A 144,179-nucleotide genomic window follows, 5' to 3' on the forward strand; every position below is an offset into this window, starting at 1 on the left:
TTATTGTAACATAGTGATTTTTATGTATGGCTGCCACGAAACAACAAATTTCATGATATATGTCAGTGATAATAAACCTGATTCTGATTCTGAAATACTCAAGGAATATTTCTACATCTTAAAGGAAAATAAACTCTGTACTTGGATTCTGTTGCCATAGGGAAAGTTCAATTTACAACTGATAGTATTCTGCTTGAAAAAGTTCTGAGGTTCAGTGAAATAAAATATTTAGTGCCCAAAGTTACAAATTACTTTTCTGTTATGGAAATAGAAGACATATGTTATTGATAATAAACCTGATTCAGAGTAAGGACAATTTATGGTGGCCAATTAACCTAGCAACCCATATGCTTTTGAGACATCGGACAAAATAGGGACACGAGGAAAAAATCCACACAGTCGTAGGGAGAGCATCCAAAACTCCACCCAAGGTCTGGATTGAACCTAGGTAGGCAGTGGCTCTATTAGCCATGCCACTATGGTGCCCTTCTCTGCCATCCAGCTTAGAACAATTTGATAGTACAATGTGGCATGGTAGGTAGCAAATAGCGTAACCACTTAAAGCATCAGTGATCGGGTTTCAATTCCAACCACTGTCTGTAAGGAGTTTGTATATTCTCCCCCAACCATGTGGGTTTCTTCGAGATGCTCCCATTTTCTCCCACATTCCAAAGAAGTATAATTTAGTAAGTTGTGAGCATACTATGTTGGCGCTGGAAGCAAGCGACACTTGTGGGCTGCCCCCATCACATCCACCTAACATGTTGGTCGTTGACACAAACAGTGCACTTTACTGTATATTTCAAGATTTCAATGCATAAGTGATAAATAAAGCTAATCTTCCACTTACCGTTCATTTTTCAGGATGAGGTAATTGAAAATTGAATTTATCCAGAGTGAAATGCAGAGAAAACTAAGTCTACGTCAATCTGCACCACCTCCAAAGTTCAACGAGATACTTCCGAACTTGACTTGAGTCTCCATACCACATGAGGTGATCGTTCCATGGGTGTCACCCTTGTAGAACACTACGGAGGAAAATAAACAAAGTTACTTGGAAGTGACCTTCTTTGAATCATACTGGATAGGCAGCCCTCTGTGGTTTCTATTTACAAAGGTTCAGCTCGTTGACCCTCTCTATCCAGAGAAGGTCGTAAAGTGGTTAAATCACTGGATTCATAGCCACACTTCTGGACCATTAATCCTGTGACATATTGAAATCCCGTGTGAGGCTGCTGGGGAATTTAAATTCAAGCAATTAAGTCAATCTGGAATTTAAAACATACACTCAGTAGGCACTATATTAGGTACATCTTCTCGTTAATGCAAATATTTAATCAGCTAATCATGTGGCAGCAACTCAATGCATAAAAGCATGCAGACATGGTCAAGAGATTCAGTTGTTGTTCAGACCAAACATCAGAATGGGGAAGAAATGTGATCAAAGTGACTTTGACCGTGGAATGATTGTTGGTGCCAGATGGGGTGGTTTGATTATCTCAGAAACCTCTGATCTCCTGGGATTTTCACACACAACAGTCTCTAGGGTTTACAGAGAATGGTGTGAGAACAAAAAAAAAATCCAGTGAGCTGCAGTCTGCAGGCAAAAACCCCTTGTTAATGAGAGAGGTCAGAGGAGAATGGCCGGACTGGTTCAAGCTGACAGCAAGGTGACAGTAACTCCAATAACTATGCATTGCAACAGTGGTGTGCAGAAGATTAAGCATTGAAATGGATAGGCTACAATGGCAGAAGAGCACACTAGGCTCCTGTATCTAATAAAGTGGCCTCTGGATGTAAATAACCATAATAACGAGAACTAACCCTATCTTACTCACTAATGCACTGCAGGACAGAAAAAGCCATCCTTGCCCAGCCCAGCCAGTGTGTGACTGCAGGCCAACCTCAGTGTTCGACTCTTCACAGACTCCTCAGCTCAGTGACAATTATATCAATGAAGGTATTGCCAGCAGTAATGCACATCTGGTGTATGGATTTAAATAAAGGCAGGAGGGGGCCCGTGGCTGCCAAATACTGGCAACATGCTGCATAAAAGACAATCCAGCTCGGTGTTTCAAGGTGTGAAGAATTCTGTAAGCAACCTTCATGTCAGACAACTCAAAAACAATATATTGAGAAAGTGATCTGGACATGGGGTGGTGGGGTTGTGAACTGCTCTTTTCGGCTTTGATATGGTGTCTTTGTATATTTTATGCCTTCCTGGGAAGGCAGACAGGGCCTCATTTTGACACCTCACCTAAAAGACTTCTTGCCTGGTGGTGCATCAACACTATGGCCTGAGTCTTTAGATTGGCAGTTGAACCTACAGCTTCCTGACTTGTAGGCAAATGAATACCCTTTAGGTCATGGATTGATGGTAAGAGAAATGGTAAAATTGGCAGTAGTACTGTAGGGAGACCTTGCTGAGAATGTATTTAAGCTCTTCATTTGTACTCTTATTCTGCAACTTGCTGATAATGAGCAGAAGTGTTATAGTTTCCCACATTCCCTTCAAAAGCACCAACATTTATCCCAAAATTGATGGACTGAGATAATCTTTTTTGTTTCATCTCTTTTAATTTCCCATGTTTAAGAGTTGTGCTAAAACTGTGGAAAAACATACAAACCCCATTTCCAGAAAAGTTGGGATATTTTCCAAAATGCAATAAAAACAAAAATCTGTGTTATGTTAATTCATGTGAACCTTTATTTAACTGACAAAAGTACAAAGAAAAGATTTTCAATAGTTTTACTGACCAACTTAATTGTATTTTGTAAATATACACAAATTTAGAATTTGATGCCTGCAACACACTCAACCAAAGTTGGGACAGAGGCATGTTTACCATTGTGTTACATCACCTTTCCTTTTAATAACACTTTTTAATCGTTTTGGAACTGAGGATACTAATTGTAGTAGATTTGCAATTGGAAATTTTGGCCATTCTTGCCTGATATAAGACTTCATCTGCTCAACCGTCCGTGGATTCTCCTCTTCATGATGCGCCATACATTTTCAATTGGAGATAGATCTGGACTGGCAGCAGGCCAGTCAAGCACACGCACTCTGTGTCTACAAAGCCATGCTGTTGTAGCATGTGCAGAATCTGGTCTGGCATTGTCCTGCTGTAATAAGCGTGGACATCCTGGGAAGAGACGTCACCTTGATGGCAACATATGTCTCTCTAAAATTCTAATATACGCCTCAGAGTCAATGATACCTTCACATACATGCAACTCACCCATGCCGTGGGCACTGATGCACCCCCATACCATCACAGATGCTGGATTTTGCACCTTTTGCTGATAACAATCTGGATGGTCGTTTTCATCTTTGGCACAGAGAACTCAACGCCTGTTTTTTTCCGAAAACTAGCTGAAATGTGGACTCATCTGACCACAGCACACGGTTCCACAGTCTTTCGGTCCATCTGAGATGAGCTCGGGCCCAGAGAACTCGCCGGCGTTTCCTCATAGAGTTGATGTATGGCTTCCTTCTTGCGTAATACAGTTTCAAGTTGCATTTCTGGATGCAGCGACGGACTGTGTTAGTGACAACGGCTTTTCAAAGTACTCCTGAGCCCAGGTAGCTATAATTGTCACAGTAGCATGACGATTTCTTAGGCAGTGCCGCCTGAGGGCTCGAAGATCACACGCATTCAACAGTGGTTTCCGACCCTTGCCCTTTACGCACTGAAATGTCTCCGAATCTTTTCACAATATTATGTATTGTAGATGTTGGAAGACCTAAATTCTCTGCAATCTTGCATTGGAATATGTTCCTTTTGAACTGACTAACAATTCTCTCATGAATTATGGCACAAAGGGGTGAGCCACGACCCATCCTTGCTTGCAAAGACTGAGCCTCTGATGGATGCTACTTTTATACCCAGTCATGATACCTCACCTGCTACCAATTAGCCTGCTTAATGTGGAGTCTTTCAAATGGTGTTACTTGAATATTCTGTGCACTTTTCAATCTTATTTTAACTCTGTCCCAACTTTTGTTGAGTGTGCTGCAGCCATCAAATTCTAAATTTGTGTATATTTACAAAATACAATTAAGTTGGTCAGTAAAACTATTGAAAATCTTTTCCTTGTACTTTTGTCAGTTAAATAAAGGTTCACGTGAATTAACATATCACTGATTTTTGTTTTTATTGCATTTTGGAAAATATCCCAACTTTTCTGGAAATGGGGTTTGTAGAAACATAGAAAGCCTACGGCACAATACAGGCCTTTTGGCCCACAATGCTGTGCCGAACATGCACTTACTTTAGAAAATTTTTGTTAAGATTTGTTAGAGTTTTGTTGGACCTCAGCTGGAATATTGTTTACCGTGGTCATGTAGTACAGCATAGAGTGACAGCAAAGTTCAGAAGGAGATTTGTGAGGATGGTGCCAGGACTGTTGAGTTATAATTATGAAGGTAAATCATCAGGGGTAGGTTTGTTTGTCTTGGCACAGAGGAGACTGAGGAACGATTTAATGGAAGTTTTTAAAATCACAAGTGGCCTCAAAGAGGTGAATAGAAAGGATCATTCTCCCTTAACAAAATGGTTATTAACATGGACTTGAATTAATTACCTGAAGAATTAGAGGGAAGAAAGAAATACTTTTCTCGATGACTGATGGGGAATCTGGACCTCACTGCCAGGAAGAATGGTACATTTTACAAGGAGCTGCAGTGGAGTGTAACCTGCAGGCCTGTAAAAAAAAAGAGAACTGAGAAGGGATTAACTTAAAATCCATTTTTGGCATTGTGGTCATGATGTGCCAAGTGACCTCTTTTTGTGCCATAAAACTCCGAGCATTTAATGACCTGAAATTAGAACATAGAACAGTACAGCACAGTACAGGCCTTTCAGCCCACAATGTTGTGTCGACCTTTTATTCTACTCTAAGTTCAATGTAACACTTCCATCATAGCTCTCCATTTTCGTTCATCTATAGGTACCTATTCTTGGTTAAGGGAATAATAAACATGTTCTGTTCCTTGTTCTGTACACCATCCATTCATGTGAAATGGCAAGAATGTGTGTTTACAAATTGCCCTCTGATTTCACTGCCTCCCTCTCTTCAGGAGAAGGGCCTATCAGCCCAATATTCATTGATTATATATTACAGCTCAGTATTCAAAACAATCATGCCTTCAGTACTAATGAACAAGCTCTAGAATCTGGCCTCTGTATCTCCCACTGCAAATGCATCCTTGACTTCATCATTGGGAGAGCACAGTCAGTATGGATCAGGAATAACAGCTCCTCCTCCTCACTGACAATCAACACTAGCACACCTCAAGGATGCGTGCTTGACCCACTGCTCTACTCTCTACACCCATGACTGTGTGGCTAGGCACAGCTCAAACGCCATCTGTAAATTTGACAATGACGCAACCGTTGTTGGCAGAATTTCAGATGGTGATGAGGAGGTGTACAGGAGTGAGATAGATCACCAGGGGTTGAATGGTGTTGCAACAACAACCTTGCACTCAGTGTCAATGAGACCAAGGAATTGACTGTGGACTTCAGGAAGAGGAAGTCTGGAGAACACACCCCAGTCCTCATCGAGGGATCAGCAGTGGAAAGGGTGAGCAGCTTCAATTTCCTGGGTGTCAACATCCCTGAAGATCTATCCTGGGCCCAACATATTGAAGTAATTACAAAGAAGGTTATATTTCATTAGGAATTTGAAGAGACTTGGTATGTCACCAAAGACTCTCACAAATTTCTACAGATGTACAGTGGAGAGTGTTCTAACTGGTTGCATCACTGTCTGGTATGGGGGGGGGGGGTGGAACTGCAGAAGATTGCTAAAAAGCTGCAGAAAATTGAATACTCAGCCAGTTCCACCATGGGCACTAGCCTCTCCAGCATTGAGGACATCTTCAAAAGGTGATGTCTTAAAAAGGTGGCATTTGTCATTAAGGATCCCCATCACCTTGGACATGCCCTTGTCTCATTGCTACCACCAAAGAGGTGATACAGGAGCCTGAAGACACACACTGAACATTTCAGGAACAGCTTCTTCCCCACTGCCAACAAATTTCTGAATGGACAATGAACCCATGTACACTACCATTTGCTCTCTTTTTGTGCTATTTATTTAAATTAATATATTATATTGTATATTTTTATTGTAATCTATACTTTTTAAAAGTATGTATTGCTGGAAAACAACATATTTCACAGCATATGCCAGTGATATTAAACTTGATTCTAATTCTAAAATCTTCTAATTATAATGTGACTCAAGCCAAAATGCACTTCTGTTGCAATAAAGTGGCACCATGTTAAAGAAAATAACAGTCAGAATCAAGTTATTATCACTGACGTATGTTGTAAATTTTGTATTTTGGGATAGCAATATAGAGCAATACATAAAAATACTATTAGTTATAACAAGAATATATAAAAATAAGTAGTGCAAAATAGTGAAATAGTGTTCATAAGTTTATGGACCGTTCAGAAATCTTATAGTGGAGGGGTAGAAAGCTGTTCCTAAAGCATTGAATTTACAATTTCAGGCTCTTTGATAGTAGTAGTGAGAAAAGGTAGTCACAGCCTTATGTTTAACCATACCATTCTTTTGGAAATGGTAATCAAATAAAACGGTTCAGCATTCAGTTCTACGCATTAGAAAAGTTATGACAATGAAACAAAATAGTCTGAAAAGTAATACTTTTAACTGCATTTAGATACATTTAGAATGAATGGCTTAAATATACACAGATTGCTTTAAACTACCTCCCAACATACGCCATTGAAATCAGGGTTGCTTATTATGGAGAAATGTGCATTATGTTCAGAGTTGGTGTTAGAGTCATTGAAGTTAATGGAGCTGAATGTTGGATAGGGGTGATATCAGAGTGATGATGGCGGTGGTGCACTACGTATTGAGCCATGAGTAATTAGGGTACATATTTGTGTTTATTTTCTGAAAGTAACAATACTGTATTTTTAATAACTCATTCAAAATTCCTGTGCCCACTTTCCTGTGCTAGCTGTCAACTTGATTAAAATCAATTTAAGGTTATTTATTGTCACTTTCAGTTCACCAGTGTAAAGGAGAACAAATTAATTGTTACACTGGTTCCATTGCAGCACCAAAAACACAATAATGTAAAGATTAAAAACACAACAAATATAAATACATTAAATAGCTTATATACAATACATAGATTATTTGCATGTCCATAAAGTGACACTTGGCAGAGGAGTCCCTGTACATAAGGTGACACTGACGGTAAATGATAAAGTAGTGGTGCTTGGGGATGTAGAGGTGTGGGTTAGTGGGTGGAGGTGTTGATCAGCCTCACTGCTTGGGGAAAGTAACTTTTTGACTCTGGTGGTCCTGGCATGGATGCTATGTAGCCTCCTTCCTAATGGAAGTGGGGCAAACAGCAGGGTGGGTGGTATCCTTCAAGATGTTACTGGCCTTTTGCTGTCACCTTTCTGTATATATGTTCTTGGTGGTGATGGTAATGAGCATTGGTGAGTTTTCCCAATTGTTCTGGGACCTTGATGTGTACTCCCAGTAGTTCCATTGTTAATCAGGTTAACAATAGGGATAAATATAGTTTAAAGGAACTATATATGATATATATCACATATGATGTGATTTGACCTTTTTCCAAACCTATTCTCTTGTTTTAATATATGCAGAGAGGTTCAGAGTTAATGACACTAATGGTTCTCTCTGTTTTGATGTTACAAACAGCCCATGTCCTTTTCTTTTTCTTAGTTTTTGGTTAGTATTGTTCAGATTAGTTTGTTTTTGGGGGGTATATATTTTTTCTTTTTGGATATGTTAATCCTTTCTTCTATGTATACTTCATTTGTACGTATAATTCTGGGAGGTTTATTACCTTTGTATTAACTGAATATATATTTATATATGTTAGCCATTAACAATGTAATCCTAATAATTGTGTAGCAATATTATGTTGTATCCATTATTTTGATATTAATAAAAAGATTGAAAAAGAAAAGAAAGAAACAACAACAAATGCATTTATTGACATGATCTGAGAAAAGTTAAATGCTTTAGGACCAGTAAAAGAGGGACTTTGCTATTGGCTTAGTCAATATCTATACCAAGGTGTCACTTAATCTGTAGTCAAGAGATTATATAGGTTCATGGAGTCATACAGCAAGAAAATGGGTCCTTCACCCTATCAAGTCCATGATGGTCATCAAGCACCCATCTACACAAATCATATTTTATTCTCCCCACCCCCTCTCACAGATTCTACCACTCACCTATACATGAGGAATGTGGAAGAAAACCACAACACCCCAAAGAGAATCACACAGTCACAAGGGGAATGTGCAAAGTTCACCCAGATACCGCTGGAGTTCAATATCAACCTTGGGTCTCTGGTGCCACAGCAACATTTTTACCAGATGTGACTCTGTGCTGCACTATTTTAGTAAGGTATTCTGAAAACCACTAGAAACAAATACATAATGTCATGGTCCTAACTGAACAGTGGCAAGCATCCAAGTTTTGGCGCTCCAGTTCCCCGGAGTATGATTAGCTGCCATTGGCCCTTTAAGACCCAGACTGCCAATTATTTCCTACCCCATTCCATTATGGAAAGTTTGTACTTAAAAGCCTCATGCTGTACACTCAGTGCCCAACTGTAGGAGTCTCAGATCTTGTACTACTGTTTGCCCTGGGATTTTGTTTGTGTTGTCTTGTTTATTTTGAGTCTGAGTTAATTCTAGACCTTACTCTTCCACACTACCATCCGCAGCTCTCTTGTTGCATGTGCATTTCCTTCACTTGTGATTGCCTCTGACAGATTTATTTCAGTTCTAAACACAAATGCTTTGCATGAAGTCTAAATTGTTCCAGCAAACTGGCAGCTTTTCCCTTTGGAGAAACGATTGGTCTCCTAGTAATAGTTCCCATTGAATAGAGCAATCCTGTTAACAGGATGACTGACAGGGATTGCAGAGGAAACAATGTCACTACTGGAAGCAGTCTCTAACCACTTGAATGGATTGTATGATGTATGATTATGCCCCGAGCCAAATGGGAGAGGGTCAGGTACATGTGGTCCTGTTGCTGTCAGTATTCAGACAGTTAAAAGGGCCTCACCTTTTGCCTTTTCACCCCTTCTGCAGAACATGAGAAATTAATTGATTATTCAGCCCCTTTTACCTGTTCCCCCATTCAATAAAATCATGGATGATCTTTTCCTTCAGCACCACTTTCTTCTCAGTCTACTCTCCATCTGCCTTCCAGAGATGCTACCTGACCTGCTGAATTCTTTCAGTTCCTTTATGTGTTGCTCCAGATTTCCAGTATCTGCAGTCTCTAGCATCCCCCTTTAAGAATTGTGTATGTTTCTAAGAGATTACCTCTCAGTCTTTTAAACTCAAGTCTGCTCAATCTCTCTTCTTGAGCATATTTCCCTTTCCAGGAATCAATCTTATGTATCCTGTAGCATGCCCTCTATCACAGTGTGCAGGGAGATCAAATATGTACACAATATTCCAAATGCAGTGTTATCTAATTACTGTAAAATGTCTATACTTGTACACTCAAACCCTTCGCAATAAAATCCAAAATACCACTTAATTTAATTGCTTGTTGAAGCTGGAATTTAATATTCAGTGATTTGCATACAAGGATGCCCAAACCCCTTTGAATATTAACAGTTTTCAATCTCTTGCCAATTAAAAAAGACTTTGCTTTCCAATTTCTCTGCACTCCCTTATAACCCCATTCTGCTACCCAACTTTTCATCATCAGCAAATATCTGATTCATCTTGGTGTCTATATTGACGTAGATTGCAAATGTATGTGACCCACTGATCCTTGCAGCAAGGCCTTCCAGTCCAATAATGACCTGTTGATTCCAACTCTCTATTAACCAACACTTGATCAAAACCTATTTGTTATTCCCGTTCTCATGAAGTCTAAGTTTGTTTAATGGTCCCAAAGGTCTTCTGAAAGACCAAATCATACTTTATCTACTAGTTCCCAGTTTTCTATTTTTACCAGTTACAAACTTAAAAGACACCAACATATTAGTAAACCATCATTCATAAATCCATGCTGACTCTATCTAATTTTTTATCTGTCCCTTGTTATCTCTTCTGTGATAATAGATTTTTAACATTAATTGTCTAGTCATGTCAATTTATTGATATAGAAACATAGAAAACCTACAGCACCATACAGGCCCTTTGGCCCAAAAACTGTGCCGAACATGTCCTTACCTGAGAAATTACCTAAGGTTGCCCATACCCCTCTATTTTTCTGAGCTCCATATACATGTCCAGGAGTCTCTTAAAAGATCGTATCATATCTGCCTCCACCACCATCGCCGGCAGCCCATTTCACACACTCACCAGTCTCTGCATAAAAAACTTGCCTCTGATATCTCCTCTCTACCTACTTCCAAGCACCTTAAACCTGTGCCCTCTTGTGGCAGCCGTTTCAGCCCTGGGAAAAAGCCTCTGACTATCCACACGATCAATGCCTCTCATCATCTTATACACTTCTATCAGGTCACCTCTCGTCCTCCGTCACTCCAAGGAAAAAAGGCTGAGTTCACTCAACCTATTCTCATAAGGCATGCTCCCCAATCCAGGCAACATCCTTGTAAATCTCCTCTGCACCCTTTCTATGGTTTCCACATCCTTCCTATAGTGAGGCGACCAGAACTGAGCACAGTACTCCAAATGGGGTCTGACTAGGGCCCTATATAGCTGCAACATTACCTCCCAGTTCCTAAACTCAATCCCACGATTGATGTAGATCTTTGTTTTCTCATGATGTTATATTTGATGTTATAGTTGCTATCTTCACAAATCACAACTTGATACTCCTCCCAGATTAAAGTATATTAATGCATTGCTCATTTCCTGCAAGTTTAATAATGAAAGGAATCAAAATGAAGATTAAATATTAAAGACATTTTAAAATAACAGATAAATTGAGTTAATATTTCAAGTTGTGTTCACTTCATCACTTTCTACAGATACTGTTTGACCTATTGAGTATTACCACCATTTCTGATTTTATTTCAGATTTTTAGCATCTGCAATTTTCTGATTTTCAAGGAACTTCTAATCTGGGCCAATGTCATTCCTGCCCACAGTGGTACCACTCATAACTAACATGATCTTCAGCCATTTACCATTTTGTGAGAATGCTGCTCAGCTAGTTATTCTGTGCACAATAAAGAGAATAGTTGATGCTACTCATGACAAGCTCTCTTTATGTATCTAGGATTCACTGAATTGTGGAAGACTGGATTCATTTTAATATAATTTTTTTTGTCTACCTCCAGCTCTTTCAAAATCTTGGATGCAGGTTTTCAGAGGTTTATTGCCTTTCAGTACCTTTCACTTCTCAGTTAGTAATACTGATTTCTTTTAGCTTCCCATTCACTCCAGGCCTGTTATTCTCCACTGTTCTCAGTGTCAGGCCCGCACATGCAGGCAGCTCCTAATCTCCACCCAGCTATCACTTGGCACTCGTTTCCAACGCATCACCTGCAGCCTATTTAAACCCGCCTCGCATCCACAATCCTTGTTCACTCATACGAACCAGCCAGCCTCAACTAGGTGCTCCTAGCTTTCATTTGCCTTGTTGACTTGTCAAATTTTATCTGTTCTTTCTTGTTTCTCATGACTTATTACTTTGCAGTTCATCATTAAAGTTATCACCCATCACTGAATTGTCTCTGCTAGTTTGTATTTGAGTCAAGCCTCCTCTACAATTCCTGACACCTAGGATATCTTCTGAGCATTCTTCCATGAAGATGGGTGCAAACTGTGCATTTAATTTCTCTGTCATTTTGTTATTCTGTCTTTTAATTTCATCTACCTCACTGTGTAAGTGATCAATTCTAATTTTTGCAAATATTTTCTTTTATACATTCAAATAGAAGGTATCACAGTATACTTTTGTTATCTGCTGGATTACACTTGCATTTTATTTCCCCTTATTAATTTCTTGGTTCTACTTTGCTGAATTCTGACATGTTCCGAATGCTCATGTTTACTGCTCTTTTTAGTAATATTTTAAGCAATGTCCTTTAAACTATTACAATTTTAACTCCCTCAATAACCACAGCCTGGCCACCTTTTCTATTGGGGTGTTGTGTTATAAAGAAATATATATCTCTTGTTAAAATAGTATGCATTTTAAATGTTATGCATCAATTGCTCACAACCATGATATTTAATGTGCTTTCAATCTACCATAGCAAGTTCACTATTACTAATATTGTGAATTGTTTTGTTTTGATTAAGGTTCTGCAGTAGATACCTGAACCTTTTTTTATCCCAAGGATTGTTCCTGAATAGTTGCGCTAAAAGAAAGAAATTAACATAATTGCCAGTGTTTAGAATTTCCCTGGATATCCACACTATTTTAATTTCATGTTGATGAGATTTATAAATGAAAATTTTTATGTAGGCAGCGTCAGTACATAATCTGTAAAACCAGATGCTCCACAATCCATAATAAATTATGTTAACATCCCACTCAATTATGTGCAAACAGATCACAATGGCATGCTGAATCCCAGCCATATGCATGAAACCATACTTCAATGTTCAATGGTAATCTCCAGTTAAATATGGATAATGCTGTAGCTACCTAAGTAATAGCACTCATTTAGCATCACAGCAATTTATTGACTGAGTATAGAATGAAAGTGCCAAGTAAATTCAGAACATTGCATCTTTTCCTGCAAGTTTAATGACAAAAGGAATGGCAAGTTTAGTAACAAGGACCCAGACTGATACATGCCAGATAATGCCACCGTTGTGGTGGAAAGCTTTTCTGAGATTTCCCAGGTTTTGTAAGAGTGCACCACAAATATTATTTTGAAGATAAGGGACTGTCTCCTGTGTACAATAAAGAGAGCAGCTGACCCGATTTTGGCCAAGATCTCTCTGTCCATTTTGGTGACAGTGAATTCTTCAAACACTGCATAGGAGATAGATTCTATCTACAAAGCTTGTGGGTAGCCTAGAAATTGGATCATGATGTGTGTTATTTTTAATCATTAATCAAGAAAATCTTGACTTAATACAATGTAAATTGCACTCGCAAACATTTCTGAGAGAATTTTTCCCAAGTCTGAAATTGCAAAGGGCATCTCTGTGCATGATCTATATCCAAACATTTGATTTTTTTCAGCAACAGTGTGTACCTAATCATGTCAACATTTGCCTAGTAACCATTCCCACCTCCTTCATAAGAGCACAAAGCTGCCTCCTACGACTCTTGTGGACCTGTCTCAGTAAGAGCAGCATATTATGCTTGTCTGTTGCCATCCTGGCTATGTAAAGAAACAGCACTTTGACCAGGAGACCTGACTGTGCAGCTTGATAACTGTTTGCAGGACGATCAAACCTTATTAACACAGTATGCTTAAGTTAACTGGAATGTTTTGCTCAGCATTTTACATTTTCATGGATGATTCAGTAATGACATAGCTGGTAGTACTCCATCAATATGTTCACGGCTGTTTCAAATATCTTGTCTACTCAGTTTTCTTTTTCATGAAATGCAATGTGGAGTTGACACTGAAATTCGCCTCTCTTAGCATATCAAAAATACCTAAGCAGGTAGCTAAACTTAAGCTCAGAAATCACTTGGTCAATAATTCAGATATTACATTTTCTGAGTAAATATTACAGGTAGATATGATTGAAGAGGAAAAAGTTACCAAAGTTTTCTAATTGCCCTACGGTACAAACAGTTCCCTCTAATAAATTTCCAGGTGAAAGTGACATGAAGAACAGAAGATTTGAAATGTTGGTCTCCATTAATGGAGAAATCTGATTCATGAATGACTCTTCAAATGGGACTCAGGTGAAACCTGAAAAGGAAAAGAGGTACATTGTTGCAGGGGAAGAGACATTGAGTCTGTGCCGACTGTTAACCCATGTATTTTACACTAACCCTACATTAATCCTAATTTTCATTCTCCCCACAAGCTTCTCCACATTCTGTACATAATTGGAGCAAACTACAGTGACCAATTAACCTACTAACTTCACGTGTCTTTGGAATGTGGACGGAAACTGGAGAACTCAGAGGAAACCCACACATTCACAGGGAGAACATACAAACTCCACACTGATACCACCCTGAGTATTTTTTCTGTACTGCAAAGCAGCAGCTCGACTAGCTACATCACTCTCTGAGCCTAACGTTGAACAAATTTCAAATGGAACAAGTTGAATTGCTCTTCTAAGGAGGAAACACAGAGGATGAATGGTCTCATTCTGTGCTCCATGGTTTTGCATTTTACAATTTTTTTTATATACAGTCGTTTCTGATTTAAACGCTGGGGAAATGCCTAGGATGAAGTCATTCTCCTTTCACTTGTAAACTTTAAAAACTCCTTTTTAAGCTCCTACTTAATCACTGTTTATAGATGCTATATTTATCCAATCACATTATCCTGCCAAACCTCGCACTTGTTCATTTTAATTTTCACTTTCCACATTTTTCTCTCAACACAGCTAGAATTTCACAAAATGAAGCATAAAAATTTTCCGTGTCAGATTCTGAACATTGAAACAATGACTCAGTAATTGTAGAAAAGCAACAATAACTATATGAAGCAGCTTGTATTCTTAAAAGAGAATCCTCCATTATCAATGAAGATTTTTTTTGTCACCATGAACTGACCAATAAACAATTAAGGGTTTGGTATGGAATAATTTACATTGTCTTGACTTCAGATTTTTTTCTGCTCTGACTAAAAATGTTAGCTGTCAGGATTTCCAGCTGTGCTCATCGCGTTTACCCCATTACCAGGTGTGACATCAGTGGGAGGGCAAACACTTGAAGGCTTGAAATCCAGAGTGCAAAGTTCGGGGGTCAAGCATTAAGGAAGGCAAAGCTGTATTTGGGTAGACTGGGCAATATGTTGCAAGTTGGGCAGCTAGTCAGACTGAGAGGGAAAGAACCTGTTATGTACAGTAAGTTAAACAATGATCTGTTGTTTACATTTTGTTTCTATTGTGGTAGTTGTAAAGATTTTAATTTTTATTCCTTGTATCTTACTAATTCAATAGAAGGCATGTTTTCTTTTGCAATTGACAATCAGATAGATTAGAGCATAGGACACCACTTATTTTTAAAATATTTAATTGAAAGTGCAATAAATTAAACCAAGGAATGTCCATCTCTCTGTCTTCATTAATAATTCAGATGACAACAAATGGGATGGTACAATGGGTAAAGAAAAATTGCATCCGTTACAGAGACACAAGAGAAACTGCAGATGATGGAAATCTGGATTAACACAGGTCAGGCAGCGTCTATGGAGGAAAATGAACCGTCAACAATTTGTGCCAAGACCTTTCATCAGGGCTTATTGAGTCTTGAGAAAATGTCCTGAGGAAGTTTCAAACATTAACTGTTCATTTTCCTCCATAATGCTCCCTGACCCACTGGATTCCTCCAGCGCTTTGTGTGTTCATCTTGTGTCCATTAAGCACCTTTCATAAAGCAAACCACTCTCCAGGTGGACCGGAGAGCAATGAGGTTTCCTACTTTTGCAATGTAGGAAACCTAATAGTCAACTTGTGTATAGCAAGCTCTTGCAAATGACCTGTTCACGACCAACTAATAGTATTCCACTAAGATTTTAATTGAGAAATAAATATTGGCCAACTCTTCTGCTCTTCCTTAAAGCCACAACCTGAAATTTTTCTCACAATGACAAAGCTGGTAGAGCTGCCATTAGCAATTCAATCCTGACTTCTGGTGATGTCTTTGTGGAGTTTGTGTTCCCTCTGTGGCTGTGTGGACTTCCTCTAGGTATGACGGTGTCCTCCTATGTTTCAAAGAGGTGCTGGTTAATTGACCACTGCAAATTGTCCCCAGTTTGTAAGTGACTGGTTGAAACTATGGGAGTTAATGGGATTGTGGGGGAGAATAAAATGAGGTATAGGATCAGTGTAAATAGGTGCTTCATGGCTGGTGCAGAATGGGTGGACCAAAGGGCCTGTTTTTGTCCTCTATTTCTTGTTCAACATTCACTTGAGAGAACAGGCAGGGCCACATTTAACCTCATGTGGATCAGATAGTACCAACAGTCAACAGAGCAGATAACACAGGCTTTGTGCTCAAGTGTCTGGAGTGGGGTTTGAACCTAATTTAGACTGTGAGGCAAGAATACTGTGAACTTAGCAAAGGCTTATGTTTCCAACAAATTTAAGTATATAGAAGCCAAGATTCATTCTCTGATTTTCGTTAAAAGATCACAATTGTGAACGAGATGAGAACAGATTGGGTCTGGCCCAAAAGCTGGATAGCTGTCAATGCTCAGGGTTGAGATTCATACATAATAATTTGAAATACATCTATTACTATCAAAGACTGTACACAGAATACAACCCTGAAGTTCATCTTCCCCACAGACCATCACAAAACAAAGAAGAATCATGGAACCAACTAGCTCAAAGTAAAACATCAAACCCCACTCCCCCCGCACACGCTAGAAGTAATTGCACTAATGGCAACAAAGAAAACACAGAATATAAAACACAAAAATCAAAAGGCATATTTCTGTACAGCTCAGTTCAGTGTTCATTATCTGGAGGCTGCCCTGATTCAAAAATTGCCCAAAACTAGCAACAAGAACTAGAACACATAAACCTGAATTAGAGACCAAATCTACAATCTGAGTCAATTAGACCTTGCTCTGGCACCATCCGCTGACAGCAATGAAGGAGGAAGAGATCACTCGAATGCAAAGACCTTCCCTCAGGAGTAGTGAGTGAGAAAGAGAGAGAGAGAGAGAGAGAGAGAAACACACACACCTTCTCCGGCAGCAGCAAGTGAGAGCCCAGTAGACGGCTCTGAACACTCGCTCGCCCTCCGCACCTGCTTCGAAGATTTCAATCTTCCTCGGTGCTTTAAACTGCGAGATCGTGGGCTCACCTGTGACCTGTCTCCTGGCTTCCTGGCATGCTTTGGTTACAGCCTCACGGAACACTCCTGGAGACAGTGAAGTGCCAGTTCGCCCAATCAGCCCAAAATCACACCGCCAGGACGTAGATAACAGGCCCCACCAGTAGCAGAACCAGATCTGAAATAAAAAGAAGATGTAAAAGAAGAAAAAAGATGGAAATGTTCATGCTACAAGTGGAAAGAACTGGGAGGAAAATTAGGGAATATACAATGATAGCAGATAAAAATGTTGGGAGAGTTAACCAATAACTGCTGTAACTTGAGTCATTACTTTCCCTCATAAAAATCAGTTGCCAGGGTGTGATTGTGGTAACTTGGTTTAAGAAAGCACAAACAGCCTCCTTGTGCAGTAAACTTAAATGGGTTTAATTGTAAGGTTGCATGGAATCTGAATTATGTCATTTTCATGGTTTAAATGATGGGGTTATTACTGTAATCGTATCTATTAAAGTAATAATTCAAGAAATGCCTGCAGCTGTCTCAGCTGAATGTCTGATTGGAAAAGGCAGTAAGAAATCCTTGGGTTGGGAAGTTAGAGGTTGGCCGGACAGGATTTGATTGTAAATTTAGATTAGCTGCCATTCATGGCAAAGGGATGGACTTAACTGAGCAAAATCCAAACAGCCATGTTTAGCAATGCTTCTTTGAACTAACAATGTTCACATTGATATAATAAAACAAAAAAGTTTGCATTTTAACAGTCCCTTTTATGGCCTAATGTCATTTTAATTTATACTATGGTGCATTAATATTATGCTGTTTCATGGAATCTTTAACACTGTTGATGTGTATAGGGATTTCAGGTTTTAGTTCATGACTCCCTGAAAGTGGCTGCATAGGTTGATATGGTGGTACAGAAGGCCTATGATATGCTTGCCTGTATTAGTCAAGGTGTTCAGTTCAAGGGTCAAGAAGCTACATTGCAGCTTTATAAAACTCTGGTTTGGCTATATCTGATGAATTGCATTCATTTCTGGTTGCCTCATTATTAGAAAGGATGTGGAGGCTTTGGAGAGAAGAGGTTTACAAGGATGCTAATTGGATTAGAAGGCATATGCTATGGGGAGAGGTGAGGCAAACTGGGGTTGTTTTTCCTGAAACGGCTGAGGCTAAGGGGAGACCTGTTTGAGTTTTATAGATAGAATAGTAGAGTGGACAGCTGGTATCTTTTCGCAGAGCTAAAGTATCTAATATTAGTTTAAGGTGAGAGTGGGTAAATTCAAAGGAGACATGCTGGACAAGCTTTTTACATAGACTGGGGTGGGTGCCTGCAATGCACTGCCAGGGCTGGTGCAATAAGCAAATAGGATGGAAGCACTCAAGAGCAGGAAATGGTGGGATACTGACATTTTGTGAAAGCAGAAGGGATTAGTTTAGTTAGGCGTTTAATTGCTAGATTAATTAGTTCAGCACAATATTGTGGGCCTGTTCCTGTGCTGTACTGTTATATGTTCTATGCACCTATTTCCATAAGGAAGCAGCATATGGGGTTTCATTAAATGGATCAGTATTTAATCATAAGCCAAGTGCTGAATTATCAAAGTTTATGGCCGTTGCAGCGTTTTGAAGTATTGAGTCTATACACTTAGTAAGTGTAATAGTTTGTGGACAGCAAGCTCTCACAAAGAATGATGAAATATTGACAAGTCAATCTGTTTTAGTGATGGTGTTGCTAAGTAGAACTTCCCGTTGTTCTTCAAAATAATTTAAAGGGATATTTTACATCCACCTGAGATGAGGCCTCAGTTTAATTCCTCATCAGAAAGGGAGCATCTTTGGGTTTGCAGCAATCTCTCTCTACTATTCTAAAGTATAAGGTGTGTTTAGATAATAAGCTTACTATGACATTCAAAAGTGCTGAGCAATACTTTGGAAGTGTGGACATGATTGCAAAGGAGGAAAGAATGGTAGTTAATTTGCCAATTGAGGAGCTCCTAAATAATCCAATAGTCTGGTTTAGTGACGATGTTGAGATGAACCTCTTAGGCAAAATATCAGAACCCCCTTGGTCATTTTTAAATAATGAGATCATTATTTCTACCTTATTTAGCATTTTATGTGAGAAAAGGCATGCAAAAATTGCAATATTTCTTCAACACAACATAGAAACATAGAAACATAGAAAATAGGTGCAGGAGTAGGCCATTCGGCCCTTCGAGCCTGCACCACCATTCAGTATGATCATGGCTGATCATCCAACTCAGAACCCTGTACCTGCTTTCTCTCCATACCCCCTGATCCCTTTAGCCACAAGGGCCATATCTAACTTCCTCTTAAATATAGCCAATGAACCGGCCTCAACTGTTTCCTGTGGCAGAGAATTCCACAGATTCACCACTGTCTGTGTGAAGAAGTATTTCCTCATCTCGGTCCTAAAAGGCTTTCCCTTTATCCTTAAACTGTGACCTCTCGTTCTGTACTTCCCCAACATCGGAAACAATCTTCCTACATCTAGCCTGTCCAATCCCATTAGAATGGAGCCGCTATCATTGCTTCAACCTATTACCTGCTATTAAGGCTTCTCACACTGAGCCAGAAGAACATTTATAAATGGAATCTTTGCTTCAGAAGCTGAGCATGGTCTTTTCTAAGAGGGAGCTTATTTCAAAGTAATCTTGTATCAAGTGCAAGATATTGATTTGGGTATGATATTATTTGATCCTGATTACTGTCTTCACAGGCAGAAAGAGGTCTGATTTAAAACTAGTGAAACACATCAATCCTGTTGTTGAGCCCTGCAGTTAATCTTTAATTGATACTCTTGACGTAGTATAACTGACAAATGTATGATGTCATCATGCACCAGCAACAAAAAATGTCTATAACCATGAATTATAACCTTATTCAATGCACACAAAATGCCGGAGGAACTCAGCAGGACAGGCATCATCTATGGAGGGAAATGAGTCAGCAGCATTTTGGGCTGAGGCACCTCCACCCTGATTGATGCACCATCAATAACTCTCTCTGAGACGTAAAGGTGAGATATCGGCTTTTATTGACTGGAAAAAGGAACAAGCAGTGGTTGACCACCATACTACATCCTGGAGACTGAGAGGCCGGGCTCAGACCTCAATCGCCTTTATACAGGGGTTTGTGGGAGGAGCCACAGGAGCAGTCAGCAGGGGGCGTGTATGTAGTTATAGGTATATAACTACAGGTATACGTAGTTCACCACACTGATTAAAAGCCTTTGCCCGAAACATCAGCTTTCTGTGTAAAAGATCATACCTCTGACGTCTCTCCTAAACATTCCTTCACTCACCTTTAGAAAGTATCATACAGTATTAAGCATTTCTGCCCCTGGGGAAAAAGCGCTGACTCTTCTCTCTGTTTATAAGCTTGTACATCTCTGTCAAGTCACCTCTCATCCTTCTTCGCTCCAAAGAGAAAAGACGAGTCTCACTCAACCCATCCTCATAAGACATGCTCTCTAATCCAGGCAGCATCCTGGTAAATCTCCTCTTCCTCCTCTCTAAAACTTCGACATCCTTCCTATAATGAAGTGATCAGATCTGAACACAGTGCTCCAAGTGTAGTCTAAGGTGGAGGCCTTCCCACGGTGCTGTTAAGAAGGAAGTTCCAGGATTTAGACCCAGTGATGATGAAGGACAGGTAATATATATCCAAGTCAGGATGGTGGGGCTGCCCCATGCACCTATTGCCCTTGTTTTTGGTAGAGCAGCCTGAATGAACAGCCGTGATGTCTTTTATCAAAACACCGTTGGTGGGGGGAATGAGTGTTTAAGGCAGAGGGAAATCAAATTATGGGAATTGATATTGGCATTTTCCCAAGCAATTATTGTAAACAAGACAGGCAGGCTCTTAACATGAGTTGGTTATCTCCAGTCACCTTTCCTTTCTAAGAAGATTTGAGTATTTATTTTCTTTTGTGCTTTCAGCATGATGAGCTTTTGTCTGCTACTTTGTGGGGTTACTTCACTCTGCAAACAAATCATGAGTTACCCAAATTCTTTTGTATCAAAACAAGGTTTATAAGATCATTTTTCTCTGCAACACCTCAGGCAGGTGTAAAATGAGAAGACCGTCATCAATGAAATGTTGAAATGGTAAGCAGTCTGTCTGCTTATCGTACACCCAGTGATTGTGAAAAGACATCTTGGTGCAGAGCCAGTAAATGGAGAAAGGATGTCTCCTGTTACACAACCTGAGGGTGAGGATTAACAGTGTTGGAGAATGAAAGATAAATTCACAGATCCAGTATTCCAAGTACATGGAGTTATTCTTAAATAGAGCAAGAAGTTGAATTGTTGCTGTCACTCTCCTGCTGTTCCCCAGGAATGTAGGACTGGTAAATTTCCAATTTGCTTTTGGAGTATTGGTAATGTTTGCCATGGTAAAGATAATGTTTAGTATTATTACTTCATGAAACCAACAGCAACATTGAGATTTCTATGCATGCTTATTCTAACACAGCAAAACTGACATTAACATCCAGGGATTCAGTACTCACTGTAAAATAGCAGGATAATCTTAAAGAAGATAAAACCTGCAGATGCTGGAAATCCAAACAACACACCCAAAATGCTGGAGGAACTCAGAAAGCCAGGCAGCATCTATGGAAAAAAGTAAACAGTTGATGTTTCAGGCCAAGACCTTTCATCATTAAAGGGTCTCGGCATGAAACATCGACAGGGTAATCTTAAACTTTGTTCAAAGTTTTTTAATGTCATTTTCAGTACACAAGCGTAAAGAAGAATGAAATAATAGTTACACTGGATCTTTTACAGCACAAAAAATGCACAAAAGATAAAGAACACAATAAATATAAATACATTAAATAGCTCGTCTGCAAAGATTGATTGTATGTCCATAAAGTGATGCTAGGCACAAGAGTGTTTGTACGGAGGTGACTCCGACAGGAAATGATAAAGTAGGATTGGTGGGGTGGGTAGAGGAGTTGATCAGCCTTACTACTTGGGGAAAGTAATTTTTTGAGTCTGGTGATCCTGGTGTGGATGCTACATAGCCTCCTTCTTGAGGGGAGTGGGACAAACAGTCCATGGGCAGGGTATGTGGGATCCTTCATGATGTTACTAGCCCTTTTGCTGGCATCTTTCTGTATAAATGCCCCTGATGGTGGGTCAGCTGGTGCCAGTGATGCGTTGGACCACTTTGACTAGCCATTGCAGAGCCTTCCTGCCCACCACAGAGCAGATTCTGTACCAGGCAGTGATGCAGTAAATTGTAATGCTCTCTACTGCATATCTGTAGAAGGATGTGAGGTTCATGTACATAGTCCACTTCTCCTCAGCCTCCTTAGGAAGGAGAGGCATTGGTGAGAATTCTTGACTGTGTAGGATGTGCTCTGGGACCATGAGGTTGTGTGAGATCTGCACTTCCAGGGGTTTGAAACTTCCCACTGCTGCACCAGCGATGTAAAAAGGGGTGTGAATGGTACTAGTTCTCTTGAAGTCAGTAACCAACTCATTTGTCCTGTTGAGATTGAGGGAGGGGTTATTTACCTGTAACACTCTTGTTCCGTCAGCTGCATAAGTCTAGGGAAGACACCCTCCGGCCCTGCCAAACGGGGGAGATTGAAGTGTGAGCCCCCCAAATCCCTGCTTGTGTGGATGCTGTGTGATGTGTTACCCTGTTACAAATAAGTAACATGAAATAACAGACAGTACACTGCATGCAATTAAAAGATTTGGCTTTACAATTCTTAATTTGACTGAAGGGTTAGTAAAGATAAAGCAAAAACAAGAAAAGGGCCCATTTTGGTGAAACATTCTAATGTGCACAAGTTGGAGCTCACAGTTCCCCCATCGATCTCCCCGGGCTTCATCGAATCATGGCCCCACTCCGGGTCGACTCCTCCGACCTCGTCTCTCCGGCGTCTTCTCTCTTCTCTCCCAACAAAGCCCCAAGCCCAACCTTAGTGGCCCATTGATCCAGCCACATAACAGTCTGGGGGTCAAAAATTTCGGAGGTTCACTGACCTCTGTGCACTGCAGTCTTAAATAACTGCCCCTTATCTTGTAACTATACACACTCATTTGAGATTCTCTTAGTGATTTTAATCACTAAATGAAATGGAAGGGTGGGTTAGTAAGTTTGCAGATGACACAAAGGTTGGTGATGTCCTGGATAGTATAGAAGGTTGTCGAGGGTTATAGTGGGACACTGATAGGATGTGGAGCTGGGCTGAGAAGTGGCAGATGGAGTTCAGTCCGGAAAAGTGTGAGGTGATTCAATCTGGAACGTGGAACTTGCAGGCAGAATACAAGGTCAATGGCAGGACTTTTGGCAGTGTGGAGGAACAGAGGGGTCTTGGGAATCACATCCATAGATCCCTCAAGGTCGCCACACAAGTTCATAGGATGGTTAAGAAGGCATATGTTGTGTTGGCCTTCATTAGTTGGGGGTTTCAGTTCAAGAGCTATGAGGTAATGTTGTAGCTCTATAAAAGTTTGGTCAGATCATACTTGGAATATTGTGTTCAGTTCTAGTCACCTTATTGCAGGGAGGATGTGAAAGCTTTAGAGAGAGTGCAGAGGAGGTTTAGCAGGAAGCTGCCTGGATCGGAGAGCATGTCCTTTGAGCATAGATTGAGTGAGCCAGGGCTTATCTCTCTGGAGTGAAGGAGAATGAACGAGGACTTGCCTGAGGTGTACCAGATGATAAGAGGCATAGATGAAGCGGACAGCCAGAGACTTTTTCCTAGGGTGAAAAGATGGGGGGGGGGCATAATTTTAAGGTGATTGGAGGAAAGTATAGAGGGAATGTCAGAGATAGGTTTTTTACACAGAGAGTGGTGGGTGTGTGGAACTCACTGCCAGGGAGAATGGTAGAGGCTGAGACTTTAGGGAAATTTAAGAGACTCTTAAATAGGTTCATGAATGAAAGAAAAATATGAGGGCTATGTGGCGGGGGTGGGGGGGGGGGCGCGGAGCGATAGATTGATCTTAGAGTAGGTTAAATGGTTGGCATGGCATCATGAGCTGTAGAGCCTGTACTGTGCTCTACTGTTCTATGTACTAGGAAACATTTATCTTTTCATGGCTCTTTAAGAGTCTTATACATTTCAGTAAGACCAGCCCTCATTCTTCTGATTCCCAAGGAAAATAGATATAGTTTCTTTAGCCACTCACAACAGAACAACCCTCTCATTCTAGGAATTAGCCTAGTGAACTTCTGTTGGATTGCTTCTGATGCTAGTATATTCTTGCTTAAGGAGATCAGAACTAATATATACACAATACTCCAAGTATCTTTGATCTTTGATTAACTCCTCTTCCACAACTTTCACAGTCTGATATGTTGTTCCATAAAAGATAAAGGGTTTAACTAATGTTTGTGGCGTATTCCTCCATATAAAATTTCCCAGTGAATATCCAAAGCTCACCAAATTCCAGTAATGTTTATGAAAATTTGGAAATATTGAGGTCAAATCTATTGTTTACCAGAATGAACAAAAAATTGTGAGCTGTTCTTGTAACTTGACCATTTCTGTGTACTTACTCACTTCACCAAGATAAACATAAACTGTTTGCAGGAAATCTAATTAGAGTTAGTTAGCAAACAGGAAGGTTAACGGAGCAGCATCCAGAACATTCATTAAGATCTGATCAAGCAATAAAGTGAAGAATTTTGTTTCAAAATAATAAACAAGTGCAAAAAATGCTTTAAGTAGGCATAATTGTAAGTGTTGCAATAAATTTAAATAATCTGAGTGAATACCTGAATGTGATTAAGGGTATTAGCATTGGGACAGAAATAAGCTTGACGTGTAAAGGAAGAGTGAGTGTTGTAACTAACCCAAGTTCCCAGTGCACTGTGATAAAAAAAATCTTGTAGAATGTCACTTCACAATTACAATTGGCATCCGTGTATCAGTCTTTACATGATTTAACCCCCCCCCCCCCCATCAAGAGATTCATAGTGTGCTTTGCAACCAAAACCTGCATTCCAAGGAGGTGTTGAGACAGATACCAAAGGCTCATTCATAGAGGTAGGTTTTAAGGAGCCTTAATGGTGGAAAGAGAGGCACAGAACTTTTGGGGTGAAATTCCAAGCTTATGATTTTGGCAGCTGAATGCAAGACTGTCAGCGGTTTAGTGATTAAATAAAAAGATGTGCAGGAGCTCAGGATTGGAAGAGCCCAAATATTGTCAGAAGGTTATAGACTGGATGAAAGAATAGAGAAGGTGGGGGTCTGACTCTTAAAACGACATTGTGAACATTCTAGAATTCAGAAGAAAAACAGCATGTCCTTTCATTCCTGTTATAACAATAGTTCCAGGAACCCCTTCATAAATAATTTATATTTGGTTAAGATACTGTTGGTTGCAACCATGTTTTATGAAATTTTTCCTGGGTTGCAAGAAACTTGGGATTATTCTATAGCTGCTTTCGATTTTGGAGTTAACAACAAAAGAGTGGATGCTATAGCAAAACTTTGTTATGAACACATTTAGGGAAGTTGGCTGTGTAGCAATGAGAGATTTTCATTTGATTCATTTCATTCAAAATGACAACAATCATTCCAGTGCCCAAGAGAGGAGAGTGAACTGCCTTAATGGCTACCGTCTAGTAGCACTCACATCTATGGTGAGGAGTTGCTTATGGCTGCAATTAGCTTCTGTCTCAGCAGGGACTGGAACCCATTGCAATTTGCCTAATGCCACAATATGTCTATGGTGGATGCAATCTCAAGGGCTCTTTACACAGCCTTGGATCATGTAGACAATACAAATACCTATGTCAGGATGCTGTTTATTGACTATAGCTCAGCATTTAACACCGTCATTCCTGCAGTCCTGATTGAAAAACTACAGAGCCTGTACCTTCCTCTACAACTAGATCCTCAACTTCCTATAGGAAGGCCACAATTTGTGCAGATCAGAAATAACATCTCCACCTCACCAACAATCAACACTGATGCACCTCAGGAGTGTGTGCTTAGCCCACTGCTCTACTGTCTCTACACCCATGACTGTGTGGCCAGGCATAGCCCAAATGGCATCTATAAATTTGCTAACGACACAACTATTGTTGGCAGAATGTCAGATTGTGACAAAAGGGCATAAGAAGCTAGTTGAATAGTGTTGCAGCAACAACTTTGCACTCAACATCAGTGACACCAAACAACTGGTTGTGGACTTCAGAAAGGATAAGTTGATGGAACACATACCAGTTCTTATTGAAAGATCAGAAGTGGAAAGAACGAGCAATTTCAAGTTACTGGGTTCATCATCTCTGAGGATCTATCCTGGGACCAACATAATGATGAAATTACAATGAAGGCACAACAGAAGCTATATTTCATTGGAGCTTGAGGAGTTTGGGTGTGTGTGTGTGTGTGTGTGTGTGTGTGTGTGTGTGTGTGTGTGTGTGTGTGTGTGTGTGTTTATACTCTCCCTTAACTCTTGATGGAGCCATCAGGGACAGAAATTTGGTATCTCACCAAAAACTCTCGCAAATTTCTACAGATGTATCATGTAAAGCATTCTAACTGGCTGCATCAATTCTAGTATGGGGGCAGAGCGCACTGCACAGGAGCTGCAGAAAGTTGTAAAGTTAGTCAGCTCCATCATGGGTACTAACCTCCCTGGTATCCAGGACACCTTTAAGTGAAGCCACTTCCAACAAGCTATGCATTTGCATTCCTAGTTCCCTTCATTTCATAACACTCCCCAGGGCCCTACCATTCAGTGTACAAGTCCTACCCTGACTATCGTCTACCGTCTGGGTCTCCAGCCCCTTGGTATGAACATCGAATTCTCCAAGTTCTGGTAATTCCCTCCCTCTCCCTTTCCCCACCCCACTTTCACTCTGCCTCCTCTTCCAGCTACCTATCACCTCGCTCATGATTCTGCCTTCTACTACCCATAGTGCTTTCCCCTTACAGTCCTTCTTCACCTCTCCTGCCTATCCCCTCCCTCACCCCTTGATCTTTCCTCTGATTGGTTTTTCACCTGGCACATTCCACCCTCCCCCCACCTTCTTTATAGGGTCCCTGCCCCCTCCTTCTTCAGTCCTGACGAAGGGTCTCGGCCCGAAACGTTGACTGCTCGTTTCCACGGATGCTGCCCGACCTGCTGAGTCCTCCAGCATGTTTGTATGTGTTGACCTACCCTGATTTGATCTCCCAAAATGCAATAACTTACATTTATCTGGAATGAAAGCAATTTGCCATTCCCAGCTGATAACGTTTCCTTTGTAAAGTTTCGTAACCTTACACACTGTCCACAATACCACCAATACAGTATTATTTGCAAACTCAATAAATATCCTTGTAAATTCACATCCATCTCATTTACAGTACTGTACAAAAGTCTTAGGCACATATATATAGCTGAAGTGCCTGAAACTTTTGCACAGTACTGTATTTGTCAATGTGGAGCGTAGAGTGAGTTTGCAAACCTGACAGGATGTTGGAATGGCGAGCCTGAAGCGCCATGGAAGGGGTGTGGGACAGGTGGCAGAGAAAAGAGTGCCAGGGTTGATGGATGGCGCGAGTGTAGACACATCCAGCTCCGAGACACCAGGCAAGGTCAATTGATACCATACAATTGGTTTATTGGTCATTACAGAATCTCTCTTGTGCTGCCCTCTCCCTCCTCTCTCCCTTCCCCTTTTCCCAACCATGATTCCCCTCTCCCTGCCCCCTTCCCACTCTCTGTCCACAATAGAGACCCATATCAGAATCAGGTTTATCATGACTCACATCTGTCATGAAATTTGGTTTCTCTTGTGCAGTAACAGTACAATGTAATACATAAAATTACTACAGTACTGTGCAAAAATCTTAGGCACCCTAACTATATGTGTGCCTAAGACTTCTGCACAGTACCGTATATTCATTGCAGGCAAAGGTCCTAGCATCTGTGGCACCCTGTGGCACACCACTAGACGCAGACTTCCAGTCTGATAAACAACCCTCAGCCATCACCCTCTGCTTCAAACAACTAAGCCAATTACTATATGATTCCAGTAAGTTATCTCCCGTTAGATCCCATAGATTTCCAAACCAGCCTGTCATGAGAGTCTTTGTCATATCAACAACATCCATTGGTCTTGGTTACCTCCAAGGGATTTGTCATACACACAGCCATGCTGGCTGTCCTGAATCAGACCCTGTCTCTGCAAACATTCATAGTTACTGTAATGATTGGGGGAACTTGCTATCTTTGCAGATCAGTGACTGGGTTATCTTTCTGTCAACTGTAATTACATTTCAAATATTGCATTGTTCTGAAAAAGTTGTGAATATTGTTTTAAAATGGAACCTCTTCACACCCAAAACCTCAGCACTTTGTCGCAAATAGAAAAATGTCATGAAAATCAATGAATGAGTTGTGTTGATAATAATCACTAAGGAGCTTTAGCATTTGTAAACATGGTGCCTAGCTATGAAATTAATATTTTTCAAACTGCCTTGCACTTGAGTTTAGAAGAATGAGTGGCATCTCGTAGAAACCTACCAAATATTGAAAGACCTAGATGGACTTGATGTGGAGAGGATGTTTTCTACAGTGGGAGAGACTAAAACCAGAGAGCACAGCTTCAGAATAGTAAGCTGCCCCATTAGAATAGAGATGAGGAAGAATCTCTTTAGCCAGAGGTGATGAATCTGTAGATTCATTGCTGCAGATGGCTGTGGATGCCAAGTTAATGGGTATTTTTAAGTGGAGGTTGATAGGTTCTTGATTAATAAGGGCATCAAAGATGATGGGGAGAAGGCAGGAGAATGAGATTGAGAGGGAAAATAAATCAGCCTTGATTCATGGGTAGAGCTGATGTAATTAGCTGAATGGCCTAATTCTGCTCCTGTGGTTTCTGGTCTTGTGAAATCACTATAATTAATTGTGGGGTGTATGTGGTGTCCAGAGAGGGGTAGCACCTCTGCCAAGGAGCTTATCATGTCAATTCCTAGGCAGCTCACTCAACTTTGGCCCCCATTGGATACTCACCTGTGACTCCAAGTAGCTGTTTGAATGTGACAGCGGCCAGTCTCCCATACAGCATTTCAACAGGCGTGCTAAACCAGGTGAGGGTAGCTGGAGGGCTTCATACCCCGGTGAGTTAGGAACATGCCTGTTCCAGCATGTGAAATCATCTCCAGTGGACTAGGTGGATGAGATCTACAGGGAGATTCGACGGTCAAGAAGATGGTTCTGCAACATTTTGTGGAGAACGAAGGTCATGATATGGCACAGAAGATGTCATTGCAACCGAGGAAGACCCAAGTTAGTGATGACTACTCATAATACTGAACTCGGACTTCCGAGGTCGTGAGAGTGGAACTGTCCCAGTACAATTGCTTTTCCACTTCAAAAACTCTCCCGCACCAATTTCTTTTCATTGTTGGATACGGCAGACACCCACCCATAACTAACTGCACATTATGAGTATCGATGAAGGAATGAAACCTGCAAAACTATCATCTCTTCAGCCATAGCTGTGTGTGGGTGTGTTGGGGGGGGGGGCATCTCTACTTCCCAAGATATCTCAATGCACAGAATATGCTGGCACTATTCGCAACACAAATGTACGTGATGTTCCAGTCACTTCCAGTTTGTTTGCAGTAATGGTTCCATTTCTCATGACTTTTATTTCCTCCTGGCTCTCTCTCTTGGCAGGGCAATGACTAATCCCCAAGTTCCATTCTGTAGCCTCCATTCTTCCAGTGAGCAAAGGGCTGATTCTTGCTGCTCTTCTAGTCTTTGCTTTTTCAGTGTTCACATAGCTGGGTTTAGGATTTAAACATGAGCAAATGATTGGCAGACAACTTGTGAGGGTGAAGCTAACTGATCAATAACAGAAAATACTGGAAGTGTCAGAGGTGAGATGGCAGTTGTGGAGTGAGAAATGGTTAAATGTTCAGACTTCTATCAGAGCTGGGTAATGCTAGAAGGCAGAGAAATGTTTGTGATTGGGTGGAAGGCAAAATGGATGAAAGTGCACAATGAAATCAGGTGAAATTGGAGAGTAAATCTACAGAAGACTGGTCTGGAGGAGGTTTAAGGTGGAAATTGTTGAACTTAATGAGAAGGTTTCAAAGGTACATTTGATGTCAGAGAAATGTATACAATGTACATCTTGAAATGTTTTTTCTTCGTAACCATCCACGAAAAGAGAGGAGTGCCCCAAAGAATAAACGACAGTTAAATGTTAGAACCCCAAAGACCCCCCCAGCTCCCCTCCCTCCCTCGCGTATGCAGCAGCAAGCAACGATCCCCCCCCTCCCCACCAGCAAAAAACAAGCATTGGCACCCGCCACCGATCACTGTGAGCAAAGCAACAGTAAAGACACAGGCTTGCAGTTACCCCAAAGACGACATTCTTCACCCAGTATTCGACATACCACAGGCTCTCCCTCTCCCTAATAAGGGAAAAAGAGGTGTCTCCGTTTCACAGCAAGAGGGGAGACATAACAAACAACTCATTGGTTTATGATGTCAAAAGTTCGTTATGTCGCTTTTTTCAAGCTCTGTGCCCGAAGATCTCGGGTCTCTGGGCACACAATGTAGGTCTTCCATCTCCCCCAAGTCATTGTCATTGAGCTAAGAGGTTGTCTTCAATGTTGCTGATTGACATGTTGAACGCTTCCAGCATTTTTTTCCTTATTTCAAGATTTCAGCATCAGCAAGTCTATTTCTGTGATATTGTTGGATTTTTCTGCATCACTTCCTGGTGCTTTGAGCTCACTCAGACACATTACTGCAAGCTAAGGTCATGCTTCTCTTGGGAACGCCACTCCATTGTTTGCTCATGGTGTTGCTGTTTGGGAGTTGCTGAGTGTTTACCGCGACATGAAAATAACATTGCAAATCTGTGCGGATCTAAAATTTCTTGCTTGGGAAAACATGCAATTAAATGGTGCTAAGGAATGTTGCATTAAAAGCCCATTGGTGCAAAAATCTATTGTGCTAGAGATGCATTAAGCAGGCTTGTTTTGATGTGAGGGCTGGTAAACCTTTGAGCAGCTGGTGTAGTCAACGGACCACAAAAGTATCAATGGAAGATGCAGCTTGTTGTGCTTGTGGGCGCGGGTTGCAATCCATCACTCTTATCCTGCATGGGATATTGCAATCCACGTGGTAACTTTCCATGTCCTTTTTGCAACAGACAATCATAGTGCTGCTGAATGGGATTTCTAGCCCAATGTCTTTAAAAAGGGAACTTCAATGCTTGTGCAAATTCAGAAGCAGCTTTGCCTTCGTCCTGGGAAGAGGGTGGTATCAAAAAATAAATTTCCAAGTAAGTTATTATCAAGGTACATATATGTTACCATATACAACCATGAGATTAACTTTCTTGCAGGCATTTGAAAAAGAAACAGAAATAAAAGCTCATTGTTGAATTTGAAGGTAAGAGGATTGGCGTACAATTCCCTCTGCCCCAGCTAAAACATGTTAAACAGTGCATGGCACAGTAACAGTGGGGCTGCTGCTTGGAGATTCAGTTGTCCTGGAGCACATGGTGTTCAATTCACCTTGTGTAGGAGAGGACCCTTCCTTTACATGCTAGGCTGCTGGTGACTGTATGAAATTGAGCATATCTGGGAGACATCGATTGGCGGGTTGGGGAATACCTGTTTTCCAGTGACTAGTGATGGTAGAATTGAGGCTGGACTTATCAACAAGGGGATATTGTAAAATTGGGATGTGTGAGGAATGAGAATTGAGGAGGGGAATATGGGTTGTTGCCGTGGGAGATCGTAAGGAGAACTGTTAAAAGAGGCCTGCATGGGCCAGACTCCTGGCTGTGGGGCAGGAGTCTCAGTCGAGTTGGCAGTCGGTGGGCATAGCTGACTGAATATTCAGAAGATGCCAACAAACATTCATTATATTTTGATGGCCACCATTATACACATCTGTTCGTTTAAAGCAAGCTCCAAGAAGAATTGTATAATGATCAGAGAATCTGCATTTTTAGTGTTAGTTGAGGGATACAGGTTAAGTCCCCCTTTTTGAAATTTATGCCATGGGATTTTTTACTTCCATCCAAGGAAACAGACTGAGTCTTACATAAAACATAATAGGAGTAGGAGCAGGTGAGGGGATCTGAGGAAGACCTTTTTGACCCGAAGCTGGTTGCAATCTGGAGCGATCCACCGATGTGGATTGTGGTACAAATGCTTTCATGTTTAAGGTATGAGCAAGTGAATTGCCAAGACGGAGAAGGCTACGAACCAAAGGTTGGTAAATTTTTACTTGCTGACTGGCAAGGGACACAGTGGGCTGATATTTTTCTGTATTCCAAAATCCTGTTTTTGAACTAAATGCAAAGCAGGATTAGAGTAGGCCATTATCTAATTGAATGGCTAATGTCTGACTGAGCCCAATACCCTATTACCTGAGTTCTGAAACACAATACATTCATCCAAATACAACTATCAAACAGGTCAATTTTGAAATGTTCAAATGATACTACTTCAATAACCCTGATCATAGGCATTTCAAATTTTTGAAAACCCTTGTGCAAAGATACTTTTCTGCTTTATTATGGACCCCCTCTCCTTCTAGAGAATGATTTTTTTTTAACTATGCTACAAAATCTTTCAAATTTAAACAACTGATCATCGTTTTAATTTTCTGTAGTTCAAGGGATAAGTCTATTTTTTGCAAATTGTCTTGGTGTCATTCATAATAGCTTTGCAAACTGATTATCATAAAACTGAAAATAAGCGAATGGACTTTAATAATATTTTATTGTAAAAAAAGTAAACACATTACATGAAAAACATTAAACAGTACCTTTGTCATCAGTTTTGGCTATCACAACTAATGCATAAACATATTGTGGAGGTGCTGATAACAAAGTTGACAGTATTTTAAAAGGAAAGAATACAATTATTATAGTTCAAAGATTTGGTCCAACAAACCTTATATGACCAAGAATTGCCAACCATCCTATAGAATTTCAGTAGTTAATTGTCAACTTTATACTTGATAATCTGATTGTTTTACATACATTTTACACTTTTTCCATTACAGAAGAAACAAGCTACAATTGTTTGACAGAAGGAATACTTTCTTCTAATCCGATTACTCAAACAAAGGATGCAACAATCTTAACCCCTTCTTAACCCCAGATGGTTTATATGTTGTTCATTTTAACACATCTTTTCTTGACTTCTCGGAACCACATGTAGCTGTAATCAACAGACAGAACACATTTAACAGATCTTGCCTATTCTTCTGCTCTTGATAACATAATTGATGTTCTTTGCTGATGGAGCCTGAACATTTTTTAAACCATCCAACTGACTGCATTCAATGCAATTGTGTTAAATGTCCACATGATAAAAAAATTCAAATAATATCTCTGAAGCCACATTGACATCACTTCTGATAGAAGACATATTTGCTACTTCATCATTAATCCATTTAAAATAAACAGAATAATGACTATTAGAATAACAAAGGTACTGCCTTCAACAAATTAAGTGGCATCAGCAAACAATTGGTTTTGGCAGTTTTGTTAAAACATAAGCAACCCCATCCCTCCCCACAAAAATAGTTTTCACCAATACTGCAGGTGCATTTTTTGATACAAATAAATTTATAGTACAACTATTGTATTCAGTCAATAACAATACATTTTAATATCCTGTGAAAGCTTTATCTATGAGTAATTCAATCCTAAAATTGTCTATGTGGCATTGACAGAGAGGCACTAAAGCAGTACCTGGACCTTTCATTTCACACACCAGTTCTGCCGAGAATCTGCTTGTTGCTTCTATTCTCTGGCAAATAAGGGGATGTGATCTGCAGGAAGTTAGCCAATGCAGAAAACTCCTGCAATTGTACTGATTAATCATCAAATTACTTTAAAGCAGTCAGGCAAAACTTCAAACAAAATGCAGCCTTATCAGTTCAATGCAGTTGCCACAATTGGCCTAATGGTCTCTGCCTGAAGAATGTCTAAATAAGTTGATGATTCTATTCAACCATTGAAAATATAATACAATACAAAATTCCATATCTCCATTTCAAATATTTCAGTTCTGATGTACAACAGGAAAGTTGAATGAAAGACTTCTCACTTGTGCTTTGTGGCAGATTTCCTGTCAGCCATGCGGTGAAGTCCTCTGTGCAAGTTAAATATGCAATCAATGCCTCAACACTTTTTTTTTGCAGTTTCTTTTTTAAGGGAAAAATCATGCAGAAAATACTGACTGTTTAATTGTTGAAAAAGATGGTTCTTCAAAAAAATGTCCACCCACTCCTCCCTCCTCACTTTGAATGTGTAAATGAGGTCAGAATAAAACAATACCCGGAAAGCATTGCTGTTGACACCTTAACCGTTGAACAATTATTCCTCAAAGTGAGCAACTGTACATTATTGGCCCACTCTTATAATTGTGACTCGCTCATTTGTTTAAAACTCCGGTGGTCCAAGGTACAAAGTGGATCTCTTGCTATCTATCCTATAGCGACTTACTCATGAAAATTTTATCTAGCTTCAGTGACTAAAGTAAAGTGACAATTTATATATCTGCTACATAGGCCCCACAGGTGCTCAGTAAAACCCTTCTAGCCCAGCCATTGAATACTCAGTTTAAAGTGGTGCTTAACAATCTAAAAAAACGCGCGAACGCCTGATACATGCCTCACCGTCACAAGAAGCTCCAAAATTGATAATAGAAAGAAGTGAGCCACAAGTTAATAACCAGGATAAATGTCAGATTCCTAGAATAACAAAGCCAATGTTTCTGGAGTATTCTTTAAAGAAAGAAAACATGTTCTATTCCCTGCCAAAAAAAATCTTTCAATAATGGTTTTTGTTAAACCAACAAGATACAATAAATAAGAGTAAAAAGGCACTCCTTTTCCCTAGGCCTGAAACAGACAATTACATGTGCACTAATACTTTATGTGCTATTATTTCATTGCAGCTCTACACATTCCAATGTATAGCTTTACAAGGAAATTTGCATAGTGTGTCCTGTAGCCACAGAAGCACTATTATTGTTTCACTTCATTACTTGAATTTTAGACCCACCAATCTTACTTTGGATCTCCTAGAATTCCTTCCTAATGTAATAAAAAGAGCTATGGTTCTGTATTTTATAATTGCAGGAACAGGGCAAATCAGATTTTATATGGAATGGAATTTAATGTGAACTGAAAAACTGAATACTGCACAAAGCATGCAGCATTATTATTGTAAGCCTTGAAATTATAAACAGCAGCGTACCTAGTAGAAACTGATATTTTTACATCAAATCCAAACTTTGCTGGTCTTGTTTAAAAAAAAGTAGTTTTAAATACCACACATTATTTCCCTTTCTATTTAGGAAGAAGGCAAGTATAAAACAGGCCTGGAAAATGAGGTGCCGTAGGGATTGTTGGAGCTTTTGCTCGTTAGCATAAACTGCATTCTCCAGTTACAATGTACAAAGTAAGAGGAGGCACCTTCCACCAAATAGTCAAATTGCACTCAAACTTAATGCAAGATTTGCTTCTGCTGAATTGAGAAGTGCCATTTTGTTCAATAAAATCTATTGGTTGACAGGACCTAAGTGCCAGGAGACAGTGAAAGTGCTAACCCAATATTGGCCTGCACCATTTCTGGCAAAGATCTTCTGTAACTCAACCACTGCAACTAGTTACCTAGCAATGGAAGGTAAGGGCATGATATTGATTCATACATCCAATCAGCAAAGGTGCTATGGCTTCAGCTAGGGTTTCCCTATACCAGTCTCTCAGCTTAATCACTATGCTTAGGAGGGCACCATTTCCCGAGAAAAAGGTTATACATTTCACCTTAAAACCATGTGCTCAATTCAGGCTATTCATTCTATATTACACCAGGCTTGTGCCCAATAAAAAGTTAATTGTCCAAGATAATGAAAGCCTACAGAGCATTCAGCCATGTGGCACTCTGAGCAACCGGCAAATGTGGTGCTCTGTGTAGCTAGATTGAAACTAGCACGTTAGCAGTCCAATGCGCATCAAGCACTCAGAAAATCCCGCAACGTTGTGAAGGGTTCCTTGAATTTGAACTGTTTGTGCACCGTTGTCCGCTCGACATCTTTGTCTAAAGGCTGGCACAGTGTGTAGGACGCCATTAGCACCAGTTCTTCTGAATCAGGGCTGTTCGGCTCAGACGCCGATTGTTCCTCCTCCGACTCGGTTATGGGTTTTTTCACCTCTACTTCAGGAGAAAGCCAGGGGTGTTTGAGACACTGTTCAGCCTTTGCCCTTTTCCTTACATAAAAAAAGAGAATTATTAATGCAATTATTAATCCAAACATCATTTAAACATTTTTTTCCTGAACTAAAATCATAACATCTATCAATCTAAAATTTATTTTGGATTGTGATTCCCAAAGCTGAATATATTATACTGAGAAATGGATTTATTATAACACGAACATTCAAAATGCAAAAGCTGAGTTTTGGCTTTCTCCCAGTTCCTTTCCAGTCCTGGTGATGGAGCTTGGTCCGAAATGTCAACTATTTCTTTCTTTCTGCTACTCTGGATTTCCAGCATTTGCAGAGTCTCTTGTGTTTATGGAAGCTGAGGTTATAGTGCTTAAAGATTTGCATAAAGGTTGCTGTTCTAATGAATATCTTCTGAATCAACAGCATTAGAAAGCATTTCACAAAAACGTATCAAGCAGTCAAAGTATTATCTTTTGCTCAAAGGGCATTTCCTTTTTTAATAGGAGGCTGAATTAGAACCAGTGATGATGAAGTCTGGATAGTATGTGATTTGGTGGGATGCTTGTAGGTGGTGGTACACTCATGGACCAGCTCTTCTGTTCAAGATGGTAAGGATCTTAGGTTTGGAATGTGCTCCTGAAGAGTTGCCTTTAGTGACAGTGAATACAACTTCTCCATTCTGACATACACTCAGTGGCTAATTTATTAGGTACACCTGCTCATTAATACAAATATCTAATCAGCCAATCATGTGTCAGCGACTTGATGCATAAAAGCATACAGACATGGTCAAGGGGTTCAGTTGTTGTTTAGACCAAACATCAGAATGGGGAGGAAACGAAATCTGAGTAACTTTGACTGTGGAATGATTATCGGTGCCAGACAGGGTGGTTTGAGTATCTCAGATACTGCTGATCTCCTGGGATTTTCACACACAACAATCCTTGTGCAGGATTTCCTAAAGGTTAATTTGCAGGTTGAGTCAAAGGCAAGGGAGGCAAATACAGTGTTAGCATTCATTTTGAGAGGACCAGTGCAAAGATGTGAGGCCAAGGCTTTATACTGCATTGGTCAGACTGCACGTGGAATATTGTGAGCAGTTTTGGGCCCTTTATCTAAGAAAGTATGTGCTGCCATTAGAGAGAGTCTAGAGGAGGTTTATGAGAATTTTTTGAGGAATAAAAGGGTTAATGTATGAGAAGTGTTTGATTGCGCTGGGCCTGTACTCACTGGAGTTCAGAAGAATGAAAGGGGAAATTTGATTGAAACCCATCAAATATTTAAAGGCCTAGACAGAGTGAATGTGGAGAGGGTGTTTCCTTTAGTGGGTAAGTCTAGGACCAGAGGGCACAGCCTCAGAATAGAGGGACATCCATTTAGAACAGAGATGAGAAGGAATTTCTTTAGCCAGAGGGTGGTGAATCTGTGAATTCTTTGCTTGGATGGTTGTGAAGACCGTCAGTGAGTATATTTAAAGTAGAGGTTGATAGGTTCTGAGTTCTGGGTGATGAAAGTTACGGTGAGAGAGCAGGAGAATGGAGTTGAGAGGGATAATAAATCAGCCAAGATGGAATGGCAGAGCCAACTTAATAGGCTAAATGGCCTAATTCTGCTCTTATACCTTATGGTCTTATGCCTTAAAGCTTACCTGGGGTCTTTAATAAGGAGAGATTGAATGAAATTTATCGCTAAATCAGAGATGCCTTCAAAAATATCCTCTGAATAGTCAATATCCACTTTGGAAATGTTGAGGAATGTGGTCTGTCTGTCATCTCCAAGGAAAGGTGAAACTCCTGTCAGCATGACATACACCAACACGCCAATACTCCTGGGAAAGCAATAGAAAATAGAATTAAAGGAATGTTGCTATTCTGCATTTGAGTATGAACCAAACCTCAGTGACTATGCCAATAACCACAATGACATTCATGTGTTAAATCCTTGAAATGTAACATTGTTTGGTAATTTCCAGAGAAGTGTGGGCTTATATCCAAAGTTCTGTGGAAACTCTGGAGAAATAGCAGAAGCTTCTCCTTTTCACTGCTTATCCTGTAGTTCCACCCATCATTTTTATCTGCTAGCAGGAATTTAGAGAAATAGTTAAATTCCAGCAACAATTATATTGGGACTGTTTGAATGATATTGATTTCCTTGCAGAGGGGAGTTGGTATGGAAACCATGGCCCTGCAGTTCCTGAAGCTGGTTTGTACTAAGAACTTTGGACAATGTAGTAAAACAGAGAGACCGAGGGCTATGTGCATATAGTTCACTACAAGCACTGACACAGCTACAGGGTGGTGAAGAAGGCATTTGCACACTTGCCCTTATCAATCAGGGCACTGAGTAGAAGAGCTGGGACATCATGGCGTTAATGTACAAATTATTTTGGTTTGTACCAGGAAGTACAGGAGCCTTAGATCCCATACTACCAGGTTCAGCAAATGTCAGGTTCCTGAACTAGTGTGAATAACTGCACTCATCCCAATGCTGGACTGACTCCACAACCTACAGATTCACTTTCAAAGACTCTACAACTCAGTATTATTAATTTACATTTGTTAATTGCACGATTTGTCTTTTGCACATTAGTTGTTTGTTAATCTATGTTATTTGTAGTTTTTCATAAATGTTATTGTATTTTTTAAATTTTTCTGTAAATGCCTGCAAGATAATAAATTTCAAGGTAGTATATGGTAACACACGCATACATTGATAATAAATGTATGAGTAGGGAAAGATTTTAAAAGTCTAGAGGAGAAACTTGTTCAAGGGGTGATGGATGCATGAAATGAGCTGCTAGAAGAAAGTGTAGAGATGAGTACAATTACAGCACTTAAAAGACATTTGGACAGGTGCATGGATAGAAAAGATTTAGGCCATGGTTCAAATCCAAGCAAATGGGATTAGCTCAGATAGACAGCATAGATGGGTTGAACAAAAGGACCTGATAACTTTATGACCTTAGCTTATGGTACGCTTTCACAGATTCATTCTATTTTTTTTTGATGCTTTGTATGTGTGTGTGTATATATATAATGCAGCTTCATAAACTGATAATTCATAACTGAAAACTGAGCACAATCTGCCAATAACTTTCCAACATTCATATCCAATAGGAGTTCGCTGTTAGATATTCAGTCGCCAACCCAGAAAAATTGTGCTCTTACCACATATCCGTTGCTGTGCTGATTGCTTCATAATTTAGTATTTCAGGAGCTGGTGGAATTAATGGAAAAAAGAGGATTAGACTCTTGATTGCTTGTCAGTTTTCTGTTGCTTGTGCATTGATTCTGTAACTACTGCAGGTAAAGTTGTTTCATCCCTTGTGCAAAATGGTTTTGCAGTAGAGCCAATTTTATCTTCAGTTTAGTATTTTAAGAATTTCTAAAATCAGCTGCGTCTACACATGAATTATTTTTTTAAAATCATTTTGGTAGGTAGTTGCTGTAGCAGTTTGTACTCAGCTTTCAAAATACAAAAACTGAGTACATAGTGCACTTAGCATTGATGACTAGAGAAGAGTTTTTAGGCAATGTCTGTAGGGAAGTTTATATACTTCAAAAAAATGTACAGTAGAACTCCCCTTCATCTGGGACATCTCAGACTTTGGTTGGGCTGGACAGCTTTTCTGCATTATTGAAGGTTATTCACTTAATTCTCTCTTTAAACATTATACAATAGAATAATATTTTCCAGTGGCCCCATTGAGTTAAAAGGGAGCATGGAAATTGGAATCTGGTGAGTCAGATGCTGAAACATTGGGATTTTGGAATAGCTGGGTAGCTAATTATTAGACTTCTACTGTAATTCAGAAAAATCACAAAATTCACTAAGAAAAATAGATTATTTAATTCTTAACAGAATATTCTAAACTGATCAAAGACAGACTGCCAATAATATTAGTCATTAAAATAACTCAGGAAATGTCTTTGAGAAAAAGTTGCTATGGCTGAATACTTACCTACATATTCTGGCGTCCCAGTAATTTCCTTGATCTCTTCAATGCTATCGACCCTCCTGGACAGGCCAAAGTCAACGATCCGAATGTTGCCCAGTGGATTGCAATTAGTAAGCAAAATGTTCTGTGGCTGATAGAAAGAACAGGAATAGAGTTTCAGGAACCCTAAGCACCATGAAGGGCACTGAATGCAGGCTTCTCAAATGCTCTATCAGTTTGCCACGATAATGTATATAACAGGGTGGAAAACCTTTTTGAGAGTGTTTACTCAATTTTGTGATAATCTTCTAAAAATTCTCTTGTTTGCCATGAAAATGTTGAGCAGAGGTTATCATGGATTAAAGAATTAGAAATGTTAAGTATGGACTTTTTTTAAAAGGGGAAAGGACAAGTCCTGTTGCTTATTTATGTGTATTAATTATTTTACTATAAAAATATAGCAGAGACTGGTTGAAATAAATTAAGCATTTTAGAAACCCTTTTCAAAAATATTGATAATATTTAAAAATTACAATTGAAAAATAATACCATTTCTAAAAATTATTATTATTGTAACCATTTACTATCCAGGTACTAATGTGTACACCATGTCTGTGAGGGTTTTAAGATACATCATCCAAAATTACATGTTCTCACAACTGTCTAGTTGGCACCAAGCTGGTAAGAGCCATTGCCTGTGAAAACATCTCTCTGCTCTCGGGTTATAAAAAATAATTTGCTGCTTTATTTGGCAGTAAAGATAATCATTATGTATCTTTTAATTATAGGTCAAGTTTAAAGAATCAAGGGATAGTACTGCATGTCGCGTGCCAACAAACCTTTTGCGTGTGCCATCTTGGGCACACATGCCACAGGTTTGCCACCTCTGAGTGCAAGCATAGGATAAACTGATACAATGTCCTAACCAAGCCATACATTGTTAATTTGAGTTAACAAAAGACTGACCACATGTTATAAAAAGTTGCACAAACTATTCATTGAACTTTCTTGCATTTATTGGGAATACAAATGCAAGTGTGTTTTCGTAATTGATTTTAGGATGTAGATGACACAGGTATCACCTGCATTTTGTCCAAGTTTGGGTCACACTGCACAGTTGCTAGACAACTTCAGAAGGCAATGAGAGTCAATAACAAAATGTAGGCTTAAGTCATGTGTAGACCCAATGAGTGGGGTGTTTAAGTTCTTTTCTGTCTAGTACACTAGTGATAAAGCTGAAATTTTATAGCTGTTCTTTTTGCCAATTTTCTGAACTGTATCTTGCATCTTGGTTTGAAACCTGATCACCAGTCCAGATCCAGAAACTGTACAGCACCAGAGGTAATTAAATAATGAAGCTTCAGTACAAAGTGTGATCTTATAATAAAAAGGAAGGACACAAAGGACAAGTAATTGAACTAAATTCAGGAAAGGAAAAAGGACAGTGGAATATGTGATTTATGGATGCTTGATTAACTATGATTATAAAAGTACCTGGAAATGTTAGTTACTTAACAAATTTGCAGTGTGATGATGAAGGTTTCATTGATAGTAAGCAGTGCCACTTCAGTGTTTTGCTATTCCAACAAATGGAAAACAAAAAGAACAGGACTAGGCCATATTTCCCCTTGAGACTGCCCCCACTGTCAGTATGATCATGACTGATCCTCTCTTCTATTTTTCTGCACGTTTCCCGCCCCAATGATTCCACAATGGTTGAAAAAAAAGTATCTATCTCAGCCTCTAATATACTTAAAGCATGCTCTGAACTGTGATTCACATGTGTGACCTTCTCAGAGCCTTCTCAGGCTCTTGGCTCTTGCTTGCAAAACTACTCTGAACACATTTCTCAATATCAACATGGGTCTTTCCATTTGGAACACACAAGGTTACAATGTGCAAAACTGCACTGTCAAGAAGTTTAGTTTTACATGAATTACTTACTATCCATGCTGACTAGTTTCTTTCTCTACTCACCTGGGCAAATGACATTGCTTATGCAACATGTAATGCTAATGTTTGCAGTGGATACATTAAGCTAATTTTGTAAATGTTTAACCAATGAGCAAAGTACTATGATTCTCACAGTTATCACAGTCCACTTTGTGGCATTTGGCAATCCTGATACTAAGCCTTCACGTAAACTGTTTAATTCAGAGGTTTTCTTACTCAAACCAGTCATTTTCAATTTCTTTCACAGGCTGGCATGCGTTTCACCACATGTATGTAATTTTCTTACATAGGTCATTAATGCAATGCCGTGCTGGTTTGACAGTAATTCACAACCTGCACAATGCATCATATATCAAGTCTGCTGAAAAGAACAAAAAGCCCTCAGAAACCCTTCATTCAGTGGGCTAAAGTTGCTCATTAAGTTAATTCAGATTTCACAACATGGAGACTTGGAAGTTATATCACACAAGCATAGCTGTGCAATATGACCATTATGCAGTGTGCTAATAAGCATTTCAGTTGGCACCGACTATGAAAGAATGGACATTACCCTTTTACCCCAAAGGAAAAATGTTCATTCCAACCGTAAAGACTCCTGAAGCAAGGCTGGGTCTGGCTCAAGGGGGAGAGGGAGCTAGCAGCCGGAGTTCCAATCATTTAGAAGTGGATGGACACTTGGTACAGATCAGCAGTTAGTATCACAGCTTCAGTGGAGGTGTGGAAGAAAGCAAAGGGTGTAGCAGGGTGGCTGGTCCCTCCAGGTAAGGACAGGACTTGACTTAGAGGTCTAGCACTATGTCCTGAAACCACAGATGCACCAAGAGTGACAAACATCATGGTGGTCTTATCCAGGGCAACTGTCTGAGCTGGATGTGATGCCAAATACCCTTTAGGATGAGGAATGAGTATCAATAGAAAAACAGAACTCAGATCTTTTGTGATATATAAGCACAAAGTGCTAGAAAGTTTCAGCAGATCAGACAGCACCTGTGGAAAGAGAAATCGCTAATAGTTTGGGTCTGAGATGGGAACGAGAGAGCTGAAGGTTAGCTTTGAGTAGGAGAGAAGGTGGGAGAGGTACGTGCAGAACGGGGACAGTTACCAGCATGTTAAGCTTCTTGGTCTGTGAGATGTTGTTAACCTGCCCAGTAGGCTAGACTCTATTACCAGAAATTCCCTTTGTTGTATCCAACATCCTGCCCTACCTTTGCTGCTACCTAGACCAATCTGTTTCTCGCCTTCTTCAGTCTGATGGAAAGTCTGAAATGTTAATTGATTCTCTTTGTCAGATGCTGCCTGACCTGCTTAAAGATGGAAAAGTACTGAAAAAGCTACATTTAAATTTTATTGGTTTAGTTTTTCTTAATTCTGATGAAGGGTTGTAGATACAAAATGGTGACATTTTGCTGTTCCTACTGAGTATTTCCAATAGTTAACTTTTCAAATTTTTAGCAGCTGTGTTTGTTTTTTCCACCCAAATCCCTTGTCTGATCCTCTCTCTAACTTGAGTTACCATACTGTGAGCAAGAATTGTCACTCCCAGGCCAACACGACTTGATATTTCTGTTCTGAAAGGAACAATGCATGAAGAGCAAAACCACCTGATATACATGAGACCCTGAAGTCACTTTATTTACATGCATATGGTCAGACTTCTTGGGTGGTGCATCCAAAGTTTATTTCTCATCTCTTTAAAAACTAAAACAAACAGACTGGGATATTTTGTTTAGTTAGCAGAGACAGCAACAGCTTTCTCATTGAACCTTTAGAATAGAGAGAGAGCCCAACTGTAGGCTCCCTAGAACACTAGACAGCTCCCTGTGAATACAGCAGGATACAGACCATGTTGGAATTTGAACAGAACAGCGGCAAGTGAAACTTAATCCAGACAAGCACTAAGTAATGCACTCTGAGAAGTCAAATTCTGGTTGGGCAGATCGGACAAGCGGTCAGGATCTTAAAAGTGTTAATGCATGAAGAGACCTTCAGGACCAAGTCCTTGAAAGCTCCTTGAAAGTGGTGACACGGGTGGATAGGGTGGTAAAAAGGATTATGGTATGTTTGCCTTCATGGGCCAAGGCACTGAGTATAAGAGCTGGGATGTCATATTGCAATTGTACAAAACATTGGTTATACCACACTCAGAGTGTACTGGATGTGTTACATGTCAGCAGTCCCTGTTAGCAGAAAGTTGCATAAATTTGATGCTTTTTTTTAATGGAAGTATTATTGCCATAAAACTTTCAGGAAACAGGATTTCTGGACAAGGAACACATCTGTTCATCAATGTGATTAGCAGGTTTGCTGTTCTACCCATTAAAACATCTCATTGAATAATAATGGATTCTATTTCTTTCCATCTTCATTAGATTGTCAGTCCACTTCATTGTAACAGGTCCCCTCACAGTACAAGTCACAATTTAAATTCAGCTCAATGCACATCTTCATGCAGATTTATTTGAATAAAAAAATGAATCCTTAATTGTGCCATTTAAAATGGAGTGGAATTTCTGAATGTGCAAAGGAAAAATAAGACTCTGGACTGTTAATTTAATGAATGTTGCATGCATACTGATTACCAGTTAAAACTTGCACTAACTTCATTGGTTGCCAAGCACTTACCTGCTGATTCCTTATTTTGTTTTAGTGGTAATTTCAATCTGGCAAGAGTCCCACGCAAACTTAGAGAAATCCACCTAGCCACAGATGTGATGGTATGAGCAGACAGCAATCCTGTCACATTATAGAACCATTGTGGCGCCTGTTCTATAAGCCTTTCATAGCGTATTACTAGTGAGTTTAAATCTATCCACTAATAGCATGTAGAAACAGGCACACCATACAAATTCTCTTTGAGACTCATAAGCAGTTTGTTCCATGGAAAAACTTACAGTTAACTCTCAAAATGGTGAATCCAGTCAAAGGAGTAAAAATTTTTCTCCTTGGCGTTTAGTGGCAATGGCAACACTGGAGTCTAAAGCTACACTCAGAAGCCACTTTACTAGGCATCTCCTCTACCTAATAAAGCGTCTACTAAGTGTGTGTTCGTGGTCTTCTGCTGCTGTATCTAAGGTTCGATGTGTTGTGCATTCAGAGATGTTCTGCACACCACTGTTGGAATGTGTGGTTATTTGAGTTACTGTCACCTTCCTGTCAGCTGTAATTAGCCATTCTCCACTGATGTCTCTCATTAACAAGGTATTTTCAACCACTGAACTGCTGCTCGCTGGATGTTTTTTGTTTTTTGCGCCATTCTCTGTAAACCCTAGAGACTGCTGTGCATGAAAATCCCAGGAGATCAGCAGTATCTGAGATACTCAAACCACCCCGTCTGACACTGATGCTCATTCCACAGTCATTCAGGTCACATTTCTTCCCCATTCTGATGTCCAGTCGGAACAACAACCGAACCTATGCATTGAGCTGGCTCCCACCATTGGCTGATTGGATGCTTGCATTAACGAGCAAGTGTACTGGCGTACCCAATAAAGTGACCACTGAGTGTATAATAAACCGGATCGGAAACTCACCAGTCATCTCGTGTGCCACAAAATCTGACATGTGCTATAAGCCTTCAAAATCTCGTTAACAACTTAAACTGACAGCAAGAATCAAACCTCTCTCGATATTGCTATACTCAAATGATTTTAAAAGGATCAGCAGTTTCATTTTGCACAATCTGTGTAATTACACCCCACGGTGCAAAGGCAACAATGGTACTGCAAACACGATTTTGCCACGTGTATTCAGGACCGGCAGTAACAAACTGCGATTTCCAACATGCTGTCAAATAGCCTTACCTTTAAGTCCAAATGAACAATATTCTTCCCATGTAGATAGGCAACTCCATCTAGAATCTGACGCACAAGGCGGATCACATCTTTCTCTTTGAAGGCCTCGTCTCCTTCTGCCACACACTGGTTAAAGATCTCTCCACCTGCAGCACTGCAAGAGGGGAAATAACTCATTAATATCAAACTTTACCAGATGTTGGAAATCCTGAGCAATTCAGCATGTCAAGCAGCATCTACGGAGAAGTGTAATCCAAAAGTAAGAAGGGTCTCGGCCTGAAACATTGACTGTTCACTCCTCTCCACAGAGGCTGCCTTGCTTGCCGAGTTCCTCCAGTATTTTGTGTGTGATGCAATCTGTTGCACAGGATCACAAAAGGCTGCAGAGGGTTGTAGACACAGTCAGTGACATCACATGCACAACTCTCCCTATCTCTTAGAGAGAACGTCTATAAGAGGCGATGTCTCAGAAAGGCAACATCCATCATTATGGACCTGCACCGTTCCAGGACCTGCTCTCTTCTCATTATTACCATCAGGGAGAAAGTACAGAAGCCTGAAGACACACACTCAATGATTCAGGAACAGCTTCTTCCCTTCCACCATAAAATTTCTGAATGGACATTGAACCCATGAAAAACTACCTCAATACTTTTTATTTTGCACTATTTTGTAACTTATCAATGTCTCAGTACCATTGTTGTAATACAACAAACTTCACACCATATTAGACAGTGGCAACAAACTTGAATGTGATTCTGAATCTGAGGAAAAGACTAGCAGATCTATTAATGAATGGATAGGTTGGAGTGAGTCAGGATCAGTCGATTTTCTGGGGATGAATCAAGATGGCCTTAAACCGAGTATTTTCCTTGGCTTGTAAGCACAAGTGCTTCACTAAAAGGAGTGTGTTGCCCTGCAAGTGCCCCATGATGGAGTGGGCATCGCTCAGGGAAAAATGTGCCACTTGCCCCTGCTACAGAGTTATATTGGCACACAAGAGGAACTCACACCTGGAAATACCCAATCAAGTGTTTACAGTATTGCATAGAACCTGGGAATAGTTATTTATATATTTACTCCAGGAAAAGGCACAGTAGCATAGTGCTTAGCATAATCTACTATGGTGTCAGTGACGCTGGTTCAATCCTGCCCCTCTCTGTAAGGAATTTGTATATTCTCTCTGCGACTGCAAAGGTTTCCTCCAGGTGTTCCAGTTTTCTCCCACACTCCAAAGATGAATGGGTTAGGGTCAGTAAGTGTGGGTGTGTTACTTTGGCATGGTGACTCTTGTGGGCTGCCCCCAGCACAATCCTCAGACTGCGTTTGTTGTTGACCAAAATGATGCATTTCACTATATGTTTTGATGTACAAATGACAAATAAAGCATACGAACTTAATATTCAGTTGGATAATGGCACAAAAGGCATAGTTAATTTAATTTCTCAGTAGTGAACTCAAGATTAATTCACTTGCCCAGATACAGCTAAAACAGGAAGTTTCTGTTTATATCAGAAACGATTTAACACATTAGTACATTTCTCCTCTGTCCATGGTTTAAACCTGTTGAAGTGAGTGACAGTGCAGCGCTTTGCAACATGTCAAATATTTCCAGGCTAATGCCAGCCTTAGATGTTTCAGTACACAGCAGATTCATGTGGATCATAAAAGTGCACCTTGCCTCATTGATGGGAAAACAAGTCACACCCTGTAGCTTGCACAACTGTTGATGTGGAAAAACTATCATCACGCCTCAGATATGCAACACCAGTGATCCCATTTAAGGAAAAGATATGTCATTGCGAATAGCTATCAGTCACCTTGTGAGCCACATGCATGATTCAAGCTCTGTCACGATAGGAGATTTCCAGGACAGGAAAAAGCATTCCCATGGGCATTCTTGAAGATGCAATATCCTCACTCATTGATGGGAATTTATGATTTCTGATTGCACTATACGGAGAAGGGGCATTTGGGAAGGCACTAAGATGCCTTCCGTGACCACCTATCCATGATGGGAGCTTGCAGAAGCTAAGTACAAACAGCAGAGCCTACAGCACATCAGCCCAAATAACGCACCCAGCCCACCAAGCACCACTTGTGCAAGAATCTGCAGATCCCACACGTGTCTTTAGCCACACTACAACCTCAGTGGAGGCACCCAAATGGCCACAGAGCTTACAACAGCATAGGAACGATCCCTTGGCACACCTTGTCTGTGTGGACCATAATACTGACCTACAGTGATCCTATTTAACCACACAAGGTCTGTATCTCTCTATTTCCTGGTGTTCATGCGTCTGTCCAAATGCCTCTTAAAGGTTGCTATTGTATCCACTTCCGCCATCTCCCCTGACCACTTCCAGTGTAAAAAAATGCTTGCTGACAAATATTCTTTAAACTTTCCACCTCTCACCTTAGAGCTATGCCCTGTGGTCTTTGAAATATCCATTCTGGGAGAAAGGCCCTGACTATAGATAGGATAAATGCAAGCAGGCATTTTTCACTGAGGTTGGGTGAGACTAGAACTGGAGGCCATAGGTTAAGGGTGAAAGGTGAAATATTTAGGGGGAAATGGGGAATTTCTTCACTCTGGTTTGTGTCGCTGCCTTCGGAGAGGCCACTGGTTCAAGTTGCTGCCCTGTGAGGGGCCACTGGGTCCTGATGCTTTCAGAGGTGTTATCAAAGTTCTGACATTGATGGATTGGACTCTTTTATTTCTACGGCTTTTACTCGTGTTCTCACCCATTCTTACTTGTTGCTGAAATGCGGGGTTTAATGTTCTTGTTGTTTCTCCATATGGGTGAGGGAGGGGTTGGGGTTTGCAAGTCTTTGTGTCTTTCTCTTTTTGTGTGGCAGCTGGGGAACTGATGTCTTTCTTTCAACTACTTCTGAGTCTTTCCGAATTTCATGGCTATCTGGAAAAGACAAGTCTCATAGTTGTATTGTGCAGCCATACTTTGGTAATAAAATGAACCTTTGAACATTGACTCAGAGGGTGGTGCGAGTGTGGAGTGAGCTGCCAGTGGAAGCAGTGGTGCAGGTTCGATTGCAACATTTAAGTGAAGATTGGATAAGTACATGGATGGGAGGGGATGGAGGGCTATGGTCCAGAAGTGGGTCAACGGCACAAAGCAGAATAACAGTTCGGATTGTACTAGGTGGGCTGAGGGTTTGTTTCTGTGCTCTAGTACTCTTTGACTAAACTTTATAACCAAGTTCAGTTTAATTTGTTACTGTGTAAAGCACAGATTTGGTGGGATGATGGTCTTGTTTCTGTCCTGAAATTTTATTTGATGAAAATATTTTCACTTTCATTGTTGCTGACATTGCAAATTATTCACCTCACAATAATGGCTTTGACTGGAATAGAAAGCCATGGTTACCAAAGCATTTAGTTGAGTATTTGCATCCACTAGGTGATTCTTTTTTTAAAACATTACCTTGTAGATGGAACCTACACATTCCATACAGATTGATCTTGTATTAGAAAAATCAAAAAAAAAGATCCTGCAGATAATAGAAATCTGAAATAAAAAACAGAAATTGCAGCATTGGTGGGAAGAGAAACAGTTAATGTTCCAGGTCCAGGATTTGTTGTCCAGTCCTGATAGAAAGTGCAGAGATGGCCTGGGCCCAAAACGAATGTCGACTCTTCATTGCCCTTCATAGATGCTACCTGACCTGTTGAGTTCCTACGGCATTTCGTGTGTGTCGCTCTAGATTTCCAGTATCTGCAGAATCTCTTGTTCATGACCCTGATATTTTGGATGTTTCTCTTTCCACAGAGGCTGAGTGTTTTCAGCATCTTCTATTTCAAGTTAGCATTAGAATAATGCAGCTGAAGACAAATTAAATTTGGGATATAAGTAGGCAATCAAAAATATTACCTACAAAAGTGAAAAAAGACATTGTTCTTTAAACAGGGAAGTATAAAGCCGGGCTTGTTTTAACTGTGGGAGCCAATTGTCGCCTAAAGGAATTGCTTGGCAGTTACTACATGAATTAAAAATGTTCTCCAGGATTTGAGTAATAACAGGTAATTATGTGCGTGCCTTGTTGTCAAATTCAAGTGTTCATTTTGCAAGATATGGTCAAAAAAGGCAAACGTCCCATTTTATGAGCAATGTGATAAAATGTAATTGGTAAAAGAAAGCATTCACACTTGAAGTATGACTTGCCAGTATGTTGTGCCTCCTATATCCATTTCCAAACGACCTAAAGATCTTATATTTCTAAAATGCTCTAATATAGAAAATATAGAGTCCAATTTGTATACAAGTGTCCACTGTGAGACCAGTTAACTGGGTGTAATGATATTGATTAAAGGATAATGTTAGTAACTGGTATATACTCCTTGCTGTGGGATCTTTGACACTACCTGAGAGAGCAGAGACAAAACATCATTTAACATCCAAAAGATGACACTCCTCAGCTTTGCACTAGGAAGGACCACATATATTTTTTAAAAACACGAGGAAGTCTGCAGATGCTGGACGCCCAAAGCAACACACAGAAAACGCTGGAGGAACTCAGCAGGTCAGGCAGCACCTGTGGGGGGTAATAAACAGTCAACGTTTTGGGCCGAGACACTTCAGCAGGACTGGAAAGGAAGGGGGAAGAGCCAGAATAAGAGGGGGGAGGAGAAAGAGTACATGCTGGCAGGTGATAGGTGAGACCAGGTGAGGGGGAAGCTCTTCACCTTTTCTACTTACCTCCCCAGATTCTCACTTCATCCCCCCTCCCTCTCACTTGGTCTAACATATCACCTGCCCATGTCTCATCTTCTTATTCTGGCTTCTTCCCCTTTCCTTTCCAGTCCTGATGAAGGGTCTCTGTCCGAAAGGTTGATTGTTTATTCTTTTCTGTAGATACTGCCTGACTTGCAGAGTTCCTCCAGCATTTTCTGTGTGGTTCCCAAAATTTTCAGCATCTGCAGAATCTCTTGTGTTAATTGCATCCAGAAACCTGGACCTTGGGTCTGGAGACAGTCCATAGCAGCCAAGTATTTATAAGTAAGTAAGTAAATAAATAAATGTGGGAAAATAAAACCAGCTGGCTCACTAATATCAGGGAAGAAAATCTGCTACACTGACCTACATGAGCCTACATGGCATAACATTGACTCCCAAATCCCCTCTTAAATAGCTTAACCAGCCAAGATCTGAGGGAGTGCTCCTTAATCTTTCAGAATGACACACAAGTGCTTATCTACTGCCTCAGATTGATGAGACAATCCTTGGGAGTATTTTGGAGAACAGGTGAGTTCTTCCTTGTGTCCTGCCCAATATTTACCCTTTGTACCAGACATACAGATTAGCCATTTCATTTGTGTACTAACTGTCTGCAACGTTTGCTGCACTGCGGGTTCAGACTTTATTCCCTGGAGCATAGGAAATGGAGGGGAGATTTGATAGAGGCATAAAAAATTAAGAGGGGTACAGGTAGACTAAATGCAACAAGTGGGCTTTTTCCGTTGGGGTTCCATGAGACCAGACTAGAGGTCATGGGTTAATGGCGAAAAGTGAAATATTTAAGGGAACCTCTTCACTCAGTGGGCCGTGTGAGTGTGGAACGAGCTGCCAGTGGAATTGGGGAATGCGGGTTTGATTGCAAAATTTACAAAAAGTTTGGACAGGTACAGGGATGGGAGGGGTATGGAAGGCTACAGTCAATAGGACTAGGCAGATTAACAGTTTGGTGCAGACTAGAAGGGCTGGCGGACCTGTTTCTGTGCTGTCGTGCTCTCGGACTCTATGACACACTTCAAAATTACCTCACAGGATGTAAAGTACACCGGAGGACATCACAGAAATGTTCTATCCTTTTTGAACCTTTGGCATGTGTAACTAATAGAACAGGCGAGAAACCTATTTTCACTTCAATCTCTTTTGATTATTTTTGTGTAAATAGAGAACTCACCAGGCAACTAGATGAGTACAGAGCCTAACCAGTGTAAAAGGGAAGTGTCATTGGTAAAGAAAAACGAACAAGCCAGGTATTGATTACTCTGTCAATGTTAATTCGCCTCTTCAACCAACACTAATTGAAATGCACCAGCATGAATTGATTAGGCTAACTTTGCTGTTTACTACTCTCTGGTTGATTAACTCCAGACTGGTTTTCTTGTGGTATCACTTGCTGCTGAATCAGTGAAAAGAGAAAAAACATAAATGAAGTTGACGTTAACCCCTCCTTTCAATCTTATAGTATGTTTGAATAAGATCACCTCTCATTCTTCTAAACTCCAAAGAATACTGGTCCAACCTGTTTGGCCACTCTCAACTTGAAATTTCTCTTATTCTTCGAATTAACTTGGTGAATATCTTCCAGGTTACCTCCAATGTTACTGCATTCTTTCTTAGCTAAGACAATCAAAACTGTGTACTGTAACATTCCAGGTGTGGCCCCACCCCAACACCCTGTACAATTGTTACAAAACTTCCCTAATTCTAAGACCCCACCCTCTTCAAAAGAAAGGCCGATGTGTCATTTGCCTTCTTAACTACTTGCTGCACCTGCCTGCTAACTTTTTTTGTGATTCGCGATGTTTGTGATTTATTGCGTTTCTTTTACCCAAAGGAATTTTAAGAACTTCCTTGAGATGGTCCACCAAATGGATCTAAACACGTGCAGGAAGTGACCCTGCCAGGTTATGATTTAAAGATAAACTAATAGGCAGTCATCTTCCACACATTGTGGCCTGTTTCCACACCTTGCAAACAGGTGTGTGGGATTCAGACCCATCACATCAACTCACAACATCACAAGAATGCAGAACTGCTTCCAGCAGTTCATGTCAGCCCCTTGGCATTCTCATGTCAGTTTCTTTTCCGGTGTGAATGAAGGAGAACTACTAACCTAAGTGGCTTAGCTGTAATGGTCCTCCTGGTTTTCAATTTTGTTGTCAATCAAACAAAAATTGAATCAAATCTGAATTGAATGTGCCTCTGATGCTGCTACAAGAAAGTTCAGCATTGTACCTGTGCATAAATGTACTTGCGCATATGATAATAAACTCAACTTAGAAAATGACAATCCTAATATTAGAGAACCTACAGCACAAAACAGACTCTTTAGCCCACAATGCTGTGCCGAATATTGTCGCAAGTGAATCTCATCCATCACAAGGATGTCTCAGAAATCTGATCTAGAAATATTGGACAATAGAAAAAAATAAAAATGTTCGCAATAACAATAGTGCTTCCACTATTTAGAAATCCTGATGAAGGGTCTCAGCCCGGAACGTTGAATCTTTATTCCTTTCTATAGATGCTGCGTGACCTGCTGAGTTCCCTCAGCATTTTGAAATCCCTCTGCTACTGACATGATTTGATATACCATTTCATTGCAATTATTTGTTCTGAATAAGTTGTTGGAATGATAACCACATGGGCAAGCATATGAGAAAAGTCTGGCCCCTTGCAGAATGGCAATTCCTATTCTCCAATTCTGAGGCACATGACTCACTCTTATAATATTGTTCTCCTCTTCCTATTTCATCATTGCTTCTGTACTCTGTGTTTCCCTTAAGTGTTCCTTTCCTGATTCATCTAACCTGAAGCATATTGTCCCAAATTATCCCACCCTTTCTCTACCGCACACATTCACTGTATTGAAATCAGAGTCCAATATGCAATCACTTTCATAACTGGAGTGTACCAAACATCACCAGATCTGTCAGTCATCTGTCACTACTATCTAATTTAACCTGTTCTCTACACCATTTTAGTTAATATCCTTGTATTCAGCTCTTTGTAACTTGAGCTTGCTCCTCAATGTCATCTATACTCTCTTTTGAAGGCAGGTGTGTGTCACCTTTGCTAGATAATACCTGCCAATGAACCCACGTCTTGTCATTACATGGCACTGTGCATGGTTGGTGAAATTCTAACCAGCTTACTTCATCCACCTTTCCAGTTTATATAAGCAGTAGATTCCTCTGGGAAGGTGGTCCAAATTGAAGGAAAACAAAATAAAGTAGCAACTCTGAAGAAGAATAAAATGAAAAGTAAAAAAGATAGTATTAGTTAACATGCTGGTGATAATAAACCTGATTCTGATACTCCAAGTAAGTAAGTTTACATTAAATTAATGTGAAAATGTTCTGCACAACATAAAGCTTGATTGCTTACCAAAGAAATGAAAAGCAAACATGGTTTTAATTCTATTATTCTAGACAGTTAAAACTTAATTGCATGGGGTTCTTAAGATTACTATTCTGGCACTAAGCTAATTTAAGGAGATAGAATTCCCAATCAATGCATTGGTTGCATTATATTAGGTGTCTATCATTTTTGCAAGGAAAGCATGTTTAAGACTCTTGATGCCCTCTGCCATGACAGTCGCTAGTGAATGTGTATTAGGACTTGAGAACTTCCAGGCCTTTTTTGTAAAATCTTTTGAGAGACTGAACAACTGCAGCATGTTGAAGAAATGTGAACAATAGATTGCTTTTTCTTTTACTCAGCGGCTCCACTGTCTCCGGGATTACAAATGGCCATGCATTACTTCTTTGGTTCCCTATTTCAAGCGTTTATCTTGAGACAGAATACAGCTGTACCAACCATGCACAGCGCCAACTCATGATGAGCCATGGGTGCATTGGGGCATTGTGGGGGAGAGGGGTTGGTATTAGGGTATTATCCGGCAAGGGTGAAGCGCCCCCTGCTTCTAAGCTAGAGTATAGATGAGACTGAGAATTAAGCCATAATTGAGCCATAATACAGGGATATTAAATAAAAGTGTAAAGAACAAGTTAAAATTGATAGATGACTCGCAGATTTGGCGATGTTTGGTACACTCCAGCTATGAGTATGATTATACCTTAGACTCTTGCTTTCAAGGCAGTGAATGTGTGCAGTGGAGAAGGGGAGGGATAACATGGGGTGGAGACTGAATCTTCTGGGTCATTTCAAGCCTGCAGTGCCGTGAGCACCTCTCTCAGTGGTGGCCTTTACTTACTCTCAATTGGATTAGTAGCTGAGTTTCTACCGAGCAAGAGCTAACAAGACCAGGTCTGCTGAAATTAATGGTTGAGGAGCCATGAGAGCAGCTTTTGTGAAACCATTGGTGGCTTGGAAAAACAAACACCATGGTTGGGTTGAGGAGGTCACATACAGTAATGCCCATTTCCCATCTCCCTCATATCTGACTGTCAGTGATCCCAGGAACAACAGCAGACCACTTTCGAAGGCTGGACTGTTAGGCATTTGCTCTAAGTTACCCAATCTGCCCACAAAAACAAACAATGGCACCTTTCCTCCCATCACATAACTTAATCCCATTTTGAATGAGATATGCTACTTCTGTTAATCAATCTGCCTTCTGCAGCATACCTTTAGGGTCAAGAAAGCTGAACACTTCCATTTGGGCTTAACCGCCCAAGCACAAGGATATATTGGAACAGAGGCACAAACAAAACTGTAAATGTTGCAGCGAGTCAAATCTAACATCTGGAGCCAAAAAGCAATTATTTTAGCATTAGAACGGTGAGAAATACAGCACCAATGCCTTGGATTATTTTAATCCGACTGTGTGGTCTTGTTCAGTTCTCAGTTTCTCATTTCACTACATATTAAGACAATGTAACTGATTACGATATCACCAACACTAGATTACTGACTTCTAAGTCTGGACCACCATTCATGAATGCTGACAGGACATTCAAAACAAGTGGCAGTCTTATCACTGTTCAGCTAATAGCTACCAAGCTAAAATGTTGGTAACATAAAACAGATCATGTGATGCAGAGTGCCTAAAATTGGTTTACCTCATTTCCTCATAGAAGTCAATATATCTCTAATCACAGTCACTTCTTCCGCTCTCACTAAGTGTCAGTTCCTCTTTGAAAGAATAAGCCCTTTCGGTAATGATCCCTCCTCATGCTGAGAACACTTGATTTGTTTAAAACCTCCCACCAGTTAATAGGTCAGATTGTGAACTCTGCAAGTAAATGAAACTGATTGTTGATCCCTCTTCAATGTCAGCAACCTTATCCAGCCCTAGTCCAGTGCATTTTGCAGTGTTATTCAGGTGCTACAATAAGAGAGGAGGTATTTTGTGGATAAGTTATTAAACTGGAGTCCCACATATCTGCTTTGGTGGATTTAAAAAACTGCCATACTGTATTAATAAAGAACATGGTGCTTCCCCTAATTTTCCGGCCAATATGTTTTGCAACCAATGGTAACCAAGGATTTTATCAATCAACCAGCTGCTGTTTGTGTGACACTTCTGTGTAAACTGGCTGCCAAACTTCCTGATTTATAACATTTCAAAACTCTTCAGTAGCTGTAATATTACTTGCAAAGGTTCCAAGGTACATTGCATAAATACATTTGAAAATAAAACCTTACGAGTAGGCCACTTGGCCCCTTAAGCCTATCTCACTATCCTATATGATAATGGATGACCTTCTCAAAGCCTCATCTCACCTTCTGTGCTCATTCCCAATGGCCCCTAACTCCCTGATCTTTCAAAAAATTTATCAACCTCCTCTTTAAGTGCGCCCAGTCATCTATCCTTCACAACTCTCCAGGGTAAGGAATTTTAAAGATTCTGCAAGTTACCCCTACATATCTCAGTTTTATATTTCTGTCCCCCTTAATCTTGAAACTATGACCCCTTATTCAAGTTCTTCTGTTACTGGAACTATCTTGACATCTTGTCACTTCTCCTAAGTATTTCACATGTCTCCATAAGATCACCCACCATTTTGCCAAGATGCACTAAATATGTATCTAAGTTCTTTGGCTGCTCATGAGCAAAGACCCCACTCGTCCCAGGAATTTTGGATTGCATCAATGGAGTTCTTAAATAAGGGGAACTAAACTGTTTTCAGGGTGTGACCTCACAGTACGTTCTACAGTTGTAACAATACTTACTTACTCCAAAAGGCTATTTGACTTCCTACCACTTGCTACACCTGCCTGCTAGCTTTTTGCAATTCATGCACAATCACACAAACTCTTCACTTCGTCTTTGGTACAAGTATAATGGGTTCTCCCATATCAAATTAACTCAAGCACTGTATTAGCCATATGCAAAAGTATGCAAACACATTTTCACACTTTTTTTGTCAGTTTGAATTATAGGCCCAAGCTTTCCCTGAGCACTTTGCAGCTTCTCCAAGTTTTAAATCCCCTTTCTCTCTCAATATTCTCCCCACTTCCAATGCAGTCCCTGCTTTCTGATGTTGATATTTTTAGTTAAAAGTCACGCTTTGAATGAATAGGATATCTCACCAGTCTATCTATTGCTCCATAAAAGGAACGCAATGCAGCCATTGCCCCAGCACAGTAGTTGGGATTGCACCATGGTCATCGTTAAAGTAGTGGTAAACATCATACATTGGAAAAATGTAGTCCATGCATTTCATACACTGTCATCAATAGTTGCATAAGTAATAAGAGTCCCTTTTATATCCTTAGAAGCAAAAGTGAATTTTATATTCTGAGAAATCACCTTTACTGTGCAGAGCATTATGAGTTAGTGAACAGGCATAATTTTAACCCCCTCGCTAAGCTGGATTCCCAACACTGGATTGTAACCTACTCAAGCAGTCCCTTCTCAGACAGACTGAAACAGGCCTCATAAGCACTGTGCTGAGCAGGGTCTGCCATCCATGTTTATGGATATACCACATATATTGCCTGGTAAAAAGAGACTGTGTACTTAACTCATGAAGGAATCAAAACTGTGTAAATCACATTAGGTGTCTAATTATTTTTATATTAAAAAAAATAAAATCGAACTATTTACCACACAAAGATATGGCGTCACACTATACAGCTTTAAGATTTCTATCTCCAATGCTTTATAATCACAGCAGCGCTGTCAGGTCACAATGTACTTAATTCCAGGCTCAGTAGTTTTGGAATTTTTGTGGAATTTTTATTTTGAATTATACATCTGCTGTAGAATTTACCAAAACTTTTTAAAACTATTATCCAGGGTTTGTATAAAACACAGTTAAGTTCATGCTTTATTCAGAACAAATCCATGATCAAAATTAACAATTGAAACTCAAAAAACTTCAGATCCAAAATAAAAACAGAAAATGCTGGAAACACCCAGCAGGTCAGACAGCAGCCGTGGATAGAGAAACAGTTAACATTTTTGAGGTCAATGCCCTTTGATAGAACTTAACTGTTTCTTTCCACAGACGTTGCCTCACCTGTTGAGTGCTGACTGCATTTTATTATTATATTTCAAAATTAACAACCATAAAAATTATCCTACTTTTTGGATTTGTGATAATGCATTGAGCAAGCCTTGGAGTTTGTAGCCCTGACAAAATGCAAGTGCAAAGTACATCTGTGAATTAACACACAATGCCATAAGACGTTACATTCAAGTTCACCTACTAATTCAGGAGATAAAAGTATTGCAGAAGCAAATCTTCCATACTAAAATATCGTAACTGGTATCTTCTAAATTTTATCAGGTAAATTCTGCAACCTCTACAATTAGATACTAATGTCACTCTACCCAACAGAGTATCTTTGAAACATAGTATTCCACTGAGGCCCACCACTGGTTGGAGTCAGCCATGGATGCTGTGTCCTAGCTGTCTACATGATATGCAAGCCAGGGCAGTACCATATGGAGAGCTAGCGGTTGCCCTTGTAGCAACAGCTGATGAATCTCCATCCATCTGATGAATCCAAAGGAATGTCAGAGACCGATACAGTTTGGCACCAGCGGCATTGCAGGAGTTGCCAGTCAGTGCTGAACTCAATGTAGAACTGCCTCAGGGACTGCAATTTCCCTCAGGGTTACCTCCTGAAGCCTTCCCCTTGAGTGGGTATAGTCACGCGGCAGGGAAGGCTTGAGGCCAGTTTCCCTTTTCCTAGGTGAGTTGCCAACCACGGCGGGCAAACCCCATCTGCCCAAAGAGGACTGCACAATAGGAGTCACTGTTGCCAACTTATACAAAAGGTCTCATAAATAACAATATCAGAAAGATCAGATCATCTGTTGTAGAGATTAGTTTTGGCCAGATCACCTCCTTTATAGGAACAACTGATTGTTGGCAATCCTTACAACAGAATGTGCCAGAGTTTTCTTCAGGGCACTAGTTATACTTCTGTACTGAGGTTTTTAATTAGATGAGTTCTCAATTAAATGAAAACTGCAGGATCGTCCTTTTGCAGTAAAAAGAGTTGAAAAAGATATTTCAAATCCAAAAAGCTGCAAGCCTGCACTTAAACTCTGGAAAATTACACAGAGGTTTGGAGACTGCTGCAGTCTTTTATTAAGCGGTCAGAGCAGCAACAATTTCTTCCCCTTGAGACAACTCGCATTAAAAACTAGACATTTGATCTGAAGACGTGAAGCTGGAGAGACGGGAGTCTCTCGAGAGCAATGTGTTTCCTGACTTGTGCAGGTGTTAGCTTTCACCCTACAAACAAAAAAGGCAATGTTCACGCCACTGCAGGCTATCATTTCCTTCGTGGCTATCGGCCTGCAGAGTGTATTAGGTATCACAATGAATGTAGCAGCTTGTACTCTGACACTTTGCTAACAGGCAATTACTGTGCTGAAAAGCCACCAGAAGAAACAGTAGCTACTCGGTGCCAAGGGGTTTGCTGCATCATTATAGGATAATGGGTGCACTTGACTTTGCTACATAGAAACATTTCCCATCACCTGGCAGACTTCACGATGGAAGCTTACTAATGTCCTTTGAACTGGAACTCTGTTAACTTTGAACTTTAAGTCATTAAAAAGAAAGTACAGTCTATGTTTCCTCCATTATAAATGTGAGATCATTTTTATTCCGTTGGTTTTATAAAGTCTGGCGATGAAGCAAGTCACTGACACTGCTGCATTACAAAAATCTACACAAACTTCACAGTCACCAGTATGCACTCCTTCAACAGGATAACTCTAATAAACTAGTTAAAATCAATCTGAGTAAAAATGTGTGAACTTAACCTTAAACTGAGCTTCAGATTCTCCCCATCACCAAGTATACATCTTTCTACCTCTAACACCAGACAACATTCTCCCTGCCTGAATTCCCTTACTCCCTGTGGACTTGCCAATGTTTTCCTGACTGCCCTCCTGCTTGTTACCCTCCATGTCCTTTAGCTCATCCTAAGTCCTCGGTCCGTATTCTAACTAATGGCAAGTCCTGTTCACCCATTACCTTTAGCTCACTGAACAATCCTGATCACCAATCTAGCATCCCCTCATTGAAAAGAATGAGAAATTTGAAGTCTCCATGATACAAGATCCCTCATTTCTGGTTGCCTCATTATAGGAACGATGTGGATGCTTTAGAGAGGGTACAGAGAAGATTTAACAGGATGCTGCCTGGATTAGACAGCATGTCTTTTGAGGAAAGGTTGAGCAGACTAGGGCTTTTCTCTTTGGAGCGAGGGAGGATGAGAGGTGACTTGATGGAGGTATATAGGATGATAAGAGTGGACAGCTAGAGACTTTGTTCCATGGTGGAAATGGCTAATATGAGGGGACATAATGGCATAATTTTAAGGTGATCAGAAGAAAGTATGGGGAGGGGGTGAATGTCAGAAGTAGGATTTTTTTTAAACACAGGGAGTGGTAGATGCATGAAATGCACCACCAGGGATGGTGAAAGAGGCAGAAACATTAGGGACATCTTGATAGACACATGGATGAAAGAAGAATGGAGGACTATGTGGGAGGGAATGAATAGATTGATATTAGAGTAGGTTAAAGGGTTGGCACAATAATGTGGGCTGAAGGGCCTGTATTCCATCTTTCTCCCAATCTACATAATGTCTTCCAGCCATGTGAGATCTCCACTCTCCTCCAACATTGGTTTCTTGCACAGTCCAAATTTTTATCATTTGACCACTCCTTACCCCAATTCACTTTATCCATTCTCTCTGAGGCACTCCCTGAATGATAGAGGGTGCTCCTGAATGGCAGAAGGATGTTTGTCAAAGGTTAGTTAAGGGGAGGGGAGAAGGAATGAATTTATGAAGTGGGAGGAGATAGGGACTGTCAGAGCTATTAAAACCTATAAACAAATAAAATCTTGATGTGGATTAGTTTCACATTTACCTTGAATTACTTGAAACATGTCCACCTAGAATTAGATAATATTTCTCCATAATTTTTCTTTAAATTGCATTTTTGAGTTAATTAATAATTTTTAATTGCATTTTTAAAGAATTCAGATCACTACATGACATTTAAAGTTATAATTTGCAACTTTAAAGGTCTAGAACGTTAAAGCTGGAGGAAGTGAGACAAAGGATGTGGGCAAATTCTCATCACTTAAGCACAGGTTTCTGGAATGATACTTGCTGAGGTGCCACATGAACCACCGGATGCAAGTTACGTGTGAAACTAGAGCTTGTACTTCATTCTGGGTCTTACAATGAATGTCTGGGCTATAACCACATCACCACATGCGCCTCATGTTTTTTTCCTATAAACATAAGCCATCTTGTGAACTGCTGATTAGATGGGTTTTCAAATGTTAAGTTTGTTCAAATGCTCAGATGCATTTCAGTGTTCTGTGTGCTCATTACAAAGGATGGATTGAATTCTATGTCAATTTAATCCAAGCTTTTGGAATGGAATCAGGAAATGTGAAAATCCAACTTAATTAAGTAAATAAATGGGAAATGCCTCAATCCACATTTTCTAGTCAGTAATGCCAGCCCCCTGTTTGATCAAGCCAATCTTTGATCTCATATTTTAATTCAGTTTGGCACGTGGGCATCACAATTAGACTATAAACCTTTAAAAGCCATGCACTTGAGGCATTGTTGAGATGTCATACCTTATTCGGGAAGAATGCAACACTGAGCACTGACTCAGTGGCCAAACAAAGATCTAAGTAGTCTGTGCTTAACATATCATAAACTATCTTAACAACAATCTTAAAAAGACCTATTAACTACCGAGACAAATCCATCCATAAGTAGACTCTCAGATGTGGGCCTAGCAATATACACCAGGAAGGCTTTGGGGTTCAGTACTTGTTTTCTTTTAGGGAATTAATGCTGTAAAAGATCAAGGTTGCAGGTTTTAACATCAGAAAGCTACTAAATGATTCCTGTTAGAAATTGTGCTTGTCCAATAGATTAGACTTGGCTGCAATTCAAACACTGGTGAAGTTCTTTACCAATATCCAGCTCTCTAAGCCTACTTAATAGAGAAAGTGCAAGGAATCCAGGAGCTCTCTTCCAGATGGCCCTTGAGGAGAATGATGGAAAGCACTTAAATCAGGAATTCAAGACCCAATATATCAATGAGAAAACATTATTCAATCAGCAGAAATATATTGTTAAGAAAGTGATCAATTTTATTTGTAGATTTAAATGATATGGATGATTTTATAACAGTGGCAACTTTTCCAAAAAATGGCTGAAACAGACTTTGAGTGTCATTAGATTTCCCTCTCACATTCTAGAATTAAATCTTTTTGGATCATCATAATTGTGGTTGTATCCATGGACATTTGGTAAATGAGCCAACTTCTGCACAGAATCTCACATACTGATTTTTCGCTGTTCTAGTAGCAGTACATATGGTATCTTCCATTCCATTTCTAACATATTCCCAGCAAGTGCCAATATTATCACCATCAAGCCTTGAAAATTCTTCATCTCTCCAACTATTTTCCCTTCATTTTATAAAGACTCGAAAATAATCTTTTCCAGCAGCCTTCCTGAATCTTGGTTTAGGTTGTGCCTACAATCTTTTGTCTTGTTCCCTGACTTTGTAAATGGAAACATGATTTTAAAATGCAAGTTTTGATCAAGTTACATGCGGGAGCCTGGTGTATGCAAAGATAATCAAATATCCTAACTAGTGACCCATATATTCAAAAATGAAGACTGCCCATCCTCAACAGTGACACTTTGGTGGAATAGATTTCCAAGGCCCCCCCCCCTCCCACCCCCAGTGACTCATAAGCAGACAGCACAAGTTCTATTTTATACCATAAAGTTACAAAGGAACAAAAGCAATTTTAAAAGAGTAGAACATTAGACCATAAGACATAGGAGCAGAATTAGGCCATCTGGCCCATCGAGTTTGTTCTGTCATTCAATCATGGTTGATTCTTTTTTTCTATCTCTTCCTCAACCCCAGTTCCCGGCCTTCTCCCCGTAACCTCTGACGCCATGTCCAATCAAGAACCTATCAATCTCTGCCTTAAATACAGCCAATGACCTGGCCTCCGCAGCTGCACGTGGCAACAGATTCCACAAATTCACCATCTTTTGGCTAAAAAAAATTTCTCTGCATCTCTGTTTTGAAAGGGCACCCCTCTATCCTGAGGCTGGGTCCTCTTGTCCTAGACTCTCCCACTATGGGAAACATCCTTTCCACATCTACTCCATCTAGGCCTTTCAACATTCAAAAGGTTTCAATGAAATCTCCCTTCATCCTTCAGCAATTCAGCGAGTACTGACCCAGAGCCATCAAACATTCCTCGTATGATAACGCTTTCATTCCTGGAATCATCCTTGTGAACCTCCTCTGGACCCTCTCCAATGCCAGCACAAAACTGTTCACAATACTCAAGGTGAGGCCTCTTCAATGCCTTATAAAGCCTCAGCATCACATCCTAGTAGATGTGTATTTGTCTTCACTGTCAGGCCAATAATAATCCAGTGAGTCTGGATCACTTACATGACTGATTTTCATTTCATTTCTTTCAAAGATGAATTCTATGAAGAAAGCACAGTTGATCTTTTAATGATTACAGGCTAGGTGGCAAAGACAGGAATCTAATTCACATGTTGGATGGATTAACAGAACCCTCCAATGTGGTTGCCACACTCGTCCGATTAGGGATCAACTCAGATGGCCCAGTACATTTGATAAGAAAGGACTTCCTAAAATGCAGTCACTGCAATGGAAAAACATGCAAAGGGAGCTGGAGGAACTCAGCAGATCAGGCAGCATTGATAGATGGAAATGGGCAGTCAATGTGTCAGGTCAGGACCCTTCATATGCCCAGTCCAGGTGAAGTGTCCTGACCCAGAATGTTGTATGTCCATTTCTCTCTATAGATGCTGCCTGGCCAACTGAGTTTCTCCAGCTCCTCAGTGTGTTGCTTCAGCATATGTAGTCTCTGGTGTCGCCATTATTATGCAAATATGGTTGCTAATTTGCACACCAATTTACCAAGCCAAGGGACAAACATCCAGACAATGCTTTGGTCTGGTGATGTTGATTGGCTTCCCAAGGACTCCAATAAAAGACATGAAATTTTTATTATCACTTGTCACTTTAGAGCCTGATCCTAAGGATGAATGGTTGTACTTGTATTTCACATGTTTGCTGAAATGTTTTAAACCAGGTCCATCGTCCAACCATGGACAATGGTGTCTAAGGAAGCAATGGGTGATTCTTATAGGTTTTCTGCTTTCAAAATTACCCATTTTTACATAGCTCACAGAACGTTAAAAAATCAGGTTCAGGGTCAAATTAGTGGAAGCTGAAAAGTAAATCCTTGGTAGATAGACTGACAAGAAGCTACAATCATTTCACATGACCATATATGGCAAGCTGTCTCTATTATCTGGAGTCGACTGCTGACAGTTACAGAAGACTGTCTGATTCTGGTCATGCTAATCAAGAGCTGGCGGATGTGGCTTCACAAAAGTCTGCTGTTATAACAGGAAGTGCGTGCAAGCTACAGCTGTTTCAAGATCACCTAACTTTGCCTCGATACAATAGTGACAAATAAGTTACAGCAACTTCTGGAGAAGTTCTAATTGCCAAAATAATGTAAATCTTTTTGAATCATTTCCAAAAATATATTTTTTTAAACTTGAGGTTAGCATTAACTTCACCATTATCAGTGCTGAGAACTATGCAGAAACCTCCCACTCTCTTTTCTGCACACTTTTGCCTTCACTGTCAGAACAGTAAACTACCGAGCTTGCATCAATTGCATGCCTGATTTTCATTTCCTTCGTTTCAAAGATGGATTCCATAAAGGATGCATAATTGAGACTCCATCATCTGCAGCCTTTTGTTGCATCCACCTATCACCTCCTCGCCTCTGTTGCTGTCGCCACCTCTCCCTTCCACACCCAACCCCATCTGCCAATCGACCCTTCCTCATCTGGTCCACCTTGTACTCGCTTCTTTCAATCTGGATGCAGTGTCTCCACCCAAAATGGTGGCTGCCCATTTCCCTCTCCAGATGCTGCCAGATGTGTTTTGTTACACAATTGATTGGTGTTGACTATTAGATTACTACCTAGGTGGTGAAGACACTGCAAACATAACATCTTGTGGGTGAAGGGATTTAAATTGTGCATCAACATTATCAATCTTCAGAGGCCCTTTTCGATTTGAAGATAGCCAAGAATAATTTTGCGATCAGTGTGTCCCAGTGTGTTACAAAGTAATGTCCCTTGTTGCAAATTCAACGGTTTGATAACTTGGTGACTGGCAAAGTTCAAAGTACAAGTGTGAATGTGTTGATGACCATTAGCCACCTTGCTCGTGATGCTACTCGACAGAAATTTAGTTGCATCCAAAATATTGAGTGATACAGATTCTGCTTTACTGTTGGTGAGATCTGTCCAAAAGGAACACGAGCACTACAAGAGCATGTAAGGGAAAACTGGTAAGTCTCGGGAGGGAAAGAGAGGAGAGGGTGCAGATGAGCCTTGGATCAGCTGGGAATCGAAAAGAAAAAAAGTTTTCCACTAAAAACTATGTCGTAACACTTTGTTTGACATAACATGGCTCATCCAGTCAGGTGTGATTTGGAACATATGTTCCTGTGGAGTGATGCAACTGAACTTGCAAATCAATTACTTTCCCCATGTATAGCACTGATAAAGGGTATGTGATCAAAATTGTGGTCAAACTTGTCTTTGGTCCTGAATGTGACTTCATGAAAACATTGTATGTCATGAAAAAAACCCTGGAAATGGGTATATTGGTTTAAAAAAGTCAAGCTTATACTTAAAAAATGAACTTACATATTGGCATCATGAGATGCTCACTAACAAGTGCAATGTGGTCACAATTGTTCAGGAAATGGCATAGCAGCTCATGAGATAATAACCCCCCCAATCTATTTTCACTGCAGGGTCACCACAGGAACTCCTTTGTGCTCTTTCAATAGTGACATGAAATCTTAAACATACAACTACAACAGGCAGCGTAAGCCTTGGTTTAATTTCTCATCACAATGACAGGACTTCTTACAATGCAGCACCAATGAAGTAAAATTAGGTTAAGTTGCGGAACCTGAACTCAAAGCCACAATAGTCTGTCGCAGATATGACTGTGTTACCACTTAAACAAAATATCACTCAGAGATAGATTTTTTCAAAAGCATGTGAAAGATGACTGATAAATGATCCCAGGGTTTCAGAATGCATTGTCACTTCATGCTTTCCATCAGATTTTGCTGCTGTAAACACTTATATATCAGTGGAAATGTCAAGACAAAGTTATGGACGAATAATATTTCCCTCCTATGCTTCTAAGTGAGTCAGCTTTCTTAGAATTGCATGTCACCTCCATAATGACTGATAAGAGTACATAGGTTAGCTTCATTAAAGTAACTCTCATCACATTTTTGTACTCAGATGCTATTCTTAATGCAGTGAGGTATAAAACCATTAACTTTTGTATTATCCTATGATCAAGATCAGTGGGTGCAAGTGGTAAGGTCATGCATCACCAAGACAGGAGATACTGATGTTTCGCATTGGCAGGCAAAGTACATCAAGATCCTACTTACTATTCCAGCACCAGGATGATTTCTGAGGTCGTCTCATACACTTCATGCAAGTCTACCACATGAGAGTTGCTTTTCGCTATCTCAAGGATTGCAATCTCGTTGATAATGTCCATGCGGCAATCTTGGCCCTTCCTTCGTTTCCGTAAGAACTTGGCTGCATATTCCTTTCTGGAGGCATTTTCCATGCATTTCTTGACAACTGCAAATTTGCCCCTGTGAGCGAAGAGAAACATCCACATTAGTGGCTACTGCCTTTAGATTATGCATTTTATCTAGCATGGACTCCACTTATTGAAGAAGAGACTTAAAATGGCTCATCATTTTTGAACACTCAGTTGCTGTAATGCAACGGTAGGACTGCAGATTTGTGCAGCATGTAATGTGGAAAACAAAATAGTTGTTAAAAGTTTTACTACATATGACTACAGCTCGAACAGTGTTAACACCACCCACAGCAATGCATCGATTTGCGCCCATCCCCTAGGTTAATCATTCAGTCCCGCCACTGCCGGTGGACCAGAGCTGCAGTACATACCATTTATAAAATGCACTGCAGCAACTCACCAAGACTTCTTCAACAGCATCTTCCAAACTGGAGGCCTCCACAACTTAGAAGGTCTAGTGCCATACAATATAATGCAAGGGTTTTCTATTGCCCTTCATATGAGAAATTCCATCCTTAAGGCCACTGCTCCCTGCTCCCTTTGAAGATAAATACCTTCCCAACAGCAACATGTTCCCTAGTTTGCGAGATCCTGGAACTCTCTACCTAACTGCAATGGGGTAAACTTTCACAGACTGCAGTGGTTCAAGTCAAGGACTCACCATTTAGAATCAGAATTAGGTTTAATTTCACTGCCATATGGTGTGAAATGTGTTCCAGTTCCAATTTCTCAAGAGCAAGTAATGATGGGTAGTAAATGCTAACCTTGCAAATGATGCATACGTTTGGTGAATGTACACACCAAAAAATTGTACCCTCTCTCTCCAATGTTCAACTATTAATTGTGTAAGTCAAGCAATATCTCCCCAAAATGGCTGTCTTCAGGATTGTTGTGGAAGATCCAACAGGAAAGTGGTTGTATTATGTTGCCAATGACACATTGAATCATGATGGTAATACAATTGCCCGTGCACATCGGAGGATGGTAAACATTCCCCATCCACAAATGTGCCATCCCAGTTTTCAAGGGATAGTAAATGAGCCATTAAGATCAGATAAAATTAATTGTTAGGAATGAGACATGACGCAATACCATTTCTAAAACCTCCGGGAAAGTTGCAGAAACAAGTGATTTCCTCATCACATTTTGTGATTTCCCCATCATAACATAGATGCGGCTGTGGAAAGCATCAGGGACTGAGAATAAAAGAGTGTTTGTTTTTGTTTTAAAAATAGAACATAAGCACATAAGAACATACAGCGCAGTACAGGCCCTTCAGCCTACAATGTTATGCTGGACTTTTAACCTACTCTAAGATCAATCTATCCCTTCCCTCCCACATAACCCTCCATTTTTCTGTCATCCATGTGCCTATCAGAGAGTTTCTTAAATGTCTCTAATGTATGTGCCTTTACCACCACCCCTGGCACACAACACTCTGTGTAAATAAAAACACTTACCTCTGACATCCCTCTTATACTTTCCTCCAATCACCTTAAACAGCTATAGGAAGAGAGGTGAAAAAATCGATCTTTATCACACAGTAAGCATGCAGTGCATTGCTTTTGCTAGAATCAATTTTCAGCAAAGAAATGCATCTTGTAGCTGCTGCAAATTACCTGTTTAAACGCAAGCAGTTATTTTCAGGTTTCTACACAATTGTCTTTTCCTATTTATCATAATGGCTCTTCGAAAGAAGTAAAAGTTATTTTCAGGTTTCTACACAATTGTCTTATCCTATTTATCATAATGGCTCTTCGAAAGAAGTAAAAATTCAAAACAGATAATGATACCAAATCCCAGTTCTAGCAGTGAACAGCAAGTCCAAATGCTTGTAGTGCTTAACTTCCAATTCTATGGAATTTGCATTAGTTAGAAATGAAACAATGGGAGTACATCAAATAGTGGTTGTGTAACTAACAAGATTGCTAATGTTGCAATTATTACAGCAGATGCTGGAAATTAAAATATTTTGAGTATTTTGCCTTTCTGCTGTGTTTCACATTTCAAAATACCGCTTGGAAGCTTCACTGGAAAGCATTAAATTCCTCAGAGACTCACAAATTTTATCATGAATTATTTTAGTGTATCTTTCATAATTTCACCAGAATGTGGTGGCTTGGCTTCCATCCAAGTATTCCAGACCTTGCAGTACATAGGAAGAGGGAGTCATTCGCCATTCATGTTCTTTATTGCAGACAGCTCAAATACTTTTCACTCCCATCCCAAAATTTTCTCACTTCATTATCTCATTCAGCTACCTTTTATAGGGCTCGGGGGAGTGGTGACAGGAGACCTTTCAAAATGTTTTAGGATCAAAATAAAAAGAACTAGCCAACGGGAAGACCATTAAGTTTTATTAGCCTTGGTGCTTTTTTTTGGTTTTAGTTCAACTTATATTTTTAGTTGAACTGGAAATACCTCTGCATTTTCTAATTGCATCAGATGTGGTAGCAACAACCTCTGGTCTAATCTTTCACCAAGCTAGGCTTTGACACTGTAAGTTAGTTTTGCAGGCCCAGTTGATCAGACGTAACACTGCACACAGGGCAAGTACAAGAAAAATGTCACTTCCTCCATTAAAATAACACGAAACGTCAATTGAGGTATCCAACAGTCTGTACCAAGTTAAACATGAAACATGCAGTTTTAGCAATTAAGTATTACTACTTGTCTTCAACATCTTTTGGTAATTATTTACTGCTTATTATTTACTAAATGACTTAATGTTTAAAGCATTTAATAATTTGTTTTGATCTAATTAATCTTTCCAGTTTTAATAACTAAAACATTCTCTAAAATAGTGGATTAAAGACCATGATACGAATTGGAGCATATTGCAGTCCAAGCTGCACTCTGTAAGTGAGATTTGCGGCACAATAGTTGAATCAGAACTATCAGTAGAATATAGAGAAACATTTGAATTGGTGTTGCTGCTTGCTAGTGTAGAATCCATCTGAATTTTATCCACTTAAGTTTCAGTGTGCATAGTTTTCAGTTTTATTTTGCAAAGACCCACTCCATTGCAACAAGTTAACCTGCAATTCCACAATTGTTAATGGAGTTAACAGGGGTAACCATTAAAACTGAACAGAACTGAAAGAATTAGCAAGAATATAGTGGTGAAACAACAAAGACAAGTCTAGGAAAATGTGGAGTTGACAGACAGAGAAAGATAGGTTGAATGTCTTCAGGGTGATGTAACAGGTGACTATTTGTAAGTATACATGAAAGATTAACCCTTCTCAGGTAGTTAGAAAGAATAGTGAGATATATTCACATGTTTGACATTGGATTGCTACAAGCAGCAATGATTCAAAATAATCTATTTGCAATTTCAACACCTAAAAATCCATTTGCCAATGTGATCATTCATTGTACACTGCAGTTTGCCTATGCTGGTTGGTTCTCATTACTATAGATCAATTGCCCAAGGTTAAGTAGAACTTACTCATACCTGAATAATTTAATTATGTTGTTAACAAGTGCTAAATAATCCTAAAGAGAGATACTACTTCTCTATGATCACCAGCATTAATATCTCAGAGGTGCTGGGGTCTTGAGTCATGGTGAGTAAATGAATGAAATAAGGAAGCTATCATTCTTAAAGATTTCGGTCAAGTCCTGGAGAAGAGGCTGTGCAGCTGCTTCATTAGTGACCAGGTGCCAGGACTTGGTAATGTGGAACACATTGCACACCATGGGATCAGTAACACACATGGCAGAGTGCTGTCTCTTCAATTACATTGCCTGTTTGAGCTCCATGATTATGTAAATTCAAAGTAGTTTCAGATGATTAAAAAGTGGAAAGGGAATTTGGAAAGTTTAAAGCAAATAAATTAATAATCAAATATTATTAGCAAATATTAATAAATTAATAATAAATTAATAAACATTTAGACAGAGTGGCAATTATTCTATTACAATTCTTGTGTATTCACCTAGGCTTACTACATTGGAAATTTCTTTTTCACTGGGAATGTTAGAAGAATATAATGTATTGCATGCTTGAACCTGGTTCAGCTGCCCCCACCTTTGTACAAGACCCATTAGGTCTAAATATATGTAAGTTTTGTAAAATGATTATGAATGCATCAGGATATAGCCACATTTGCAGCTCTGCTGGAAGAATTATATGAATAAAAAACTACACTTTAATCTTTAAAGAAGCCTTTTTACATGGACAGAGCCAACTTTTTAACCTGAAAGACTCATTTGAGGAATACTATAAGGAGCTGATTCAAGATCTGTTAATTATCATTCTTCAGTACACAAGTGTAAAGGAGAATAAAATTATTGTTACTCTAGATCAGATGCAGCACAAAAAAACCCCACAATAAATATAAAGAGCAAAATTATATAAAAGAAAATTAAACCACCTAAGATTTCTAGAGCTCTGAATGAACCCATGGACTTTATGCCCTGTCCAAACTTTCGAGGTGTGAATCATGCATTGCTGGTTACAGAACACATCTTTTAGATCAGTGGGCATGTGGTTATGAATGGCGATAGAAGTTTCTTCAAAGTAAAAGTGAGTGGGCAAATTTCCTCAAAGTAAAATATCCTATTTCAAGACACTTAGCAAATGCTGCATTGTAATAAAAATCGAGCGATCATATTAAATGGGCAAGGATTCTGGTGAAATTATTTAGTACTGTAATTTTTATTTAACTTATACTTTTGGAACTAGGATTTAAAATTCAAAAACTGTTTTAGACATTTCACACAGGGTTATCATAGAATTTATAGACTGCATAGATAGTGTATATTCGGTGACCTTAAATAAGTCACCTCAAATATATGAATGATATTTCTGATATTACTCATTTCATGTATCTCACATGTTTGTCCCCAAACAAGACAAACACTGATTTGGCATTGCGCTGTTAGTTAATCAAGTAACCAATTACCGAACAATACAAGTATAAGCTTCATTCACATTTCTCTCCGATTCAATTAAACTCGGTTATCATTAAAAATTAAGTTACTTGATTATTCTGGAGGAGAATTCAAATCAAATCAAATGCACAGCAGTAATTAGCAATATATTAACAGAATATTGGGTATTAACCACAATAAATATAAAGGGAAAAATTATATAAAAGAAAATTAAACCACCTAAGATTTCTAGAGCTCTGAATGAACCCATGGACTTTATGCCCTGTCCAAACTTTCGAGGTGTGAATCATGCATTGCTGGTGACATTCTCCCAGAGTGACAATTTCTAATTTAAAGAGGGAATAATATTAAGGCAATCGGTGGGAAGTACTGTATAGTCAGATGGCTTTTCTTTCTTACACAGGGAGTGGCAAGTATATTGAACGCTCTGGCAGGGGTGCTAGTAGAGGCAGATACATTAGGAACATTTAAGAGACTCTTAAATAGACACATGGATGAAAGAAAAATGGAGGGCTATGTGCGAGGGAAGGATTAAATTGATATTGCAGTAGATTAAGGGGTCAGCACAACATTCTGGTTCCACGTTGTACTATGTTCTAAGTGCACTGACCAGCTTCCCTCAACACCTTATTAAATTAGATGTACTTAGGCTCTTTCAAAACATGCAGACTGCAAACTCTACCCAATGGGTGACCAATTCTAGTTGTTCTGAATGCAGGATGTTAACTTACATACTTCAGACCCCAAACTTACCCCACCCATCCAGGCTTTGATTTCCAACTTGGCAGTTGGCGGAGAGTAGAATCTGTCCCTTAGTCTTTGAGGCCCCAAATATATCCCTCTAGCCTCAACTTCTTGCTAAATCTTTCCCCTCAAACCTTTGGAGCTTCTTCTCTAGTTTAATTTCATTTCAAAGGACCCTTGACAGAATCAACTCCTGTCTGACATCCTTTTCTTTTGCACCTCAGTGAGATTTTTAGTCACGCATTATGTGTGTCAACTCAAATCCACTATCATAAGCCATCTGGTTAACAGTGCAGTGATATTTGTTCTGAAGGGCAGACAAATTAATAAAGCTTTGCACACTGCAGGATTCATGTGGAATTTCTGGATCCTAGCCAAAATACTTATTTCTTCACCTTTGGCAGTAAAATTCCACTGGTGACAAATGATGACACATAACAGTTGTTTGTTGCAATTTGCCACCTCTAACCTGCATTCCAGTCCAGTCATAAATACAGGCTGGGGCAGGTCATTACTTCTCCCTGTTTGTGATACATACAAGTCACTGTTTTATGAGAAATACAAATTATAAAAGCACACACCATAGGAAAGGGCAATCCTTGCGTGACTGGAATACAAAGAATTCAACAGACCTTTTGGATTTCTTTAAAGTCAGCAATCATAAAGGAAGGCAAGCCTGCTGAGGAAAATTCTGAAAAAGATATTTTCAAACAATAAAGGAAAGCATCAATTTAGAGTGCCCAGGGGACTGCCAGGAATGGCTGTTTCATTGTAACTGCTTATGAAACAAATGCAACATTTCCTTATTAGAGTCTTAGAAGCATACAGTAAAAAAAGAATGCCTTTCAGCCCATCGAGTCCATGTTGATCACCAGGCACCCACTTAACAATAAACCTACACTAATCCTATTTTGATTTTCCCCACATTCCCTTCCATATTTACCTTTGAATTTACTTGCTCTTACACATGATGCTTGGACCATTTTACCCCCAGTGAGTGTAACCTGCATCTCAGAGAGACACCCTGCCAGGAGCTGTGCAGCTTTGTGCAAGAACTTTCTCCTTCCCCACTTCAAAGAGAGACACTAAGCAGGTATGCATGTGGGCCAAGAGGCAGGAAGTGTGTGTGGGTTGTAGGAGGGGGAGGTGTTGGAATGAGGGAAATTAAAGGAGGAGTGTTAACAATAAATTAAAAAAATGTAAAACCCTAACAACAAAGATGACATTTCTATATCACATTCTCCTCACTAAAATGAGCACCCTTATCTAATTAACTGATGGAGTAAACCTGAGAGATGAACAGCTATTACTAGTCTAAAATAATGACATCTTAGGCCTTTATATCTCCCAGAAACCAGAAATATTAACATTCTATGTTGATTATTTTAAGTGAATCCTCAGTTTACAACTAAGAGGGCCACGGGCCAAACATCAGCAAATGGGACTAGTTTAGGTGAACATCTTGGTTAGCATGGATGAGTGGGGCTGAAGGGCCTTTTTATGCTGTGTTAATCTATGATTCTACAATTGAAGCTCAATATACACTTGCAGAGTTCAAGTCAGTTTCAATGTTGTACTAGATGAGTGACAACAGTTCTTATTGCTTCTAGTCGTTAGGTGGGGAAAAGTACTCTGGAGATCAAAGGAGCCATGACGACTTCATGTCATTGTCCGGAGTGTGCAAGAGTCACTTATCTGCGGTAACACATTATCATATCTCATTACCCTGGTTATTGTAACCTAGCAACAGAGTTATTGCACAGAAAATACAAAATGGTCCACCAAAACTGTGCTACAGCGAAACATACAACAGATTACTAGTAGTAAAATATACAAAAAGATTTTGTTATGATGATATTAACATTGAATTTTCCCATGCCCCATGCAGTTTAAAAGGCCTGTGCTGTGTCTGAAATCTGGTTTCACCCTCTTTCCCCAATTCCTAGTTTTCTGGTAATAGTATGACTGTTTCCAATCACAGACACTACTATTTCCATTGACATTGTAAACTCCTATGCATAATATATTACATAAGCACTAAATTACCTCAAGTTAAAATGTCAAAATGTGTGCCTGCCCTTGGAGGTTGTTGCATCATTATGTGCCTGGAGCAGCTCCATGGCAATTAGCAAATCTGCTGCTGCAACAGTCACAAAGCCAAAAAGGACAAAAAAGTATTAGCAAAGAAAATGGTGCCAAGGTAGTGTAGCGGTCAGCACAACAGTAATAGAGCTCAGGGTGTTGAAGTTTGGAGTTCAATTCCAGTGCTGACTTTAAGGAGTTTGTTTTGTGTGGGTTTCCTTCGGGTCCTCCCACAGTCCAAAGATGTGCTGGTTAATTAGTTTAATTGGTCATTGCAAATTGTTCTGTGTTTCAGCTAGGTTCATAAAGGTGGGTTGCTAGGTGGTGTGGCTGCTTGGGCCAAAAGGGCCCAATCCACACTGTATCTCTAAAATAATTAAATTAAGAGGTGCCAGTGATAGGCCAAAGAGATTTTTATTCAAAGAGAATATAGTTCATCTGGTTTAGCAGCTAGCAAAAAATCAGACTACTGAATTACACCTGGTTACAGTATTCTCAAGAAAGGCATGTCTGTTTTCAAAAGTGACCTACCCCATCCATCCGAGTCTGTGAAATAGTTACACCTGTGTTAAACAGTCCTGACTGCCATTGAGATGAAAAGCAAAAGGAAACTGGGCATCTTGAGTTTTGTGGAACCATATCATAACATTTCCTCCTTCACAGAAACATTGGGAGCGTGCAAATTCTGAGGATATTTGGGTTCTCAGTAAAGCACAATATAAGAAGATCAAACGAAAGATTCCAAACACTGTATATACCCTTGAAAGATATTCCATCCCTTTCTGGGTTTGAAAATCTATGCATTCAATTTGAATAGATTACAATCTGGCTTCTGTAAAAAAAATTGGAACTTTACACTGTTGTGATAACCAACAATAAATTTTATATTAAATGTAAAATGATAGCAGGAATGAGAAGTTAAGACAGCAATTCAAATGAAGCGCCAACCTTTGAATTTAACATTTATTAGACATTGGATGCTATGGTAACACAGCATAGAAACAGGCCTTCAACCCAGCTCATTCATGGTGCCCACTAAATTAGTCACATTTGCCCACATTAGGCTCATAATCCTCCAAACCCTTCTTGTTCAGATTCCTTTTAAATGTTGTTCTTGTACTTATGTCAAATATTGTTATTATACCAGCTAAATTCTGTCAGTGTCTTCTATGTCAGTCCCTCCAGCCTACCACTCCATTCTGTTAGATTGTGACTAATCTGTACCCTAACTCTATTCAGCTACCCTTACAAGAAATAAAAAAACCCAAACAATTCCACCCCATCCAATCATATGGTTACACCCAGATGCAATGAACAATGGTCGCAATAGAACACTTTACAACTTACAAATGCTCTATTTGATTTACAGCAGACTGCTTTAAATTATTCAGTAATTATCATGTGACAACATTCTCTTACACCAGAGTCTTTGAATTATTCCTTTAAATGGACAAAGTAGTACAAAAAGGGATTGCACCTATTTCATGACTAAACGATTGCACACTGGAATGTTCTTCCTGTGCCCATGAGCATCATGATCATTGGAATTCCTGGGTGTGGAGTACTCACTGTATTACTAGGATGTAGGGTAGAGAAAAATCAACGGAGTAGCTACCTTCATGGGATCTCCCAGCGTTGCAGCCAAAGGAAAGCACTGCGAGTAATCAATGTGTATCTATTTCTCTCCCATTCTTCCATAAAATCCAAGGACTTTCTTTAATTACCTTTAGGTAATTAACAGAAATGCAAATAGTATGAAATTGCTCTAATCACAGAGTGCTCTTTTGAAGAAAGTCATATGATTTTTGAGATTTTACACAGCATACCTGTTTAATAAACTAAGCATACCAGTTTTCATTACAGCAGTTGTGCTTTATGTCAGGAAATTCTCTCTAATTTATTGAGAGAATTAGAGAGAGTGCAGAGACGATTTACTAGGATGTTACCTGGGTTTCAGCAATTAAGTTACAGAGAAAGGTTGAACAAGTTAGGTCTCTATTCATTGGAGCGTAGAAGGTTGAGGGGGGATTTGATCGAGGTATTTAAAATTTTGAGAGGGATAGATAGAGTTGACGTGAACAGGCTGTTTCCATTGAGAGTAGGGGAGATTCAAACTAGAGGACATGATTTGAGAGTTAGGGGGCAGAAGTTTAAGGGAAACACGAGGGGGTATTTCTTTACTCAAAGAGTGATAGCTGTGTGGAATGAGCTTCCTGTAGAAGGAGTAGAGGCCAGTTCAGTTGTGTCATTTAAGGTAAAATTGGATAGGTATATGGACAGGAAAGGAGTGGAGGGTTATGGGCTGAGTGCGGGTAGGTGGGACTAGGTGAGATTAAGGGTTCGGCACGGACTAGGAGGGCCAAGATGGCCTGTTTCCGTGCTGTGATTGTTATATGGTTATATGGTTATATGGTCAGGAAATCATATTATAGCTTTAAAATTGATGCTACAAAGTTGGATTGTCAGGGGCCTTAGGATGGAGATGCTGACAAGAAATAGACAGACACCCCTGTAGAAATGTTAAAAAAATTGTTAAGCAATATTTATAAAAACATCATTCTCAACACAGCGGGTCTGGTATGGATAACTTCAGCAAAACAATGAAGTGGTTTAAAAAGTGCATTTTTAATCAGAATGTATTGATTTAGCCGATTCCACTGGGCCAACAGCTGAAAGACCCCCTACTCTTCTTGGGAGCTATAAGGAAGCCAAAGGGGAATAAAAAAAGAATAGTAATGCTGTCTGTATTTCAATGATTCCTGATGAAAAATGACTGGTTAGACAGAAAAGGGCTTAGTTTTAATCCTCCCAACAAACATCTGGTGATACATAAAAGATGTGTGCTTGGACAAGGTACCAAAAGTTTGTAGGCATCAAGGAGTCATACTAGGCTGCACGACTGGTAGTAAAATATGTACACCAATAAGATGATATTGCTAGCAAGACAGCCCAAAGTAACATACAGTAAAGTTTCAAAACTTCATTTCTGTACCATGACAAGGGACATTGCTTAATTTTTACAGCACTCCATTAGGCAACAATAGAAAATGTTGCGTGCACAAGCTACTCTGACAAGATGAATGATTAACATACAAATATTGATAAGGTCCTTAATCATTTTTAAATTTGTGGCATTTGATGCCAACACCAATCTCTGGACCCTATGCATATGGAAACTTTGTCTTGCTTTTTGTTCAAGTAGTGATATGCTTATATATTTGCGAAGTAGTTTATTTTGTGGAAGAATAGTTAATTTTTATGCTTTTTTGATAACATAAACTTCCTAAGTACAGCATGCCTAGAGGACTGAGGTTGGTTAAATGATGTTTTTCTACGCTGTTTAGCTCTAAGGCCAGAAGAGCTGAACATGGAGAGGATTGAGCAGAATAACATGTGAGGGAGAGAGGATCTTGGAAGGTCACAGAAAAGGAGGAAACTGAAGGGAAAGAATGTCACATAGCTGTAGGAACTACTGAAAAGTAGATGAAAAGACCATAGAGGAAACCAGAAGGAGAATTAGTGAGACAGAAAAAAAAAGTAGGTACCAGGAGAAAGTGTATGTGAGAAAGCAGGGAGAGATCTTGGGGTCAAGGAAAGTTCTTTACAGGGAGCATAGAATGATCACAGTTAGTGGTGGAGGAGCAGATGCAATGTAGGAGTAATCTCCCCAAAGGAATTTACCATGACCTGAGCTGCCCAATACCAGCTTGGAGAGGGACTAAGTAGAGAAGTCTTCAACCCTTCAGAGGACCACACCATCCACGGTCTCAGGTAACAAAATTCCAATAAAGACCTGCCCGCCACATTTCCCTGCATTTACTTGTTTCTTCAGCTTACGGTTAGTTGGAGATGATAAGTATGAGACTTGCTAGAAAATGGAAAAGAAGCCCAAAATGAGATCTAGTAAACTGTAGGTCTACAGCAGCACTAAGCCAGCAGAGAGTTTGCGCTATACAGGCAATGGGAATAACATCAGGTCAATGTTAACCATTCAAAAGGATTCATAGTCCATAGGAAAAGGTCATTTGTCCCATCACCATATTTTGGAAAGCTAATGTAACTAATATTTGCGTGCCTGGACAGCAGGGCTCATGCAGGACCTGTACACTGTTACTCAAATAATTCCTGTTTAGTCACTCCATTTGTTTGGACAAGACTCTGGTTAAACCTAGTGTTAAGTTACCCAAGCAGAAAGCAATAAAATTAATAACTTCTGAACAGTGAAAAGCATCCTGCTTTCGACTTTTCACGCAGTACAATTATTTTTGAAGGACCCAATATAAATAATTAGGACATCTAGGAACTTAAAAAGGGCACAAAAGCCATGATCCTATGTTTAAAAGTACTAACAGAGGAACCTGAACTCCCTTGTGAGGCCATGAATTGTTTGCCCTCCTCTGCTCACCCAAATCTCCCTGCTACACACACACAAAACTGTACTTTGGTAGTGGACTCAGTGAAACTCCGCAACAGATTAATTTGTAGGGCCCCCTCCACACAGAGGTGCTTCTTAAGAAAATCAAGTTTCAGTTGAAAGCAAGGAAGGTACACTAATGGATTTCTTCCTTTCAGACACGGTGTAGCTGCACCGGAACATGTAGACCCTGATATTTAAAGTTGCTGTGTCACTGATAACTGGAGACCATCTTCCCCATTAACTGGCAATGCAATATCTGTTTTGTCTGCATTCATACAAGTGAAATATCTGGAGAATGCTGCATTAAGAAGACTATACAAAGTACAATTATTGTAAAAGAGTTTAAGATAATATGTAGAGAGGTAGGACCAATGAGCTTCACTCTTCATTTCATCTTATTTCTGTGTGCAGTGGCAAGACACAGCACTATCAGTGGCAGTCATTTCATCTGCTAAGTTATGGTCAGAAAAATGATATCACATTGGAGAAAACCATTCAGTCCAGTTCATTCATTCTGGCTCTTAAAAAGCAATTAGTCACAACCTCTGGCCATTGACCTTTGACTCTAAAAAGGACAAAGGATTTAATCTGTACTTGGAACCAATAAAGGAATAATCTTATTAATGTAAACTGTTAAAGTAAGTATTGATGAGACAGAAATGAATGCAGCTTTTGCGCTGATGCTGATCAAGGCCTTAAGAGCCTTATATATTAGAAAACACCTACAAAGTACAGATAACATTTCTGACCAGAAAATATTATTTATGTAAGTCCAGTTGAATGAAAACTTATTTCCACTTTTATTATGCATGCTAAAAAAAAGTGTTTGCTCTTAAAGTACAGTAGATTTTCTTAGGCAATGAATGTGGTGCTAAGAGGACTGAATAAGTTCAAAACAAAAACACAGCCAGGGAACAAGCAGGCAGCAGCTGATCTTCTACTTGCTGAAGGAAGGTCACAAGATTAATGAGAGTAACTGGTCAGTGGTACTTAACATAACTGTAGCTGCTTTTATTATTGGCTCCTAAAGCCTCAGTCTCCCACAACAGGTGGCCTTGAACACACACTTTTGCACCTGTTGGCATTAGTGTCCGCCATCATCCTAATTACCTCTTTTAAAAGCCACTGGAGGGGTGGCAGCACAATCCAGGTGGGCTTCTTGGGAACATTATTTAGACCCATACAAGTCTTGTCTGTTGAAACAATCACAATTGTAAAGAAAAGGCACAGCGATCATTTAGTTACATTTCTACCCAGGCATTTTATTCTCAAGTCACACAGGGACAGGAACAATGCATCTCAAGCCTGTTTGGGAAGAACTGTTCTCTTGGACTACATTCCCCTCTATGTGTCCTAGAATGTAAAAAACCCTTTTGTGAACTACAGTGTTGAACATAGAACAGTACAGCACAGTACAGGCCCTTCGGCCCACAATGTCGTGCCAACCCTTAAACCCTGCCTCCCATATAACCCTCCCACCTTAAATTCCTCCATATACCTGACTTGATATGATGGAACATGACTTGATATAATAAACTAAGAGAATTAAGAGTAAATATACTAATTTCAACTTTTAATAAAGTATTTAACATTTTATTCAGAACTATAATGGTAATTAAAAACCAGTTTCTTATTTCCAGTAATTCATTTTCCATGGGAAGAAATTCAACAGAAATTCTCCAGATCTATATTGAAAAGTTTCAGATCCCACCATGGGAACAGTGGTTTAGTGATGATCACCACTAATTCAGCAGATTGTGGTAAAAATGCACTGAAGTTATTTGGGGAGGTAATCTGTCACCCTTACCAAGTATTGGGCTGGACTCACAAATGTACTCTGAAAAGGCCCAGGCAAGTCATTCAGTTCAGGCCAATACAATAAAATTACAGGTCGGGGTAAATAAAGATCATGCTCTGTGGTAACAAAATTGAAATATTTCAATGGCAACCAACTATCATGGATAACTGCATTATTATTACTTAAATCATATTCAGGCACCTAAGAGTTTATTTCTGGAGTGCAAAGTTGCTTTGACACCTGGACAGAGGCAAATCTAATCCTCACCCTATGGTCACATTCTCCACACTCATATTTATCCTGAGTAACTCCCACATGTCTTTGACCACCTTCATATCTCCCCAGAGAGGAAAAGAAACAAGAAAATAAATGAATGCTGTGATAGACAAGTTATCTTTCATTCCAGGTGGTTTAAAGAAGAGCAAAGAGCGAGGGTAAGCAATTCATTAGCATCTCATGTATATTTTGCCTGAAGCTGAATAAGTGATTGTCTCAATGCATGCAAAGCATAGCCACAGCTGTATGCACAAAGTCCATTGGCAAAGATAAAGATCAGCTTAAACACACGAGATTCTGCAGATGCTGGAAATCCAGAGTAACACACACAAAATGCTGGAGGAACTCAGCAGTGCAGGCAGCATCTATGGAGACAAATAAAAAAGTTGACGTTTTGTGCCAGCTAAATAAAGCTGAAGATTTAGCCGTGTACAGCCAGTGAACATGCAGTGAACTGCGCCATTTGTGTCAACAACCAAAACAGTCTGAGGGTTCCACTGGGCAGCCCGGAAGTGTCACCACGCTTCTGGTGCCAACATAGCACGCCCACGAGTCACTAAACCTAACTGTACATCTTTTGGAATGTGGGTAGGAAACCAGAGCACCCAGAGGAAATCCATGTGGTCACAGGGAGAACGTACAAACTCCTTACAGAAAGCAGCAGGAATTGAACCTTGATCATCAGCGCTGTAAGCCTTGCACTACCACTAGGCTACCATGCCCGCCAGCAGGCAATCGACTAGGCAAAGTGCTGCATTGAACATGAAACATATTCAGGGGCTTGCCTCACCCTCCCACTATCATGCATCATAAAAAGATGCCATCTCACTCAAAAGAGTAAAAGTGAGAAAACCATTTATAGGCATCTTCACCTTCATGGGCAAGTTTTTCTACTAAGCATGTTTCAATTTGATGACACCAAGACATAATGGGAGTTTATTACTTCATATGCAATATCGGCTAAAATTTAAATACAGGGATCAAAGTAGGTGTGCAGATTATATTTGTTAGTTTCCCAACGATTCTGTGGGTGACCATCACTGCCTGATGTAAGTTTGGTAAAATGTAACATTATATTCTTTGCTTGCATTATACAAATGGAAGCTGCTGTCTCGTCTCAGTTAGTTCTGCAAAAACAGGAGTGGAGTTTTCTCAGCAGATGTGAGGAAAAGTAGTCAGCATTCCAGTTCCTGAACATTACTCAGTACCCTATGAAGGATTGTTTAGGTGTGAGAACATTAACCGGGTTATGATGGGCTCTGTGACTGAACTGCCAGCTGACATTCATTTTGCAAGGTGTCACGTGAAGAATGACGGCTTTGGAAGAACTGTGGAGAATTCATAGCTCCTTGGAATTGCACTCCATCCTGAGTTACCCCTGAATTGAAAGGATGAGATTTAACTGAAAAAGCATTGAGAAATTGACAGAATATAGGGATTATCAAAGGACACGCTGCTTTAGTTCACATTAGTTCAATGGCTGAGGCAAGAATCAATCCTATCTTCGAAAGTTCCGGGCAGTAACAGTGTTCTTTTCGTCCAATACTGATTTATGCAGTTTTGTTAAAATCCCCAAAACTTTACATAAAACACAACTATAGAATAAATTTGGCAGCAGATTTAAATTTTGCTTGACCAATGCAAATATTCTAACCTGACAGAATCCCCGGATCAGATGAGGCCCTGATGAAGACTGCACTCCATTTGAAATAAGAACATGTTGCAAAGAATGAGATCTCCCGAAATTCTGTTTGAGCAACAGAAGTGTTGAATGGTCTGTCTGACGGCTTTGAGCACAGAACGCAAAAGATAATTTGCATCCGGTCTGTGTGTCAATGTGGTGTCATATCAATTCCTTGCCATACAACCACAGACTGTAGTTAATGTATCACAGTCTGAACTCACATATTAAACAGACCATGATTTGGAGGACATGCTGTAAAGCCATAACTTGGCACACAGGTGGAGTTACACATCTGGATTACTGCTATAGAAATGCAGCATGTACTTGTACCAAACTTTCCCCAATTTCAACACAATTGAGATATTGTAATTAGTCCAACATTTATACTATTTTAATTAAAGTTGCTTTACTAAGTCAGAACACAGCCAATGGCAGACTTGTTGGCTGTTGACATCCTTAGAAGTTTGTCTAGATTCGGAATGTCATCTAAAAATTTTGACAGACTTTTATAGATGCATGGTGGAATGCAACCAATGTCCAATGGAATGGAAAAGTCTACAAATGTGGTAGGTACAGTCCAGTCCATTACAGATAAAGCCCTCCCCAAGATTAGGCTATGCTTTCTTCTCAAGGTGGTACAGGAGCCTTAGGTACCACATCACCAGGTTCAGCAGCAGTTATTAACCCCCAACCATCAGGCTCCTGAACCAGTGTGGATAACTTCACTCACCACTACTCTGGACTGACTCCACAACCTATAGACTTACTTTCAAGGACTCTACAACTCAGTATTATTAATCTATTTATAGTTTTAAAATTTATTATTGGCATAATTTGACCTCTTTTGCAAATTGGATATTTGTCAGTTTTTGTTATATATATTTGTCATAAACTCTATTGCATTTCTTTATTTCCTGTAAATGCCTCCAAGAAAATGAATCTCAAGGTACTATAAGCTCACATATCCAGTATGTACTTTGATAATAAATTTACTTTGAACTTTGAATCCTTGTTATTTTTGCTGGCTCCCAAGTGAATTCCAGCAAGTGGGGCTTTGGAAGCTGCCAAATAGGTGAACTACTTCATGATCTCACATTCCTTTCCCCTACTGTAGGTACGAACTGATCTCCAGTATTTCTTCTTCCAGTTGTCACAGTTCATTCCATGGGAACCAGCTAGAGAAATGAGTTTTTGGAAGTAACAAGGAGAAAAAGTTCTTTGATGTTCCCCCACACCTGCCCCCCTCGCCAGATCACGGCACACTTCTGAGTAATGCAGCCAGGTGTGTGCTCAATGCTTACATTTTCCAAATAGTTTTTTAAATATAGGTACCTTCATCACCCACTTCAGGATGGTGGGGGGGGGGCGAGTGAAAGCATGTTTGAGAATCAATATAACTACAGATGCCGGAAATCTGAATAAGGATAGAAAATGCTGGAAACACAGCAGGTCAGGTGGCATCTGTGGGGAAAGAAGCGGTTATCACTTCAGGTCTGGGATTCTTCATAAGGGCATTTGAGGCTGGGTCATTCATGGCCAGGTGCAAGAAGGGCTGTTCTGAAAAGAAGCACAATGAATGGCAGCTGAAAGTTCAGTCACAGAGGCTATCATATCTTCATTAATATTCTCACACCAAAATACTCCTTCATAGGTTACTGAGTAGTGTTCTGGTATTGGGATGCTGATCACATCTGCTGACCAGTTGTAAAACTCCACTACTGTTCTGGCTGAACTAACAGAGAAGAGCCACCAGCTTCTTTCTATATAATGCAAGCAAACAGTATGACATTGATTCGAGGAAAAATTATAATATTGACTCAGACCCTACCCCTTCCAGTTCAGAGATGCCTCGGCAATAAAACCCTATGAGCCTTGAAGAATTTGGGATTCAACATTCCAAAACTACGAAGCCAATCCCATATCTGCTTACAGGATGAAACAATACTCGATTTGAGTGCCAATGGACTTTGAAAACTCATCCCTATAGGTTGATACAAGGTGATTCGTTACTCACAAGTATGTTCAGAGACATCCTCTTGACCTTACTGCTTAATGTGTACTAGTGCCAAGTTCAAACAGATACTAACTTGCAGCATTGGCATTAATAGAGCTTCTTTCCCCAGCACCCGGCAGCCTACATCTGCCCCCACTGTATCTCCTTTTATTCCCACTGCCATTTTTTCAGACCCAACTACAAATATCAAGATTTGACAATGAGGAGGATTAGGGCTACACTCAGTGGCCACTTTATTAGGTACACCTGCTCGTTAATATCTAAGCAGCCAATCACGTGGCAGCTACTCAATGCATAAAAACATGCAGACATGGTCAAGAGGTTCAGTTGTTGTTCAGACCAAATAAGGAATGTGATCAAAGTGACTTTGACAGAGGAATGATTGTTGGTGCCAGATGGGAGTATCTCAGAAACTGCTGATCTCCTGGGGTTTTCCCACACAACTATCTCTACACTTTGCAGCGAATGGTGTGAAAGACAAAGAAAAATATCTAGTGAGCAGCAGTTCTGTAGGCAAAAATATCTTGTTAGTGAGAGTCGTCAGAGGAGAATGGTCAGACTGGGTCAAGCTGATAGTAACTCAGCCTTGAAGTGGATGAGCTACAGGAACAGAAGACCACACTGGGTTCGACTATTGTGTACATGCCTATACCTAATAAAGTGGCCACTGAGTGTATATTGATTGATAAGTGGAAAGAAATTGAGCATACATTGTACAATCAATTCAATACATATACAGTATGCATAAAATTGCAGAGGCTGAATTTAAAAGAAGTGGCACAGCTGTCAAATTTTAGGAAGTTAATCATGAAAAAGTACCAGAAAATTTAATTTCCTGCAATTGAGAACTAATAAAAACATATGCTAGTGCACTCAATCATCAGCTACTGTAGCGATGATAATATTACAGATTATTACATTCTAAGCTGCTTACATTTAGTCTCTATATACGCTGAATAAAGACTACAATTCTACTTTAATTAGATTAATTAGTTTTACATCCTCAGCTACACAGACCTGTATTGAACTCAGTGAGGATGATACAGAAGCTTTTCTGGCACAATGCCTAGGTTAAACCAGGATATCTGCAGCTGATCTTAAGTTGACAGTTGTCTGCACTGCCACACTTTCTAGGTCTGGGCATGACCTCCAACACAGACAAACTGACGACAGGGTAGCAAAGACCTCAGCAATGAGACAGAATCCTAGAGATACGTAACATAAGACTTCCCTGACCCTGACACCAGGAAGACCCAGTGCTCCAAAGAGCAACTGGCTTTCCTTCTAAAGCAGCAACATTCTTTCACAGATTATTAGTCCTGATCGTGATTCTTTGTCTGAGTTTTCTACCTCTCTGTCAAGTTCCACAATTTGGTTCAGGTGCACTTGTGTTGAAAGAGTGGAGCTCTAAGAAAGTAAGTTACGTTCTCCCCGTGACCACGTGGGTTTCTTCCAGGTGCTCTGGTTTCCTCCCACAGTCCAAAGACCTTCAGGTTGGTAGGTTGATTGGTCATTAGGTTAGGGTTGAATCGTGGTTTGCCAGACGGGGCAGTGCCGGAAGAGCCAATCCTGCGCTGTATTTCAATAAATAAATAAATAGATAAATAAATAGATATCTCTATTGACAGATGGATTCAGGTAACATAAGTGCATCTCTCCATTTACTGAGTCCTCTTTTCTACCTTGTTCACACGGGAATTATATCCTCAGCCAAATATGTTGCCAAGTTAATCTAATCACAAAGTGAATCAACTGCCAATGAATAACATAAGAAATGTCTGGTTAATGTATTTATATTTTTTTTACTTGAAAGTTTGCGCAGGAGAGGGAATTTAATCCAGCATTTTAATTCAGAAATAGATTGTGGCAAAGAAAGCATCCTGCAAAATAAATTGTTGGCATCCTTGAAAATTTCCAAAAACATTGTTATAATAGAAGGCATGAATATATATATTTTTTTAACTTGAAAGTTTGCGCAGGAGAGGGAATTTAATGCAGCATTTTAGTTCAGAGATAGATTGCGGCAAAGAAAGCATCCTGCAAAATAAATTGTTGGCATCCTTGAAAATTTCCAAAATCATTGTTATAATAGAAGGCATGAATATATATTTTTTTTTAACTTGAAAGTTTGCGCAGGAGAGGGAATTTAATGCAGCATTTTAGTTCAGAGATAGATTGCGGCAAAGAAAGCATCCTGCAAAATAAATTGTTGGCATCCTTGAAAATTTCCAAAATCATTGTTATAATAGAAGGCATGAAACATCGAAAACCACAATACTGGATAGCCCCAGCTGAGCACTTACAAGCATCTTTTGTACGATAACCCAACCTTCAGGAAAGAATTGTTTGTTTTTGAGAAGGGGCCATGGATCGCATGTACATTGAACCAATACAGACCCGATGGATTAGATTACCTACTGTTGCAATGTTTTTAAGATATTCATTCCCCATTTTTTGTGTTATGATGGATTCTATTAGCAATCACTTCTGAAATATGAACACAGTAGAGAGACAATGTTAGATGGAACAACTCTCTTTTTACTTAGTTGCTCTTCTCAGGTAGATTTCTTGCAATAGGCTTACTGCATCACAATATAGTGCCAAAATACCGGTCTAGTTTGCAAAAACCTAGAAAACTGTTCTGTAAGCAGCAAGAGTAATTTGTCGTTTTTTGCGCATTGGCTGTTTGTCCATCTTTGTTGTCTGCCGTTTTTCATTGATTCTATTATGTTTCTTTGCATTTACTGTAAGAACGCCTGCAAGAAAACGAATCTCAGAGTAGTATATGGTGACATATATGCACTTTGATAATACATCAAATCTCACCACAGCGCAGCAGTTGTGGAATTTAAGTTCATGGATTGCGGCAAACCTCCATCTGATTTACAAGCAGACATCTACAGTCAATAGTTCAATAGCTTCATTTAGTATCAGAAAATGTAAACAATATGCAACCTGAAGACATGCACAAAAACAGAAGACTACCCCAAATGAGTAACAGTAAAAACGTTCCAACCCCAAAGACCCCCTCCCACACATAAGCAGCAGCAAAGTTTCACTTATTTCGGCAAAAAGCATCAACACCCACCACCCACCAATAGCAAAGCCCCCAAGAAAGACCACCATTTGCAGTACAGAAAAACTAGTACTGTAGCTTACTCGACAATTTGATATGCAGTGAAAGAAATCAGTCTTTCTACCTCATATATAACTCCAGGTCCACCAATGTGGTGGACTTTGAAGTAGTTTTGAAGCTGGAGGTGAAGAATAAATGTTGTCCTCACATTGTGGTGCACAGAATTGAACAGGGACTCTCGTTCGGATCATGACCTTAGATTGAACATGTTTGTGTGGAGCTTGTATACCCTCCCCGTGATTCTGCCCACACCCTAAAGAGGTGCTGCAAGCTTATGTTGTAGCTTATCCTTTAGGGTAGCTCAGTGGCAAAAGAATCAAAGGGGATGGATGAAGTTATGAGAAAGAACATGTTGCACAGGTAAAGGGAAAAAAGGAGGGGGAGGACGGAGAGGAGGAGCTGAACTGATGTGATGGCTCTGCTGGGAGCAAGCATTGACCAAATGACTTACTACCACCGAAGAAAGTAAGGACTTGCCAGCATATAAATCAATGCAAGCTTGCCTGCCTGGTGGCAGTAATCTCAGTTGCAATGACTTTTGCTCACTAATACTTACTACTTAGATGAAAAAGTCTTACGGCAGAAATACTGGACATTTTTCTTTCCCCACATTCCACACAAAAATACATTCCCTGAAAACTAAGCCTCAAGAGACACAGACAGATTGGACGTCAGAGGAAACACTCTCTACAGAGAGGGTTCAGTTGAGGATATGACAGATACAACTGACAGTGCTCAAGCAGATAACTATCCAAGTTTTATAAATGAAACATGGCCAGCAAACAAATCCACCATTTATCTGATACAGTTTATTCAAGTCCTAATCAAATCCTGGTTGGAATTAGCACTGGATGAACTGTTTTAGTGCTATTTTCATAGCTAACTGGTTTGTTGCTATAATAGGAAATCTACTGCTCACCTCAACCCCAACTTTGCAAACCTAATCCCAACATTATTATTTTCTGAATCATTAATAATTTATGATGACAAAAGGAAGGTGGGGGGGGGGAAGAAATCAATATTCTATCAGCCCAGTCACCTTAGCTCTACAGATTTAATCATTACACTTTTAATGTATATAGAGACCACCTCTTATGAAAACCAAAAGTGGATTGGTTATACACACTGTTAATTCACAGGTTAACTGGTTTTCCAGGAGAGGGAAGAATTCTAAACTTTAGCAGAAATGGCAAGAGAGGCAATAAGAAGCAATGAGATCTCGAGACCTTGCACGCCTTGCATTTCCGAATATTATTTAGAATCTCAACTCCGCTTCCAAACACTGGTTAGCAATCAAAGCAAAGGTGTGTCTCAGATCAATGGAGTGCTAACAGTGGATAAATCCAGGGAACTTTGATCAACCTGGACTCAAAAGTGACTTTGACATGTCCCTTTCCTGGGTTCTGTCAGGAAATGAAACACAGAGAAAATCAGTGCAATATTGAAATGCACCTGAGCAAGCTTGAATTATATCCAAATTTATAAGCCTTTTGCTTAACTGAATAAACTCATTAATAGGAACTATTTACTGAGAGAGAAATAACCAGCTTTCCTGCAAAAACATGAAAACATATTGTTTTGCAGGAAACTTGGTTATTTCTCTCACAGTAAACATTTCCTATTTATTATAAATATATAAAAAATATATTTATTAAGCTTTGAATTACCCTCGTTTTGTGAAACCATCCGGAAATGTGCCCTTAACAATTAAAGAAACGAGTCCTTATGTTACTAGCTGAAGAGGTTATACTCACTGTCTTCAACCTGCAATAACGAATTCCTCGTAGGTCCTTTGGCATGTAGCATGATAAAATCACGACTGTTGTTCAAAACTTATTCAAAAATATATGATCTAATAACTATTTTTTATCATGACCTAATATGACGGCTTTTTTAAACAATGGTCTACAATGGCATGCATATAATCGTCAAGCTATGATTAAAACAGCAATGCGTGTTTATCAACAGGAGCTATATAATGTGTTCAATTAAGATACTGAGCTGGTAATTATAATGCACTGCGACTCATAAGCATTTACAAATACAAAAACAAATGTATTCAACCTCTCTAGACTTATGCTGCAGCGGCTTTAACGTTTTCAAGATCAACTGAAATGAGTAAACACTTGATTTAACCGTACACCTTGAAGTTAAGGTTTTCTTCTCCCCCAGGCAGACGCCCCCATTAAAACCAAACCTGTCACTTTCAATAATACACGGACTTTTTAAAAACGACTTTCTCCATTTAATTGCCCCTTTTTTGCTAACGCGTCGTTTTACTCCTGATTCTCCCAGTGCCCAGTTACATGAAATCGATGAATCTCACTGCAGGAGGGAATTGACAGTCAATACTCGCAGCTTCCGAAGGTCGTGTGCCTTTAACACTCACCTCCCCAACTCCTTCCCCAGCAGAGTGTAGTTACTGTTGAAAGAGTCGGTCCGTATTCGGGATAAAATTTTGACGACCATTCCTTTGCGATTCATCATTACGGTAAAGAAGCTTCACAGCAGCCACGGGTGAACTCAAACGTCCAAAGAAAGTTTGGAGTCAGTGCGAATTAAAGTCAGGGCAGCTTGGGCACGGTTAAACGTCTCGGCCACAGCAGCTGACAAACCTCCGCAGAAGTCTGCAGTGCACACTGCTGACAGTGCCTTGCACTCCCCGAAGTAAATCGGTACAGTGAGAGAATGTGAGCGGTGCTCCGCACCAACCCGGCGTGCCCGAGATTGCTCTGACAGCACAGGAGCTGCTGCGGGACATCAAAACACTCAGAGGAACTGAAGTCCAAGCGACATCACGCCGCAGAGAGCCAATCACCGTTGGACGGAAGCAGCGGTGCTGTTGAACAGAGGCGACACCGCTGCTCCTGAGGCTCGATCACAAACTGCACTGGCTACACATTTATTTAGCTGGGGAATTAAAGCTTCAGATGCCAAGATCTTTCGAGCTTTTCCCGTCAAAGTGAAACCATACATGCGTTGTTTCAATGCAGGCAGTGGTATCAAAGTTTAATTAACATCTACCCCTTGCTTTCCTATCAGTAGAAATGGGTTGAATAACTTTGATCCTCTTAAACCACAGGCAAGGTCCCAGAGGACTGGAGAATAACCGCTGTTGTTTCTTTGTTCAAGAAGGGCAATAGGGATAATCCAGCAAGTTATAGTTTGATGGGTTTTACATCAATGGTGCTGAAATTATTGGAGAGAATTCTAAGGGATGGGGTTTAATCACATTTGGAAAAGCATGGACATGAGGGATGGTCCAAGTGGCATTGTGCTGGGAGGGGAGGAAGATCATGTCTTAGAAACCTGATTGAGATTTTTTTGTACAAAGATGAGAAAAATCTGCAGATGCCTGAAATCCAAGCATTACACACACTAGAAGGAAGAAGCTAGTAGGTGATAGGTGAAACCAGAAGAGGGCAAGAGGTGTAAAGATCTGGGAAGCTGATAGGTGAAAGAGATAAAGGGATGGAGAAGGGAGAATCTGATAGAAGAGGGTAGAAGACCAGGGAAAGGGGAGGAACACCAGAGGGAAGGGATGGACAGGTAAGGAGATGAGGTGATAACACTGAGGAATTTAAAGTTTATTTAAATTAAATTAAAATTTTGGAATTTAAGAATACATGGGATCAACGGTGACTTGGTAGAATTATCTTGGCCAGACAAGACAGAGGATAATGGTGGAGGGGTGTTATTCAGATTACAGATCTGTAAGCAGTGATGTTCCACAGGGTTCAGTGTTGGACATCTGTTGTTTGTGATATACAAAAATTCAGGGAGTGCTGATTAGAAAGCTTGTAGATAACATGAAAATTGGCAGAGTTGTGGACAAAACACAGGTACAGCATAGCACAGGTTCTTTGGCGCATGATACTGTGCTGAACTTTTAACCTACTCTAAGATCAATCTACCCCTTCCTTCCCACATAACCTTCCACGTTTTTCATCCATGTGCCTCTCTGAGTATCTTAAATGTCCCAAATATATCTGCCTCAACCTCCACCCCTGGCACCCACCTCTCTGCAAAATAATCTACCTCTGACATCTCCCCTATACTTTCCTCCAATCTCCTTAAAATCATGCTCCCTCATATTAGCATTTCCACTTTGGATAGTAAGGTATCCTGGTCTATGATTAACTTATAAATTTATGATTTTAGTGACTAAATGATTGTAGTTTCAGTCCATAGCGGGGAAGAAGTGGATTGTGAATGAGTCCATCTCCATCCTGTTTGTCATCCAGCCTGAATTTACTTTCCATTGATCTTGAATAGCAATGCGTCAGTTGTGCTGTTAACCAAGTCAATGTGGTAGGTGGGATACACCAATTTAGTTCTAACATTGTGTCAGTCTCCAAGGACCAGTTACAATGGATGATCTTTCTTTGTATATCAGAAAATCTTCCTCAATGAGAACTCAGAAGATTAGACAACCATTTTTGATGGCCCAAATTTTGCAGTGGCTTGCCAAAGTGACAGTCTGACCCACAAAGATTGAAGAAAGCTGCTCACAGAGATACAGCATTTCTCCCTTTCCAACATATTGTCCATAACATTCGATGCCATTACTAATCAAGAACCTATCAACCTCTGCTTTTAAAGTGGAGTTTGGCAGGTTCTTGATTAGAAACACATCAAATGCCACAAGGAGAAGACAGGAGAATGGAGTTGAGAGGCAAAACTAATCAACCATGGCCAAATGGCCTAATCCTGTGTACTTGCGGTCAAATGTTGCACTTCAGTTCCAGGTAAATGGTGGTGTTCCAAGTTAGTCAAACAGTAATTATCAGATGGTTAACTTGAACATACAAAGTACAATTTTAACACACATTTTACATTGGACACAAAAACTGCAATATGCATTTGAAGGCAAGGTAAAACTAAAATGTGTAACTTTATAAAATGAAATGTATACCTCATCTTGTAATACTTATCTGAGGAAATTGCAATCCATATATGTAAAATTAATTTCATAGGATAAGAGGGGTAATAAAGAAATATTTATTGGGGGAACCATATAGAAAATTCACCTACACCATATGCAACAAAATTTAACATTGAGGGTCTGTGGAAGGTTCTCATTACTTTGCTGATTTTTGCCAATTATGCTGGAGTAGTTACAAAAATCACATATCTTATGGAAGATCAGAGAATCACTGGAGGCATTTTCTAGACCGTATGTTTAGCTGGCCATGTGCCTGCTCAGATTCAGTTTCAGATTTATTTATCACGTGTACCTGTCAGGATGCTGGAGCAGGTATCCAATCGCAGACCCAGTACTGTGCACACAGTGATATTAATTAACAAATCCCGAGGTGCAAACAGAGTTAGCGTCAAAGTTCAGGCAGAGATCAAAACATCCAGAGAAGTCCAAAAACCAGAATCGGGAAACAGGCAGAGTCGATATCCAGACAGATAGAGTACAGACACGAATGCTAGAAAGACTCAGGAAAACTCACTGGCACAATCTGTCAACAAACAGGTGAAAACACAGGACTGAAATACACTGAGCAATAAACAGAGAGGCAGATGATAGGTGGAGCACAACGAGACAGAAGTGGCAGCAATACAGGTGATAATTAGAAACAGGTGAGATGTGGAGTACTCAGTGATACTGGGGCCGGAGTAGAGCAGGAGCAGGGACAGGAGCACATGGGGCATGAAAACAAACAAGAGCACACGGCAATACAAAACCACAGACTGACAACTGGGGAAATCACACAAAAAAGACAAAGTTCAACTGGAGGTACTAACAGTACCATGCATCGAAACATACAGTGAGATGCGTTACTTGCATTTACAATGCTCAAGGATGTGCTGGGGGCAGCCCACAAGTGTTCCCATACATTCTGGTGCCAAAAGAGCATAGCCACCTTGTTCAGTAGAGCAATGCAGAACACAACAAAACAGAATATACCAAGCGGCAAACAAGCAAAGTAACAGCAAGAAGAAAGTTCAGAAATCTGAGGTGCCAAGGGACTTGGGAGCCATTGAAATTCATTGTCACAGACAGTCAGAGGCAAGTCATTTGGCATATTTAAAGCTGAGGTTTATAGGTTCATAATTAGTAAAGATGTCAAAGGTTACAGGGAGAAGGCAGGAGAATAGGGTTGAGAGGGATAATAAATTAGCCATAATGGAATGGCGCAGCAGACTTGATGGGCCAAATGGCCTAATTCTGCTCCTATGTCTTATGGTCTTGACAGTTTATCTATTACTGCAAACACAGAATCCAAATTACTTCATGGAAGTATGGAATTTCCTCCATTGCCCCGGGTATTGAAATAATAATTTTTATGAAATGTTTTAAATGATCTTGAGTGCAAAAAGAATACAGGTAAAAATTATTTCTGTTTAGTGAATTAGGTTTCAGGATATCTTAAAATGTCTTATGCTTTTCCTTCTCTAATAGCTTACTTAAAACACATTTTTCCAAATATCTCCTTAGGCTTGGTGATAACCCTGTTAAAGTAATTGGTAATCGTACAAGAATACCATTAAAGGCCCCTTTAAGATAGTAAAATGTCCCACTGTGATTTATAAGCAAAATCAGATTCCATATTACATAAGAAGATCTAAAAACCATAGAATTATGCAATACAGAAACAGACAAATTAGTTTCATAAGTTTATGCCAACCAACAAGCATGTAGTTACTCTAATCCCGTTTTATTCTCCTCAAATTCCCATCAACATCTCAGGTTCTACAACTCAATTACAATATATGCAATATATAATGATCAATTAACCTACAAACCTGCAACTTTTTGAGATGTGGGAGTAAATTGAAACACTCAGGAGACACCCCTGCAGTCACACGAAGAATGGGCAAACTCAACACACAGTTCACAATTGAATGTGGATCCTGGAGCCGAGAGGCAGTAGTTCTACTGGTTGAGCCACTTCAGGGTACATGAGCAAAAGCATATTGGAGAGATAGTTTTTGTGGAACATCATAAAGGAAGGAAAGGTATAAAGAGGGATTTTCAAGCATTCATGTTTTATAGGGATAAGGATTTGTCAATGACAATGGCGTTAAATTTCTTTAGAAGAATAATTTTACTTATTGACAATCATTGCACAATTACTGTAATTTCTCCGTGTAACCTTTTCAATACAGGTCTATTTAAAGAAACCTTTCTAGTTCAAGAACTTTATAATTAATTCACATGACCTAACAGTTGACAATGGTCAACATAAAGTCGAGAGAATAGTTTGTTACGTGATACAAGGTCCCAATCTCTCATGAATCAGATGAAGTTGTTCACATCTTGTGAGTCAGCTGTCTGCACAGAGCTGTGGTTCCTCAAGTGTTCTTGCTTATCTCGGCAGAGTGGTTGCTGCAACTGAAGAGAATGGGAATTTACCGTTCAAATGTGGTTGTGGCAACAGCACGCATCTCTTTATGGAAAAAGGTTGCAGTTTCAAGGGGTAATATAATTTTCTTAAAATATAGTTTCTGAGTAAAGTTTGCACATCCGTCAAATCGTATCTGCAGTCGGGTATCTCACTGACCTATTTGATTACACTTCTGGTTAACCAGATATACCTTCTTAAGGATGGTCCATACAATCACAGTGGTGCTGTGGTAAATTTAGTAAACCAAATTCTTGTAAATTGTTGAGTAATAACTCCCCTTGCTGTATCTTACATCAAGGTAATATATCAAGTTCAGTGTATAAAGACTGACTAAATATGGAGATTTTATTATTTTTCAAAAATACATTTTAAAAAATCTTCCATAGAACACCGTATTGATCTCACTTTCTGATGCCAAAATTTTTATTCCTGCTTTTCTGTCAATATTATTCTTTGCAAACTTTTATATATTTTCCTTGTGGCGTTCTATTCCAAGTGCTATCATATAAGTGGAAGGTCTGACTCTGCACTGAAGTAAGATCTGATGCCTGTTATTCAATATCATTACATTTTATACAAACAAATGATTTAAATTTATTAATTAGCTGTGAGTGACAGCTGAAACAATTTGCTGTTAATATAAATAACAGATACCATGTGGTGGGTTCAGAAATGTAGCCTGATGCAGGTTTTTAATAGAGTTATAAATTGCTTAAACTTTATTCTTCCAGATTATAATACAAGATATGACAGTATGCAAGGGGCTGGTGAGACCACAGCTGGAACATTGTGTGCAAAACTGGTCTCCTGACTTAAGAAAGGATATTCTTACAATAGACGGAGTGCAATGAAGGTTCACCATATTGATTCCTGGCTTGGGTTTTGTCCCGTGAGGAGAGATTAAGCAAACTGGCCCTATACTATCTTGAAAAAATGAGGCACAATCAATTGAAACATGCTGTAGAAAAATCTTACATGGCTTCATGGAGTGGATACAGTGACGTTGATTCTTCTGGCTAGGAGTGTCTAGAACCAGACAGCACAGTCTGAAAATAAGGGGTCAGCCGTTTGGGAATGATATCAGAACAAATTTCTTCACTGGGAGAACTCAAAGTGATGTGGAGACTCAGATATTGAATATCTGTGGTCCCATGTTTGAACCCAGCCGGCTCCTTGCACACTTTCCATTCATGTTGGGTTGAGTGTCGAGTTTGCAACTCGGCCTCGTAAAAAAGAGACAAAGAAACAGCAAGGTTGCCACCCGATGTGCAGAAAGGAACAACCGTCTACACAGAGTTCGATTGATTTTTTCAGAATTATGTGAGTCAAGAAATATGGGATTAGTACAGGAAAGGGAGCTGAGATAAAAAGGTCGCCAATCACCTTAATGAATGGCAGAGCAAGCATGAGGGGCTTAATGGCTGGCTGCAGTTTCTATTTCCTATGTTCTTACGTCCTTCCATCAATCTGGGTGAATATTAATCCCAGGTATCTACTCAAGCTGTTTTGATTTGTATCAAGAGAGTGCCAGATCAAGTGTTTATGAAACACTTGGGTTCATGATTACTTCCTGGTACCAGAGCTTGCATAGTCTCTTGCTATTAATTTCCAACAATTATCCACAGTTATTTTAAGGATATTATATAACCACTGTACAAAATTACTGTTGTAAAATACATAGTTTTCTTTATTCATTTTCTCAGTGGGAAACAAGAATCCCTTTCTAAGTAATGATGTTCTGCTTTTCTATGGGTTTTCAGTGCCTCTCACAACCTGTGATTGGATAGTGCATGGTAACCCTTCTCTGACATTTCCACCAGCATGAATGTGATCCATAGTGAATTGAGCTGATCATGTGGCCGGTTGTTTGAGTCTGCAGTACAATTCCCCATGCTGGTACAGCAACTCTCAACCCTGTGATCTCTGCCAACCAGAGGGGCAAGGGAGTTGGACCACCTTGAGTTCCATCAATCTGTACATCTGGATCGACTACAAGAGGAAGAAGTTGGAGGTCCATGAGCAAGTTCTTATTAAGGGATGAGAGTTAGAGAAGGTCAATAGCTTTAATTTTTAGCACTACCATTTCAGAGGATCTGTCTGGGACCAGCATATAAGTGCCATTACAAAGCATGCATGACAGCACTTACACTTTCTTAGAAATTTGCATACGTTCAGCACCTGGCCGCGTGGTGTGCCGACAACAGCCTGACCCTTAACACCCAGAAGACCAAGGAGATCATTGTGATCTTCAGGCATGCTAGGAGCCGCACTCACGTCCCCATCTACTATAATGGAGCTGTAGCGTACTGCCCAGCGGATTATCAGCACCCAATTGCCCACCATTGAGAACATCTACCATAAACGCTGCCTGGGCAGAATGAAAAGCATTATCAAGGATACATCTCACCCTAACCATGGACTTTTTACTCTCCTCCCATCCGGTAGGTGCTACAGGAGCCTCCGCTCCCACACCAGCAGGCTCAGGAAGAGCTTCTTCCCTGAGGCTGTGACCCTGCTGAACCTCACATCACAGAGCTAAGCAGTATTGCACCCATATTGTACTGTCTCAGTACGTTTATATTTGTGTGCTGTAACACTTACTTTTTATTCACAGTTATTTTGTAAATTACACTATTCTTTGCATTCCTGGTTAGATGCTAACTGCATTTCATTTGGCTTTGATTCTGTACTCGGCACAATGACAATAAAGTTGAATCTAATCTAATGTTACCAAAAACTTTGCAAACCTCTCTAGATGCACAATGATTGATCCTTAAATGGCTGCATCACAGCCTGGTATGGAAACACCAATGTCCCAAAATGGAAAAGACTACACAACGTGATGGATCCAGCTTAGTCCATTACAGGCAAAACATTTCCTACCACTGAGTACATTTACATGGAGCGCTACCACAAGGAAGCAGCGTCCATCATTGAAGACACCCAACATCTGTGCAGGAGGCACAGGAGCCTTAGGTCCCACACCACCAGGTTCAGGGAAAGTTATTACCCAGAACCATCAGGCTCCTGAGCCAGTACAACCACAACTCTGAACTGATTCTACGACCTACAGATTCACTTTCAGGACTATGTTACAACTCATGTTCTCAGTATTACAATTATTTTATTTGCACAGTTTCTCTTCTTTTGCTCATTGGTTGATTGTCAGTCTCTGTGTATGTATAATTTTTTTGTAGATTCTATTGTATTTCTTCATTTTCCTGTGAGTACCTGAAAGAAATTGAATCTCAAGATAGGATATGGTAATATATATGTACTTTGACAATAAATTTACTTTGAAATTTGAAATTTGAGCTTTGAATCTCATACACTGTCCTGACTTAACATAAGAATGGAATAATTAGGAATAGGAATCCCTCAGTTCCCTTAATATCGTATCTAGAAATCTGTCAAACTCCTTTGAATGGATATTGTTTCAATTTCAAGATTAAAGAGAAATTTGGATAGGTACATGGATGGGAGGGGCATGGAGGGCTATGGTCCGAGTGCAGGTAAATAGTTCAGCATGGACTAGATGGTCCGAAGGGCCTGCTTTTGTGCTGTAAAGTTCTACGACTCTTATATTATAAACAAACAAAATGACTGAGCCTCCATAATCCTGTGTGTTAATCAATTCTAAATATTCCCCACCTCCTGAATGAACCAAATTTCCCTTCGCCCCAGTCCTAAAAAGCATACCATTTTATCTGAGACTGTAAATCTTGATCCAGCGGAAACAACCACTGTATTCACTCTATCAAATCCTGTTAAACAATTCTACAAATCAGTGAAACCACATTTCATCCTTCTAAACTCCAGAGAATGCAAACCTATCCTATTCAACTTCTCCTCATATGGCAATCCTTCCATTTCACAAAATCGTATGGTGAATCTTTTTTTGCACTCCCCCTATGGAGATTGGCAAGGCAAGTTACTTACGCAAATAGTGGTAGGTGTCTGGAATATGCTGCTAGGGGAGATGGTTGAAGCAGATACGATAGCGTTGTGTAAGAGGCATTTAGAAGGATGTATGAACAGGAAGGGAATGGAGGGATATGGACCATGTGAAACTTTATTTGGCAAAATGGTCGGTATAGGCATAATGGGTTGAAAGGCTTGTTCCTTTGCCTGTTCTATGTTCTAGAAGGTAGGGGATGCGGTCTTGGAGAAAGAACTGGGGATTGGAGTGGGAGAAGGTAGAGGATTGGGATCAGCTGGATTTCTCATAGATAGACCCAATGAGGACACACAAGGGCAAATGGCCTCTTCCTTCTTTCTTGCAAATGTTCTGTGATTCTGTGATTTTTTTCCATACTAAATGTGTACATTTGATATTAGGAAATTTCAAAATAAAAGGATTGCACACCAAATACTATTCACTGACAAGTTTATTTTTGGAACCATCTATAATGGTTTTTATTTACAATGCTGATTCCGGAACCTGCATGGATAACTCACTCACCTCAACACTATCCTGATTCGACAACTTATAGACTCACTTTCAAAGACTCAACAACTCATGTTCTCAGTATTGCATAGCATATATATTTTAAATTGATTACTATTTGCACAATTTGTCCTCTTTTGCACATTGGATGTTTGCCAGACCTCGTTATTTACAGTTTTCATAAATTCCATTGTACTTCTTTATTTTTCTGTGAATGCCTGCAAGAAAATTAAGCTCAAGCTAGTATATGATGATAAAAATGAACTTTAATATAAATTATCTTTGAACATTGAACTTTGGGACAGCACTTTATTCAGGAAGAAAATTAACATTTCATTGTAAAATAATAACTTTCATTTTTGTTGTCTAGGTTGCCCAATAAAATCTCTTTCATATTTTCTATTAAATTCACATCACTCAACCCCCCTTTCTGAAATGGTAGGCAAACTCGGTAAATATTAAAGAGGAATGAGGTTAGGCTGCAGATCAAAACAGACTTATGATAAAGCAAGGACAATAATGTGGGGAAATGGACTGAAGATACAGATCCAGCTGAAAGCCATTGTAAGTTTGAAAAGATAAGGTGATCATAGCGTAAAACAACACGGATACAGAACCTTTGGCCCAACTTGCCCATGCTGACCAAGATGCCTGTCTATCTATTCTAGTCTTTTTCTCTTCCAATGATGCTTCATATGCTTCCAAGACTCCTGTGGTATGATAAATTGCTGCAGGGAGAGAACTTGAGTAAATTAGAGGCTAAGAAGAGGCACACATTTTTGTAATGACACAGTGCACTAAACTCAAAAGAATCAGACATCCATGCGATTTTACATAGAACGTGCATCATATGCAAAGTCGGGTCAAATGCTCAAGTGTGAATGGGAAAGGCTGCTTCACGTAATACCTTCATGTAGGTATTGGAAGTAAGCACATTCTTTCCAACAGCCAATGGATACTGTTCTCAAGAACGAGAAAATCTGCAGATGCTGGAAATCCAAACGAAACACACAAAATGCTGTAGGAACTCAGCAGGTCGAGCAGCATCTATGGAAATGAGTAAACAGCATGTTTTTTGTGTGTTGCACTATTCTGTTTGTGCATTTTAGTCTGCACACTAGATTATGGAATTCCTACTCTAATCATCATGCCACAATTCTTCTCCCCAATCCTCGAAAATCTATTTGTCTGAACAGCTACTTTTGTGGTTTGCCATTAAAAACAGCAGCTCAGGTTATTTAGTTGTATTAAAGGATCTATGTAAATGTAAACACAAAGTACACTGCAGATGCTGTGGTCAAATAAACGTGTACAAACAAGCTGGATGAACTCAGCAGGTCGGGCAGCATCTGTTGAAACAAGCAGTCAACGTTTCGGGCTGAGACCCTTCGTCAGGACTGAAGAAGGAGGGGGCAGGGCCCTATAAAGAAGGTGGGGGGAGGGTGGAATGTGCTAGGTGAAAAACCAATCAGAGGAAAGATCAAGGGGTGGGGGAGGGGATAGGCAGGAGAGGTGAAGAAGGACTGTAAGGGGAAAGCACTATGGGTAGTAGAAGAAGGCAGAATCATGAGAAAGATGATAGGCAGCTGGAAGAGGAGGCAGAGTGAAAGTGGGATGGGGGAAGGGAGAGGGAGAGAATTACCGGAAGTTGGAGAATTTGATGTTCATACCAAGGGGCTGGAGACTACCCAGACGATATATGAGGTGTTGCTCCTCCAACTTGAGTTTGGCCTCATCATGGCAGTAGAGGAGGCCATGTATGGACATATCCAAATGGAAATGTGAAGCAGAGTTGAAGTGAGTGGCAACCAGGAGATCCTGTTATATAAATATAAGTCCTGTTATATAGGTCTTTATATAAATGTAAGTTGTCATTGTTAAATGAAAATTTGTCCATTTTATTTTCACAGATTAATTCATTTATAATATTAAGTTCATGCTTATAAAGATGAATGTCTACAAGTTTTTTTTGTCATTAGCTTTAAATAAGCATTATTTTGCACTTTCAAACTTTGATTCCTTGGAAACTGTTGCTCAGTGATGTTTTTAGTGCTAGCAAAAGTAAATGCATTTCTAGGCAATCATTTGCTAATATTACCAGTTCATCTTCATTCCTGGATCTGGTCTAGATGTTTCAGGAAACCCTTTGGTTTGGTTTGTGCTACTCAAGTTTTCTAGAAAACTGCCTCTCCAAAAACGTCAACTCTCATTTGTTTTACAGGCATACAGACCAACCTTTGCTCTGAGCAGGAAAATTTTACATGGCCTGAAAACTGTGTGGCACTTAAAATGTTTTTGTTTTGTAATATGCGCATCAAATAAACACAAGCTACAATTCACAACACAAGTAAATGATGTCAGGCAGTCAAAACAACTGACAGACACAATGGCAAAAGTAAAATGTTTTAACCAGATAGTATGGTGTACAGTGGCTGGCAGTTTATTAACAAAGAGCTGCTAACTTCCATTCTGTGTTTATTGTTACAATTTGTAACAATGTTGTAACTTGAAACACTGACAATGTAAACATGTTGAAGCTCTAAAATGTTTCAAAGTAAAGTTGTGGTACATTAATTATTTAGAAAATTTATGGATTATATTCATTAACACAATTAATTAGAGTATTTCACAATTATAGTAACAAAATTTCAAAATTATATTAACATTATATAAAAGAAAATTCCAGCTGCATGCAATAAAGGCTAAGTGCTTTTCAACATCATTTCCAGCAGTCCAATGCCCACTTTTGCCTCTGTTTTACACTTTATATAGTATATCTGAAAAACACTTTTGGTATCCCCTTTTATATTACTGGATAGCTTACCTTCATATCTCATCTTTTTTTCCTCCTTTTTGCTTTTTAGTTGCCTTCTTTTGGTTTTTAATAGTTCCCTAATCCTTTACCTTCTTACAAATTTTTGCTATATTGTGTGCCCTCTCTTTTGCTTTTATAAAGTAAAGGCATCATAGGTTATGGGGAGAAGGCAATTGATTGGGGTTGAGAAGGAAAATAAATCAGCCAGAATCAATATCAGAGCAGACTCAATGGGCCTAATTCTATGTCTTATGGTCTTATGAAATATTGACATGTCCAGAACAAGAAGGAGATGATACTGAGAGATTGACACACACAAAATGCTGGAGGAGCTCAGCAAGTCATTTCACATCTAGGGAGGGAAATAGCAGTCAACATTTCAGGCTGAGACCCTTCATCAGCAATGCCCAAATCCCATAAATGAATTTAAAGTAAAATAATGGTGTGTGCCAATGAAAATGAGTGCACTTGAAGACCATTCCGAAAGCAGCACAGTTAGCAGAATATCCTGGTGCAACTCTGGAGGCACGTCCTGATTCACAAATGAAATTGAAGCCAACATAAAAATCAATGGAAAGCACGCAGATAAGTGGTTTGGTGTTCAATTTCTTTACATTTAAAATAGCATGATCATTTGTATTAGTGAGGCCAATGCTGTCCAGATTTGTTTGATAATGCTTAGCTTTGAACAAGATTAACACCTGACACCTTTACTGGAACCCTTGCTAATACTACTGGTTGATCATCCCAAAATGCACTTCAAAGCTACAACCTTCCTTTCAAATATCCCAGTCCCCTTCAGACACTCATATGGTATTTATAACCAACTGCTCTGGTTCAAATTGATACAATGGCTCTGAAATCTGCAATAATTCTCAAGGTTACTGCAATTTCCTAAGACATTTTATATAACAATGTTCTTTGAAAATGCTCCAAACACATTCAGTAGAAGTCTTATTATTTATCTTTTTCTCAAAGACACTTTAAACATTTGGTTTATAAGACTTCGGAATTTAAAATTGAATCCAAACAATACAAGTAGAAGTTTAAAAAAATACTGTATATGTACATGAATAAAATAAATATAACTGATGAAATTCTGCAGGGCTCTACAAATTAAATGGTTCTTTTTCTTTGAAGGTTTCAATTATTAATCTGAATCTGAAGTAAAGACATTTAAGGCCAATCAGATTTGGATTCAGATTTATTTGTCGCATGTATATTGAAATATACTGTAAAATGTGTCATTTGCATTAACAAGCAGCACATGCTGGGGTCAGCCTGCAAGTCTCGCTAAGCATTCTGGCACCAACGTGGCATGCCCTCGGTGTCAGCAGAACATAAGCACCCACTAAAACAAAACAGGACAACAACAGCAAAATAAGTCTGCTCCCCATCCCTCCAACTCACATATCCAGACAGGCTGATCAAAGGGAATTCAGAATGATGGCACCTTCAATAATATGCACTTAAAAGTAATGGTGCAGAAAGCAAACTCTTCAAAGTACATTTCTATCTTCCTATTTCAAACTGCTTTCATTGCACAATATCTTCTCTTGCAGAATGAGAAAGTAAACAAACTATAGAGCATTCTCAAGACATCAAAGCTAACGGGTTACAACAGAGCCATATCAGTTCATACCGTATAACAGTGTGTTCTTGCTGAAGTAGGAGAAAAATTGGACTTTGTCAGCTGATCACCACACATGGATAATCTGTTGTTTTAAGCTAATGTCAGGACATGATTCAAGCTTGATTCAATTGTGTATACTACTGTAAATAAGATCATAAGGCCATAAGGTATAGGAGCACAATTAGGCAACTTGGCCCACCGAGTTTGCTCCATCATTCCATTGTGGCTGATTTAGTATGTTTCTCAATTCCATTCTCCTGCTTCCTCCCTGTAACCATTGAGGTCCTCCGTTGGCCAGGGTTAAACATGGATATTGCGCCCTAGCTGTCTACGTGATATGCAAGCCAGGGCAGTACGATTTGAAGAGCAAGCTGTTGCCTACGCAGCAGGCTCCCACGTTTCATGCAACTGATGAATCCCAAGGACGGCAGAGACCGATACAGTTTGGCACCAGCGGTGTTGTAGAAGTTGCCAGTCAGTGTTGAACTCAACGTAGGACTGCCTGAGGGATGCTAGCTCTGGATTTTTCCTGGGGTTTAGTCCTGATGCCTTCCCCATAAGTAGGTATAGCTGCAAGGCAGCAGAAGTTTGAGATTAGTTTCCCTTCAAGGTGAGCTGTCAACCATGACTAATGAGCCCCGTCTGCCCAAAGCAACTGGATTTAAGGTGCCAGTATCCAATCTTTGCCCCTTCTCCTGTCAGTAGAAATGATTCTGCTGGCCATAGTAGCTAAGCCCCATGTGAAGGCCAGGATCTGGACTTGGTTGTCAGAGGCTATTTGAAACACATATCATTGGGAGGATTTAATAGGCGGTGGGAGCTTGTCCACAATACCTCTCCACGGCTATGACAACCTGAAGGAACCAAAGCTTTAGTTCTTTCAGAGAGAAACCTTTGACACTTTTACTAATCAAGAACTATCAACCTCTGCCTTAAATATACCCAATAACTTGGCCTTCATAGCAAAATTTAGCACAGGTATGTTTTCCTTGAAAGTTGATAATGAGCCCATTTTTTTCAGTGCATTGTATATGACAATAACTTTTTTTTTTCTGGTAGTTTCCAGATTGAGCATCTCCAGTCTGTAAATTTCTATGCACTTCCAGTTGTGAAGGGCTCCTGTTACAGTTGACATGTTTCTCATGAGTTGTTTCCGGGCAGCCTAAGCAGCTGGTAGAAATGCAAGCAGGCCACGGGAGGCTGGTTTGGGAACCAATGGGGTGGACCAGAAGAATCAGTGGATACTGATGTCCATGATTTGGTGGATGGAGAGGGATGAGAGTTAGCCAAGATATCAGGACCACTCTTAATGGGTGTGGAAGTGTAGGGAGGAAGCTGGGGCTATGATCCAGGAGGGAACCAGGAAGGTTGTATATCATGCTCCTGAGTTCAGCAAAGCTGATTTTATTTCATGCAAACTGTATATTTTGATATTTCAATGTACATATGACAAATAAAGCTAATTTTTATCTTTGATAGGTGTCAAGAATGTAACATGAGAAAGAGAAGCAGAAGTATGCCTTTCAGCGCCTTGTGCCTGCTCCACCATTCGTTCAAAGAGATCTTTTACCTCAGCACTACTCTCCTGTGCCGAACCCATATGCCGTGAAACCCCAAATACCAAAAATCTATCAACCTCTGTCTTGAATATAACCTGATACTTCACAAGTCTCTTGGAATGAAAATCCAAAGATTCATTACCCTCTGGGCAAAAAGGTTTCTTGTCAGTATAGCCCTGGGTAGCTAAATCCTTATCCTGAGATTATAAGCCCATGTTCTAGCTACCCCATCCAGGGAAAACGTTAGCCCTGCACCTGCTCTCTCAAGCTCTGCCCAAAACCTCTCAATATTCTAAATTGAAGAAAGTATAGACCCTGCCTGCATTGGACAAACTGCCCACCCCAGGGATCAATTTGATGAGTCGTCATTGCACTCCATCACAAATATATTCTTTCTTAAGCAGGGAAATCAAACCTGAGCACTATATTTCAGTTGTGATCTCACCAAGCTGCATTGCAGTAAGGTAGCTTTCTTCTTGTATTCACTTAATTAAACTCTATCACCTTAGATCAGTAGACCTTACGTGATACTTGGAAACAAGCACCGTACCCATACCTTCCTTGCCTATATGCTTTCGATCACCTTTCAAATGAGTATGTGCACTAGGATTCTAAAATTGTTACATGCTCTAGAAAACAAGAACTATGGCAGTTCTTTCTCAGTGCTGAGATTTGGAATGATTTATAAGACAAGGATTTGGAAACAATTTTAATTGTAGTTCTTGAAAGGGAACATTAGAAAAAGAATATATTTCTGAGATATGTGGAAAGAAAGGAGGGGTAGATTAACTAGATTGATTGTCACGGCTACTGAAGCAGAATTGGTGAGTTAAAGTCCTCTTTGCTGTACTGTTTTGTCATTCTAAACAACACCTTGGAAATAGAGTTAAATTATTTGATTTGCTAGCTTGCCACTATGACATATTTCATTTAATTTCCTCTGTCTCTTGTAGACATTGACAAATGGTCAAGCCGCTGAGTTCCTCCTGCAGATTGTTCATTGCTCCAAATTCTAGCACACATAATCTCTCGTGTCTCAAATGACAAATGGACCTTGTGTTCTAATTTCTCCAGGTAAACAGGGCTATTAATACCTACATTGCTTACACAACATGAAAGCCCTTGTGCAGTATACAATGACCTAACCAGTCATAATTATAATGTTAAACAGAGGGGGTGGAACGTTAAGTGGGGCTCTTAACCTTGCAAACACTGCAAGTCTTCCTATCGTAAGCAAGCTGCTGACAGCTCCTGTATCATAGTGCAGGTCACTTGCCAAAGTATATTGGGAGATGGTGGGAGGGTAAGACTGCAGTCTCCGTAACAAAAGGCCTTCATAACTCAAATGATCTGCACACTTTTCTATGTGTTCCCACACAAAACCATATCATATTTTAATGTTTAATTTTCTTTATAAATGAGTTACTGTGTAGCAATTTATACATCAAAGTGATTCATTCATTTGATAAGACCTGGCCATTGCTGGCATTTGCTTTGATGTACAATGGAAACATAACTTTGCACTCAGCTAGTTCAGCTAGTTGAAAATTGATGTCCACTTATTCTGATCAGGCAAACAAACTAAGAATCTATTTAGAAGTGTTTTTTTTTTCTTTTTAACATCTACCAGGGAAGATTAAAGAGATATGAATATGAAATTTTGCATCATTTTCTTGGTATTGTGTTATGGTTAGTTGACATTAGATATACTGTATTTCTGATGTAATGAAGTGACATGGTAACCCTTCCTCCTTGAAGTGGTAAACTGAATAAGTTTGATAAGTAGCAAGTTATTGAGTATGAATGACACTTAGAGGCCTGATTTGAACTCATCTCTTGTGTGTGTGGGGAGCATTGGTTACTGGCTCTTCAGAAGGGTTTCTGCGATCCTTTTTTCTCTCAAGTGTAGCACTCAGTGCATAAAATCATTCAGGTAACATCCCGCTCCAGGGTCATAGCCCTCTCTAATGCAAACCACCCCCCCGCCATCCACGTACTTATCCGAACTTCTCTGAGATGTTGAAATTGAATCCACATCCACCTCTTTAAGTAGGTGACCAGAACTACACACTATACTCCAAATTTGGCCTCCCCAGAATCTTATACAACTTAAACATACGGTTCATCCCGACTTCTGTACTCAGTATTATGATTTATGACCGCCAAAGTATCAAAAGCTGTACAACCCTATCGACTAATGCCACTTCCAAGGAATTGTAAATCTGTATTCCCAAATCCCTCTGTTCTACTGCACTCCACAGTGCCCTACCCCTAACCATGTAAGTCCTACCCTGGTTTGTCCTCTCAAAGTGCAACACCTCACATTTGTCTACATAAATTCCATTTGTCATTTTTCAGCCCATTTTTCCAGCTGGCCCAGATCCTGCTTCAAGCTTTGAAGCGTTCCTCACTGTTCACTACACCCCCATTCTTGGTGTCATCAGCAAATTTTCTAATCCAGCTTACTGTGTTATCATCCAGATCATTGATATAGATGACAAACAACAGACCCAGCACCGATCCCTGCGGCACTCCACTAGTCACAGGCAGAGGTCAGAACTTCTATCTACTTAACTTGTCTGAACATTACACGATCTTGTTCTCAAATATCTCACAGAATTCCTGCCTTTAGCTTCTATAGTCTTTCCTTTAAATTGAAATCCACAAAAATATTCTTTTTTTTTGACTTCCCTAGGAGCTTCAAACCCTTGCTAAATTATGGTGACCAGAAATTAACATCATACTCAGATAATGGCCTAAATAGTATTTCATTTACATTGAATAAAACCACATTGCTTATGCACTTACTGCCTTTCACAAAACCCACATGGAACTCATGAAAACATTGGCCAGGAATTTATTGAAGTAGCTCCAGCTCTGGTAATGTAAGTTTGCTGGAATGAAGGCAAAGGAGGTGCATTCCATATGGACATGATTCCTGCAGTATCTGTGCTGAAGTCTGGCAGTAGTCCCTAAGCACAGAAGAAATTCCTGGGTATTGATTGTCCTTTGGGAGGCCACTGAACAACTTTAATCATGTAAGAAGTTGCAAGTTTTGATGTCTGATCTGTGATCTTCACCTGTGATTTTCACACAGAAAGTGGTTGGGGTCTGTCTGAAAATGTGCTCCAGGCTGAAACTCTTATCACCTTTCTGGTGGCGCAGTTTGCAGAACAGTTCCAATGAGTTTGCATGTTCTTCTTGTTGGTGGATCAATTGAACACTGTAAGTTGCCTCCGGTGTTCAGGTGGGTGGAAAAATCTAGAGGGAGTTAATGGGAATATGGAGAGGTTAAAGTAGGCTAGGGTAGGATGAACACAAAATGGGTGCTTGAAGGTTGGCATGGACTTGGTGGACAGAAGGGCTTATTTCTGAGCTCTATTCCTCTTTATATCTCTGATACTGACTTGGTAATGCTAGCTGGCTGTTCTTCAATTAGCATTGATAATATGGACAAAACGACCTTACTCGGTGTTTTCGGTTTTCTATGATTCTATGAATCCAACCAATTGAGAACATATGAAATAGAAATAGGAGTAAACTATAGAGCCCCTCATCACTACTGGATAGGAGCTTTACACTCATATTTACTGTGATGGAGTTCTTTGAGAGATTGGTCGTGTCCAGAATTATCTTCTGTCTGAGCAAGGACCTGAATCAACTGCAATTTGCTTATTGCCACAATAGGCCTACAGTAGGTGCAATCTCACTGGCTTTACACTTGATCTTGGGCCACCTGGAGAACAGCTGCCATTTATTGATTTCAGTTCCATGCTCAGTAGACTAAGACAACGGTGTTGCTCCAAAGAGCACCATATGAAGTCATCCTTTCCCTCAGCCATTAGGTTCTATAATGTCAACCTATAGCCGGGGAAGTGATGATCCCCTCTTGTTAGACTGTTTGTGGTAACTTATCTTTTATTCTTTCTACTTCTCTTTTAATATTTGTATATCTGTGCACTTGTAATGCTACTCTGACACTATAATTTCCTTTGGGATCAATAAACTATCTATCAACACAATCAGACCCTCAGTACTAATCAACAAGTTACAAAATCTGGGTCTCTGCAAATGGATCCTTGACCTCCTCACTAGGACCCCACAGTAACATCTCCTCATCGCTGACATCAACACTGGTGCACCTCAATGATGCATGATTAGCATCCCACTTAGCCCACTGCTCTACTCTCTCTACACCTATGGCTGCGTGGCTCGGCACAGCTCAAACAGCATCTATAAATTTGTCAATGATTCAACTATTGTTGTCAGAATTTCGGATGGTGACAATGAGGCATACAGGAATGAAATAGATCAGCTGGTTGCATGGTGTCACAACTAAACCTTTGCACTCAACGTTAGGAAGACCAAGGAATTGATTGTGGACTTCAGGAAGGGGAAGTCAAAGGAACACACATCAGTCCTCATCGAGGGATCAGCATCAGAAAGGGTGAGCAGTTCCAAGTTTCTGGGTGTCAACATCTCTGAAGATATACCCTGGGGCCAACATAATGTCATTACCTTACAAAGAAGGTATGACAGTGGCTATATTTCAATAGAGGTTTGAGGAGATTTGGTTTGAAAGACAATCGCAAGTTTCTACAGATGTATGTGCCATGGAAGGTATTCTAACTGGTTGCATCACCGTCTGGTATGGAGGGGCCACTGCAAGGGCTGCAAACTCAGCCAGCTCCATCATGGGCACTAGCCTCCCCACCATCGAGGACACCTTCAAAAGACGACACCTCAAAAAGTTGGCATCCATTATTAAGGAGACCCAGAACATGTCTTCCTCTCATTGCTACCATTAAGGGGGAGGTACAGGTACCAAAAGACACACACTTAACAGTTTAGAAACAGTCTCTTCCCCTCTGCCATCAGATTTCTGAATGGACAATGAATCAACCCACAAACACTGCTTCACTATTTTATTTTGCTCTTTTTTTGCACTATGTATTTATTTTTAAAAATATAGCTCTTTTTAATACATTCCACTGGACTGCAGCTGTAAAATGATGACAAATTTCACAACATATGTCAGTAATATTAAACCTGATTCTGATTCTGATATCTGGCTGTTTTGAAACAACAGGTTAAGTAGATGTATGTCAAACGCATACATTTATACGTTCACAGCCTATTAACATACTTAATGATATAGTCCAGGCCTGTGTTCTTGCTGGCCACTCCCTGTGCATCTGGAGATCTCAGTAAGTGATTCAGGAGATGGAAAAAGTGGAAAAACTACAGTGGAAATAGTGAAAATACTGAAAACAATTACAGAGATTTTCAAAGCAAACATGAGGAAATCTGCAGATGCTGGAAATTCAAGCAACACACACAGAATGCTGGTGGAACACAGCAGGCCAGCACTGTCGACGTTTCGGTCCGATACCCTTTGTCAGAAGTATCAACAGTGCTTCTTCCTATAGATGCTGTCTGGCCTGCTGCGTTCCACTGGCATTTTGTGTGTGTTGCTTGAAAGTGATTTTCAAAACCTATTTGAATGGACACAGATTTAAAGGAGTTTCTTTTGCTTAAAAAAAAAAGGATTGAACTTATTTAACACTTTCTTTGGGCACCTGAAGACCCTTACAGTAAATGAATAACTTAAGAATTGAAAATATTATTTTGATGGTAAAAGCTTGGGAAACAACATTAAGAGAGTGTGGTTAACTCTCAAGAGGTCTATAAATGGTTTAGGAAGACTGAGGAGAACTTGGTCATGTGGATGAGTGCTAAAATTTAATACAAGAATGCAAATTATTATGTTTTTTTGAAGCATGTAAGACTCTCAGTGGTATTGGCTTCATAGATACTGAGGATTGTTTCTCCTCACAGGAGAACCAAGGAATACTGAGCATGGAGAATAATGGGTCAGCCATTCAAGGTGCAGATCAGGAAACATTCCAGTGACAGCACCAGAAATCCATGTTTAATCCTGAGCTTGGGTCCTGATTGCATGGAATTTGCACGTTCTCCCTGATCTCATGGACATCTGCTCCGGTTTCCACCCTCATCCCAAAAACATGCAGATTAGACACTTAATTAACTACTGCAACTTGTCCCTCGCACGTAGCTGTGTGTAGAATATGAGGGGAATTGATGCAAATGTGGTGAGAATGAAAAGTAGTGTTAATGTAGGACCAGTGTAAATGGGTGGCTGAAGACCGATGTGAACTCTGTGGGCCCATGAGCCTGTTTCCATGCCATATCTCTCACAGCCATTAATCTTTAGCATTCTCTAACCCCGAGAGCAGTGAAGTTGGAGTCATCAAAGTGGAAATGGACAGACTTTTGAACTCCAGTAGAACGTGCAGGAAAGTGGAATTGGACTCAAGAGCAATTGGGCCATTATCTTTTGTTGGTGGAGTAGGCCTGAGGGATTGTATGGGCAGTTGCTGCTCTATAAGAGAGGACATATCAGAATCAGAATCAGGTTTATTATCACCGGCATGTGACATGAAATTTGTTAACTTAGCAGCAGCAGTTCAATACAATAAATAATCCAGCAGAGAGAAAAATAAAAATAATAAATAAAATAAAACATAATAAGTAAATCAATTATGTATATTGAATAGATTAAAAAATGTGCAAATACAGAAATACTGTATATTAAAAATGTGAGGTAGTGTCCGAAGATTCAGTGTCCATTTAGGATTCAGATGGCAGAGGGGAAAAAGCTGTTCCTGAATCGCTGAGTGTGTGCCTTCAGGCTTCTGTACCTCCTGCCTGATGTGAGAAACAGTGAGAAACGGGCATGTCCTGGGTGCTGGAGGTCCTTAATAATGGACACTGCCTTTCTGAGACACCACTCACTGAAAATGTCCTGAGTACTTTGTAGGCTAGTGTCTGAGATGGAGCTGACTAGATTTACAATCTTCTGCAGCTTCTTTCGGTCCTGTGCAGTAGCCCCTCCATACCAGACAGTGATGCAACCTGTCAGAATGCTCTCCACGATACAACTGCAGAAGTTTTTGAGTGTATTTGTCAACATACCAAATCTCTTCAAACTCCTAGCAAAATATAGCTGCTGTCTTGCCTTTTTTATGCCTACATCAATGTGTTGAGACTAGGCTAGATCCTCAGAGATCTTGACACCCAGTAACTTGAAGCTGCTCACTCTCTCCACTTCTGATCCCTCTATGAGAATTGGTATCCGTGTTCCTTCATCTTGCCCTTCCTGAAGTCCACAATCAGCTCTTTCGTCTTACTGACGTTGAGTGCCAGGTTGTTGCTGTGGCACCACTCCACTAGCTGGCATATCTTATTCCTGTACACCCTCTCATCACCACCTGAGATTCTACCAACAACAGTTGTATTGTAGCGATGTGCTACACACAGCGCTGAAATAATGGCACACAGTCAGTAAGTCGTTTCGAGACTAGTTTATTCAAACTTCGTGGCGCTGGCATTTAATTCCTAGCGCCCACCCTCTCCGAGTGGAAATGGCGTCAGAGCTGCATTACCAAAGACTCCCCCCGCGCACTGGCTATTTATGAGCTGGTTCGCTTGCGCAGAAAGTGGGTCGCCACATAACACCCCTCCCCCCAGAACCGGCGATACACCCCCCCCAATGTCCACAGTCTGGATCAGTCTCTGTTTGGCCGTCTACCTCTGCGCTGCGGTGCCTGAACCTCGACTGGCTGCGCCAAGTCCACATGGGCTGGTTTGAGTCGGTCCACCGTGAAAACCTCCTCTTTCCCCCCAATGTCCAGAATGTACCTGGACCTGTTGTTGTTGATCACCTTGAATGGCCCCTCGTACGGCCACTATAGCGGTGCCCGGTGTCTGCCCCTTCGTACAAACACAAACTTACAGTTCTGCAGGTCTTTGGGTACATGGGTCGGGGTCCGTCCGTGCTGTGAAGTCGGTACGGGGGCCAGGTTGCCGAGCCTCTCGCGTAGCCTGTCCAGGACTGCTGCCGGTTCTTCCTTTTGCCCCCTTGGGGCTGGTATGAATGCTCCTGGGACAGCCAGGGGTGCGCCGTACACCAACTCCGCCGACGAGGTGTGCAGATCCTCTTTGGGTGCTGTGCGAATTCCAAGCAGGACCCAGGGAAGCTCTTCCACCCAGTTAGGACCTCTCAGGCGGGCCACGAGAGCCGACTTCAAGTGACGGTGGAAGCGTTCCACCAGTCCGTTCGACTGTGGGTGGTAGGCTAGCCACTTCTGGTGGAGTAGGCCTGAGGGATTGTGTGGGCTGTTGCTGCTCTATTTGTGTTCTAATATTCTTATGTACATCTTAAGGGGTGGATAAGAGAGGACATATCAGAATCAGAATCAGGTTTATTATCACCGGCATGTAACATGAAATTTGCCTAGCCACACAGTCATGTGTATATAGAGAGTAGAGCAGTGGGCTAGCACACACCCCTGAGGTATGCCGGTATTGATCATCAGTGAGGAAGCTATCTTATCACCAATCCGCACAGACTGTGGTCTTCCGGTTAGGGAGTCGAGGATCCAATTGCAGAGAGAGGTACAGAGGCCCAGGTTCTGTAACTTCTCAAACAGGATTGTGGGAATGATGGTGTTAAATGCTGAGCTATAGTCGATGAACAGCATCCTGACATAGGTGTTTGTGTTGTCCAGGTGGTCTAAAGCCTTGTGGAGAGCCATTGAGATTGCATCTGCCGTTGACCTGTTGTGGCGATATGCAAATTGCAATGGGACAAGGTCCTTGCTGAGGCAGGAGTTCAGTCTAGTTATGACCACCCTCTCAAAGCAGTTCATCACTGCCGATGTGAGTGCTACCGGGTAATAGTCATTAAGACAGCCTACATTATTCTTCTTAGGCACTGGTATAATTGTTGCCTTTTTGAAGCAAGTGGGAACTTCTGCCCGTAGCAGTGAGAGGTTGAAAATGTAATCTGAACAGTAAATTTTTTAAACAGGATAAAAAGCAAAGAACACAATGGTTCAGATGACAACTATATAAAAACTGGAAAAAAATAAGCTGGTTGTAAAACTGATTTGATGCCATGACTTTCCAAATAGTACCAAGGAGGTAATACAAAGCTCATACAACTATTGCTTAGTCTCCAGATAAAATAATACAAGCTGTAGCAACACACACAAAATGCTGGAGGAACTCAGCCAGTCAGGCAGCATCTATGGAGAGAAATAAACAGTTTCAAGCCAAGACCCTTCTTGGAAAGGAAGGGGGAAGACACCAGAATGAAAAGGTGTGGGTTGGGGAGGAGAGGAATGAGGACAGCTAGAAGGTGATAGGTGAAGCCAGTGGGTGGGAAAAATAAAGGGCTGGAGGGGAAGGCAATCTGATAGGAAAGAGTGGACAATAGGAGAAAGGGAAGGAGGAAGGGTCCCGGGAGAGGTGATAGGCAAGTGAGGAGAGGTAAGAGGCCAGAGTAGGGAATAGACAAAGAGGAGAGAGGGATGGAAAGCATTTTTTACCGGAAGGTGAAATCAATATTCATACCATCAGGTTGAAGGCTACCCAGATAGAATATAAGGTATTGCTCCTCCACCCTGAGGGTGGCCTCATCTTGGCACAAGAGGGGGAATGAGAATCCGAATTAAAATGTTTGGCCACCAAACATTTTAACTAATATAAGCTGTTTCTGGTTTCTTATTTTAGGCAGCATATCGACAACATGAAGAGGACTCAGAAGAAATGCAGTACAATGATGCCAGGAATAAGATGCATTAACTTTGAGGAGAGGCAAAAGATACTTTTCATGAAAATAATGTTTAAGAGCAAATCTGGCATATGTATTTGATTATATGGGGAAGTGGGTTGCCAATTAAACATAGTAAAAAAGAAATTCTACCAGCTTGTTGTGGTGAGACACAAGGGACACTGTCTCAAGATAACAGATTAATGATTTAAGATTGAGTGTTGTAGATCTAGGAATTTCTCCTCCTGGGAGAACTGTGGATGCTGATTGATTAAGTGGAGTCAAGGTGGAGACAGATTTTTGGAGAGCACGGTTGACAGGGATAATGCAGAACAAGGTAGGGAGAAGCATTTGAACCAAAAGAAGGCAGTCACCATTTTCTTGAAATGTGGAAGAGGTTCAAAGTGGATATCCTGCTATTGGTTTGTTATGTTCTTACATGGATGGTCAATCACTCTTTTGGTCTCTCACTATACCTTTAGTCAGCACTAATACATTAGAATCAGAGAAATTCTCTAGCAATGATGAATTGTGATGAAGTCCTTTTTATCCTTCTATACTAATGATATTGATTGAAGTTCCAAAACATAACAAAGGAATTATCAACCGACATAGAGCAATAATTGCTTGGCCTATCATTACTGCCCTCCCAATCCCACATCACTCCTGATCTCCCTATGGAAATGTAGACCAATGGCAGAATGTTTCTCACCAGGAAAAACAAGATCTTCAGAACAGTATTATTAAGACATCTCAGCAAAGCAGATTCTTCACACCATTAATCAAGGAAGGTCAGAGTTGATCTCTGACATTCTCCTACCCCTTGTCTGACCCATAACTAGTTCAGAAGACTAAGGCCCCAATGCATTACTCAGCTTTTCATTCTGCTGAACATTTAAGATGGGCATTTGAATTGACTATCCACCTCTCTCATTTAATCTAAACGATGACATGTCATTGTCATTTCTTTTCAAATTATATTAAGCTTGTCCATATATCTAGCATTTGGAGATAAAGAATCACTGTGTTGGCCTGTCAAGTGAGGTTGGTCCTGGCTCACCTCTGACCCCTGGTCAGATCAGCCCTCGATCCCCTGCAGTTTGCCCACCAGGAGCACATTGGAGTCGATGATGCTGTCATCTACCTGCTGAGCAGAGCCTACTCCCATTTGGATAAGCAGGGCAGCACTGTGAGGTTTGTGCTTTTTGATTTCTCAAGTGCCTTCAATACCATACCGCCCACATTGCCGGGGGAGAAGCTCCATTCAATGCAGGTTGGCACTTCCATTGCATCCTGGATAATGGACCTCCTGACTGGCAGACCACAGTTTGTGCAGCTTCAGAGCTGTGTGTCAGACATGGCTATAAGCAGCACTGGGGCCCCACAGGGGACTGTATTGGCTCCCTTCCTATTTACCCTGTATACCTCAGACTTCAGATACAACACTGAGTCATGTCATCTGCAGAAATTCTCTGATGACTCAGCAATAGTTGGGTGTATAAAGGGAAGACGGGAGGATGAATACAGGGGCCTGGTGGAGGACTTTGTCAAATGGTGCAAGCTGAATCATCTGCAGCTCAACATCAGTAAGACAAAGGAGATGCTGATGGACTTTAAGAAGACTAAGCCTGGACTTCTCCCCGTTACTATTGATGGTGAGGATGTGGATGTGATGAGGACCTACAAATACCTGGGGGGGGGGGGGCACCTGGACGACAGACTTGAGAGGAGCACCAACACAGAGGCTGTGTACAAGAGGGGCCAGAGTCACCTCTACTTCCTGAGGAGACTGAGGTCCTTTGGAGTGTGCAGGCCTCTCCTTCACATGTTCTACCAGTCTGTTTGCACCAGTACAATCTTATATGCGGTGGTGTGCTGGGGCAATGGCATCAACATGGGTGATGCCAACAGGCTCAATAAACTGCCTTGAAAGGCTGGCTTTGTCACAGGAGTCAAACTGGACACACTGGAGGCTGTGGTAGAACAGAGGACCCTACGGAAAATCCTGGCAATTCTGGACAATGTCTCTCACCCTCTGCATGCCACCTTGCTGAACAGTGGAGCATGTTCAGTGATAGACTAAGACAACTGCACTGCTCCAAAGAGCGCTATATGAGGTCATTCTTACCCTCGGCCATTAGGCCCTATACTGAGTCAACCTATAGCCAGGGAAGTGATGACCCCCTCCTGTTAGATTGTCTGTTGTAACTTATTTATTCTTTCTTACTTTTTGTTTAATATTTGTATATCTGTGCATTTGTGATGCTACTGTGACACTGTAATATCCTTTGGGATCAATAAACTATCTGCCTATCAAATTGAATTCACTTTATTTCTTACATCCTTCATATACATGAGGAGCAAAAATCTTTATATTACATCTCTGTCTAAGAGTGCAATGTGCAATTTATAGCAATTTATGAAAAATAGTATGTACAACAATTTAACAGTTGTATCAGCATGAATTAATCAGTCTGATGGCCTGGTGGAAGCAGCTGTCCCAGAGGCTGTTGGTCCCGGCTGTTATGTTGTGGTACTGTTTCCTGGATGGTAGCAGCTGGAACAGTTTGTGATTGGGGTGACTCAGGTCCCCAATGATCCTTCAGGCCCTTTTTACACACCTGTTTTTGTCCATGTCCTGAATCATGGGAAGTTCACAACTACAGATGTGCTGGGCGATCTGCACCACCCTCTGCAGAAACCCGCTCTGGGAGGTACAGTTCCCATACCAGACAGTGATACAGCCAGTCAGGATGCTCTCAATTGTGCCCCTATAGAAAGTTCTTAGGATTTGGGGACCCAAACCAAACTTCCTCAACCGACTGAGGTGAAAGGGACGCTGTTGTGCCTTTTTCACCACACAACCAGTATGTACAGACCACGTGAGATCCTCGGTGATGTGGATGCCGAGGAACTTAAAGCTGTTCACCCTCTCAACCCCAGATCCATTGATGTCAATAGGGGTTAGCCCGTCTCCATTCCTCCCGTAATCCACAACCAGCTCCTTTGTGTTTGCGACATTGAGGGAGAGGTTGTTTTCTTGACACCACTGTGTCAGGGTGATGACTTCTCATTATTATTTGACATTAGGCCAATCAGTGTAGTGTCATCAGCAAATTTAATTAGTAGATTAGAGGTGTGGTTGGTGACACAGTCATGGGTATACGGAGAGTAAAGGAGGGGGCTTAGGACACAGTCCTGAGGGGCTCCTGTGTTGAGTCAGAGGAGTGGAGGTGATGGAGCCCACTCTTTCACCTGCTGGCAGTCTGACAGGAAGTCCAGGATCCAGCTACACAAGGCAGGGTGAAGGCTGAGGTCTCTGAGCTTCTTGTTGAGCCTGGATGGAATTGTGGTGTTGAATGCTGAACTGTAGTTCAAGAACAGTATTCTCACATAAGCATCCCACTTCTCCAGATGGGTAAGGACTGTGTGTAGAGTAGTGGCTATTGCATCATCTGTCGAAAGGTTGTGTCAGTAGGCGAATTGTAGGGGGTCCAGTGTGGATGGCAGTAAGCTGCAGATGTAATCCTTGACCGGCCTCAAAGAATTTGCTTATTATTGAGGTGAGTGTGACAGGACGCCAGTCATTCAGACATGTTACCTTGGTCTTTTTAGATACAGGAACATTGGTGGATGTTTTGAAGCAGGAGGGTACTCTATTCTGGGAGAGGGAGAGGTTAAAAATATCAGTAAACACACCCGCCAGTTGTGCCGTGCACATCCTGAGTACTCACCCCGGGATGCCATCCGATCCCGCAGCTTTGCGACTGTCCACTCGTTGGAAACACCTGTGTACCTCAGCTTCAGAGACAACCAAGCTGCCGGTCACATCAACGGCTCACCTCAGGGGCTCAGAGTTGGCGACATCAAATTGAACATTAAAATGACTTATCTCATCTGAGAGAGGTGCAGCTATGTTGGAAACTCCACTGCGTTTAGCTTTGAAGTCTATGATGGTGTGCAGACCTTGCAGATCTATTTCCTTGTTATCCTTTCATCCAGATCTGCAGCAGTAGAAAGAGAAATCTCATTTGTAATTTGTAGATAAGTTCTGATGGACACAGACTTACACTGGAAATAAAAACAGGAAACAAATGAAACACTCAGTGGTTCAGGCAGCATCTGTGAAAAAAGAGAAACCGAGTTGATGTTTCAGGTTATGAGAACTGGGAGAGAGAAAACAAAGTTCTTCAAGTTTGACATTCCTGCAAAATGAATCGGAGTGAAGTTTCTCTCATTCAGAGCCTGACCAGTTGAGCATTTTCAGCATTTGCAGTTTTTATTTCCAATTTCCAGCATTTGCAATTTTTTTGATTTTTATTCAAACTGAGACTCAAAAGCATAGCAAGTCACATTTGGAGTTTCCTTACACTCCTGTTTCTTAATCCCTGTGGCCATTAGTAAAGTGCACCGTGCCTTAGTTTATTCATGCTACTGAAATAGTATCTATTGTGCTGCTAGGAAATAATTCAACAATTAATCAGCAGATAGTTAAATTGATGGATAAAGATTAATTTTCTTTTTGAAAAAATACAATCAACATCACAATATCATGTTGAACCCATGACAGAGTTTAGCAATCCATCCTCAGAATATTCCATTAAGTCTTCTTCCACTCACTGGGAGATATAAAAAATACACAATAAGTGGATTTTAGTGTTCTCCACTACACAATGATCAAATGTGATGATTTACTTCATATGATCTATACTTCAATGGTTCTAGTGTCCCATCAAAAAGGATGCAGTTTAGGTAGCCCACAGAACAAGACATCACATCAAATCCATTATATATGGAAATAATACTGTGAAGACTTTGTTGCAGTTCTTAACAAGACAGGTTTTGTTTCTACAGTCATTCACTCTGAGGCTGTTAACTACTTCCCTCTGAAAGCTCAGGCCATTTTTGGAATGACAAAAAAGAGACTGAATTAACTCTATGCAAGTGTGTAATGTACATTGCATGGTTGAATTGGGTTATTTCTGTAAACTAAAAGGATGGTGGAACAAAAAATTTTTGCTGACTTTTAGAATGCCTAGAGCAACTGCATTCAAGCTCATGTTTCTGCAAATGAAGTGAAAAAATATGCAAAAGAATGATATTCTCCTGTTAACAATTGTCAAACTCAGATGAAGAATGCAGCTTCACAAGCAGAATTGTTCAGACAGAAGTACACTGATCCCTGCAGAATGAGGATGAGGCAAATCCTGTAAGGATTGAAGGAAACCAGATTAGGCTGTTCTGCTTCCAAATGTCTTGTAGTTATAAAGTAGGAGGTCCTGATTCAAAGAGAAGGATTTCTAGCTCAGCCAACTGAAGCAGGAGGAAGATATAATTGAGAAAATGTATCAGGCAGACTGTGTGTGTGTGAGAGTGTGAGCGTGAGCGTGTGGGTGTGTGAGAGCGTGTGTGTCTGTGTCTGTTGTGAGAATTTATGTGATAGTACATGTAGGTGTACTGTATGAGAGGGCATGTGTGTGAGCATGCATGTGTGTTTGAGAGAGCACGTGCGTGTATGTGTGTGTGTTTGTGTAAGAGCACGTGTGTGAAAGTATTTGTGCGAGTGTGTATGTGTGAAAGCATTTCTGCGAGAGCGTTTGTGTGTGTGTTGAGAGCATTTATGTGGGAGCATGCGCATGTATGAGAGAGAGAGTGCATGTATGAAAGCATTTGTGAGAGAGTGCGTATATGTGAAAGCATTTTGGTGACAGCGTGTGTGTGAGCACATGTAAGCATGTGTGCATGCGAACCTGTGCATGTGTGTGTGTAAGCAGTACTGAAAATCTGTATCAAAATTTTGGATTTATACATGAAAAGCAAGGTGTTTTGACAAGCATGTATCAAATTCCACTCTGCTATTTTAATCAAGATATTATCTATTTAAATTAAATTATTTAAGATGTATCTGAAAATATCAAAGGAAGAAATTTAAAACAAGTATGCTAGGCATTTGCACAATAAGATTGTGAACTAGTCAAATAGTTTAATATTCCAAAAATGGAATCTGAGTTAAGACTTGGACCACTTACGGTGTGGCCTAACTAGAGTGACTTGTGTCTAGTGCTGCCTTGGGTCATTCTAGTGCATTGTACAAAGGTTATTTTACAATTATTTACCTTCAAATATGGGGAAATATGACTGAGAATCACAAAAGCCCAAGGGAGGCAAGTAGATTCTTTAATCCCATTCTGATGCACTAATCTCAAAGCAGGATTGTCCGAAGGATTAAACCAGGAAAACATAAAGGTTTTAACAGATTTGAAAAAAGTGAATAATGACAATGTTAATGTGAGTCAAAGACAGATGACCTTACATGACCTGTCAGTTGCAAGGACTCTCGTCTCTGAGAAAGAGGTTAAAGGTCTAAGCATTGACCCCTGACGAGGGCCTTGAGTTCAAACCCAGTACAGTGCTTTCTTTTCCTGAAGCGTGGGTCTGATTTGTGACACAGTTCACACACTACCGTAGAAGATAATGAATCAACAACTAGTCATAAAAAATGATTTGGATTAAACTCAGATTGTATTAATAAGTAGAAAACCAACAGTTAAACTTAAATAGGAATATAAAGAGAATGCATTATCACTACATAATTTAACACATTCCTTAAGATCCAGTCTTGTCCTCATGCTGTTGCTATTCTTCCTGAGGTCACCACTTCCCGCTGTTACCCTCTTATTCAAATTGAATCAGTATCAAAAATCTTAAATGCCTGCTGATCCAAGGCTCTCACGATATCCAGAGGGGGCAAGTTAAACACATTTCAGCTGAAAATTAGCTCCTAAAACTTGGTCTCTTGCTACACTCATAATGAGGACATTCAAAGAAGGAACTAGCACTTTTGGAGCGTTCCAAAGCACTTTGCAATGTATGCTGTATTTTTCATAAGCATACTCTTAATTATAATGTGCAATTCCTACAAAAGCAAGCTTTCACAAATGGTATTGTGACAATGGACAAATTATGTGATTTACTACCATTGTCTAGAACACTGGAAATGACTCCTCTACTCTTCTGCCAAATAATGCAGTGATCGTTTATGCCCACCAAAGACAGCATACAGGCTTTCCACTTAACAACTTACACAAAATAAAGCAGCTTTAATGAGGCAGCAGTGGTCTTCAGCATTACACTGAGGTGTCAGTATCGATTTCTCTACAGAAGCCTTAGGTTAGACCTTGAAACTACAACCTCCTGAGAAGAGTGTTCACAGTGAAGCAACAGCTGAAGGTTTTGCCCAGAAACCACCCCTACATTAAATGCACAAAATGTGACAGGTGATAAAAAAATAAATCTTGTGAGAAACTTGGGTTGGCCTTTCACACAATCTGTCTGAAAGCAGAGCTATTTGAAATTCCACAGGGAGATTCAATTTGTTCATCTAACAAGGCAATTTGTTAAAACACTAAGGTAGATTGGTAGTAAGGTACAGAGGCATAAAATACTCAGGCAGGCCTACACAGGCATAAAATTAAACCAATCTGAAAGTGACTATGCAGATCCAATTCCAAACTTAATCAACCGACTGTTCCATTATGCTACTTACTTACTGCTCCATTACCTCACGGGTGTTTAGGGCAGCAATGAAGGTCCTTCCTCTGTCTTTCCTTGGTCTTGACAGTGTTCAGGGCTTCCTTCACTGTGCCAGTAGCTTCTTCTCAATTTTCACTACTGTCAGCCATGCAAGTCCCAGGTGGAGACTCAGGAATACCATTGTACACAAATGTAGAAAGGTTCTTCATTGCTGTTTCTGTAACAGTTTTGTTTGACCAATCAGAGTTGTTAACCCTGAGCTGAACTCCTGAACTTGGAGGACCAGTGGACATCTCTTAGCCTGGCCTCTACCCTTTGACCTGTTTGGCATGGGTGACCCTTGATGCACCATCAATAACTCACTCTGAAACGTAAAGGTGAGATATCGGCTTTTATTGACTGGAAGAAGGAACAAGCAGTGGCTGACCACCATACTACATCCTGGAGACTGAGAGGCCGGGCTCAGGCCTCGATTGCCTTTATACAGGGGTCTGTGGGAGGAGCCACAGGAGCAGTCAGCAGGGGGCATGTCCAGACAGGTATATGTAGTTCACCACAACCCTACCAAGAGCTAAAACATAAGGCCCTGACTCCAGCCAATATAGTTCTTTGGGTCTTTGAGGCATGTAAGCCTCCAAACCATGGTTTTGGTACTCTTGGAGGTTCCATTTTGCTAATCATAATGTCATTAGAGAGATGAGTAGATGCAAAGGCTACAGATCTCATGATGCAACCTATCCAGTACAATCCTAAATCTTTAAATGTATAATCAACCTCCAACATGCTTTGTGTTTCAAGCTAACCTAATAATCACTTTTATTTGATTATGCCTCTGGGAACCACCATTGAATATATTTCTCTGGTGCCTCCAATGTCAGGAAGTGTAGAGGAGCCTTGACCCAAAAGCAAAGCTCTTTAGACAATTCAAGGATGAATGATAACTTTAAAATAAACTTCAAAAATACCAAGCCACAAGGGGCCACAAAACAAGAGAGAATAGGTACTAAATACCACAGGCAACAGAATAACTGAAGGCTAGGAGCAACTGGTTGAGGCTGGCTTCTTCAATGGGTGAATAAGGACTGTGAATGAGAGTTGGGTTTAAATAGGCTGCAGGTGATGAGTTGGAAACAAGTGGCAGGTGACTCCTGTTAGCTGGGTGGAGATTAGGAGGTACCTGTCAGTGCAGCCCTGACAGGACCCCCACTCCTATGGCCAGCACCCAATGGTCAGGAGGATTAGGTTGGGTCTACTGGAACTTCTCGTTGAGCAATGGATCCAAGATAAAATTAGACGGCACCCAAGACCTCTCCACACTGGGCCACACCCTTCCTTGTCACGCAGATCCTACACACCCTGACATGACAGCATGATTCCATCAACTGGTGAATGATGTACACTGGACCATGTTCCACCATCCTAGAGATGATGGCTCAGGTGCATTGAGTGGTCCATGGGCAATGGGGTTGAGGCAGGAATGTGGAAGGTAGGTGCGATCTTGAGGGATGGCAGCAGCTGGAAACAGTATGTGACTGGATTGTTACGATGGGTAATCTTGAAGACACCAATGACCTGGGACAAGAGCTTGTGGAAGTTAGTGTGCAGGAGCAGATCACAGGTGGTCAGCCAGACATGGTCCCCAGTCTGGAGTAGTCTGACTGGGCACTGCCAGCATTAGGCACAGTTGTCTTCTAGGATGGCCCTCCATGCCCTCCTCCAAGTATTCAGCAGTGGGGGACCTGACAGTGGGGAAAAATTGGGTGTTGGTAGCCATGAAACAATTCAAAGAGTGACATACCTAAGGCAGAGGAAGTGTATGGATTGTGGGCACCTCAGCCCAGAGCAGATACTTCTTCCATGTGGGAGGATTAGAGTCTATGAAGCATCGCAGAAATACCTCCACTTGCTGATTAGCACTTCCTGATTGACCATTGTTCTCCTTATGAAAACCATTGACAAACTCACTGAGCTGCAGAGAAAGAAGCAAAAGGCTCAATAGAAACAGGAGATGAATTGTGGGCACTGGTCTGATGCAATATCCTGAGGGAATCCATCGAGATGAGCCACATGTTGGAGAACCAGATCCGCCATCTCAGAGGCCAATGGAAGTCTGGGGAGGGCAATGAAATGGACTGCCTTAGAGAACCCAGTCCACCACTGTCATGATCACCGTGGCCCAATCAGAAGGTGGCAAACCCAAGATGAAATCCATGGTGACATGGGACCACAGGTGTTGGGGAATCAGTAGTGCTGCAGGAGCCCAGAGTGCTGCTGGTTGGAGGAATTGGCTGGGCACATTGAGGGCAGGGAATAATGAACTGAAGTACACCTGTTATCATGGTGGGCCACCAAAAATGGCATCACAGAAAATCCAGTGTCTGTTGTGCACCTGGATGTCTAATGTCATAAGGGGACAGGAGGCTGGACCCAAGTGCAGGACACAGGCACTGAAGTACTAGGGGCAGGATGGGAACAACTAAATGAGGGACAAAACATGGAGACCATGGTGTGCATGAGGATGTGACATTCAAGGTGATGCTGGGGTTCCGAGAGTCTTAGAGTTCAGCCAAGGCAGGAGGATCCCAGAGTTCACTGGGCAGGCCACATAACTCATAGGCAGGGCCCAGACCTCCCAGGCAGGAATATGGGGACCTGGGCAGGTCACAGGACACCTGGGTAGGTAGCAGGGTACAACCCATCAGCAACAAGAGATGGGTAGGGGCAGAGACCTCTGGGCAGGCCACATCTCCTAGGCAGGGCCCAGACCTCCCAGGCAGGAACACAGGGGCCTGAGCAGGTCACAGGGCACCGGGGTAGGTTGCAGAGCACAACCCATCAGCTGCAAGGGATGGAAAGGGGCAGAGTCCCCCATCAGGCAACAGCAGTCCAGCCAGGCTTGCCCAACAGAGGCAAGGGATAGGAAGGGAATTAGGTCCAGGGCAACTGCCAGACTTACTCAAAGAACTCATCTTTAACCAGGGCAACACCCCAACTTCACTCAATCCCAGAGCCCCCTATATACACCACCAGCCGATGGGCATCAGGTGCGCCTCCTTGAGCCCCGACAAGCCACCATGATCCACGGGCGTGACTAATTGGGCTCAAGTGCAAAAGGAGGGACGGCTGCAAGACCCGGAATCCGGAGTCCGCGGACCAGATCAAGACCTGAATGCGGGCTCCAGGCCAGACCATAACACACAGAAGGGTAAGGAGTGGGTCCACTGGGGTCAGTGGGGTGTTATGAATGCCATCTTGTACTCAACTTCCTGGTAGATGCAGATCAGGTTTTACGCGCTCTACGGATCCACTTTGGTGAAGAGCTGGGCTCCATATGGACTGTTTTGTATCTGCTATCCGTAAAGGGGAAAGGGTAGCAGTTCTTAATGCCGATTTTGTTGAGTCCATGGTAGTCAATGCAAGGACAGTAGATCCCATTCTTTCTTTTTGACAAAGAAGAATCCTGCATCCGCTGGTGACTGGAATGGTTGAATGAAGCCATGCCATAGAGCTTCACCAATGTAGCCATTCATTGCTCGGTTCTCGGGAGGGGAGAGGGAGAACAGATGACCTCAGGGAAGGGTGGTGCACGGCAGGAGGTCTGTGAGGTGGCAGGGCGCTGGCTTCCCTTATACTGAAGGCGATGGCTAAGTCGTAGTATTACAGGGGGTGCTCGGTGAGGTCAAGGGCTTCCTCTATCTCCATGGATTGTTAGGGTGAAGTCAGCTGAGGTTACAGACAGGTGGTCCGGCAGTTGGGTCCCCAGTTCAGCAGCCAACCAGATGTGCACACAAAGCCAGGTGAAGTGAGGCTCATGAGAGGAGTGTCGCGTGGGTCAATAAGGTGGAATCAGGTGGACTCACAGTGCTCATGTGCACAGGCCGAGTGCATGCTCTGACAATCCCAGACCCCAAGGTCATGTCATGGAAGGGGTGAGAGATAGGCTTTGCTGGGAGTCTAACCCAGAAAGTTGCCTGCTGTGCAGGAGTCCACCAGAGCCTCCTGTGTGCATAGAGCTGTCGGGAAGTGGAGGAGAACAGAAAGAGTGAGTTGGGCTATGGTGCTGGAATGAGAGGCTGGGGAGAGCTTACCCCTCGTCTCTATGTGGTGGTATTGCAGTAGGCGTTTGAGGCATGGATGATCAGCTGCTCCGCAAGTCGCTTCTCCACAGATGCTCATGCTCTTGGGGGGAGGGGGAGGTGTTAAAGGAGCTGTCCCTCACCGCATGGAGGTGTTGCTGATGAGGGTCCCGCAGACTGAAATGGTTCTGGAAATGGAACTGGTGTTTCATCTGATGATCTGGAGGGCCATTCCATAAGACGCCTGTCAAAGTGGAGGGCCAGAGTGATGAGGCTTTCAAGGTCGATGGGCATCTCCCAGGTAGACACTTCATCTTCCAAGCACTTTGAGAGACTGTGATGATAATGGCCCAGCAGCACTTCCACATTCCAGCTGCAGTTTGCTGTGAGGATTCTGAATTCCATGATGTAATCCAGCACCGACCATGAGCCTTGACGCAGACTGCTGCCTCCCTTCCACTTCCCAAACAGTGAAAACCCAGCGCATCTCAGCAGAAAAATCTTCATATAGGGCGCAACTGGTTGTAGCAGGCTGGTTCAATGAACAAGGACTGTGGACGAAAGCGGGATTAAATAGGTTGCAGATTGGAAATGAGTGGCAGATGGGTGGGGACTGCGAGATGCCTGCCTGAGCAGGCCTGACATCCAGTTTCTCTTGCTGTCCAGTATCGTTACCGTACTTGAGTACGTTGATGTGAGCTTTAGTCCTTCAGGCTTTTTTAAATGGGTTATATTGGGTTCCTTTGCTTTTGGATACGAATCTCAAGGTTGTATCTTTGATAATGAATCTACTTTGAACTTTGAACTTTTTATATGCGTTCTTGGCCTTTGTTCCCCTCAGAGGTTTGCTGTCATGTACTTGTGCCTCCTTGTCATCGCTGAACTGCCACTACTGTTACACCTAGAACTATTTTGTAAATTTAATTTGTTCATGGATTAGCTTCTATTTTCAGTCTCCTAGGTGAGCTCTACAGTCTGGGACACTGCCTTATCTATTAGCTATCAATCTTCATACAGAACATACAATTCAATTAAACGACTTGTTTAAGATCCCTTTCTTTTCAAAATTACTTTTATGCATACTTTCATTGAAATAAGACTTTGGAAAGTCTGATCACCTGGCTGTACTTCTACTCCCTGAGTATAAGCAGAGATTGAAGACTGCAGCACCAGCAGTGAGGACAAGGGAAGCACAGGACTGCTTTGAATTCGTGCACAGGACTGCATTCAAGGACTCATCTTCAAGTCTGACTGAGTATGCCAAACTGTCACTGACTTCATTAAAACCTGTGTGGATGAGTGTGTGCCTATGAGAACTTACTGTTCATACCCAAATCAAAAGCCACAGATGAGTCAGGAGGTTTGTAGTCTGGTGAGGGCTGAAGCTGTGCCATTCAAGTCTGGCGACCCAGGTTGTTACAAGAAAACTGGGTATGACTTGCAGAGGGCAATTTCAAGAACAAAGGAACAATTCTGAATGAGGTTGGAGGCAAAATCAGACGCACGTCCACTCTGGCAGGATTTGTGGGCTATTGCTTCCTACAAAGCGACACCTAACATGATGAATGGCAATGTTGCTTTACTCCCAGATGAGCTCAATGCCTTTTATACCTGGATTGAAAGAGAGAATAAAACTACAGCTATGAGAATCCCTGTAGCGCCCAGTGATCCTGTGATCTCTGTCTTGGAGGCTGACATCAGAGCATCTTTCAAGAGGATGAACCCTCGCAAAGTGACAGGCCTCGATGGTGTACCTAGTAGGCCTCTGAAAACCTGTACCAACCAACTAGCAGGAGTGTTTAAAGACATTTTCAATCTTTCATTGCTACATTCGAAAGTTCCCACCTGCTTCAAAAGGACAACATTTATACCAGTGCCCAAGAAGAGCAGGTGAGCTTCCTGAATGACTATCAGTGATGAAGAGCTCTGAGAGGATGGTCATGGCTAGAATCAATCCTTGCCTCAGCAAGGACCTGGACCTACTGCAATTTGCCTATCACCACAATAAATCTACGGTGGACGCGATCTCATTGGCTCTTCGCCCAGGCTTGGATCACATGTACAATACAAGTACCTATGTCAGGATGCTGTTTATTGGCTACATCTCAGCGTTTAACACAATCATTCCTACAGTTCTGATCAAAAAGCTCCAGAAGCTGGGCCTCTGTACCTCCCTCTGCAACTGGATCATCGACTTCATAACCAGAAGACCATAATCTTTGTGGATTGGAAGTAACATTTCCACCTTGTTGACGATCAACACTGGTACACTTCAAGGATGTGTGCTTAGCCCGCTGCTCTACTCTGTCTACACCCATGACTGTGTGGATAGGCACAGCTCAAACACCATCCATAAATTTGCTGATGATACAACCATTGTTGGCAGAATCTCAGATGGTGATGAGGGTGAGATATCAGCTAGTGGAGTGTATTGCAGCACCAGCCTTTCATGCAGCATCAGTAAGACCAAAGAACTGATGGTCCACTCCACAAAGGGTGAGACGATGGAACTCATGCCAGTCCTCACAGAACGATCAGAAGTGGTGAGAGTGAGCAATTTAAAATTTCTACAGATGTACCTTGGAGAGCATTCTAACTGGCTGCACCACCATCTGGTATAGGGGGTGGGGGGCTACTGCACAGGATCAAACTAAGCTGCAGAGAATTATAAACGTAGTCATCTCCATCATGGGCACTAGCCTCTATAGTATCCTGGACATCTTCAAGGTGCAATGCCTCAAAATGGTGACATCCATTATTAAGGACCCCCATCACCCAGAACATGCCTTGTTCTCATTGCTACCATCAGGAGGGAGATGCAGAGCCTGAAGGCACACACTCAGCAATTCAGGAACAGCTTCTTCCCCTCTGCCATCTAATTTATGAATGGACATTGAACCCATGAACACTACCTCATTACTTCTCTATTTCTATTTTTGCACTACTTATTTAATTTAACAATTTATATATATATATGTGTGTGTGTGTGTGTGTGTGTGTGTGTGTATGTATATATGTGTATATATATATATATACTGTACTTGCTGTAATTCACTGTTTTTCTCTATTATTAGTTGTTACGTTGTACTACTGTGGCAAAGTCAACAAATTTCATGACAAATGCTGGTGATAACAAACCTGATTCTGATTCTGCTTTTCCCAACAATCCCCAATTTAGACTTCGTAGTTCAATGCTTTCAAAGACATTTTAAAAAATTACAAAATAGACACTTTTATAGCTTTTCCTAGTGGTTTACAATCTATGTGTAGATTATAAATCATTACCGAACACCTCAGGTGGGAAATGTCTGGCATATTTGAATAATTTTGGCATGACAACTATCCATAATAGATTTAAGTGATAAATATGTTGTGTTCATGTAATTAGTTCATGATCTTTGCAACATAATCTGGGACTAAACATGGCAAGCAAATTGTGAAATTCCCAATTTGCTATGCTAAGAGTTTGTTTTTTTTGGGAAGAATCCTATTGTCAATAAACCTCTCTTTTACCTTCCCCCAAAAGAATCCTGAAGCCATCTGGAGTCCCAGAGCACAGAGCAGTACAAAAAGCATCGGCAAAGAATAGCAAACAGAAATAAAGAAACTGAATGCGAGGTCTGGGGTTTGCAGAGACGATAATAAAATTCTCCTCAGGTATCCTGCAGCCTTACGATTTCAGCGTTCATGAAATTGATCAAAGGGAAAGAAGGTATGAAAGATATGAAAGTTGATGTTTCATTCCCTATTGGGTAGACAGAATTCCATGGTGCAAAGGTTTAAAGTACAGGCATAAATCACAAGACAGCTGAGTACTCAGATGCTCAGGGTAACTTTTTGCAACTTTATCTGAAGTCCTCAACAACGTTGCTTTACAAAACCCATAGTAAATATCTGAAAATTACTGGACCTGGTACAGAGTCCAACTTTCTCCCAAGAGTGGCAAATGATCAATATCAATAAAGAACAACTTTGCCATCCACAAGAGACATTGATGAGCATTTAAGTGAAACCTATTGGATTTCACCTGGAAGCATTACAAAGCTGACTGATTCTCTGAAACGGTTTGAATAGTTGAGATTTTAGAGATAAGCATGTCTGAACTAGCTGTGCATCTGCTTTAAAGTTATCCTAATACCTTAGCAACAGCAAATATGAATGATTAAGAGGCAGTTCGCGATAAACAAAATACTGGACATTTATTTTTCTTACAGTCTTCAATTTTTCTTCATTCGTTTAAGTATCCTTTGTTAATTAAGTTGATTTTGGGAATATTATCAGCATATATTGTTCTTCATGATTGATTTAAGTAACAACATTTTATACAAATTGAACTTTTGCAGCATGACTTGACAATTCTTGTTGTAGTTCAGTCTTATCTATATGTTTACATAGAAACAACCAGACACATCTTTAATTCATCTTTGTGTTTGTTTGAGAAACCACAGAAGGTGAACTTGAAATTGAACCCTGAGAAGGAAAACAGAGAAACAACCAAGCCAAAAGTCAATCCTTTAAGCCAAGCTTTTCATTTAGTGGCCACTTTATTAGGCACAGAAGTAGAACCCGGTATGGTCTTCTGCTGCAGTAGCCCATCCACTTCAAGGTTTGATGTGTTGTGCATTCAGAGATGCTCTTCTGTGCACCACTGTTGTAACACGTGGTTACTTGAGTGACTGTCGCCTTCCTGTCAGCTTGAGCCAGTCTGGGCCATTCTCCTCTGACCTCTCTCATTAACAAGGCACTTTCACCCATAGAACTGCTGCTCACTGCCGCTCCTCTGTAAACTCTGGAGACTATTGTGTGTGAAAATTCCAGGAGAGCAGTAATTTCTGAGAAACTCAAGCCACCCTGTCTGGCACCAACAATCATTCCATGGTCAAAGTCACTAAGGTCACATTTCTTCCCCATTCTAACGTTTGGCCTGTACAACAACTGAACCTCTTGACCCTGTCTATATGCTTTTAAGCATTGAGACGTTGATGATTGGCTGATCAGATATTTGCATTAACATCTTACAGCTGTATCTAATAAAGTGGCCCCTGAGTGTATGTCAAGTGTATAATTAACTTTACTATTTATCATATCTGTGTCATTAATCACTAGATTGGGGGGGGATGATACATAGAAACATGCCATTTGACCTATTTGGTCCCTGTTGGGATTTACAGGCCACTTGATCTACCATCCACTTCCTTCTAATACCCAATCAGTGAGTCCTCTATCCAACTACTCATTTAGTTCTCTTGTAAATACATTCATGGTTAGGAATCTTAATGGAAGTTTGGTGTATTGTACTAAAGAAAACACAAAGGATGATCTCAATACTAGTAGCAAAGAAATGCACACAAAGAAACCCTGTGTGCTATAGGAGTTGAGAATGGAGGAAATTGGGTAAATGGGTTTTAAAGGATGACTTCCAGTAGAGAGAAAAACAAATTAAAGGATTTGCAGCTATGGTAATGGAGAGTGGACTTGCTCATGCTCTGTGTAGCTCTACCAGATCCAACAACGACTGGCTTAAACCAATTCAGTTTCCATATCTGTTCTTGAACTTGAACTTCAGAATCAGGTTTAATATCACTAGCATATGTTGCAAAATTTGTTAACTTAGCGGCAGCAGTACAATGCAATATGTAATAATATAGGAAAAATGTGAACTGCAGTAAGTATATATACTGTGTGTATATCAAATAGTTAAATTAAATAATTAGTGCAGAAACAAATTTTTAAAAAGTGAGGTAGTGTTTGTGGGTTTGGCGTCCATTTAGAAACCAGATGGCAGAGGGAAAGAGGCTGATCCTGAATGAGAAGAGGGCATGTCCTGGGTGATGGGGTCCATAATAATGGATGCCACCTTTCTATGACACCGCTCCTTGAAGATGTCTTGGATACTATGGAGACTAGTACCCATGATGGAGCCGACTAATTTTACAACTCTCTGCAGCTTACTTCGGTCCTGTGCAGTAGACCCCACCCACTACCATACCTTCTTTATAGCTGCATCGATATGTTGGGAGCAGGTTAGATCCTTGGAGATCTTGACACCCAACATCTTGAAACTGCTCACTCTCTCCACTTCTGATCCCCCTTTGAGGACTGGTGTGTATTCCCTCATCTTACCCTTTCTGAAGTCCACAATCAGCTCTTTCATCAGGAAGTAGAGATGAAATCCATAACAGGGCAGAAGAGAGAAGAAAAAGTAATGACTGTAATAGAGACCAGGCCATCTTAAGGAGGTGAGTTTAATTGAGAATATTGAAGACTGCAGATTTTTCATGGAGAACAAAGGACAGAAAATAGATGGGATGTTAATATGTGCACCTGTAAGTGAACTAAAAGAACATTTATTTCAGAGTTGATGTGCATTGATTCCATCTCTAACCTCAATCAGAATTGTTTTCTCGCCCTTAAAATAGCCTTCCATAGGTCATACCTGGACTTCTTTTATAGTTCTATATCACTGGTCTTGAATGCTGCAGATCTAGCACTCAACAGACTACAAATTTCTTTTGGTTTGGGTATGACCAGTATGTTCTCCAAGGCACTCACTCATCCACACAGGCTATGATAAAGTCGATGACAAATGCTACATATTCATTCAGACTCAACGATGGATCCCTGAATATTATCCAGTGCACCAACTCAAAGCAGTCATGTATGGACTCCTCCACCTGCCTTCACCAATCTTCTTGGTCCTCACCATTGGTGCTTCAGTCTTTAGTCTCTGCCTATAGGTTAGCAGTCGAAGTACAAACAGGGTGATTGAACTTTCCAAAGTGTGACTGTAGGATGACATTGTAAGTGTTCTTGTTGGTGGTATAACAGTTGTCAAGCGTGTTGGCTCCTCTACTTCCACAGGTGGTATGTTGGTGGTAGTTGTTCAGAGACTTCAAGCTGGCCAGGTTGAAATCCCCCGCAATGATAAGGAAGGCTGTTTTGTGACAGCTGATCACAGTGCTCAGTTCCTCCAGTGCCTGCCTGACATGGCCTGAGGTGGAATGTACACCTCTGCTGAGATGATGGTGGAAAACTTCCTCGGCAGGTAAAATACATGACCTTCCAGGTCAGGTGAGCAAGAATGAGACAGAACCGCCAAGTTTGTGGACCATGATGAGTTAATCATAAAGCATGCTCCACCTCCTCTATCATTAAAAGACCGAGCTGTCCTGTCTTTGCCAAGAATAGTGAAGACATTGAGCTGCAGTATTGCATCTAAAATGGTGAGGGATAGCCATGTTTCCGTGAAGCAATGTACACAGCAGTCACTGATATACCTCTGATGCTGCAATCTTGCTCTGAGGTCTTCAGTTTCATTTTCCAGAAACTGTACTGTATATTCACCAGCAGGTAGAATAAGGTAAAACAATCACAATGAAGAATAGAATGTAATAGCTACCAAAAAGGTGCAGTGCATGTAAACAATAAATGCAAGATTATAAAGAGGTAGATTGTGAGGTCAAAAGTCCATGATGGTCCATTATCGTATGATGGAAACATTTAATAGTCTTATAACAGCGGGGCAGAAGACGTCCTTGAGCCTGGTGGCATATGCTTTCAGGCTTTTATATCTTCAGCACAATGGGAGAGGGGAAAATGTCTAGGGTGGATGGGGTCTTTGATTATACTGGTTACTTTACTGAGGCAGCAAGAAGGATAGATAGAGTCCATAGATGGGAGGTTGCTGTCTGTGATGTACTAAGCTGTCTACACAACTTTCTGCAGTTTCTTGCAGATAATGGATAGAGCAGTTGCCATACCAAGATGTTATGCATTCATGTAGGATGCTTTCTATGGTGCATCAATAAAAATTAGTAAGGGTTAATGGAAACATGCCAAATTTCTTTAGCCTCCTGAGGAAGTAGAGCCACTGGTGAGCTTTCTTGCCTGTAGTGTCTATGTAGTTGGACCATTATAGACTGTTGGTGATGTTCAATCCTAGGAACTTGAAGTTCTCAACCCTCTCAACATCAACTCCTTTGATGTAGACAGAAGCATGAGCACAAATCTCTTCCTGAGCTCAAGGACCAGCTTCCTTGTTTTGCTGGTATTGAGGGACAAGTTATTGTCATGCCACCATGTTACTAAGCTATTTATCTCCTTCCTGTACTCCAACTCATTGTAATTTGACATTCGGCCTACTACAGCGGTATCATCTGAAAACATGTAGATGGAGTTCGGCAATGCAGCCATGAGCGTGCAGGGAGGAGATTAGGGGGCTGAGGACACAGTCTTGTGGAGCATCAGTGTTTAGAATAATCATGGAAGAGATGTTGCTGCCAATCCTTGCTGATTCCTGTTGGCCAAGAAGACAGTGACTCCATTTTACTGAGTGGCAATGTGTGTGTTTATTACTAATATAAAAACTTAACCATGGGAGCTTATAGAGGGTGAGAAATCTCTCTGTGTAGAGAATGAAGGAGAAAATGAATGGCAATGCCTTGCTGAAAAATTTGGCATGATACTTTGGTGGGGATTTTAAATTGAGGACTTCACAGGGATGAAGATGGGACCCATAAAGCATCAGTGGACAAGATTCACAACATTTGAGGATTTCTGTTTTGATCTTTCCAGTTGTCAAATCGCACAGAGAAACATTTTGACTCTAGCATGAAAGCACCAACTTTGGACAAATTGACAGCGACAAACAGATTGGATGATCTTTTATGGATGCACCCCTCAGAACCGTGTCCTCCCCCACAGGATTATTAGATCTTGACTGAGTCTCAAAGGATAGAGCCAGACAGAACCTTCAATAATTCGAAGGTCAAGTCCATTAGTATACAAGTTATGATGGAATGACTACAGAGAAGCTCATCCATTGTCTTCTCTGGAACCCAGAACCTATTAAACAGGGTTATTAGGAGTAAAAAAAACTGGGATAAAAACAGACAATCTAAATAGAAAGGACAGGACCTTCATTTCCAGGATGGATTTGTCACATTTAAGAATAATGTTATAATTCTCAGAAAATATTCTCTCATTGTATAATTTGGAAAATATCCCTAAAACTGCATTTGGTGCATTTTTTCCAAGAATTAACCTAAATGATAACCACAAGCAGGAAGCAATAAATCTTTGAAACTGATTAAAATGCAAAGCATTGTGTTACATCTGCAAGTGACTAGCAAAAGCTCTTTGGATGCCTTACATTGCAAGAGTACGGAAAACAATGTGTCATTTGTAATGGCCTATTTGATTAATGTGGTGAATGAAAATAGATCATTTATTGTATCCACTTTATCTTTCAGAAATGTTTTGTTTAGATTGAAAACACCTGGAAACAGGGCAAGTGTTGAAATACAGACGGTAGCAGAAAGAGGAAGACAAGCTTAGGTGTAATTTCTGTTTTCCCTCCAGCCAGATGATTATTTTTCTTTATTTTACCTCTAAAACATTAATTAGCAATGAACAAACTTGATGATTTGCTTTGAGGCCACATTGTACTCTATTAACAATACTCTAAAGCAAGATAAATTGATGTGTATAAATAAAATGAAAGGCTATTCATAATCATGATGTGTGTTTACACTCAGGCTGAGACAGTTATTTCATTGGCAAACCAATGTTTCACTAGGGGCAATGAATGATTGCAGTCATTTCATGAACATTAAAGATTTGTAACTTTTGAACAATACTCAAAAGGTTATTAATTTTACTGCTTGAGGCCCAATAAGACTGTTGACAACACTGAGGTCATTTTTAATCCTAACAGGAGCTTCCAAACCACGCCATCAGCAGGACTCTGGTTTCGGTTCGGAAACATCACTTGCTCAGTTCAGTTGTTGTTCAAATGTACATCAGTACAACCATCAGACTTAACCATCTCAAAGCATTGTAGGGCAAATTCTACAACCGAAAATATTTCACGCGTCAGGAAATGTAGAGAGGGCTTGACCCAAGCACAGAGCAGTGGAGATGATTTAACAGTGAGCAATAACTTTAATAATAAACTGCAAAATAACAAGCCGCGAGGCCCCACAAAACAAGAGAGAACAGATACTTAAATCAACAAGGTAACTGAAGGCTAGGAATAACAGCGGCTATACTTCATTAGGAGTTTGAAGAGATTTGGCATGTCAACAAATACACTCAGAAACATCTATAGATGTACTGTGGAGAGCATTCTGACAGGCTACGTCACAGTCTGGTATGGAGGGGCTACTGCACAGGACCGAAAGAAGCTGCAGAAGGTTGTAAATCTAGTCAGCTCCATCTTGGGTACTAGCCTACAAAGTACCCAGGACATCTTCAAGAAAGGCAGCTGTCTCAGTAAGGCCGCGTCCATTATTAAGAACTTCCAGTACCCAGGGCATAGCCTTTTCTCACTGTTACCATCAGGTAGGAGGTACAGAAGCCTGAAGGCACACATTCAGCAATTCAGGAACAGCTTCTTCCCCTCTGCCATCCAATTCCTAAATAGACATTGAACCCTTGGAAACTACCTCACATTTTAAAATATATAGTATTTCTGATTTATGCATGATTTTTAATCTATTCAATGTACGTATACTGTAGTTTATTTATTATTATTTTATTTTATTGTTTTTCTTCTATATTATGTATTGTATTGAACTGCTGCTGCTAAGTTAACAAATTTCATGTCACATGCTGGTGATAATAAACCTGATTCTGATTCTGACTAACTGCTTGAGACTGGCTGAGTCGATGAGTGAATGGGATTGTGGATAAGAGCACGGTTTAAATAGGCTGCAGGCAATGAATTGGAAATGAGTGTCAGGAGACATCTGTTAGCTGGGTGGAGATTGGGAGGTGCCTGCCTATGCAGACCTAACAGGACAGTACCCCCCTCTTACAGATGGCATCCAACAGCCCAGGACAATCTGGATGGGTCCAATGAAACTCATCAATAAGCAATGCATCCAAGATGAAATTGGATGGCATCCAAGACTTCTCCTTCGAGCCATACCCTTCCCAGTTGACTAGGAACTACACACCCTATCAATGACAACATGAATCGATCAACCAGCAAACCATGTACACTGAATCACCTTCCACCATCCTTGGTGAAAACTCCGATGAATTGAGTGGTCCATGGACCACGGGCTTGAGGCAGGACACATGGAAGGTGTGATCCTGAGGGATGGTGGTAGCTGAAGACAGCTGAATTGACGCAATGGGTAATCTTGAAGGGACCAATGAACCAGGGCGAGAGCTTGCAGGAGTTGATTCACAGGGGCAGATCTCAGGTGGACAGCCAAACATGGTTCCCTGGCCGAAGTAACCTGGCTGGGCGCTGCCAGCAGTTGGCCTGGTGGCCGTACATGCTGTTTGTAGATAGGATGGTGCCCTTTGTGTCCTCTTCCAAGCATTCTAGCAGCATCAAACCAAGTCCCTGGCAGATGGAACCTCCATTCTTGGCTCCTCTGTGGGGAACGAGAGTTGGTAGCCATGAAGCACTTCAAAGGGTGACTTACCTGTGGCAGAGGAGGTATATAGAATTTGGGACAGCTCTGCCCAGAGCAGCTACTTCTTTCAAATGGAAGGGTTAGAGTCCATGAAACATCGCAGAAACATCTCCACTTGGTGATTGGCTCTTCCTGACTGAACGTTGATCTACGTAACGTATGACAAACAGAGGACAAACTCCCTAAGGTGCGGATGAGGGAGCAGAAAACTCACGAGAAGCGGGAAATGAATTGTGTACTGCTGGTCCGACACAATCTCCTGATGGAAACTGTGGAGGTGATGAAGTGGGCCGCTTTGCAGAACTGGTCTACCACTGTCCTGATCACTGTGGCCCTACTGGAAGGTGTCAAACCCATGATGAAATCCATGGTGATGTGGGACCATGGCTATTTGAGGGACCGGTAGGAGATGCAGGAGCCCAGAGAGCCTCTGGTTGGAGGAATTGGACTGGAAACATTGAGGGCAGACAGTGACAAGCTGATATACATTTATTATCACAGTGGGCCACCAGAACAATGCAGAGTCCGTTGTGCATCTAGATAGCCAGAGAAGAGTGAGTACTGGACCCACTAGAGTACCTCAGAGCACATTGCCACCAGTTGCACATGCGGTTGTCCGGTGTGTCAGCCAGAGCAGACCCATGCTGCTGGTCCTGGCAGATCTGGTTCTCAAGACCCCAGGTGCTCGATGTGATCTGCTGAATGATACAAGATTCTGATGGTCAGTCCAGATCAAGAAGGGCTCAGTGCCTCATCAGCCAATGTCTCAATTCCTTCAAGAGCCATTTGATGGCCAGTAGCTCCCTGTCTCCTATTCCATAACAGCACACTTTTGAGTTAAACTTGTGCAAGAAGAAGGCACAAGGGTGTGGCTTGCCATCTGGTCCAGGCTGGGAGAGGATGGCCCCAGCACCCATGTCAGATGCATCCACCTCTACCACAAAAGGATGGCGGAGAATAGGACAGTGGTAAAGCTTTGCCGAGCTTCTCAAAAGCATGGTCTACAGCAGACCAGGTTATCCGTGAGGGAGGTGAGAGGAGCAGCAATTTGGCTGTAATTTCTGATGAAACAGTGGTAAAAGTTGGAGCACCACAAGAAGTGTTGTAGCTGTTTGAGGGAGCACGGTCGGGGCCATTCAATGATGGTGCACACTTTCTCTGGATCTACAGTATACCTTGGGGTGAAAGCACCCAGGAAGGAAATGACTGGGGTGTGGAACTAGCATTTCTCTAACTTGCAGTAATGTAAGGCTTCAAGGAGACATTGAAGAATTGAGTTGAAGTGACAGATGTGGTCTATGGGGTCCTTGGAGAAGTCATCGAGGCAGATGAACACATATCTGTGTAGCGTGTCTTGGAGGCTCTCGTTAATGAAGGCTTGGAAAATGGCTGGACTGTTGGAAAGTTTGAATGACATCACCAAATGCTTGTAGTGGCTGTGGATGTTATGAATGCTGTCTTCCAACTCAGCCCTCTGACAGTCGGGATTAGATTGTACGCACTCCATAGATCCAGTTTGATGAAGATCTGGGCCCAGTGGAGTGTTTCAGATGCACTATGCTTCAAATGAAGAGGGTAGCAGCTCTTCATGCCAGTTTTGTTGATTTCTTGGTAGTCAATGCAAGGCTAAAGAACCTCATCCTTCTTTTTGACAAAGAAGAACCCTGCACCAGCTGGGGACGGGAATGGTTGGAAAAAGCTGTGCTTTGGTGATGTTGTCATTCATGGCTTGTGTGTCAGGATGGGAGAGAGAGAACAGATGACCTGTGGGAAGGGTGGTGTCCAGGAGGCGTTCGATCATGCATCGTGAGGTCTGTGAGGCAGCAGGGTGCTCGTTTCTCTTTTACTGAAAGCAATGGCTAAGCCATGGTATTAATATGGGAGTTTGGTGAGATCGAGGGTTTCATCAATCGCCAGTGATTTACAGGCTGAAGTCAACTGAGGCTGCAGGCAGGTGGGTCCCCAACTCAGCAGTGAGGGTTGTAGGTGGAGAGCCAGAGTAACCCAAGGTGAGGGGAGTGCTGGGTTAGTCGATGAGGAGTTGGAGGGGCTCGCGGTGCTCTCCGATGCTCATGCACACGCTCTGATCATCCCAGTCCCCAAGGGACGTCCATCAAAGGCCATGATGCAGAAGGAGTGTGAGAAGGGCTCGGTAGGCAGTCCAAGCTGCACACACAGACTCTAATCCAAACAGTTGCCTGCTGTGCTGGAGACCACCAGAGCCCCCTGTGTGCGTAGAGCCATCAGGTGTGGAAGAGGACAGAGAGTCGGGCTATGATGCCAGAATGAGGGGCTGGAGGAAGCCCACCAGATAGAAGGCTCCTCATCCCTACCTAGTGGTGCCATTTCCCAGATACAGTAGACATTTGATGCGTGGGTGATCAGCTACTCCACAGTAAGTGCGTAAGTTTTTTCTCCACTGATGCTCACGGTTTAAAGGAACTCTCTCTAACTCCATAGATTCAGGAGCAGTTGATGAGGGTCCAGCAGCCTGAAATTGTTCTGGGAATGGAACTGAGGTTCTGGTTGATGATCTGGCGGGTCATTTCATTAGACGCTTGTCAATATGGAGGGCCACAGCGATGAGGCTTTCAAGATTGGTGGGCATTTCCCAGGTAATCAGCTCATCTTTCAAGTGCTCTGAGAGGCCATGCTGGTACTGGGTCAGCAGCACTTCCTCACTTCACCGCGAGGGTCCTGAATTCAGCATCAACCATGAGCCTTGAAACAGGTGAAATATCCAATCCACTGCTTCCCTTCCACTTCCCAGACGGCTGAAAGCCCAGTGCATCTCAATGGCAAAATCTTCATATTGATTGCAAGTGGGTTTTTTCTGTCCCAGTTAGCAGCGACCCAGGCCAGACCTCACCCAGTCAAGAGAGAAATGAGGAAGGCGATCTTGGCTCGGTGCAGATCATAAAAACTGGTTGAGACTGGCTGGTTCAATGAGTGAACAAGGATTGTGGATGAGAGCTAGATTTCAGTTGGTCGCAGATAATGAATTGGAAATGAGTGGCAGGTGAGTCTTGTTAGTTGGGTGAGACTGGGAGTTGTGCATGCCTGTGCAGGCCTGACATGCTGCCCATTTCCTAACCTGCACCATTCAGTTCATCATCACCCCTATGACTTATACAACGTAACTACTCTAAAATTTAGGTTTCACCACGTGCTTGGCTCGCTCCCCACCTCTCTCTCCTTCTCTCTCTTGCTCATCTCTCCACCTCTCTTTCCCTCGCTTATCTCTCCACCTCTCTCTCCCTCTCTCTCTCTCTCTCTCTCTCTCTCTCTCTCTCTCTCTCTCTCTCTCTCTCTCTCTTACTCGTCTCTCCACCTCTCTCCCCCTCTCTCTCTCTCAGTCATCTCTCCAAATACCGGAGCCCTCTCAGATTTCTGAGGTGATTCAGTAGTAAATTCCTGATATTATTGCTCCCCCACTGGTAACCATTGTGTCCATTTCTCGATTTCAACTCCTGGAATGATAAAACATTAAGATTAAATAATAATTTTTAAAACTGCTTTGACCCTTTAAGCTCCAGTGAATGAGTTTAAGCTTTTACATCAGCCTGTGATATAAAACTGAGGGGCCGGATTCCAGCCCTTCACATTGTACCGCAGGAGCAAGGCTTTGACCTTCAGAGCATTTCTGACTTCCATTTTTCAATGCACAGTAACAGAAGTCAATGGCAAGTTGGTACACGCACTGTATTTAGCTGGTGTTTTTCCATGGAACTACTACCTAATAATCAGTATATACAGAAGCCATTATGTTAAAAGCACTGTATAAACGTGAATTGTTTTGGTGTTATTGCAAATACTTTCCATCCATGCACACACCTTTCATTAACAATAAATTTGGATCATTCTACATTAGTTTCACATTTCATCATATATTTCAGCTGGTTCACTGTCTGCTGACTTACCCTTTATCACTATACTTTGAGACCTATTATGCAACAATTTCACAGAGCTGGGCTGTAAGAATTTATGATAACACAATAGACAAGAAACAATAGTTATTCATGCTTCACTGGAGCTGTCTGTTACCCCTTGTGGTGCACTATTGCACGTCATCAGAACATGATTCACTTTCCGTTTCCCACTTCACAAAACAGAAGTGTGATTGAATAAAATTTGATACTAAGCTATGTAAGGAAACATTGGGAAGATGACAAGAGCTTAGTTGGAAGGGTAGGTCTACTAGAACATCTGCACAAGACCATGTGCCAATAAATGCATCAATGAAACTTGCCAACACATATGCCAACTTTACATCATATATTCTCCAAACCATCTCACATCTATGTAACAAGAAGAATATATACCTTTTCCTTCATGTTCTTCTGGGAGGCCTTAATTGATGATATTACACATCAGTGTTAACCCCATGGTTATTTAGTGCTTCCCCTTGAATGATAGCAAGTGGTTGATTTTTCTTTTATTCTTTTTGATTTCAAATTGTTGGCAACTTTAACCAGGCCTGTTTGAAGAAAACCCTACCCAATTATCACCAGCATGTAACCTTTTGCACCAGAGGACCCAACACACTAGAGTACTGCTTCACTATGACAAGGAATGCCTAGCATTCCTTCCTGAGACTGCATTTTGACAAGTCAGATCTCCTGGATATACTCCTACTACCTGTGTACAGACAGAGCCTAAACAGCAAGGCTCCAGAGACCAAGACAACCAAGAGGTGGTCATGGAAGGCTGAGGAACGGCTACAAGATTGTCTTGAGTCAGTGGACTGGGCCGTGTTCAAGAACTCATCTGAGGACCTGAATCATTACACCAGGGTCATTACAGATTTTATTAAAATAGCTGTGGATGAGTGTGTCCCCACAAAATCGTTCAGGGTTTTTGATAATCAGAAGCCCTGGAACCTGCTGAGAGCCAGATCAGAGGCATTCAAGTCTGGAGATCAAGAATGTTGCAAGAGCTGTAGGTATGGTCTCCAGAAAGCCATCTCTCAGGTGAAGTGGAGATCCCAGACTAGACTGGAATCAACGAGGGATGCTCGACAGGGTTTGAATACCATAACCTCCTGCAAAATTAAATCTTGCAACATAGGGGAGAGCAGAGCTTCTCTTCCAAATGAGCTCAATGCCTTCTATGCTCAGTTTGACCACCAGAACAGTGAGGAACCATCACGCACCTTCATGCCTCCTGATGATCCTTTGGTCTCAGTATCTGAAGATGACGTGCTGGTTATCTTCAATAGGGCGAATCCAAGTAAAGCATCCAATTCGGACAGAGTACCTGGCTGAATACTGAAGACCTGTGCTGACTAACTATTCACAGATATCTTCAACCTCTTGCTCCAGCAGTGTGTGGGTACCTGCCTGCTTCAAGCAGGCTTCAATTGTGCCTGTGCCCAAGAAGCAAGTGGTAACCTGTCTAAATGACTGTCAGCCAATGGCACTTACATCCACAGTGATGAAGTGTTTCGACAGACCTATCAGCTCCTTTCTGAGTGGTGACTTGGATACGCTCCAATTCGCCTACTGAAGTAACAGGTCACAGCAGATGCTGTCTTGTTGGCTCTTCTCACAACCCTGGAACATCTGGACAGCAAAGATGCATACATAAGGATGCTCTTTATCAATTATAGCTTGGTAGTTAACACCATCATCACCTCAAAACTAATCAGTAAACTCCAAGACCTGGGCCTTGTACAACTGGATCCTGAATTTCCTCACTTGCAAACCCCAGTCAGTTCGGATTGGCAAAAGCATCTCCTCTACAATCTCGGTCAGCACAGGAGCACCACAGGGCTGTGTGCTTAGCCCCCTGCTCTACTCACTTTACACCAATGACTGTGTGGCTAAGTTCAGCTCCAACACCATATACAAGTTTGCTGATGACACCACTGTTGTGGGCTGTATCAAAGGCGGTGATGAATCAGCATACAGGAGGGAGACTGAAAATCTGGCTGAGTGGTGTAATAACAGCGACCTCTCAC

At 40.8% G+C, this 144,179-nt stretch overlaps 1 protein-coding gene across 1 annotated transcript; it reads right to left on the reverse strand.

Moving 5' to 3' along the window:
- Window positions 1–32,628: 32,628 nt before the first annotated feature.
- On the reverse strand, window positions 32,629–90,515 carry stk17al (serine/threonine kinase 17a like). Its single transcript, XM_059956489.1, has 7 exons — window positions 90,123–90,515; window positions 66,520–66,732; window positions 45,801–45,945; window positions 40,072–40,198; window positions 39,278–39,326; window positions 37,759–37,938; window positions 32,629–36,152 (listed from the first exon to the last, which is right to left on the reverse strand). The coding sequence occupies exons 1-7, from the start codon at window positions 90,218–90,220 to the stop codon at window positions 35,897–35,899; spliced, it is 1,068 nt and encodes a 355-aa protein (XP_059812472.1). The 5' UTR covers window positions 90,221–90,515; the 3' UTR covers window positions 32,629–35,896.
- Window positions 90,516–144,179: the final 53,664 nt, after the last annotated feature.

Source organism: Hypanus sabinus, chromosome X1 (assembly GCF_030144855.1).
Source record: "Hypanus sabinus isolate sHypSab1 chromosome X1, sHypSab1.hap1, whole genome shotgun sequence".
NCBI lineage: Eukaryota > Metazoa > Chordata > Chondrichthyes > Myliobatiformes > Dasyatidae > Hypanus > Hypanus sabinus.

Bases quoted from the DNA above. Each gene is read 5' to 3' on its own strand.
- stk17al (XM_059956489.1), bottom strand. From the start codon at position 90,220: ATGATGAATCGCAAAGGAATGGTCGTCAAAATTTTATCCCGAATACGG. The intron at 66,733-90,122 runs GTGAGTGTTAAA...CTTCGCTCACAG, and splicing joins CTGGGGAAGGAGTTGGGGAG to GGGCAAATTTGCAGTTGTCA. The intron at 40,199-45,800 runs GTAAGGCTATTT...TCTTTCTATCAG, and splicing joins TTGTTCATTTGGACTTAAAG to CCACAGAACATTTTGCTTAC.